Source organism: Odocoileus virginianus, unplaced genomic scaffold, assembly GCF_023699985.2.
Source record: "Odocoileus virginianus isolate 20LAN1187 ecotype Illinois unplaced genomic scaffold, Ovbor_1.2 Unplaced_Contig_6, whole genome shotgun sequence".
NCBI classification, from domain to species: Eukaryota; Metazoa; Chordata; class Mammalia; order Artiodactyla; family Cervidae; genus Odocoileus; species Odocoileus virginianus.
Genome location: NW_027224323.1, coordinates 924,292 through 1,068,470, shown reverse-complemented (window position 1 = coordinate 1,068,470; position 144,179 = coordinate 924,292). Strand labels below are relative to the sequence as shown.

The 144,179-nt window shown below is 43.3% G+C and overlaps 1 long non-coding RNA gene and 1 pseudogene across 3 annotated transcripts; both read right to left on the bottom strand.

Annotated features, from left to right (window-relative positions):
- Positions 1 to 23,545: 23,545 nt before the first annotated feature.
- Positions 23,546 to 132,314, bottom strand: LOC110145893 (uncharacterized). 3 transcript variants are annotated; one of them, XR_011486352.1, is made up of 4 exons: positions 130,139 to 132,314; positions 110,457 to 110,590; positions 57,473 to 57,576; positions 54,521 to 56,021 (listed from the first exon to the last, which is right to left on the bottom strand). It is a non-coding gene; the product is annotated as an uncharacterized lncRNA (long non-coding RNA). The 3 variants fall into 3 exon arrangements; XR_011486353.1 differs by lacking the exons at positions 54,521 to 56,021; positions 57,473 to 57,576 and adding an exon at positions 23,546 to 27,157; XR_011486351.1 differs by lacking the exons at positions 54,521 to 56,021; positions 57,473 to 57,576 and adding an exon at positions 106,695 to 109,708.
- An 8,762-nt stretch (positions 132,315 to 141,076) lies between these two features.
- LOC139033883 (U2 spliceosomal RNA) lies at positions 141,077 to 141,246 on the bottom strand (annotated as a pseudogene).
- Positions 141,247 to 144,179: the final 2,933 nt, after the last annotated feature.

Below are 144,179 nucleotides of genomic sequence, written 5' to 3'. Positions count from 1 at the left end.
TTGGTTTCTGCCAAATATCAACACAAATCAGCCATCGGTATACACATGTCCCTTCCCTCTTGAACCTCCTTCCCACCTCCCACCCCATCTAGCAAGTAACATCTTAATCCAACTATTTTTTTTAATCACTTGAGCTGTAGAAAAACTACAGGAGCAGAGAGATAACAGGAAAAGATTTAAAAAATGGAAAAACGTGACTTTAACTGAAATAATCCTTAGAGCAGGGTGAGATTAAATGATTCTGGAGGTAATTCACATTTCTGAGAATTAAAACATTAAAGGTCTACAGGGTTAAGTAATGTCAGAAGGAAATTGTCTAAGGTCAGTTAAATTCCCAGAGAAACAGAAATCGTTGAGTCTTTCAAGATTCAGAGACTACATGAAAAGACGAGATTAAAGAAGTAAGTCAAACCCCCATAATTACACCATACCAAAAGGACCGGCTTCTGCAATAATATGAAATGAAAACCAACACATAAGTCCATCTAGTCAAACCAAAGTTTTCCAGTAGTCATGTACGGATATGAGAGTTGGACCATAAAGAAAGGCTGAGCGCTGAAGAATTGATGCTTTTGAAGTGTGGTGTTGGAGAAGACTCTTGAGAGTCCCTTGGACAGGAATGGGATCAAACCAGTCCATCCTAAAGGAAGTCAGTGCTGAGTATTCATTGGGAGGACCGAGGCTGAAACTGAAGCTTCAATCCTCTGGCCACCTGATGCGAAGGCCTGACTCACTGGAAAAGACCCTGATGATCGGAAAGACCGAGGGCAGGAGGAGAAGGGGCCTGATGATGGGAAAGACGGAGGGCAGGAGGAGAAGGGGGTGACAGAGGGTGAGATGGCTGGATGGCATCACCGACTCATGGACATGAGTTTGAGTAAGCTCCAGGAGATAGTGAAGGACAAGGAAGCCTGGCTTGGCAGTCCTTGGGGTCACAAAGAGTTGGACACGACTGAGTTACTGAACAACAATAACAATAGCAACACAAAGTGTATTCTAGGGTGCACTTCACAAATACATAGATGTATGTATTATACTAATTTAATACATACAGCCTGCATTTCTGGGTCCAACTGAGCACATCTTCTTGCACATATAATTCATACATGTGCATGTATATACAAATGCAATTACTTGCTCGGTCCGATCCAACTCTGCAACCTTACGGACTAGTGGTAAAAAAATCCACCTGCCACGGCAGGAGACAGAAGAGATGTGAGATTGTTCCCTGGAGAAGGAAACGGCAACCCGTTCCAGCATCCTTGCCTGGAGATCCCATGTACAGAGGAGACTGGTGGGCTATGCTCCATGTGGCCGCAAAGAGTTGGACAGGACTGACCGACTAACACACACCCACACACTCAATTTGAAAGGCAAAATTATCCATTCTGCAATATAATATGAACTTCCCTATAGCTCAGATGGTAAAGAATCTACCTGCAGTGCAGGAGACCTGGGTTCAATCCCTGGGTCAGGAAGATCCCCTGGAGGAGGGCATGGCAACCCACTCCAGTCTTCTTGCCTGGAGAAAATCCCATGGACAGAGGAGCCTGGTGGGCTACAGTCCATGAGGTCACAAAGAGTCAGACCCGACTAAGTGTCTAACACACTCACACACATAATATAATTTTAAAGACATGCTATGCCAGTAGTAAAGTCATAAGTAAGATTTTCCAATTTTTCAAAAATTTGATATATATATCATTACTGCTATATTTAAAAATTTTGAAATATATGTAATTTGCTATATATATAAAGTTTCAAAAATTTTCAAAATTTGCTAGCTATAATCGTGACTGTATTATGGGGATATATCATTATGACTGATTCATGTTGTTGTATAGCAGAAACAAACATCATTGTAAAGCAATTTTCCAATTATAAACTAAAATTCTAAAAAAAGGGGAAAAAAAAAATCAGCCTGTGTTTTAAAATGTGAACTCTCTTACCTCAATAAGGCTTTGTTTACAGAACATGTACAAATTGTGGGTGGAACAGTGTGAAATTAAATCCCAATGATGGCTTACCAGCTGTGGTATATCCATCCCAAATTATATACAACAATGGAGAAAGCTGGAGTCATATAATCCTAGTTTGGTGTCCTCTAAGATTTTCTGTTGCTTAAAGAAAAGTGTGCCTTTCTTTGAAAGCTGATACACATGTCTTTTTAAAAAGAAATTCTATTTTAATTGGAGTATAGCTGCTTTACAATATTGTGAGTGTTTTTGCCACACATCCCTGTGAATCAGCCACAGGTATACACGTGTCCCCCTGCATACTGAACCCCCTTCCCACCTCCCTCCCCACCCCAGCCCTCCACAGGGACCCAGAGCACCAAGCCTGGGTGACCTGCTTCATGCATCATTCTTGCACAGGTCACCTATTCCACATATGGTAATGCACATGCTTCAGTGTGATTCTCTCAAACCCTCCCGCCCTCGCCTTCTCCCAGCGAGTCCAGATGAACCTAGAGCCTTTTACATAGAGCCAAGTAAGTCAGAAAGAAAAGGACACATAGCCTATATTAACACATATATTTGGAATCTATAAAGATGGTACCAACGATCCTACCTATGTTCAGGTCAGCAAAGGAGGCAAAGATGTAAACAGCACATTTCTTCCCCAGTCTCTCTCACCCCTCGGCCCGGGTAAACCCAGAGATTCGGCGTGTTGCAAAATCATTTCACACATCAACAGGGTTTTCTGCTAAATCCGTGAACCATTTTCTTTTCCCGTTCAATGAAAGCAATAACTTTTCTACAGCGTTTTTCTTTGAACGCACAGTTTTATTTCCCATTTTACTGAAGACGAAATGGGAATTCTTGAATACCATTGTGAGGAGCACAGAAGCAACACGTACCGAAAACCTGTTCCGTGGCTCATATGTTTAAAGCAGATAATTTCAATTCTTCCAAATGAACGTGAAGAACTGGTGTGAATTTGGGGGAAAAAATAATATTAAAAAAACCCGAACAACCCAGACTTATTCTGAATGCTTTCAGTGGATAGAGCAAGTGTTAGGAAAAAAGGGAAAACTTAAAAAGGCGAACGGTAAGGAATTTTGTATGTTTGGTTTGCTGTGGCTCCTTCATGGAGTGGCATCAAGCTGTTCAACTGATGCATAATCCAGAGAAAATAGTTTTGTTATTAAAATAGTTTTGCTAATAAAGCAGTTAAATTTAGGATAGGTACTGATTTGGGCAAAAAGTCTACGGGGCAAAAGTACACTGGACCTTCCCTGGTGATCCACTGGTCACGACTCCGCGCTCCTAATGCAGGGAACATGGGTTAGATCTCTGGTCAGGGAACTAAATTCTGCACGCTGCATAGCACGCCTAGAAAGTTAAAACATAATAAAGATGTTGAGTAAAACACCCTGACTCATATATAAATGGCTTTGTTTATAAAAAAGATACCAGGTGAATTCACAGATGGGTTAGTAATTTTTTTTTTTTTTTTTTGGATTGAGGCCAAATTGGGATTCTGAGACTATATATCTCAATTGTTCCTGATTCTCACAGAACCCACTGTCTCTGGTTTAAGCCTCTGCTCACATTCATTCTAACATGGACGTCTCCTATTGTGCCTACCACGTTTCTCTTTTCACCCTTCCCCTTTCTCATCTGTTGTTGTTTAGTTGCCAAGTCGTGTCCGACTCTGTGCGACCCCATGGACTGTAGCCCACCAGGCTCCCCTGTCCATGGGATTCTCCAGGCAAGAATACTGGCTGGGTTACCACTCCCTTCTCCAGGGGATCTCCCCGACACAGGATCGAACCCAGGTCTCCTGCACCGATAGGCGAGTTCTTAACCACTGAGCTTCCATGACCCTTACGAATACATATAACATTGTTTTACTTTCAGATGTACAATGTATCAATTCTATATTTGTGTGTACTGAAAAATCATTTGTATATGTTTTTATAGCAACAGCCCTCTGAGTTTATATTACACCTGTCAGCATATTTAGTTACCATTAAGTCCAGATAAGGCCACAATGTTACCAGTGTGTTTTTCCTGTGAGGAGAATGTTTAAGGTCTCCTTTCTTAGAAACTTTCAAATCTGCAATGCAGAATTCAAAATAAGTTTAGTAACAAAATACAGAGCAATGGGGCAGGATACTTACCTTGTTAAATTGCACTGTTTTCAGAGGGATAAACTGGGAGATTGGGATTGAGAGATATGCACTACTATATATGAAACAGGTAAGTAATAAGAGAGAGGCCCTTGGACTGCAAGGAGATCCAACCAGTCCCTCCTAAAGGAAATCAGTCCTGAATGTTCATTGGAAGGACTGATGCTGAAGCTGAAACTCCAATCCTTTGGCCACCTGATGCAAAGAACTGACTCATTGGGAAAGACCCTGATGCTGGGAAAGATTGAAGGTGGCAGGAGAAGGGGACGACAGAGGATGAGATGGTTGGATGGCATCACCGACTCAATGGACATGAGTTTGAGTCAACTCTGGGAATTGGTGATGGACACAGAGGCCTGGCGTGCTGCAGTCCTTGGGGTCATAAAGAGTTGGACAGGACTTAGTGACTGAATGATCATAACAGCAATAGAAATTCCACGCATGCACAGTTCTAGGAAACGCGAACAGTGCCTTAGTGATGGAAAGCAGGTTGCCTGGGGCTGCGGGAGCAGGGATAGAGGCGGAAACTGGGGGAGTGATGCTTGGGGCTGTTTGGGTGGTCCTTTGTGGGTCTTCCCTGGAGGACAGCCGTAGACCTGAGGCCCAGGGGGCGGTCAGAGGGCATCTTGTGTTTTCTACAGGCAGGTTTCCTGCTGTACAAAAGCTGCCCTCAGGGAATAGCGCTGGCACTCACTCACTTCTCCTTGATCGGGCTCATTCTTTTCCAGAGATTTTTATTCAGTATCAAAGTTGTTATTCTGTTTTACTCATAAAAACTGCAGGCTAAAATTGTATTTATATGTTGTTATCAGTTAGGGCAAGAAAGTGGCTTCTATGTTTTTTAACTTATTTTTTAAATGATTTTCTATGAAGCTCATAAGGGCTCACAGTATTAACGATTCCCTTGATCAGGGATAAAACACTTGAAGAGAGCTCAGATTTGAGGAGAGCTGTATTTTGCTGGCTTCTTGGCTTAAAGCTCAACATTCAGAAAACTAAGATTATGGCATCTGGTCCCATCACTTCATAGCAAGTAGATGGGGAAACAGTGCTAGACTTTATTTTTGGGGGCTCCAAAATTACTGTAGATGGTGATTGCAGCCATGAAATTAAAAGACGTTTATTCCTTGGAAGGAAAGTTATGATCAACTTAGACAGCATATTAAAAAGCAGAGACATTACTCTGCCAACAAAGGTCCGTTTAGTAAGGGCTATGGCTTTTCCAGTAGTCATGTATGGATGTGAGAGTTGGACTATAAAGAAAGCTGAGTGCTGAAGAATTGATGCTTTGGAACTGTGGTGTTGGAGAAGACTCTTGAGAGTCCCTTGGACTGCAAGGAGATCCAACCAGTGCATCCTAAAGGAGATGTTCATTGGAAGGACTGATGTGAAGCTGAAGCTCCCAATACTTTGGCCACCTGATGCAAAGAGCTGACTCATTTGAAAAGACCCTGATGCTGGGAAAGATTGAGGGCAGGAGGAGAAGGGGACGACAGAGGATGAGATGGTTGGATGGCATCACTGACTCAATGGACATGAGTTTGGGTGAACTCTGGGAGTTGGTGATGGACAGGGAGGCCTGGTGTGCTGTGGTTCATGGGGTCACAAAGAGTCAGACACGACTGAGCGGCTGAACTGAACTGAACTGAACTCATAGCTCAGATGGTAAAGAATCTGCCTCCAATGCAGGAGACCCAGGTTCAGTCCCTGAGTCAGGAAGATCCCCTGGAGAAGGGAATGGCAACCCACTCCTGTATTTTTGCCTGGAGAATCCCATGGACAGAGGAGTCTGGCGGGCTACAGTCCATGGGGTCACAGAGAGTCAGACACGACTGACCTCACACGCACATATTTTGCTGTGTCCACCCTAGTGCTAAAGCTACAGTTGAGAATTCATGCTGGAGGAAATTTTCTTGAAGGTGAAAAACACTACCTGTGAAGGCATTTTTGCCCTTTAGTCTTACAGTGTTCCAACATGCTTTTGTTTATGCAACTGGCACTGAAAATGCAAGGAATTAATAAAAGCTTGGCATGCTGCAGTCCATGGGGTCGCAAAGAATCGGAGTGACTGATCAACAGTAACAAATAAAAGATTAGTTTCCAAGATAATTACTGCTCAATACATGTGTATTTATTTATTTTTTCAATACGTATTTAACTCTGCCTCAGACAAGAATATTTTACCAGCTCAGAGCCGGGAATAGCCATGAGAATTTTAAGGTCTGTTCCCTAAGCAAAGCAGGAGTGAACATAGTTTTGAACAATATTGGTTGATTTACTGGTAATGGCGATGATGAAGAAATTAATTATTTAGTTTCTTTAGTGACCAAGGTGAATGTTCACATTCTGCTGCCAATATTTCAGGGCAGTAGTCGTAAAAATGTGCGCCATCATGACCAAAACCACTTTTCGCCTCCACACTCTTGAGTGAGTGCCACTATAAATTCATAATTTTGCAAAATGGATCCATTTGTGTTATAGAGTCCAGAGCCAACCTTTTCTAAAGCATTTTATTTCACTTTGTAAGAATCCTCTGAATTATTAAATTTTAGGAATTGGTGAGGTCTGAATGCTCCCACATAGTATAGAATTGCTTCTACACATTGCCTGTCCCTCTGTTATGGGTTTGCCCTGCGAGTTAGGAATCTTGCATTTCACCCAAGCTATTTATCCAGAGTTATTGAAAAGGAAAAAAAAGGAAAATAAAAATGGTTCTCAACAAAGATGTTTCCTTCATCAGATTTATTTCAACACAATTGGGCTATGTTTCTACCGTTATGATTCACTACTGGCTGTATTTTAAGAAATCAAATAAGCGTAATTCAATCAGGTATGTTTTTTCCCCCCAAAGTTCCAAAAAGTCAGAAGAAAGAAGCATACAAATTAAGGCATTAAAGATAGTCTTGGAAAAGCATCTTCACTGGGTCATGAATTCATCAGTTTTTCAGGATGAATGAGAGTTTCCTGAAGGTCTTTAGCCATGAGAGACTAGGGAAAGACTAGCTGTTTAATTTCAGAGTTTGCGTATCTTCCCAACGAATCACACTGCCTTTGTCACACAAGATAGATAGAGTTTTTGGTAGTCCTATTTACCAAGCTATGCTTTTATAGAAGGATTTTTCTCCCACGCATCGATAAAGATGTTCTTCAGTGCTTCATTTGAAAGTCTGGAGCATCTGTCTTTTGCATTGAGATTTATACTCACCTGTAACATATTATTATATTCACCTGTAATGTAATTAATTAACATTGTTGTTGTTTACTTGCTAAGTCATTGTAAGACTCTCTGTGACCCCATGGACTGTAGTCCACCAGGCTACATCCATGGGATTCTCCAGGCAACAATACTGGAGTTGGTTGACATTTCCTTCTCCAAGGGATCTTCCATGCCCAGGGATTGAACCCATGTCTCCTGCATTTGGCAGGTGGGTTCTTTCTCACTAGCGCCAGCTGGAGAGTCCTTATCTGTATGGATAGACATATAGATACTGATCCTTTCATCAAATTAAGTCCAATCAGGAATTTATCTTTTTTTCCCACCTGAGTAGCAGCATTTCCCATCTTGGTAGCAGTATTTGCTATACTTATGGTTCTTTCTGTTTTAATGCACTGATAAATTGATTGCTCAATATATATATATATATATTAACTTTCCTTCTTGTTTCTGCTATTTTAGGACTCTTGGAATTGTCAGAAAAGTAGACATGCATTAAATACTCTATGAAGACTTAAAGAACCAGAAAGTTGTGTCAGCATTCCTTTCTTGTACTTTACAGTTTCTATGTGTTCTCTTGGACATTTAAAAAAAAATGTTTTTGGCCAAGTCATGACGCATATGGAATCTTAGCTCCTGGGTCGCAGACAGAACCTGTGCTCCCTGCATTGGAAGGCGGAGTCTCAACCCCTAGATCACCAGGGAGATCCCTCCCCTTGTATATTTTCGTCACGCGTGTCCTCCTCCAACCTACAATCCAGCTGGGGGAAGTCTTTGTAGTATTTCCCCATATCCCATCTTTTGTTTCTGTCTAGATTCACATGGGAGCTTCCCAGGCATCTCACTTGTAAAGACTCTGCCTGCCAATGCGGGAGACTCGTGTTTGATACCTGGGTGGGGAAGATCCCCTGGAGGAGGGAATGGCACCCACTCCAGTGTTCTTGCCTGGAGAATCCCACGGACAGAGGAGTCCATGGGGTCACAAACAGTTGGACACAACTGAACAAACAACACTCACGTTTCTCACTATTGTTTTTTTGTTAAACTGAAATAATATTTACTGTATGCTGATGTGAGGGACTTTCGTTGCATTATGGATCATAACCATAGTTATTTCTGTCTTGTGTTTATTCATGTGACTTTAATGACTTGTGACTTTAATTATTCTTGTGACTTTAATCTTTAACTTCCTTTAAATATATATTTCTGTAAAATATATCTGATCACAATTCAAATTAACTTTTACAGAACACAACCCACTTCATATTAATACATTTACAATTCATATTCTAATTTAAAAATAATAGAACAGAAGAACAAATTTATATTCCTAATTGGCAAGGTCGCTGCATATTTCAGCACAGATGGAACTGTAATTATTTTTGAAATTACTCTAACAACTAATTTTATCTTCAAAAGACTAATGAATTTTTTTTTATCCACAATAGCTTATTGGACTCACTGTCATATGATTTACATTTTTTCCTTGTTAGCAATAATTTAGTCTCAGCCCTAATGATCTTAGAGGCGGAGGAGGTATTTCTGAGATGCATCTAAATTGTGTTTATTCAAACTTGCATTTCATTTCCAGCTTCACCAACTGCCTTATCATCCTATGTTCTTAATCTCTACCACAGTTCTTACTTTTTAGTTCTCAGGAGATAAACACGTAGATGGGGAGTAACTTGTATTTTTTTTTCATTATGTGATTTCTTTGGCTTTGGGCTGTGATTAAAATCTGCCGTCTGGGACTTCCCTGGTGGCACAGTGGATAGGAATCTGTGTGGCAATGCAGGAGACATGGGTTCGATCCCCCGTCCAGAAAGATGCCACAGGAATCAGAGCCCTTAAGCCCGTGAGCCACAACTACGTGGGCACACACACCCCAGTGAGGAGTCGCCCCTGCCCGCCACAGCCAGAGAAAGCCCGCGCACAGCAGTGAAGACCCAGCGCAAGCAAAAATCAAGTAAATAATTTTTTAAAAAGAGGCTTAAATTAAAAGTCTGTTATTTTGGTTTGTTTGGGATCAGAGGTCTTTACGATACCGTTGTTAAAATGCAGCTTGTTGAAAGATATTTATTATAATACAGGGGCTTCCCTGGTGGCTGAGTCGGTGAAGAATCTGCCTGCAATGCAGGAGATGGGGATGTGATCGCTGGTTGGGGAAGATCCCCTGGAGGAAGAAATGGCAACCCACTCCAGTATTCTTGCCTGGAGAATCCCATGGACAGAGGGGCCTGGCGGGCTACGGTCTATGGGGTCACAAAGAGTCGGACAGGAGTGAGCAACACACAGACACGCGCCTCATAACACAGACGCTACGATGAGCAGTGACGTACAATGTGTTCCTTTAGAACTGGCCGTTTTAAAGCATTCTTTATTTCTGCAATGTCTTTCTTTTTTTTTGTAGAGAGGAATGTCCTCCTCCACATCAGCGAGAGGTTTGAATTTCAGCACTCATGTGCCTTTCCCTCTAAGTCCCTAGGATCCGTTTCTGGTAGAATTCTGTTCATATTTCTGTTAGTGGAAATGCAACTCTATTAAAGAACTAACTATGACCTATTGAATAGCACAGGGAACTCTGCTCAATACTCTGTAATAACCTGATGGTCACCAGGGGGAAGGATGGGGGAAGGGGCAGTCAGGGAGTCTGGGATGGACATGGACACAATGCTGTGTTTAACATGGAGAACCAGCAAGGATCTGCTGGACAGCACAGGGAACTCTGCTCAATGTCACGTGGCATCCTGGATGGGAGGGGAGTTTGGGGGAGAAGGGATACATGTATACGTATGGCTGAGTCCCTTCACTGTTCCCCTGAAACTATCACAACATTGCTAACTGGCTAGACTCCAAACACAAAATAAAAAGTTAAGAAGAAGCCCTGGCCAAGTTCAGCAGGTGTGGTGTTAGGATGGGCAAGGATGCTCCTTCAGCCCCTGGGTCTTACCAGCCAGAATAAACTCTTGACACCTGTGATGTATGTGGAGGACCAGGAAGGACTTCCTCTGGATATCCAAGACCATCAGAGAATTGCCAAAGGTGTTCCCCAAGAGAGAGGAACATGACTTGGAAGATCTTGCCTTGCAAATCATGAGTTTGGAGGAAAGGCTGAAGAAAGTCATGAGCTGCCTAGTTTGTGTGAGCTGAGCTGTGTAGCTGAGGGTAAAGAATTTCCAGTGGGTTGTTCCTACTTTTCTCCTAAGGGTGTGTTTCTTTGTTAATGTGGGTGAGGAAGGTCCATTAGGACACCTGCCTTTAACTCTAAAAGCGAAGATCAGTACGTCATTGATTATAGATCAAAAGAGTGTTTACATAGACTTCCCTTGCAGTCCAGACCTTTCCTTGCAGTCCAGACCTTCGCTTGCAGTCCAGAGGTCAAGACTTTGCCTTTCAATGCAGCAGGTGGGGGTTCAATCTGTGGGCAGGGAGCTAAGATCCTGCATGTCTCAAGGGCAAAAAAACCCAAAACATAGGAAACAGAAGCAATATTGTAGCAAATTCAGTAAAGACTTAAAAAAAAAAAATGGTCCACATCAAAAAAAATCTCATCTTCTCTGATTGGCATAGCTAGGACTTCCAACAAGGAAACTATAAACCAGATGAAAAGACAACCCTCAGATGGTGGGAGAAAATAATATCAAATGAAGCCATTGGCAAAGGATTAATTTACAAAATATACAAGCAGCTGATGCAACGCAGTACCAGAAAAACAAACAACCCAATGAAAAACTGGGCCAAAGAACTAAACAGACATTTCTCCAAAGAGGACATGCAGATGGCTAACAAAAACGTGAAAAGGTGCTCAACGTCACTCATTCTTAGAAAAATGGAAATCATAACTACAATGCGATATCAACTCACAGCAGTCAGGATGGGCCGTCATCAAAAAGTCTACCAGCAATAAATGCTGGAGAAGGTGTGGAAGAAAGGGAACCCTCTCACACTGTTGGTAGAAATGTAAATTGATACAGTTGCTGGGAGAACGGTATGGATATTCCTTAAAGAAAAAAAATACAAACTAGGAATAACAGTACTATATGACCCAACAAACCCATTACTGGGCCAAGTCATAACTGAAAAAGACACGTGTACCCGTATGTTCACGCAGCACTATCTACAATAGCTAGGACATGGAAGCAACATAGATGTCCGTCAGGTCAGCAGATGCACGGATAAAGAAGCTGTGGTACAATATATACAATGGAATATTACTCAGCCATCAAAAAGGAACAACAAAAAGGAAAAAGGAGTATTTGAGTGAGTTCTAATAAAGTGGATGAACCTAGAACCTATTATAAAGAGTGTAGTAAACTGTCAGAAAGAGAAAAAAAATTTTTAATGCAAATATGTGGATTCTAGAAAAATGGTACTGATGAATCTATTTTCAGGGCATCAGTGGAGATGAATATATAGAGAACAGGCTTATGGATGACACGGGGCGGAGTGGGGAAGGAGATAACTGGGTCAAATGGGCAGAGTAGCGTGGAAACATATGCGTTACCATGGGTAACATAGATTGCCAGTGGGAATTTGTTCTATGACTTGGAGCTCAAACCACGCTGTGACAACCTATAGGGGTGGCATGAAGTTGGAGGTGGGAGAGAGGATGAAGAGGGAGGGACATATGTGTACCCATGGCTGATTCATGTTGACATATGGCAGAAACAAATGCAATACTGCTAAGCAATTATTCTTCACATAAAAATAAAAACATCTTTAAAAATACTTAAAAAAATAAGATACACAGTATACGGGGAGTTGCAATCATCTTTTCTATGAGTTTAGCCCTGGTGGCTCAGCTGGTAAAGAATCCGCCTGCAGTGTGGCAGACCTGGTTCGATCCCTGGGTTGGGAAGATCCCCTGGAGAAGGGAAAGGCTGCCCACTCCAGCATCCTGGCCTGGAGAATTCCATGCCCTGTATATATAGTCTGTGGGGTGACAAAGAGTTGGACATGACTGACTTTCACTTCACTTAGCTCTTCATCTATTATAATTTGCTCATCCCAGTAAATAAGGAGGAAAGTGTTCTATTCTTTTCCATCTGACATTTTTCATTGCAGAGAACAGCACTGTATATAGTAAATGTTTAAAACATGTTTGACTGGATTCTCTTCAATTGTTGCCAGCGTATTCACTCACTAAGATTCCGTTTTATAACATATAAATTGGTTTCTTTTTCAGCATCTAAAATGATCACCATACTTGAGAAACAGGCTGAAATTAACAGAGCTGAACTCCCTGAGGATAAGCAGAATGTTCCCTAATCATTTTAAGTCAGAAACGCTATCATAACAGGTGCTCAATAGCTAAGGAAAAAATAAGCGTGAATTCCACATGACACATTTTCCCTTTAACTATGATAAAGAAAACAGTTGTTGACAATACTTCTGGTGAGTCCGTTATAATTTATTCCTTCTAGGCAGGAAACTTTTCCATCATCCAAGGAAGGATTGCAGATATAATTGGTGGTTTCATTGATAATACAAAAGGAACCATAGATATAATATATAATTATGTTTATGGTTGAAAAATAGTCTCACTGTTAATTAAGGAGAAGCAAATGACATGCTGATTTATGGGGAAAACAGTCAGAAGGCTAATCTGCTTGGAAATTAGTATTTGCAGGCAATATACATTTTGCTGCAATTTATTGGTCTTCCCCAAATAACAGAATTAATACTTGCAAAATATGAGGCATGATGCTAGCTGCAGGCAAAAATCCCTAGCTAGCATTTATATTGGTTAAGTCTAGACCAGAATTGCAATAATTTCTCCAAACATTTTATTTATTTTTATTGAGGTTTAGTTGATTGACAATGCTGTTATTAGTTTCAGGGGTACAGCAGTGATTCAGTTATCCATATACAATCTTTTTCAGACTCTTTTTCCTGGCAGCTTATTATAAGATACTGAGTTTGGTGATCTGAGCTTTACAGTTGGTCCTTGCTGTTTGCCTTACAGTTTAAGTGCTCATGCTGAATCGTGTCAGACTCTTTGTGACCCCACAGACTGTAGCCCACCCGGCTCCTCTGTCCATGGAATTCTCCAGGCAAGAATACTGGAGTGGGTTGCCACTTCCCTCCTGCAGGTGATCTTCCCGACCCAGGGACTGAAGCCAGCTCTCCCGCATTGCAGGCGGATTCTTTATGGTCTGAGCCATCTTGGGAGCCCTCATTTCACTTGGAGGTGCCTTTAAAACAAGCAGGAGAGCAAGTCAGGGATGCTGGTGTGAGCTGAGAGCCCTTCGTGCAGAATTCCTAACAAGGACCAGGCTGATCCAGCATGTAACTTAGATACGAGTGGGCAGGTCTGTTGGACTATAAAGAAAGCTGAGCACCAAAGAATTGATGCTGTGGTGTTGGAGAAGACTCTTGAGAGTCCCTTGGACTGCAAGGAGATCCAACCAGTCCATCCTAAAGGAAATCAGTCCTGAATGTTCATTGGAAGGACTGATGCTGAAGCTGAAACTCCAATACTTTGGCCACCTGATGCAAAGAGCTGACTCATTGGAAAAGACCCTGATGCTGGGAAAGATTGGGGGCAGGAGGAGAAGGGGATGACAGAGGATGAGATGGCTAGATGGCATCACTGACTCGATGGACATGGGTTTGAGTAAACTCTGGGAGTTGGTGATGGACAGGGAGGCCTGGTGTGCTGTGGTTCATGGGGTCGCAGAGAGTCGGACACGACTGAGCGACCTGAACTGAACTGAACCGTGTAGATCTGTAAATCTCTAGGTCCTCCAGAGATATTACATGTAAGACAACACAAATGATGTTCGTTTTATTTTATTTTTTTTAAAGATACACTGCTAAGTCATGCTGAGGGGTATTTTCCTTGGTAATTACATGCAAGCGGGTGTCAGATTTCTCCTGGCAATGTCCAGTTTTCAGGGGATGAACAGCTTTGCCTTTGCCAGGCTCTGCAGTTAGTTAAAGAATCTCTTGATGTGCGGTTTATCTCATACCGAGGGCGCTGGTGCTCAGGTTCTATTAGGAAGACATGTTAACACAGCACGGAGGTGTTCGGAAAGAAGCCTTAAAAGAATCATCAACTTCTGAATTGCACTTTGTAATATTTAACTCTGTGTTTCAGCCGTGAATGTATATGTATGTACATGTATAAATCTGAGAGAGAGGACATTCCATTCCAGGAACCTTGAGGTGGCTCAGTTGGTAAAGAATCTGCCTGCAAAGCAGGACACCCCAGCTCAATTCTTGGGTCAGGAAGGTCCCCTAGAGAAGGGAATGACAGCTCACTCCAATCTTCTTGGGCTTCCCTTGTGGCTCAGATGGTAAAGAATTTTCTCCCCATGTGGTAGACCTGGGTTCGATTCCTGGGTCGGGAAGATTCCCCTGGAGCACGGAATGGCAACTGAGTCCAGCGTTCTTGCCTGGAGAATCCCATGGACAGAGGAGCCTGGCGGGCTACAGTCCATGGGGTTGCAAAGTCAGACACGACTGAGCAACTGACCACACACGCAGACACACACACACACACTCAATATAATTCTAGGTGATCTTACGTCAACTCTGACAGGTTCCCTCACTTCCTACGGTTCCCATTTAAATAAAACCAGAGGTCTGGGCTTCTGTAAATACTTAGGTATGTCTATAAATTAAAAACACAGATTGAGAAAGAGATGTTTAAGTGATAGGAAGGAGTACGATTCTGGGGCGTGTGTTATACCTTAGACCAAGAAAAACTCATGGACTTCCCTAGTGGTACAGTGGATGAGAATCCATCTGCCAACGCAGGAGACTTGGGTTTGATCCTTGCGTCGGGAAGATCCCCTGGGGAAGGACATGGCAACCCACTGCAGTCTTCTTGCCTGGAGAATCCCATGGACCGGGGAACCTGGCGGACTTCAGTGCATGGGGTCCCAAAGGGCCAGACATGACTTGGTAAGTAAACAACAGCAAGCTTTAGTTTACCTTGACCTTGAAGCCTAAAACCACCTTCCTCTGTCCTGCGCTTTCTGCAGAGGTGCTTGCTCTTTGTATAAGATGGTATATAAACTTCAGTTCTAAGTCACCTTAGGGAGCTAGTCATTTTCCCCTGGGTAACCCCCTTGTATCCATGAGGCTGACGTGTGATTTAATTTGTGTTTCTGTCGTTCATCTGTCTTACATTACAAGGATGTCAGTTAGGAATGTCTACTCAAGTCACATCCTGAGATGATCTTTCAGCTGTGACACTGGCACCCAGAACACACATCTGCGATCTGAGAACTAGAAATGGAAACGGTGGGGGTGGGGGGTGGATTTTCCTAAGCCCTGTAGATAGGGGCTTCCCTGGTGGCTTAGAGGGTCAAGCATCCACCTGCCAATACAAGAGATGCGGGTTCGATCCCTGGAACGGGAATAATGCTTGGAGAAGGGAATGACAACCCACCTCACTATTCCCACCTGGACAATCCCATGGACAGAGGAGTCTGGCGGGCTACAGTCCATGGAGTTGCAAAGTGTCGGACATGACTTAGCGACTATAAATGACTAAACCAAACAAAGCATACGGAAGGGAAGAGCTTTAGCGACGAAGAAAATGAATCCGTAAAGAGAATTTAAGGGAAAGTTCACAGAACTCTCTGATTGCAGCTGATCGTATCTGCGGGGATGGAACCATGGAAAACCCTCTGGTCATTTTAATTATTCACGTTGCCCGGAGGAGACGAAGCCTTTCCCTGGAAGAGTGACAGAATAATGTCAGCTGATTGCATCCTGGCTTGCAGCAGACAATTAAAGAAATCAACTACAGTTCCAAACAGTGTCAGCAGACAGTGACCTAGTTTGATCACGGTTAATCAGCTGCAAAAACAAACCCAGTTTCCGGGACACATTTACATTGAAGGAAGGAAACTTAAGTGGGCACCTCAAGGGATGGGCTGTTGAAGCCACAAACAAGACAACAAACTCACAGAAAGCCGCAGGAGGCATTACTGAAAACTGTGCTGATGTGGGAAAAAGTCAGGACTCAGTTCCTCAATCTGTCGTTTCTCTTCTGCTCCTGCTAGCATTTCCCCGCAGGTTCTGTTGTCCAGTTGCTCACTCGTGTCTGAGTCTGAGACCCCATGGACTGCAGCACGCCAGGCCTCCCTGTCCATCACCATCTCCCGGAGCTTGCTCAAACTCGTGTCCATTGAGTCGGTGATGCCATCCAGCCATCTCATCCTCTGTCGTCCCCCTTCTCCTCCTGCCTTCAGTCTTTCCCAGCATCAGGGTCTTTTCCAGTGAGTCGACTCTTCGCATCAGGTGGCCAAAGTATTGGAGCTTCAGCGTCAGTCCTTCCCTTGAATATTCAGGGTTGATCTCTTTTAGGGTTGTTCCACAGATAGATGTTTCTTTAAAATTTTTGACCTAAAATCTAACTCTGTGTCCAACGGAAACAGTGCCATCACCTGAAGCGATCCAAGGTCTTATATTTTAAGTGGAGCATCTCTGTGGGTGGAAAGAGATGAACTAAAAAAAAAAAAAAAAAGCTATGAGCTACAAGGCATGCTCACTCCCCAGGTGCCAACAGCAAATATCGTCCTTGGCAAACACTAACACTGATTTTAAATGAAAAGAACAAAACAGAAGATGATGCCTACTCTCATCATTACTGTTTAAGGTGGCCTTGGAGACTTTTAGCAGATAGAGTAAAACAAGAACAAATTAGTGGTATGAACATTGTAAATGGATGACGCAGTTATTATTTTTTTTCCTGGCAATATAATCATATACATGGAAGATTCTCAGTCATCCGTAGAAATAAATATTGGAGTTCATATTAGATTTAGGAAAACTAGCTAGATACAGAGAATTATCTTTTAAAAAAATAATAGCGTTCTAGCCGTGCAATTAAAGTGAATATAAGAATCGTAATGGTTGTTGGTAAGAAAATGATATTTTTACTATGAATTGTGAATGGCATATACATGCTCTGCATGTCCGACTCTTTGCAACTGCTGATACTATATATGGTTATATATCTATCTGCTCAGTCAGTCAGTTGTGTCTGACTCTTTGCAGCTCATGGACTGTTACCCACCAGGTTCCTCTGTCCATAGGATTTCCCAGGCAAGAATACTGCAGTGGGTTGTCATTCCCTTCTCCAAGGGATCTTCCCAAACCAGGGATCGAACCCATTATCTCCTGCAGCGTCAGCAGATTCTTTACCACTGAGCTACCTGGGAAGCTGCTACATGCGTTCAAACATCTCCACTGGTTTCTGTTCAACAAATTTTAAACGATACTTTGAGCTTTCTCCCCAGAGATCTTGTAAAATCTGGATATGATCATAGGCAGTTAAAAGAATTTCAAAGATTAAATGTTTAGACAATAAAATCTGTCTACTTTTATGCCTCACATCAATTTTTTAGACAAAGCCTCCCAATTTCCAATTCCTGGCCCCACCACATATCCAGTTCAGTTCAATCGCTCAGTTGTATCTGACTCTTTTTGACCGCAAGGACTGCAGCATGCTGGGCTTCCCTGTCCTTCACCATCTCCCGGAGTTTGCTCAAACTCACACCCATCGAGTCGGTGATGCCATCCAACCATCTCATCCTCTGTCGTCCCCTTCTCCTCCCGCCCTCAATCTTTCCCAGCATCAGGGTCTTTTCCAATGAGTCGGCTCTTCGCCATCCTCTGTCGTCCCCTTCTCCTCTCGCCTTCAATCTTTCCCAGCATCAGGGTCTTTTCCAATGAGTCAGCTCTTCGCATCAGGTGGCCAAAGTATTGGAGCTTCAGCTTCAGCGTCAGTCCTTCCAGTGAATATTCAGGGTTGATTTCCTTTAGGATGGACTGGTTGGATCTCCTTGCAGTCCAAGGGACTCTCAAGAGTCTTCTCCAACACCACAAATCAAGGCATCAATTCTTGGATGCTCACCCTCCTTTTATTGTCCAACTGTCACATGCATACATGACTACTGGAAAAACCAGACCTTTTATGCCTTTCTTTTTTTTTTAATAGAGAGGATTAACGATGGTATTTGCTGCTGTTATGACACTGTGCATGCAATTTCTGCCATTTTATATGTTATGAAAAACTTTCTGCATTTGTGCCTTTCTGTTTCAAAATTCACTGTTCATAAAAGAGAAAATTAAATGCTTCTGTCACAGCTGTGTGAAATTCCAAGGTTTTGTCTTCAAGACGATTTCTATTCTTCGCACCACTTGAAAAGTCAATGAAATGAATTGTTTTGGTATTTCTGTCTTTCTGTCTCTATTGTGCTAAATACATATACATTAGATATGTATACATTATATATGGTGTATGCCATGTTTAGTCGTCAATCCTGTCTGACTCTGAAATAACATGCACTGTAGCCCAGCAGGCTTGTCCATATATGGGATTCTCCAGGATACTGGAGTGGATTGCCACACCCTTCTCCAGGGGATCTTCCTGACCCAGGAATCGAACCAGAGTCTTCTGCATTGCAGGTGCATTCTTTACCAGATGAGCTACCAGGGAAAACCTACATTATAGATAGATAGATAGATAGATAGATAGATAGAGATAGAGATATCCTATCAATAGCTCTCTATGGATATATATTTTATATGCAAATATAATATATATATAATATTCTCTGTTTCAGGTACAGAGCTTTCCATATACTTATATATTTACATGTATTTGCAGCATAAATCAACACACAATGTAGAAATATAAATCAGTACATATATACATCAATAAACATACACATTCGTGTGTATAGTTTCAATGTGTATCAGGGTAACCTGTGTGTCTGCATATAACTTTCTAGAACTTCTGTTAAATTCAGTTGAAAGGGTATTTACCTCTTTCCCAATTAAGGTTGTGGAAGGGTATTTACCTCTTTCCCAATTAAGGTTGTGGATGAGTCAAATAGCTCATCATTAATTATTTCACCTTGTTAATAATACCAACCCAGTTACCAGGTGATTTTTCTTTTTTCACTTTTGTGTTGGCGTATCCCTTGGTAGTTACTCTCAAACAAACCCTCTGACATGGTTGTGAATTCCTGGGACATTTCCCTATTTTTTTTTTTCTTTTTAAAAAAATACTTAGTTATTTTTAAAACTTGTTAGGCATTTATTTGTAATTGGAGGATAATTGCTTTACAATGTTGTGTTAACTCCTGCTGTACAATGTGACTCAGCCATAGGAACACACATATCCTCTTTCTCTTGAGACCCACTCTCAGCCCCCCCACCCCACTCCACCCTACCCCTCTAGGCTCTCATTTATTTATTTGGCTGAAGCTGAAGCTGAAGCTCCAAGACATCGGCCACCTGATGCAAAGAGCATCTTTTCATTGGAAAAGACCCTGATGCTGGGAAAGATTGAAGGAGGGAGGAGAAGGGGATGACAGAGGATGAGATGGCTGGATGGCATCACCGACTCAATGGACATGAGTTTGAGTAAACTCTGGGAGTTGGTGATGGACAGGGAGGCCTGGTGTGCTGCAGTCCATGGGGTCGCAAAGAGTCGGACACGACTGAGAGACTGAACTGAAGTGAGCTGGGTCTTGGTTGACCGACACCTGATCTTTACTTGTGGCATGTCGTAACTAGTTCCCTGACCAGGGATCAAATCTTGGCCCAGTGCACTGGGAGCTCAGAATCCTAGCCACTGGACCAGCAGGGAAGTTCATCCCCTATATTTACATGACTACCAACATTGTCCATCGTGTGATTTGGTGATGATTCTACCACCTTATCTACTGTAACTTGAAACAAGCAAAACAAAAATCTTAGATCCGATGTGGTTTACCATGGAAGATGATAGATAAGACTCTGACAACGTGAGTTAGACTGCTAATATGCTTTTCATTTTTCCCAGTTGAATTAATGATTAAATGGATTAATCAATTGAATGCATTTGCTCTTGAGTGTAACTCAGTTATCACTTTTCCATACTTTAGCATAAAGACTTACAAGGTAATAGATTTTTTTTTTCTTTTTGCAAATGAAAGGGAAATTGGGTCTTTTTGAAAATTATATGGAGAAAAATCCCTTTTAATGAAATTGCATTTGATTGCAGCGATCTATTATAATACCATCCACAGCAGAGTTTAGAACAGAATCGGTCAATATAGTTCTATGATAGCTATAAACACTGCAAAGAACGCACGTCGTGGGACAAAGATGGAATATTCCAATAGGGATGGTTTTATAATTGAAAGAGGTGGAAAGCAGTACATTTGCATCGAGTTTGTTCATAGAGTTATTGATCTTGGTGGTCTACTAGGTTTATTTCCTTTAGATCAAACTCTCAACTTACATATAATTTTCACTTCACTTCCAGCCTTCTTTATGGTCCAACTCTCTCATCCATACATGACTACTGGAAATACCATAGCTTTGACTCTATGCACGCATATCAGGCAAAGTGATGTCTCTGGTTTTTAACATACTGCATAGGTTTCTCATAGCTTTCCTTCCAAGGAGCAAGCATCTTAATTTCATGGCTGCAGTCACCATCTGTGGTAATTTTGGAGCCTAAAAAAATAAAGTCTGTCACTGTTTCTATTGTTTCCCCATCTATTTGCCAGGAAGTGATGGGACCGGATGCCACGATCTTGGTTTTTTGACTGTTGAGTTCTAAGCCAAGTTTTTCACTTGCCTTTTTTCACCCTCATCAAGAGGTTCTTTACTTCCTCTTCACTTTATGCCATTAGAGTGGTGTGTAGTCACATACAGATGTGAGAGTTGGACTGTAAAGAACGTTGAGCACAGAAGGATTGACGCTTTCCAACTGCGGTGCTTAAGACTCTTGAGACTCCCGTGGACAGCAAGGAGATCAAACCAGTCAATCGTAAAGGAAACAAAACCTTGAATTTTCACTGGAAGGACTGTTGCTGAAGTCTAAGAGCCAATACGTTGGGTACTTGATGCAAAGAGCCAACTCACTAGAAAAGACCCTGATGCTGGGAAAGATTGAAGGCAGGAGGAGAAGGGGACAACAGAGGATAAGATGGTTGGATGGCATCACCACTCAATGGACATGAGTTTGAGCAAACTCCGGGAGATAGTGGAGGACAGAGGAGCCTGGCGCGCTGCAGTCCATGGGGTCACAAGGGTCAGAGATGACTCAGCAACTGAATCACAGCAATGCTGGCATGCTCTTGGGGCACCTGGGGAGTCTGTTACAGGCTCAGGTACATACTTATCGGTTCCGTTCAGTTCAGTCGCTCAGTCGTGTCCGACTCTTTGCGACACCATGGACTGTAGCATGCCCAGGCCTCCCTGGCCATCACCACCTCCCGGAGTTTGCATATCATTTCCTGATATTCCAGTTCATCAAATGCTGGCTGAATCCAGGGCTTGTATATTTATAAACTTCCATGTGGGGGTTCCCCTGTGAGGGGGGGTTCAGGGCTTAAGAATCTGCCTTGCAATGCAGGAGACATGGGTTCCATCCCTGGACTGGGAAGATCCCACGTGCCCTGGGGCACTTAAGTCGATGAGCTACAACCCCTGAGCCTGTGTTCTAGAGCCCATGAGCTGAAACTACTGAAGCCTGTGCTCCCCAGGGTCTGTGCTCCCCAGCAAGAGCCATGACCCCCAGCAAGAGAAGACAGTACAATAAGAAGCTCACACACAGCAACAAAGACCCCAGGGAACCAAAAAATAAATACAGAACAAAAGAGATACACAACCTTTAAAAAAAAAATCCACTGTTGATATTCTTCATATGGGAATTGCATCTCCAATGTCACCGGAATGCTAGCAATAATTTTGCAGAGACAGAACTAGTATGCCGCCTTTTTGCTATTTATATTTTAAATTGCCGCATGATGGCACGAACCGGGAGGAAGGCCGCTACAGGCTGTGAGTGTGTTCCAGGAAGCCTAATTAAGGCTGATGTAAGTCTGAGCTGCACGTCTTCTCTTTGGTAATGGGACCAATTAGCCTCTGATAGTACATTCTTCATCACTCCTCTCAGGAATAATTAGAGATGAAACACAGTAAAATAAACAAGATATGTGTTTTGACCAAGATTGAGACTGTTGCACTTCTAACATCATGTCCTGTTTGGTTTCACTGACATACAAGCCCGAATAACACCAAAGAAGACAACGTTAGCCAAACCACATTTCTGCAGTATGCAGATTCCAAGGAAGCCGTTTCCTTAAAGTGACCAGACCTCTGAATTTCTGAAAATACATCTTTTAGATCTAAAGCTTAAAACAAGTATATTCTTTAAGGAGTCAGTCAGTGTTAGTCGGTCAGTCGTGTCTGACTCTCCGTGGACTCCATGGACCGTAGCCCACCAGGCTCCTCTGTCCATGGGAATCTCCAGGCAAGAATACTGGAGTGGGTGCCATTCAGAGGGTTAGCAGATTTTGTGACCTCATGGACCATAACCCACCAGGCTCCTCTGTCCATGGGATTCTCTAGGCAAGAGTACTGGAGTGGGTTGCCATGCCCTCCTCCAGGGGATCTTCCTGACCCAGATCTTCCCGAACCTGTGTCTCCTGCATTGCAGGCACATTATTTGCCATCTGAACCACCAGGGAAGCAACAATAGTCAATATCCTGGGATAAACCCTAATGGAGAAGAAGAAGGCAAAAGGAGGTATATATGCATGCAACTGAATCACTCTGCAGGATGGCAGAAATTAACACGAGGCTGTAAAGCAACTATACTTCAATAAAATCTGAAAAAATAGAACAAAAATAATTCATGGGAATAAAGCGAGAGTCAAGTGTCAGAGCTGAAATGTAAACACAGTCTTTTTTTTTTTTTTTCAGAAGAAGATCACCTTGTTTCTCCACCTGGGAAGTAACTATTCTGCTTCAGAATGAAGGGTAAGTAGGGAACATCCCTGGTGGGCTAGTGGTTGAGACATTGCCCTCCAATGCAGGGGTCGTGGGTTCAATCCCTGGTCAAGGAACTAGATCCCATATGCCTCATGTTCCAAAACACCAAAACATAAAATAAAGGCAATATTGCAGACTTTCTTTTTATTTTTAAAAGAAAGAATGAAGAGTAACAGGAACAGATTAGTATGTGGATTATATTAGAAATACACTTTTACAATGAAAGATCCAGATTGAAAACTGAAAGTCGCTCAGTCGTGTCTGACTCTTTGCGACCCCACGGACTATACAGTCCATGGAACTCTCCAGGCCAGAATACTGGAGTGGGTAGCCTTTCCCTTCTCCAGGGGATCTTCCCAACCCAGGGCTTGAACCCAGGTCTTCCTGCATTGCAGGCAGATTCTTTACCAGCTGAGCCACCAGGGAAGCCCAAGAATACTGGAGTGGGTAGCCTATCCCTTCTCCAGTGGATCTTCCCAACCCAGGAATCGAACCGGGGTCTCCTGCATTGCAGGCGGCATCTTTACCAGCTGAAAGAATCCCCGGAGAAGGAAATGGCAACCCACTCCAGTATTCTGGCCTGGAGAATTCCATGGACTGTATAGTCCATGGGGTCGCAAAAGAGTCGGATATGACTGAGCGACTTCACTTCACTTCTTGACCAAGCTGAGCGACCATGGAAGCCCGAAATTTCCAAAGATGCCTTTGAATCTTGTAACTGGTGCTACTCACCTTGTGTGCACGTTTGTGTGATTATACAGAGAAAGAGCTATAATACTTTGGTGTTGTTTGTAAATGGCAAATCTTGAAAAAGAAATGTGTGACTTCTGTGCTGTATTGTTTGTAAAGGTTTGCAACTTGAATAAGGTTGAAATGACACATTTGCTGTTGGCTTTCAAGCCGTGTGTCCAAGTGCATCAAAGTATATGCTTGGTGGCTGAGAATATCCGTGCGGCTTGAAAGACAGGTTCCTTGAAGGACATGCCCCTGGCACAAGGAGAATCTGCCTGATCATCTTGGCCTCAGAAAAGAATTCCTGAACAACCCGAGACATGGTTATTTTGGGAGGCAGGATATTTGGAGTCTATTGCGTGTGCCAGCTCCAGGATAGTAAACTTTTTACTCCAGCCAGCAAACAAGGGAATACCTTATTGCTATGCAACTATGACCCAACCCTGAGCTTTGCAGGGAAAATGATCTGTCAGTTGTGTTTAGGTGTAACGATGAGTGAATGAATGAAAGTCAAAAGCCAACAAAAATCCACAAGGAAACACAAACTTTATATGAGCTCTTGTGAAGAAATCTCTCTAAAATAAGATCTACAAGGCCCGCAAAGACACCGCCAAAGGGGATATTCATTGGAAGGACTGATGCTGAAGCTGAAACTCCAATACTTTGGCCACCTGATGCAAAGAGCTGACTCATTGGGAAAGACCCTGATGCTGGGAAAGATTGAAGGTGGGAGGAGAAGGGGATGACAGAGGATGAGATGGTTGGATGGCATCACCAACTTGATGGACATGAGTTTGGGTAAACTCTGGGAGATGGTGATGGACAGGGAAGCCTGGCATCCTGCAGTCCATGGGGTCACAAAGAGTCAGACACGGCTTGGCAACTGAGAAACACCACCAAAGGGGATATGAGTGCATGTTCATTACACATCTCAGTATTCTGCCCAGTCACACAATGAGGCTCGTAAGCAGCGCTCAGGAATGTCATCAACTCTCCCCCCCAACCAAAGAACCCCATACACAGAATGACGGACGGGTGTTCCTCAATTCTTAGTGAAGGCATCTCATCTTCAAGGATGGATCATGCACGGACATCTCCCTTCAGGCCTGTGTAAGACCCACTGCGTTTTTCTGGAAGGGCTAAGGGTGTTTAAATGATTTTGTTTGTTTATTACTTACCTTTGGCTGTGTGAGGTCTTCCTGGCTGTGCGTGGGCTTTCCCCTAGTTTGAGGCGTGGCGGTTACTCTCTAGCTGCAGTGCACAAGCTTCTCATCGCGGTGGCTTCTCTTTTTCCGGAGCCTGAGCTCCAGGGCTCATGGGCCTCAAGTTATGGCTCAGGGGCTCAGTTGCATAGCAGCTTCTGGCATCTAACCTGAGCAGGGGTCGGAGCTGTGACCCCAGCATTGTCAGGCAGATTCTTAACCTCTGGACTCCCACAGGAGAGTCTAGAACAGTCCATGTTCTTTTTCTTTTCTGTTCTGAGGGATGAAAACACCCTCAACCTCTCCTTCCTTCAGATACCATACTGCCTACCTCAACACGAAGCTGACTTAGCGCAGATTCCTTTCTGCGGTGGATGAGACACCAGCAGGCTGTGCCCTCCTTTCTCACTCCTGAAGCTTCCCTGGCGGCGCAGACGGGAAAGTGTCTGCCTGCAATGTGGGAGACCTGGGTTCAGTCCCTGGGTCAGGAAGATCCCCTGGAGAAGGAAGTGGCAACCCACTCCAGGATTCTTGCCTGGAAAATCCCATGGATGGAGGAGCCTGGTAGGCTACAGTCCGTGGGGTTGCAAAGAGTCGGACACGACTGAGCGACTTCACTTTCACTTTCTTCACTCAAGGATAGAAGAGTTTCACTAAAAATTAGTTTATTGCACTCAACTGAGCCGCTAGATGGTTCCTCAAGGCGTTTTGCTATTATTCAGTCATTAAGTCATGTCTGAGTCTTTGTGACCCCATGGACTGCAGCACTCCAGGCCTCCCTGTCCATCACCAACTCCTGGAACTTGCTCAAACTCATGTCCATTGAGTCGGTGATGCCATCCAGCCATCTCATCCTCTGTTGTCCCCTTCTCCTCCTGCCTTCAGTCTTTCCCAGCATCAGGGTCTTTCCCAGTGAGTCAGCTCTTTGCATCAGGTGGCCAAAGTACTGGAACTCCAGCTTCAGCACCAGCCCTTCCAATGGACATTCAGACCCTATTAGGACCCTCCGGTAATGGTACTGAGTTGCCATCACCTCATGTCTCCATCCTTGGAGTCTGCAAATTTTCTGCTCAGGGAAGAGTAAAAAAAATTGAGAAGTTCACAGACATGGATGGAAAATCCCTGATCTGCAACCTGCTAGTCATGATCAAGGACTCCAGATGAATATAGAGAGAAGGCAGTGTAGAAATTCGGAGACAGACTAGATGGTGGGAATCCTGAAGCGGTTGGGAAGGCAGGGTCGGCAGGCGTCAGGTGTAGAAATCTGACTCTATAAATTTTAGACCGACCTCATCATCTCCAGAGGGCTTAGAACCCACCTGTAATGCGGGAGAACCGGATTCCATCCCCGGGTCGGGAAGATCCCCTGGAGGAGGGCACGCAACCCACTCCAGTATTCTTGCATGGAAAATCCCATGGACAGAGGAGCCTGGCAGGCTACAGCCCATGGGGTCGCAAAGAGTCAGACACCACTGAAGCGGCTAACACTTTCACTTTCACCTTCTCCATATTATCACTGGAGTCCTTGCTCCTAGCAGGGTGTGTAGTAGAGACTTTTGCTTACCCCTAGGTTATAAATCAGGATGCTTGGGGGATTTGCTTTAAAAGATAGAGTCATTGCAATGGTTCTGAACACCAGTTCAGCGTTTTTGCGATCACAGACGGATTGAACCCAGTGGAAAACCTTCTAAGAATCTCTTTAAGCACCAGGGGGACCAAGAGCATCTCTCTGAACCTCTCCACATGTTGGTGAGAGACGTGTCGTGGAAGACTCTTGAGAAAGTACACTCTGTTCTCTCCTGAATGCTCGGCAGGAAATGAATCTCCTGATTCTCATTCCGAGAGAGTCCCCCTCCCCTGATTGCAAACCTTCACAGCCTCTCGGGAGCCACTGGGGAAATCAAGCACCTCGTCTGCAGCGCGGAAGCCGGAATGCCTGATGGAGACAGGAGGCTGGATGGGGCCTTGATTTATGCAAATGCACCTTCCACTCTCTTGAAGGGCGTCTGCGGGACGTTGACGATGTGGATGGTGAAATCTCCCTCCTCCGATTTATGTTTGCTGGGTTCGTTCAGGGATCTGAAAAGATGATTGATCAGGAAATCAGGAAATGCTACTCTCTAGGAATGTGGGCAAAATGCTTCTTTTTCGTGTAGAACGTAATCAAGAAGACAGTAATTGTTGTGTGCATATTTTATATATAAAATAAAATCATATATGTATAATTGGGTGTGTGGGTATATATATAGGCACACTATATCTATATGCTGTAACATACTGTGTACTATAATTGAGCTTCCCAGGCGGTGCTAATGGTAAATAATCTACCTGCTGCAGTAGGAGACCCGAGAGACTTGGGTTCGATCCCTGGGTTGGGAAGATCTCCTGGAGAAGGAAATGGCAACCCACTCCAGTATTCTTGTCTGGAGAATCCCATGGACAGAGAAGCCTGGCGGGCTACAGTCCATGCGGATTGCAGAGAGTCGGACAGGGCTGAACCCACATGCATGCATATTTATATATGTGTGTGTGTCTATTCTATTTGCATGCATATTATGTTTGATTTTAAGTATCAAAACCAATGGAATGATATTCAAGCATATACAAAGTTGTCAATTATTATTACCACTAATGGTTTCAGTAAGGCCAGCTTGAATGACGAATATATAGTTGCTAGGCTTATTCATGTGTATCCATTTATACATTTGCTTTTAAATTTTGAAACATGTGAAAGTCTCAGCTAGTGAAATAAGTGTTAAATTGTATTTTATGGAGCCACCCAAGCTTAATGATTTTTACCAGGTGTTCCAATTTCAGATTTAAGAATTCTATTAAAAAGGCAGGAAGAAGTTTTGAAAGGTAACTTTTTGCAATTTCGATATAAATAAGTGCTCTTGCCAGGAAATATTTCTGGGTGTGATGTTTCATTCATAAGGACTGTGGGAAATGAACAAGTACATCCAAGGCTTATACTTTTCAAATTTACCGTCATGTAGCTGTGAGACTGAAATCTGATAAATTATTTAAGAAAATCAATCTATGCAAGCAAACATTTACCAAGCAATTACTCATATCATTAGGCTTTTCACGGACAACATAATCTTGCGTGAGATTTTTTTACAGTTCACTCCCAAGGAGTCCGTGAGTGAATGTTCCGTTATGTAATTCACAAATTAGATTTACAAAAGGAGTACATATGACTTCATTGCAGAAGCATTTCATGATGGTCCACAGAAAGGTCAGTTCTCCAAACTGACTCCCACATTATTTTGTTTTGAGACAGCAAGGAGATCAAACCAGTCCATCCTAAAGGAAATCAGTCCTGAATATTCATTGGAAGGACTGATGCTGAAGCTGAAGCTCCAATACTTTGGCCACCTGATGCGAAGAACCGACTCATTGGAAAAGACCCTGATGCTGGGAAAGATTGAAGGCGGGAGGAGAAGGGGACGACAGAGGATGAGATGATTAGGATGGCATCACCGACTCAATGGACATGAGTTTGAACAAACTCTGGGAGATGGTGAAGGACAGGGAAGCCTGGCGTGCTGCAGTCCACGGGTTCACAATGGATACAACTGAGCGAGTGAACAACAAGAACAAAAAGCCCATCCATTTATGTTAGAAAACATACATGTTTTTCCACAGTAATAAAGGTGCACGTCGTCATTCATTCCCTCTTGTCCACCAGATTTGCTAGGTTTTAGGTTTCAACGCTGCCTAGTTGCCTCTACAGAATTTCATTCCAGAGACGCAATGTTTGCCCAAGACTGAGTGGTCACAATTTTGCCCACATCGCTGAACATCTGCAGCCAGCATACAAGACGTCTGCTCAATTCTGAGACCGTTTCCTTTGAAATGAATCAAGTCTCTTCTAGATGATTGGCAGCGGTGGGGGGGGGGGGGTGGGCAGGGGGAGGGATTCCTGCTCTTTTTCTGTTTTTGGACGAAAGAACACATTTTATCAGAGCACACCTTTCATCCCAGTAAACCACCATTACGTACGAATTTTCAGCTAAGACGTGTAAAATAGCTACCAACATTTTACAAAATGGAAATGGATACGAGAGGGTCAGGGAAAGACACAGGATATTGTCAGAGATGCAGAAACCTGCTCTAACCTCTCCCCAAGTTTTACCAAACGGTAAACACCGTCTTGCCAGCGGACAAGATTGATGAGCTTTGTATTCGCTTTGGACTTTTGACAAACGGAGAGCTTGAGAACCGTCACGTTGAGGACCTCGATTGAGAAGAGCTCGTTAGCAAGGGGGAACCAGAGGTCACACCCCGCTCCCCCCCCCCCAACACCTGCAGAATTAGAATCTGCATTCCAACAGTTGCTTCTGGGTTGGCAGGCAGTGCCCATAAAATTTTTACAATAAGCATGTCTATGACTGCAAATGCAATCTTGCTGGGATCGTGATAGAAACCCTGTGAAACCCTCCCAGTTAGTTCAGGGGAGATTCTGACTCTGCTGTCTGTGGGTGTGAGAGGCTGTTTCTGGGCTGGCAAAGTAGGCGGGTGGTCTCCCCAGCGTGTATTGTCGGCAGGAATACACGTCAACCCCCTTTTGCCGCGGTGTTGGACTCAGGCAAGAAAGTGAGGTTCACCTGAGCCCCCATCCTCTGTTGCGAGGCTGGCAAGCCCCAGATCTGTATATATGTTTTTTCCTGCTGGGCAGGACACGCTAACACACAGGCTGCTGTGTTCTTCATCCAGGTCTGAGACGCAGCCAGTCTGCCTTCTGTTTTCTCCTGTCAGACTTCTCCTTTGGCTGCTTCCTGCTCTTATGTTACTGCAAAGCTCACCTTCTGGATCAAATTAAACACTTTGATCCTGTCTGCACCACCAGCGGGGAAAAGAAGTTCTTAGTTCTTTACGGATGGGACAAAAGCAGTCATCTATGAACAAAGATGAAATAACTGCGCTGGCTTTTTAAACACCCAGATAATAGAGCAAATATTTGAGGTTTATGCAGCAGCATGCTGGCAAATATTTAGCAACTGACTACAGTGGGAAAAAGGCTTCCCGGGTGACTTGGGGGTAAAGAATCCAATTGCAGGAGATGTAGGTTCGGTTCCAAGGGCCGGGGAGATCCCCTGGAGAGGAGAAAGTCAGCCCTCTCTAGTGTTCTTGGGCTTTCCTCACGGCTCAGATGGTAAAGAATCTGCCTGCAATGCAGGAGACCCAGGTTTGATTCCTGGGTCGGGAAGATCCCCTGGAGAAGGGAATGGCAACCCACTCCAGTGTTCTTGCCTGGAGAATCCCATGGACAGAGGAGCCTGGCAGGCTACAGTCCATGGGTCACCTCTCTTTGAACACGGATGGAGTATCGGTGTTCTGCATCCGATAGGTGAGGAGCATTTGAAGTATCGGAGGGTGGGGATCACGGGTTTCAATGGTAGATTTTGGTTTTTGCCCTTTGGCTACCTCACACAGCATGTGGGATCTTTAGTTCCTCAACCAGGGATCAATCCAAGCCTCTCTCTGCATTGGAAGTGCGGAGTCTTAACCACTGGACCACCAGGAAATCCCTCAGTGATATGCTCTTAGCATCAAGGCAGCCCTGATACCTCATAGTATGCTAGCATGTATCTGTGACTGAAGGAATAAAAGGAGGTGACGCGAAAGTCGCTCAGTCATGTCTGACTCTGCAACCCATGGACTATACAGTCCGTGGAATTCTCCAGGCCAGAATACTGGATATGGGTGGCCTTTCCTTCCTCCCGGGGATTTTCCCAGGAATCGATCCAGGGTCTCCTGCATTGCAGGTGGATTCTTTACCAGCTGAGCTATGAGGGAAGCCCAAAAGGAATAAAATGCAAGCATACAATAAACAGTGTCATTCTCCCTATAAAGGGACTATTTATGAAATACACACCCTGTTTTCTAAATTTGCCTCTTCCACTGCTCATGCTGAGCCCTGTTCTGCAGTCGTGACCTCCTCCCCTTTTAGAGATGGTAGGAACAAGGCTATCCTATGCCCTGTAATGCTAACGTCTATTTTCTTTCAAAAGAAGGCATACAGCTTCATTTAAAAAAAAAAAAAAAGCATGTGAGACAAGTTATATTAGATGCCTTATTGATGTGATTTTCGTTCAAAAGTTACCTTCATCTTTTTGTTTCTTTTTTTAAATTAACTTTTAATTGGAGGATGATAGCTGTACGATGCTAGTTTCTGTTGCACAGAGTGAATCAGCCATAATTATACATATGTCCCCTCCCTTTTGAGCCCGTCTCCCACCCCCTACCACCGTGTTTTCATTTCTGATTAGACTAGCAAAGTTTCATAAGGGTAGTAGAAACCTTCTGGGCAAATAAGTGCCTGATGGCCTGAACTCCCCCCTCATTCACCAAAAGCATATACCCTGACATTCCCCCCGACCCGCCTCTTTGGAGCAGACTCTCAGAGCCATCTGAGGCGCTGTCTCCCAGACTGCAGTCCTCATTTTGCCCCCAAATAAAACTTAACTTGCAACTTTCACATTGTAAGTCTTTTTTTTTTTTTTTTTTTAAGTCAGCACACAGCAGAACTTGAACTTGATCCCAATCTCACTGGGCAGGGTGTTCACAATCCATTGCTCACAAGAAAGCTTGATAAATTCAGACTGTCTGAATCCTCCATGATTCCAGAAGGGAACATTTTTTAATACATATATTAATACATATTTAATACATTATTTAAGCCATAATTATACATATAGTGGGAGTTGCTCAGTTGAGTCTGACTCTCTGCGACCCTATGGACCATAGCCCACCAGGCTCCTCTGTCCATGGGATTCTCCAGGCAAGAACACTGGAGTGGGTTACCATTCTCTTCTCCAGGGGGTCTTCCCGACCCAGGGATTGCACCTGTGTCTCCTGCATTGCAGGCGGATTCTTTACCCACCGAGGCACCCGGGAAGCCCATTTAAGAGCAACAAAGTGATACAATTAGAGATGGAGTTTAGGAGGATATTCAGAAGACACCTTCCCTTTTGAGCCTCCCTCCCACCTGCCACTCCTGCCTTTTCATTTCTAATGAGATCAGTTCCCCCCTCCCCCGTCACAGGCATTCTGTCAAGATGACACTGGCCTTTGTATGTAGCTTCTGGGTGAGTTCTGATGGAGACGGTTCTCATCTTGTGGGAGAAGACACTCCGGCGTGGGGGACAGCTCGCCATTGACAGTCAGGATCAATATCTAATTTCTAGCAGAGCAGCAGACAGCAGTGGGGGAGCCCTGAGCACGGCTTTCTAGGGAAATGCCAACAGTAGACTCAGTGTCGTCTCGCTGGTTTATTTTATCACTCATTTGCTAGTCGCTGTTTATAATGATTTTCCCCCTCCCTGTAAATCTGACTCGTTTTCCTACACGCCAGCAGCTTGAGAATGATCATTGCGTAAAAGGATCTAATGCCCACAGCAGTCCCCAGGAGTAAGCTAGTGAAAGGGACCGGTGAGAGGGGATGAGTGACATTTGACTTTCATCAAAGCGGGGAGGGGACATATGTCTACTTGGAGCTGATCCATGCTGTTGTGCAGCAGAAAATGACGTGACGCTGCCAAGCAATTATCCTCTGTTTCAAAATAAATGAAAAAAATAATCAAAACGCTATTTGACCCTTTGTGAGATTGCACTTTATCATTCTTTCATATCTGTAGGTTGCAGCTGTTCAGTCGTTCAGTCACATCTGACTCTTTAGCGACCCCATGGACTGCAGCACGCCAGGCCTCCCTGTCCATCACCATCCTCCCAGAGTTTGCTCAAACTCGTGTCCATCGAGTCGGTGATGCCATCCAACCATCTCACCCTCTGCCGTCCCCTTCTCCTCCCGCCTTCAGTCTTTCCCAGCATCAGGGTCTTTTCCAGGGAGTCAGCTCTTCACATCAGGTGGCCAAAGTGTTGGAGTTTTTGCTTCTGCATCAGTCCTTCCAAGGAATAGTCAGGATTGATTTTCTTTAGCATTGACTGGTTTGATCTGTAAGTTACTGTAATTAATATTACCTATATTTTGGGGGGGGGGGGTTATGTGCAACTTGACTCTTTGAAGCATGCACCTATGAGTTTGCAGCTGAAATTAATTTTGCCAGTGTTTTCTGAATGAATGAAGCTTATGTTGCAGCATGCCAAAAAACAAACACAACCCACAAAATAGTATCGTGACTTCCCTGGGGATCCAGTGGTTAAGACTCTGATCTTCCAGTGCAGAGTATGGGTGTTCGATCCTTGGTAAGGGAAGTGAGATTCCACATGATGGTGATGTGGTCAAAACAAACACAAAAGAAAACGTAACATGGAATAAATAAAAAGTAAAAAGTAAAGTGAAGTCGCTCAGTTGTGTCTGACTCTTTGTGACCCCATGGACTGTAGCCCACCAGGCTCCTCCATCCATGGGATTCTCCAGGCCTTTCCATCTCTAGGAGAACTTCCCAACCCAGGGATTGAACCCAGGTCTCCTACATTGTAGGCAAGACATTTCACCAACTGAGCTACCAGGGAAGTCAGAGATTGAAAAAAGATGTTGATATCAGGAACCAACTGCAGAACTAAAACCTGTATGCAAAGAAGATACACTTTTTTTCTGTAATGACTGAATTTTTGTTTTTAGCCTACAGTTCACCAACTGGCTGGAAATGTATTTTTGTTGACACAGGCTCTGGCACTAACCTCATTCTTTAGGGCTTCAATGGATGGTTATAGAGGTGCGGAGGAATAGACAACACTACTGCCTTGGGTGTTACCTTTTGCCAAGATGTTAGGGGCTTCCCTGGTGTCTCAGTGATAAAGAATCTGTCTGTGATGCAGGGGACAGAGGTTTGATCCCAGCGTTGGGAAGATCCCCTGGAGGAGGAAATGGCAACCCACTCCAGTGTTCTTGCCTGGAGAATCCCATGGACGGAGGGGCCTGGTGGGCTACAGTCCATGGGGTCGCAAAAGAGTCAGCCACAACTGAAGGACTGATTACGGGACACAACTGAATGACTGAGCGTGCATGTAACCACCGTGGGTTGGGAGGCACCCTGCCAGGTCATCCAACCAGCCTTGCGTGGACCTCAGTCCTGTCCACCCATGGGTCTATTTCAGTAGCTACTGTGGGTCTACAACTTCACAGCCTCTCTGAACACATGGTTTGTTGACCCCCAGACTGGGTGTCTAATCTGAGCTGAATCATTCCAGCCATACATTTGAACTCAGTCATGAGATAACTTTCTGTTATATGGTGAGTTGGAAGAAGTTTAAGCCATTCTTTCTTTTGTATTCACTGGAATTCCAGATCAGTCCTGGGTGTTCATTGGAAGGACTGATGCTGAAGCTGAAACTCCAATACTTTGGCCACCTGATTCGAAGAGCTGACTCATTGGAAAAGACCCTGATGCTAGGAAAGACTGAAGACAGGAGGAGAAGGGGATGACAGAGGATGAGATGGTTGGATGGCATCACCGACTCGATGGACATGAGTTTGAGTAAACTCTGGGAGTTGGTGATGGACAGGGAGGCCTGGCGTGCTGCAGTCCATGGGGTTGCAAAGAGTCAGACACCTCTGAGCGATTGAACTGAACTGAACAGAGTGAGAGAGATAAAATGTCCTTACTTTGTACTCCCTCCAGGGGAAGTATTCTGAAGAGAGACAACAAACAGAAAAGGAAATCAAGGAAAAAAAAGAAAACAAACCCTACACTCTTCCCAGCCTTCTGGTCAACCTTATTCATCTCCATGTCTTAGAAATTAATATTAAATCTCTGAATCACAACTATGACAGCTATATAGGTCTTTATCTATAAAAATAGTCATCGGTGTCATTTAAAAGATAACAGAAATTGGCCTTCTAATTAAAAGTATTTGAGCACTCTGATGTACAAAGTTGGAAGTCCTCCAATCTGCTGTTCTCAGTAGCTACCTGGTTGGGATATTTCTCGAGCATATGAATGTGAGACAAATGGATCTGTCATCATTGACAGAAGTGTAATGATTTTTCTCAAAATGACAAAATTGGTATCTAAAATATCGTGTACATTCTCTGTAACATATCCTGCTAAAAAATACATGTATATGTAATTTAAAAATGTATATTCTCCTGCTGAGAGCCAACTCACTAGAAAAGACCCTGATGCTGGGAAAGATTGAGGGCAGGAGGAGAAGGGGATGACAGAGGATGAGATGGTTGGATGGTATCACTGATTCAATGGACATGAGTTTGAGCAAACTCTGGGAGATGGTGAAGGACAGGGAAGCCTGGCGTGCTGCGGTCCATGGGGTCACAAAGGGTTAGACATGACTGGGTGACTGAACGACAGCAATATTTTCCTGAGTTATCCATGTGAGAAACATTCAAGAATAGTTCATTTTGACCAGACTCTTCATCAATTACTGAGTTAATTCTGATAATAAAATAGTCTCATGTAAAAGACTCACGCTAAAAAATACTTTAGTCATATCTATGCTAAAGTTCTCCCCAAAAAGGGCAATGATTCATTAACCTTTGTAATATAATCTCACTCTCTGTGATGTTGCAGGTGAATGTAACTTACAGAAATGAAGCGTTTAAATTTTTATATTTCTCGATAGCACAAAATGCCATGGTCATCTATCTAGGGCAGAGTTTCGATTTAATAAGTATCTTGTCAACAGTATCAGGTTTCCAAACTTCTAATGAAGTTATACATATTTCATAAAATCTGTTTTTGGCTACACAGTATTTTGAATTTGAAAAAGAATCATGCGTGTTATCTGCGAATGAGGAATTTCCCGAGATCACAGGGGGACAGTAATCTCACTTTTGAAAAGAAGACTTGGCAGTCATCATGTGGAATGTGCTATTTTTTTTTAAAAAATGGATCTTGTTGTGAGCATAAATACATTGTCACAAGGATGCTTTTTTCTTGTGATGGCTAAGGTTTGCCCTAAGCTCTCTGAATACCATGATGTGTAGTTTCTGCATTCATTTTTTTCACAGCTGTATCACAAATCAGCACAAATGTAGTGTCTTCAGACAAGCCCCAGGTCCTCGCTCATAGTTCTATAAGTCATGAAAGCTGCAGAACCTGTCTTCTGCTCAGATCTCATGAGACTGAAATTCAGGTGTTGAGCTATTGTTCTCTTTTTGAGCAAAGACTCCTTTTCCAAGCTTAACTAGGTGTGGGAAAATTCAGCTCCTGGTGATTGTACAAATTATGTGTCCCTCTTCCGGCTGGCTTCCCTCAAGGCGCTGTGCTCAGCTGCCTGGGGCCCGCAGCATCCCTTGTTACCTGGCTCTGTTCAATCTTTAGAGACACCCATGGAGAATCACCCTCCCTTTCGACCTCTGAATCTCTCTTGCAGAGAAGGATGCTGTCCTTTTGAGAGTCTAATCTGATTAGAGTTTACCCAAACTCATGGACTTTACCCAAACTTATGTCCATCGAGTCGATGATGCCATCCAAGCATCTCATCCTCTGTCATCCCCTTCTCATCCTGCCTTCAATCTTTCCCAGCATCAGGGTCTTTTCTAGTGAGTCAGTTCTTCACATCAGGTGAAGAGTTTCAGTGTCAGCATCAGTTCTTTCAATGAATATTCAGGACTGATTTCCTTTAGGATGGACTGGTTGATCTCCTTGCAGTCCAAGGGACTCTCAAGAGTCTTCTCCAACACCGCAGTTCAAAAGCATCAATTCTTTGGTGCGCAGTCTTCTTTATGGCTCTCACATCATCCATGACTCCTGGAAAAACCATAGCTTTGCCTACACGGACCATATTCGCAGACCTTGCCACAACCAAAGGGAGAGACTTCTACACAGGTGCAGGTTGTTGGGTACGGTTTTATAATCCCGCCTACCAACCCAGGTTTCTTGATCATATAAATGAATAAAACATCAACCAAATGAGAGTGAAATCTTGAGTAGTTCAAATATCACGATCTTAGGAGAGATGGATCAGTCAGAATAAGACCATACTGTTAAGAAAATAAAGAGGCATTAGAAGTCAAAACCCAGCCATGATGGAGCACCTTTTTTTCCTTTCGTAAGATACCAAGTATGGGCTTAGTGTCATATTGCTCTCATACATCCATCCGTCTACACATCTGAGCATTCATCCTTCTATCACCCATCCATCTATCTGTCCATCATCCATCCATCCATCTATTCATTCATCCATCCATCATCCATCCATCCATTCATCTATTCAGCCATCCATCCATCTATTCATTCATCCATCCATCATCCATCCATCCATCCATCCGTCTATTCATCCATCCATCCACCCATCTATCCATCCATCATCCATCCATCCATATATTCATCCAGCCATCTATCCATCCACCATCCATCCATCCACCTATTCATCTATCCATCCATCATCCACCCATCCACCTATTCATCTATTCATCCATCATCCATCCATGCACCTATTCATTCATCTATCCATCCATCCACCTATTCATTTATCCACCCATCATCCATCCATCCACCTATTCATTCATCTATCCAGCCATCATCCATCCATCCACCTATTCATCCTTCCATCTCTCTATTCATCCATCCATTTATCTCTCCATCCATTCATGTATTCATTCAGTTTTAACAGCAAAATACTTACCTATGGGCCCACAAGTTGAAGGAAGAATGAGAATATTACCAAGAATTTGAATCAATCTATAAGTTGTTTCCATAAGTGCTGATATCTTGAATTTTTATTGAACATTCCCTTTATTTATGAAGTTTACCCTTATAAAGTTATATGCCCCTATATAAGCTACTCTCAGCGTCACTTGATTGTGCTGAAACTTTAAAAAAATAAAAGGAATCATGGTTTAGAGCGACTACGGCAGCTTTTCTTAACAGCTATATATTGAGGCTTTAAGACCCACTGATATATTTTGTGTAGCTACAGTTTATCCACTTTCTTACTGTTTGAATATTTCATTATCATTTCAGTATAATGTCACTGTAATGAGGAATTTAACAGTAATTTAAATGTGTTTTATTTCATGCCCATGTACAATGAACCCCAGCTCAGTCTGTAGTGCCATTTTTCACTAAATACTTAAATTTCCACATGCTAGGTGGGAGATTGGGTTTTCTGTCTCAGTGTCATGAAGATTGCATCTGTCGGATAGGATTAAGCCAGTTGCTATTCAGTTGCAGTGATTCACGGGAGCCTGAACCCAAAGGAGCCCATAAACCAGTGAGATAAAACCACTGTAGTGTGTTCCCAAACCCCTATGGTTTCGAAATGCTCTGGTAATTTCAGGCAACATTACGTTAACAGAGATCAAGCGAGTTCTTAAAAATGGTTACCTGTGATGGATGACTTCCATTTCATGTTTCCTTAGTAGGGAGGAAATATATGTTCTGTACAGGATGAAATAACTGATTCTGATGTTACAGAAATTCCCCAGACACATTCTCCCTCATATTTAACAAAGTTATTGAGGGTTTGCTCTTCCACAGCACCTTTTACATAAGCTACATCGTCCTAACGTTAGCAACTGAACCTCTCTGAAAAATGTTTCCTGTTACCTTTTCTGGGAAGGAAAAACACTGCATGTATTTAAAGGTTAAGTTAAGTCAGTGAAAGTCGCTCAGTCATGTCTGACTCTTTGCAACCCCACGGACTATATAGTCCATGGGATTCTCCAGGCAAGAATACTGGAGTGGGTAGCCTTTCCCTTCTCCAGGGGATCTTCCCAACCCAGGGATTGAACCCAGGTCTCCCACATTGCAGGTGGATTCTTTACCAGCTGAGCCACCAGGGAAGCCCATTTAAAGCTTGCTGCTAAGTCATGTCAGTCGTGTCCGACTCTGTGCAACCCCATAGACGGCAGCCCACCAGGCTCCGCCATCCCTGGGATTCTCCAGGCAAGAACACTGGAGTGGGTTGCCATTTCCTTCTCCAATGCATGAAAGTGAAAAAGGAAAGTGAAGTTGCTCAGTCATGTCCAACTCAGTGACCCCATGGACTGCAGCCCACCAGGCTCCTCCGTCCATGGGATTTTTCAGGCAAGAGCTTAGGACACCCATTTCCTAATATATTACATATGCTCCTGAAGAGGAAGCACATAGTCAAATGAACCTGTTTTAGGTCACTGGGGTGGGGGGTGTGGGATACAAATAGTCTGCAATGAACCAATTCTTTATCATTTCACTTCTGTTCTTTGTGCATGGGAATAACTCTGGAGAGTGATGATGGGGAAAGACCACGGTTTGCAAAAAAGAATGTAATTTTTACAAGCTGCTTGATGACAGAAAAACAACGTGGACAGGGACTCAGTGGAGCACGGGGTTATGGCCACTCTCCTGTCTGGATATGGCCAGACAGAGGAATACAAGACACAAGGGGCCGACAGAGGATGAGATGGCTGGATGGCATCACCGACTCAATGGACATGAGTTTGAGCAAGCTCCAGGAGATGCTGAAGGCCAGGGGAGTCTGGCGTGCTGCGGTCCGTGGGGTCACAGAGTCGGACACGACTGAGAGATTGAATGACCACAGTGGCTACTTAAAAACACACATCACAAGAAATGGATGAAAAGCTCAAAATCCATCAAAGAAGGCACACACTGGTGACCAATGATTTAGAAGCGAAAATCTCAAACTCAACATTTGTTGATAAAATGGTAACAGTGATACAAACTGGGTTAAAGGATTTATAAAGTCATGGGACACAATGTATCCCTTGAACTAAATTGTGTGCAGAAATGATACCGGCTTTGCAAAGAAAATGGCTGGAATCCCCCCACCCCCACCCCCACCGCCACTGTATCTGCCATACTTAACTGCTTCCTATCTTCTCCTGTTTTGGAAACATGTATAAAATAGTCACTTGGGTTGCAAATCATCTCTAAATTCTGTCTCTGCGCCAACATTGCCTAATGGTGTGATTTTAAAGAAAGGGCAATTTTGAGAATAGTAAAAAGGGATGGTTGGAAAATATTATCAGGACATTGACACAGTAATAGCCTAAAATCATCATTCTGTTTAACCATCAAAAACATCTCCATTATTTGGACCTGTGAACAGGCTGTCATTACAGACCTTCCACGGCCTGTGCTACCCTGAGTTATATAGATTTCTATGAGCATAACGTTATTACTGAATTTCTTTCTTTTAATCAACCTCCTCCCTCAATTCTCTTCCTTCCAGTGACTTTTCTGCTCATATTGACTGCTCAAGATAACACATTTCCAGATCTCAGCACTTTACAGGGAACTGAAAAAGCCATTTCCTTGGGCCCGATAGTGACGGTCACTGATTTTTCACTTGCCAGTTTCCCCACTGTGAAATGTTGACTGAGCCAGATAAAACACAGGCTTGAGAGATGCTTCATCAACTGCCTGGCTTGAATGGAGCCAACTGCTTAGCAGACAGACCTCTGTTTTTCAGAATTCTTCCCACCCTTCTGACAACTAAGCCAGAAGAAAATCACCTTTCACCTTAAGTTAGAAAAACATCAACAGATTGCACCAGAAAAAGAAAAAGGGCACATTCTTGTCCAATAAATAATTCTTCTGCTGCATGACATTCTAATGCACTAGTAGAATTTAATTCATGGAAATAAAGTCATCCCGCACAACTCAAGAGATGCGGCGGAGACGCAAGGAGAGAGGGAGAGCTCTGTCTATATAGTCACACCCAGGCAGACCTTGCTTTTTCTGTACTTTGCAAACATTTTTTTTTTTTTTTTTAACAAATAGAGGGTTTGTGGCAATGCTGAGTCTAGCAATCTGGGCTTTCCTGTTGGCTCCTGTGGTAAAGAATCTGCCTGCGGTGCAGGAGACTCGGTTTGATCTTTGGGTCCAGAAGATCCCCTGGAGGAGGAAATGACAACCCAGTCCAGTATTTCCGCCTGGAAAATCCCGCAGACAGAGGAGCCTGGCGGGCTACAGCCCATGGGGTCGCAAAGAGTTGGACATGACTGAGTTCAAGTAACCTTTTTCTGCCCTTCCTGGAGATATGAGTTACTGAAGCCCTCCATCACAGAAACAGCTCCATACTCTACCAACCTGCAATCCAGAAACACTCCCAGCTCTTTAGACACTTCCCACATCACCCGCCAGCATCCAGATCCTACAACTGTCAATCATAGCATCTTCTCTCTGAGACAGCCCATGGCCCCCAGAGTTTGCATCCTATCTTGCTGCACTGCGTAAAAGCATCCAGTTGTACAACGATAAGTATGTTTCTCACAGGCTTTTCTATGGTTAGCCCAAAGATTTCAGGCTTTTTTTTTTTTTGAACAAGTAGAAGTACTTGGACATTTTCCTTTAACAGCTCAGATGGTAAAGCATCTGCCTGCAATGCGGGAGACCAGGGTTTGATTCTTGGGTTGGGAAGATCCCCTGGAGGAGGAAATGACAACCCATTCCAGTATTCTTGCCTGGAAAATCCCGCAGACAGAGGAGCCTGGTGGGCTACAGTCCATGGGGTCGCAAAGAGTTGGACAAGCCTGAGCGACTTCACTTTCATTTTTAGCAGCTCACTTAAAGACCTGTATCTTATAGACTGGGTTATTCAACCACAGCGCTGTTACTTTAAAAAATATGCTATGAGTACAAAGTAGACACCCAACTCAATGACAAAATATATGTGTATATCATTAACCCATTCTTTAAATGGAAGTCTTTGTGGTCGCATTCCCTATACATCTCACTAAAATGGATGCAAGTTGATAATAAAATGTCACCCACTAAGTTTCTGAAAGTCATAAAAATTGGTAAATTACTAAAGTTAATATCTACAGGGCTTACATTAAACAAGTAATTAAATCTGACCATTAGAAAACATGACGACAAAGGAGAATCCCATGAAGCATCAATTCCGTTCCATCATATTTCAGATACTGGCAATTATAAACTTGCCTTAGAAAGCAAGCTTCACTTTTTTCTTGACACTTGTGTTAATGCGAAGACATCCTTTAACAAGCATACACCTTGGGTTTAAGGCAAAGAGAGAGAATTAATAAAGAAAGATGGTGGTGGCGATCCCCATGGTATGATGTGAACAAACTCCTCATTGGTGGTGCTTTATATAAGATCAATAGATGTTGATCATAAACACAGATCCATCCCCAGTCCCCGCCTCCATTTCACTTCTGTTATTCTCCAGGAACAATCACCATTCTGAATCTTATGCACTTCTCTCTCATGTTGAAGAGATAAAACAGGAGAGGCTGCTTTCTTCCTTTAAAAAGAAAATCTGGAGGTCTGTAGTCATGAGAAAAGCTGGGCTGGAGGAAGCTCAAGCTGGAATCAAGATTGCCGAGAGAAATACCAATAACCTCAGATACGCAGATGACACCACCCTTATGGCAGAAAGTGAAGAGGAACTAAAGAGTTTCTTGATGAAAGTGAAAGAGGAGAGTGAAAAAGTTGGCTTAAAGCTCAACATTCAGAAAACTAAGATTATGGCATCTGGTCCTATCACTTCATGGCAGGTAGATGGGGAAACAGTGGAAACAGTGTCAGACTTTATTTTCCTAGGCTCCCAAATCACTGCAGATGGTGACTGCAGCCATGAAATTAAAAGACGCTTATTCCTTGGAAGGAAAGTTTAGACCAAACTAGACAGCAGATTAAAAAGCAGAGACATTACTTTGCCAACAAATGTCCATCTAGTCAAGACTATGGTTTTTCCAGTGGTCATGTATGGATGTGAGAGTTGGACTATAAAGAAAGCTGAGCGCCAAAGAATTGATGCTTTTGAACTGTGATGTTGGAGAAGACTCTTGAGAGTCCCTTGGACTGCAAGGAGATCCAACCAGTCCATCCTAAAGGAGATCAGTCCTGGGTGTTCATTGGAAGGACTGATGCTGAAGCTGAAACTCCAGTACTTTGGCCACCTCATGCAAAGAGTTGACTCATTGGAAAAGACCCTGATGCTGGGAGGGATTGGGGGCAGGAGGAGAAGGGGACGACAGAGGATGAGATGGCTGGATGGCATCACCGACTCAATGGACATGGGTGTGGGTATACTCCGGGAGTTGGTGATGGACAGGAAGGCGTGGCGTGCTGCGGTTCATGGGGTCGCAAAGAGTCGGACACGACTGAGCGACTGAACTGAACTGAACTAAACTGAAGAAATAAAGGCTGCCTGCATTATATGTATCTGGTGGACTTTTAAACACAGGCTGTAGCTCTGTGTTTAACAACTGGCTTTAGGGACTTCCCTGGTGGTCCAGTGGTTAGCACCTTGCCTTCCAAGGCAGGGGGTGAGGGCTTGGTCCCTGGTTGGAGAGGTGATATGCCACATGCCTGGCTGTCAAAAACCCAAAACATAAAGCAGAAGCAATATTGTCATAAATTCAGTAAAGACTTAAAACGGTCCACGTCAAAAAAAAAAAAAAAAATTGGGTTTAGGCTACTATCCACAATGTGTGGCTCATTTTCTTTAATTTATCTTTCAGTACAGACAACGAGGGCTTCCCTGGTAGCTAAGCTGGTAGAGCATCCGCCCGCAATGCAGGAGACCTGGCTTTGATCCCTGGGTGGGGAAGATCCCCTGGAGGAGGGACAGGCTACCCACTCTAGTGTTCTGGCCTGGAGAATCCCATGGACTGTGTAGTCCATGGGGTCGCAAAGAGTCAGACACGGCAGACAACAAGGGTGAAATGAACTGTTCTTTATCATAAATCAAGGCAACCCTACTTGATAAAACGTGTGGAAACCTTAGGCATGGAATTAAACCTTCACATACAATTTTCTATATTTTATAATTGTGAAAAATAGAGAAACTGAGTTTTTTTTTTGTTTTTTTAAGAATATTTTCAAGAAGGGGATGGCAACCCACTCCAATGCTCTTGCCTGGAGAATCCCATGGACAAATGCACTTAGTACACATTCAGTAAATGGCAGTGGTAGCGGAAATAGTGTTAAAAATAGACACATAGTAATTTCTTAAAGAGAAAGTCGCTCAGGAGTGTCTGACTCTTTGTGACCCCATGGACTGCAGCCTGCCAGGCTCCTCTGTCCATGGGATTCTCCAGGCAGGAATACTGGAGTTTGGGTTGCCTTTCCCTTCTCCAGGGGATCTTTCCAACCCAGGGATTGAACTCAGGTCTCCTGCATTGCAGGCAGATTCTTTACAGTCCAATCTAAGGTCAGTTTACATGTAGATTTTGTGCACATGTCAATAGACTTCTCTACTCTGTTTCACTAAAAAAAAAAAAAAAAAGAAAGAAAGAAAGAAAAAGGGAATATGTGTTTCTCTTCAATTAGAAGCAGTTCATTGCATTTAGTCTGTTAAGAGTCTGACTATATTTAGTTGAAGTTTTAATGAAAGTTTATGGGAAACCCCATTATGTGTCATTTGAGGGCAGTTTAATTCTAAGGCTGCCTGTCCAGAAAGCCTCCTTTTAAGTAAGATGACCAATTCTCAGCTTATGATTACATGATTTCAAATTCTAAGTGAATTTAAAAGTTTTATATACATATATATCTCCGGCAGTAACACAGTCAAAATCAATTTGGGGATGGAGGTCACTAAAAAAATAATGAGGCAGAAAATTGAAATGAAAAAAAAAAAAAAAGGCTGAAGGGGTTTTAAAATATTAATGGCAATGGTCTTCCATGAGATGGAGCTGCTTAACTATCGGCAGGAAAAAATAAAAAATAAAAAAAAGGCCAAGGGGAATCTGATTAGCTGTTTCTTAATTAAATATTTACTTTGGTCTGCAATCTCATCTTATTTTTCCACAGTTGCGGAGTGCGTTTGTCAGAGGAGAACTGATTAGCTGTGAAGACGGCTTCCGGGAACATACAGAATGAAGCTCTCGACTCCAAACGGACGGGGGCTGTAGATAAAGTATTTCTGTGCAGAGATCTCCGTCCCCAAATTCTCCCTTTTCAGTAATAGAGTCGACACTGACAGGGTCCCCCATGAGTGTTAGCACTGGATTCAAGTCTGAATACGCCAAGATGGGTGAGAGGTGCTTGCCATCCTGAAAAACCTCAAGGGTGGAAGGAAAGTCTTATGGATACAGTGATGTTTTCAGAGTCTCATATACAATATAATGATGCAAACAGAGAAAGGTTTATTGGTGATACAAATGACAACCTTTCTTAGTAGAAGAGCACAAAAAATGTTTACTGGAGGATTTTTTTAAATTAAATTAGTTAAATTTTTTAATTAAAGTTTTTTTTTTAAATTTTGGCAACGCTTAGTGGCATGAGATGCTTCTCAGGTGTCTCTGTGGGTGAAGAAGTCGCCTGTAATGCAGGAGACGCAGAAGACCCGGTTTCGATCCCTCTGGGATTACAGTTCCCCAATCAGGGATTGAACCTGTGCCCCCAGCAGTAGAAACGTGGAGACCTAACTACTGGAAAGTGAAAGGGAAAGTCGCTCAGGCCTGTCTGACTCTTTTGCGACCCTGTGGACTGTAGCCCGCCAGGCTCCTCTGTCCATGGAATTCTCCAGGAAAGAATACTGGTGGGTAGCCATTCCTTTCTCCAGGGGATCTTCCCAGCCCAGGGATCGAACCCAGGTCTCCTACATTGCAGGCCAGATTCTTTACCAGCTGAGCCACCAGGAAAGCCCAAGAGTACTGGAGTGGGTCAGTTCAGTCTAGTCGTTCAGTCGTGTCCCACTCTTTGTGACCCCATGAACTACAGCATTCCAGGACTCCCTTGTCCATCACCATCTCCCAGAGCTTACTCAAACTCATGTCCATTGAGTTGGTGATGCCATCCAGCCATCTCATCCTCTGTCGTCCCCTTCTCCTCCTGCCCTCAATCTTTCCCAGCATCAGAGTCTTTTCCAATGAGTCAGCTCTTTGCATCAGGTGGCCAAAGTATTGGAGTTTCAGCTTCAGCATCAGTCCTTCCAATGAATATTCAAGATTGATTTCCTTTAGGATGAACTGGTTGGATCTTCTTGTTGTCCAGGGACTCTCAAGAGTCTTCTCCAGCCCCACAGTTCAAAGGTATCAATTCTTTAGCATTCACCTTCCTTTATAGTCCAACTCTCACATCCATATGTGACCACTGGAAAAACTATAGCTTTGACTAGACAGACCTTTGCTGGCAGAGTAATGTCTCTGCTTTTTAATATGCTGTCTAGGTTGGTCATAGCTTTTCCTCCAAGGAGCAAGCGTCTTTTAATTTCATGGCTGCAGTCACCATCTGCAGGGACTGGAGTGGGTACTGTTAGGCAATTCCCAAGGATATTTTAGGTACATCATTTGAGAAGTGACAATTTGACGGGGAGATTCAAAGAAGCAAGAATAAATTGGAGTGTTTTGTTCAGAATATATTTACATCTCTATTTCAGAATGTATAGTGACTACGCAGTCGTGAGTTTTCATGAAAAGGCACCTTTTAGTCTTTCTAAAAATCTCGACAGAGAGCAAGGGAAACAAATATTGAGACCTACACCACTCTAAATAGGCCTCAAGTTAATAGATCTGCATGTATGTTTTGAATATTTCAATGTTTCAAGAAAAAGATTCTGCATTGTTCAGCCTGAATTGAAGTTTCCCACATTCTTGAAATTCAACATATAATTCACGAGGTTCTGCTTCATTTGTTTCTTCTTGATAGCCAGTGAGAGAATTCTAGCATTTCATTTTGTTAACCAGCTTTATCGAGACATAAAGTGAAAGTGTTAGTCACTCCGCCGAGTCAGGCTGTTTGTGACCCCATGGACTGCCCCCCACCAGGCTCCTCTGTCCGTGGCATTCTCCAGGCAAGGATGCTGGAGTGGGTTGCCATTTCCAACCCAGGGATTAAACCCAGTCTCCTGCACTCTAGGCAGATTTTTTTCCATGTGAGTCACTAGCCAATACTTTTATGTGCATAGTACCATGTGACCTATATGTACAGGGTTATGTAGAGTAGATTTCTAGAGCATATGACTGAGACTTTATATGCAGTGAGCAACATCTCCCAGTAATAACTAGCTTATATGTTAATATGTGGTGTTGGAGAAGACTCTTGGAAGTTCCTTGGACTGCAAAGAGATCAAACCATCTTAAAGGAATTCAGTCCTGAATATCCCTTAGAAGAACTGATGCTGAAGCTCCAATACTTTGGTCACCTGATGCTAAGAGCTGACTCATTGGAAAAGACCCTGATGCTGGAAAAGATTGAAGGCGGGAGGAGAAGGGGACGACAGAGGATGAGATGGTTGGATGGCATCACTGACTCGATGGACATGAGTTTGAGCAAGCTCCGGGAGCTGGTGATGGACAGGGAAGCTTGGCGTGCTGCAGTCCATGGGGTCGCAAAGAGTCGAACATGGCTGAGCCAGTGAACTCATTGGTGGATGTTAATCAGGGAATCTTTACAGTTTTAAAACATTTTGGATGAGATGGTTGAGCAAGCTCTGGGAGTTGGTGATGGACAGGGAAGCTTGGCGTGCTGCAGTCCATGGGGTCGCAAAGAGTCGGACATGGCTGAGCCAGTGAACTCATTGGCGGATGTTAATCAGGGAATCTTTACAGTTTTAAAACATTTTTATGGATTAGGGAACTGTCTAGCAGCTTAATTAATACGTGCAATAAGCTACTTTTAATTAAAATTCACGACTGAAGAAGGACAGCTCAGTTTGCTGACCTGTTACCAACTTGGCAGAAGGAGTTTCTGCCAAGTCAGCCTTGTGTGTAAGCAGGTAGTGTGATATTTGAAGGAAGGAGGGGCTGAGAGCCTTCTCATCTCTCAGAACACAAAAGAAAGCAAGAATGGGCTGTCCTGGACTTCCCCGCTGGTCCAGTGGTTAAGGGTCCAGCTGCCAATGCAGGCCAATCCATCCCTTGCCTGAGAAGATTCCGCCTACCACGGGACTGTTGAGCCTGCGTCCCACAAATACTGAAGACTGAGGGCCCTAGAGTGGGTGCTCCACAGCAAGTGAAGTTACTGCGATCAGAAGCCCTCGCAAGGCAACTAGAGAGTCGCTCCCACTCAGCACAACCAGAGAAAGCCCTCAAGTAGCAACAAAGACCCAGTGTAGGAAAAACAAACAAATGAAAAAACAAGTAAAACTTTCCCTGGAGTAAGAAATAGCTACCCACTCCAGTATTCCTCCCTGGAGAATCCCATGGACAGAGGAGCCTGGTGGGCTGCAGTCCGTGGGGTCGCAAAGAGTCGGACGTGACTTGGCGACTAACGCACACGCTTTTAAGTAGCTGGGTGTACTATCGCATGTTTCTTGAAATCTTGTTTTCCTTTGGGATCGAGTCTGGCTGTTCGGGATCTCTGTCTGTTTGTCGCTGATGTTGTTTCGTTGCAGTTGCTAAGTCGTGTCCAACTCTTTGCAACCCCCGTGGACCGCAGCACGCCCGGCTTCCCTGTCCTGCGTGATCTCCCCGAGTTTGCTCAAACTCATGTCCACTGGGTTAGCGACACTCTCCAACCATCTCCTCTTCTGTTGCCCTCTTCTCCTTTTGCCTTCACGTTTTCTCTATGGTAAATCAGGCAGTGATTTCTGATGATGTGAAAGATCGGTGCTCATTAACAATTGTCTACCTAGGTGATCATTATTACCATTGCGTCATCACCATCATCACCATCACCTCACCATCAGCATCTTCAGAATTATCATCACCACCAGCACCAAAATCACTGTTTTTACAACAATCCCTAGACACATTGCTTGTGTGTTAGTCGCTCAGTCGTGTCTGACTCTTTGTGACCCCATGGACTGCAGCCCACCAGGCTCCTCTGTCCATGGGATTCTCCAGGCAAGAATACTGGAGTGGGTTGCCATTCCCTTCTCCAGGGGATCTTCCTGACCCAGGGATTGAACCCGGGTCTCCTGCAGATTATTTACCATCTGAGCCATTCAGGGAAGGCCATAATAATATAATTATTATTACATTTAATGTAGTATTGATAGCAGTATTTTAATATTATTAAAACATTGCTTATTAATAATAAGATGACAATGAAAGTGAAAGTGAAAATTGCTCAGTTATGTCCGACTCTTTGTAACCCCATGGACTGTAGTCCATAGAATTCTCCAGGCCAGAATATTGGAGTGGGTAGCCTTTCCCTTCTCCAGGGGATCTTCCCAATCCAGGGATCAAATCCAGGTCTCCCGCACTGCAGGTGGATTCTTTACCAGCTGAGCCACCAGGGAAGCCTGGAGTGGGTTGCCATTCCCTTCTCCAGGGGATCTCTCCAACCCAGGGATCGAACCCAGGTCTCCCGCATCGCAGGTGTCATCTTCACCAGCCTAGAATAACTCTCCAATAAAATGTATTGCTTATTTTTCACCAGTGAGGGTGTCTTTCTTATCAGGCTAATACATTTGCCTTTTTAAAAAAATATCGCTGTGTCTATCTCCAACACTGTATCTGGTCTTAGAAAAGATGTGGGATCTAACTACGTGTAGATGGAGAAACTAACTGATACTTTGTTGGTGGAGTTGAAGGAATGACATAGATGTTTATGAAGACATATAAACCTTAGGATCCACTTGAATTGTATCAATTACATGCATGGATTTCTGGCTTACAAGGAGCTTGTTTTAGAAACGGCTGTTTAATCAGCTGCTGATGTAACATTTATCAGACTTACATTGAGGTAATTCATGTGTCTGAATCTGACAAGTATCCAACAGCCTCTTATGTTGAAGTGAGCCCTCTGACTAATGGGTCTGGTGGAACCTCAGACATTCTTGATGAAAAAGAAAAATTAAATAGGATGAGATCATTCTCTTGCTGCTTAGAAATCACTGAGCATTCAATCTTCTGCATCAAAGGCATCTGGATTCCAGAATAAGAAAGAAATGCTAGAGTAAGGATTAAAAAGATAGCCCAGGTAACAAGGCAAAGGCACGGCCATGCGTCCACTGATGTAATCACTACAGAGGTAATTATATTTATTCTCGGTAGCCACTCAAACTGCACCCTGGATGTTTAAATGTTAATTAAATATGGACCTGATCCCTCACTGTGGGATGGGAGACAAATATGTAATAAGATGCTCAACCCAGAGTGAGAAAGAATGACACATGCAGTGATCCCGCCATGCTCGGGGGAAATCTGAAATCCCGGGCAGCCTAGGAGGGTGAGAAGATGCTGTTGACGCTAACAGGTGAGCTGTGTGCTGACTTTTTTATTTGCGAGATTTTTCTAGATGAAGCGGGTGAACACAGGGTGTGCTTTCACATGGAGTGGGATCCACCTCGGCAAAGCCAGAGACCCTAAGGATGGCCCGTGAAAGCACAGCTGTGTGAAGCTGGTGTTGGGACTGGCAACAGCTGGTAGCCCAAAGGGCTGGGTTTAGAGGCAAAACGGAGGCCGTCAGAGCAGCTTGGCAGGGGCTTAGATGATGAAGGGCCTGGCTCCGTGTGAAGGTCTTCAGCTTCTACCTGGAGACAGCAAAGAGCTACTGATGCATTTTAAGAAGAAAAGGGACAGGTTCAGATATATAATTCAGACGCCTCTGAAGTTACGCACATTTTATGGGTCTGCTTGAAACAGTCTTTCTCGACCCTGGGGGAGAAAAAAAAGCCATTTTGCCACAACACGGTCTGAGATCAAAAGGAGCATGATATTCTGAAGTGGATGTTTTTTTCATCTTTTATAACAAATTTTTTTTTTTTTTTAATTCAGCATCACACACCTCTTTTGTCCTCATTTCATTCCTGAACTTCTGTTTCACGCTTTGTCTGATTAACTAAAAGGAAAAGAATTACAGCAACCCCCGAAGCTGAACAGCGTCGTTTCAGCCTAGGTTCAAACTTTCACACCTTTAAGTGCACATGTCCCCAGTCGCTCAGGCGTGTCTGACTCTCTGCCACCCCATGGGCTGCAGCCCGCCAGACTCGGCTGTCCATGGGATTCTCCAGGAAAGATTACTGGAGCGGGTTGCCATTTCCTTCTCCAGGGGATCTTCCCGACCCAGGAATAGAACCTGCATCTCCTGCCTTGGCAGGAGGGTTCTTTATCACTGAGTCACCTGAGAAGTTCTATAGCAGGGCCTTGACTGGTATTTAACATAACCAGCATGACTGTCCTGTACAAAGTGACAGTATTCACTTCCTTGTCTTACGGGAAATCCTTTATGCTACGTAACGTGCAAGTATATAGCATGTATTTAAGTAGTCTCAGCATTTCTTCTTCAACTGCGGAAAGACAGCAATTGTACACTCAGGACGATTCTGGGCAAGATAGGAGAGTGTGAGGATAAATGACATGACATGTGTAAGGTTGTGATACAGAACGCAAACGCTGTCTCTTCAGAAAGTGCTGAGAGCTACCCTGCGTCTTTCCTTCCTTCTTCTGGGACAGAAGAGTTAGCTCAGGAAATTTGCTCTCAATTTCCAGTTCCTTTCTGTTACTCTGGGACACGTCTCCTTCCCCTTATCACACGTTATTCCTTATTTATTTTTTGTTGTTCAGTCACTCAGTTGTGTCCGACTCTCTGTGACCACATGGACTGTAGCCCTCCAGGCCTCCCTGTCCATCACCAACTCTCGAAGCTTGCTCAAACTCATGTCCATCGAGTCGGTGATGCCATCCAGCCATCTCATCCTCTGTCGTCCCCTTCTCCTCCTGCCTGTCAATCTTTCCCAGCATCAGAGTCTTTTCCAATGAGTCAGTTCTTCGCATCAGGTGGCCAAAGTATTGGAGTTTCAGCTTCAGCATCAGTCCTTCCAATGAACACCCAGGACTGATCTCCTTTAGGATGGACTGGTTGGATCTCCTTGCAGTCCAAGGGACTCTCGAGAGTCTTTTCCAACTACGTAGTTCAAAAGCACTGATTCTTTGGCACTCAGCTTTCTTTATGTTCCAACTCTCACATCCATACATGACTACTGGAAAAACCATAGCTTTGACTAGACGGACCTTTGTCAGCAAAGTAATGTCTCTGCTTTTTAATATGCTGTCTAGGTTTGTCATAGCTTTTCTTTCAAGGAGCAAAGTGTCTTTTAATTTCATGGCTGCAGTCACCATGCACAGTGATTTTGGAGCCCAAGAAAACAAAGTCTGTCACCGTTTCCATTGTTTCCCCATCTATTTGCCATGGAGTGCCTTCTTTATTCATTTATTCCATATTGATTCTTTCCCCACAATGTGGATTATTCCTTACTATGGTGAAATCCGCAGAAAAAATGTGAATGTTGTGTTACTCTGTGGTCAAAGTGGAGAGAGATTTGGGTTCCTCACCTATTGGTTTGGAGTTTGATCATGGTTGGATGGCATCATTGATTCAATGGACATGAATTTGAGCAAACTCTGGGAGATGGTGAAGGACAGGGAAGCCTGGCGTGCTGCGGTCCATGGGGTCGCAAAGAGTCGGGCACGACTGAGTGACTGAATAACATCAACAACGATTGTGGGAGGAGACCCGAGAAACTGCTCCACACTCTTCAGTGAGCAACTATCATGGGAGGAGCCCAGAGGTACTGCTCCACGCTCTGCAATGCGCGGGACAACCCGCACAGCAGGGTTCTCTGGTCCTAAATGCTAACAGTGGGCTGGGCTGAGGAACCTGTGCCAGAGAGCAGCGGGTTATCAAGTGGACCAGTTTTCTGAGAAACATCTAAAGGAGACTTTGAGAAGAGAAGAGAAAAACAGTGACCATTTAAGAAGCGTAAAGGAAAGGGACAGAGGACCTGTAAGTCCACTGTAACGCAGACTTAAGGATGCGACTCGAGGGGACTTCTCTGGAGGTCCACAGTCTAAGACCCTGTCCTCCCAGTACAGGGGGATCGGGGCCTGGGTTTGATCCCTGGTCCGGGAAGTAGGTCCCTCAGGCTGCCTCTAAGAGTTAGCATGCCACCACTAAATATCCCGCACAACGATCGAACATTCCGTGCGCCGCAAGGAAAGGTTCCACGTGCCACAGTGCAGGTCGAAGCTTCCGAGTGCTGCAGCTAAGACGCAGCACGGCCAAATAAATAACACAAAGGCAAAAGATACAAAAGCAACTCTAAAAAGAGAAAACGACAGGATGATCGGCTTCATCGCCTGTATTCCCTCTTATGAAATCGTGTTCTAATGACGAGACTCTGGACACAGAAAAGATGCATATTCTGCCTTCTCCTCTTGATGAGACCAGACAGATTCCCTCTTGGGAAGTAAACTTTATCACCCAGATGAAAGGAGCAGACGGAGGACAAATCACCTCTTTCTTTGTGGGAAGAGGTGGGTCTCACAAGATGGACGCACTTCGATGTAATTGCCCTCTTGCTAGAGGGGGTGTGACAGTATAATTCAAGGCAATCCATCACCTCCAATGGGACTGTCCAGTCTCATATGGAGAAAGTCGCTGACACGTCTTTTAATGATGCCCAGACCCGTGGCTTAGTTGCTTTCTGAAAGCGAATGTCTCCCAGAAACCCAGCAGCAGTTTGTTTTAAATGCTTACAATACAAGCAAACGCTCTTTCATGGTACTTTGTATCATATTTTCCTTTGTTTTAATGCAACATGGTGTTTTAGCGTCTGAGAACTGGATCACGTCTGGGGCAAATCTAACACTGTATATACATGCCCAGTCTTGCCTGGCTCTTTGTGGCCCCATGGGCTGTAGCCCGCCAGGCTCCTCTGTCCTTGGGGATTCTCCAGGCAAGGATACTGGAGTGGGTTGCCTTGCCCTCCTCCAGGGGATCTTCCCGACACAGAGATGGAACCCACATCTCTTAAGTCTCCTGCATTGGCAGGTGGGTTCTTTACCACTATGCCTCCTGGGAAGCTCACTGTGTATACAATAGTTTTGCATACAGTGAGCACACATTGTAAATACAATTTGTATGCAATGTATACAGTGCTTTTGACATTTGTCCCTGGTGACAGTGGAGACAGCCACGGTGTGTACATTTGGGAGAAAGCGGAACGGTGAAGACTAATCGGTAAAACTTTTAAGCAAAAATAATGACGTTATTATTTCTATTCCCTGAAATACCATTGTTCGCAGTATCCGTGAGGTTTAAAAACTCACTGTTGAAACATGTGGGCATTTTCATGGAAGTTCTAGAGAGTTAGGGGTGTTTTAGAATCAGTTATGACTTTAAGGAGGAAAAATAATTCATGTTAAGCAATAAAAAGAAACCTATCCACTATTTAGAACTGACACTCTGTTTGTAAGAATGCTGTCTCATTTAAGTTTGCTTCTTCCTGGGATCAAGAACCCTTTTCCTTTGTGGAAATAGCTAAACTTTTTCTGTTACCTGGTTGGTATCAAGCTTCTCTGGCTCTGATCATCAGGGTCTCTTTTTGCGTGAGCATGCTTTAACACAGAAATAAAGATTCACATTGGGAAGGGACCCATGGGGCTTTATTCCTTCCCTTATCCACACTGGATAACTCCTCGCCATATCAGAGGGTGAAACAGTGTCTGTAGGAACGCGCGAGGGACACCATTCTTTCAAAACTGCTGTTTCAGAGAGAGACAGCAAGCCTCTTCCCAGACCAGTTTCTACGGAGACTTTCGAAGAAATCCAACACCAAAATGAATATTCATATGCGAGTAGAAATATCCATACTTGACAAAAGTACAGACTGGGGCTTCCCTCGTGGCTCAGGTGGTTAAAGAATCCCGGGTTCGGTCCCCGGGTCGGGAAGATCCCCTAGAGGAGGAAATGACAACCCACTCCAGCATTCTTGCCTGGAGAATCCCATGGACAGAGGAGCCTGGTGGGCTACAGTCCGTGGGGTCACAGAGAGTCGGACACGATTAAACCACCACCAGCATGCATTAATTCAAAGTTAGGCGAACTCATTTTAAAAATTTGAAAAAATGCAGGTAACTCGGAGAAAATAAAAATTCTCTCACCACCTAGGTAAAATAACTGCTGTTATTTTACACTGTTCTACTTCTTTCTCTTTTCCTTTTTTGACTTTTTCTCTTTTTTATGCCATGTGGCTTGAGGGTTTTTAGTTCTGTGACCAGGAACTGAACACTGGCCCTCGGCAGTGAGACTATCAAGTCCTAACCCTGGGCTTCCAAGGAATTCCTGTTATTTTACAATTTTCCATTCTCTCCATGGATAGATAGACAGACAGACAGAGAGATAGACAGATAGACACAGACAGATGATAAACAGATGGGTTCCCTGGTGGTGCAGATGGTGAAGAATCTGCCTGCAATGCAGGAGACCTGGGTTTGATCCCTGGGTGGGGAAGATCCCCTGGAGAATGGAATGGCAACCCACTCCAGTATTCTTGCCTGGAGAATCCCATGGACAGAGGAGTCTGGTGGGCTACAGTCCATGGGGTCGCAAAGAGTCGGACACAACTGAGAGACTAACACACACACACACAGATAGATAGTTACATTGATAGATGACAGGTAGATTGACAGATGTGTATCCGAATGGAAAAGTGCATATTAAGTTATAATATGCAACATTCAAAACCATTTAACAAAAGTATACACGTATACAAACAATGATTTGTGGAAATAAAGTGTCATACTTTACACACTCTCTGTGAAGCTGGGTTTTTCCACGCTTGCATTTGTAGATTTTAAACTAGATGATTTCTTTTATCTGTTAAACCTTAATAGAGAAGGATTTTCAGAGAAAGCTCATTTATTGACAGGCAAAGAGAAACAGTTTTGACTTTAGAGCCACTCTCAGGCAGTACAAATGCATTCAATCTTCCATTTTGGCCAAATCACTATTTTTCAGAGTTCTTGCCTTCCACAATGTATTCTCGCAAAACGCTGTTGCTTCGCATTTCAGACTCAAAGGCGAAAAAAAGGTGTAATTTTAGAAGCTGAAGGCCTATATCCAATCCCACTATGGAACAACTGATGAGGGTGCCCAGACCACTATCTGATACATAAGGAGTCACTCATTTGCCAGCCCTTGCCATCATGAATATTAAGATTTATTAGGAAAGAACATAAAAGACTAGGGAATTCCCTGGTGGTCAAATGGCTGAGACTCTGCACTCCCAATGCAGGGGGCCAGGATTCGATTCCACGTCAGGGAATTAGATTCAGTATGCCACAACTAAGAGTTCACAAGCTGCAACTAAAAAAAAAGATTCCCAAGTGTTCCAAAGAAGATGAAAGATCTCTGGTGCTGCAAGTAAGACACTGAAATAAATAAATAAATTAAAAAAAAAAAACACCACTTTTTAAAAAGACTATATAGTGATGATACTACCACAGAGGAAGATATTTTAAAGATACAAATTGTCACTGAAAAGGGGGAGACGGATTCAAATGCAACTGAAATTCCATCATTTCTATCCAATAAAGATGCTTCACCTGTCCAAAACAACTCTGAACTAGAAGTAGAATTATGAGGTATTTATAAGCAGAAACATTTTAATATTCTGTAGAAGGGAATGCACGTTGAGGCGTATGTTAAGGCATAAAGGAATCAAGTCGATTTTTTTTAAAGAGTCAGACATGACTGAGTGACTGAACTGAGCTGAGATTTTTTTTTTAAAAGAAAAGAATCATTAGGAAAAAAATGCTAAGGCATTAACAGACATTTCAGAGAAAGAAAGAAAAAAAAACCTGGCGAGATAATATATGAAAAACTTACTGCTCTCTATAGGAAGGAGGAATTGAAGACAAAAACTGTAGTAAGACAGGTGTTTCCACCAACAGACTGGAAAGAATTATACAGTCCTACGGAAGCAGGTGTTGGCGAGGACTGGAAACAGTGGGGTCAGAACACCTTGGGGATACACGGATTAGATTGTAAAGTGTGTTCTGTTTTCCTGAGACGTAGCACCTCCACTCCTGAGTATAAGATGCAGGATGAGCTAATCACTTGAAAAACCCAGGGGAAGGGGCTTCCCTGCTGGTTCAGGGGCTAAGACTCCGTGCTCTCAGTGCAGAAGTCCCGGGTTTCCACCCCGTTAAGGGAATTAGATCCCACTGAAGATCCCGCGGGCTGCAGCTAAGCCCCAGGGCGGTCAAATAAACTAACAGGTTGAATATCAAAAGGACTTCCCAGGTGGCTGAGCCGTAAAGAATCTGCCCACCAACGAGGACATCTGGGCTTGGTCCCTGTGTCAGGAAGGTCCCCTGGAGGAGGACATGGCCACCCCCTCCAGTATTCTTGCCTGGAGAATCCCATGGGCAGAAAAGCCTGGCAGGCCACAGTCTAAGAGTTTGCAAAAAGAGTCGGATACGACTGAGTGAGCACACAAATATTAAAAAAATAAAAAAATTAACTGAGAGATCTGGAAAAGAACCCTCAACCCAGCTCATTTGAAAAATAATTTTTTTTTTTTTAGGAAAAATAAAATAATGAAGATGTTCAAACACAGGAGAACAGAAATCAGCCTTGCTCTGCTCCTGTTTTGGAATGTCATATGACGGTAAAGTTCATGTAACGCCAGTACCTACACGTATACTGTTCTTCCTGCACTAGTTGGAATCTAGTATTTTCACGCCTACTTGAAAAACAGCCTTGACTTCTGCTGAATACTATGTTACACTTGTTGGCTTCCTAGCAACTCACTGCTTAAGATCCTGACATTTAGTGAATATGATTCAGCTGAAGCAATAAGATATTTTAGACACTTTACCTGCTCGATATGGCTTATTCCATAATTGATGACATTTTTCAAATACAGTAGAAGGAATTTTAAATATATCCTGCTGTTGGCATATTCAATAATTCATGCCTTCCCTAGAGCAAAAAAAAAAAAAAAAATTTTTTTTTTAACCCCCTCTGGAATGCCACGTACCCTCAGAAGATTCCTTTCAGGGATGCTAGGAAATAATCCCTGAGGCTATGGGTTTCAGGATCACTGATTCACATCCTGAGGGTAACGTAATGTTGACGCTTGTCATCACCGTAGTGTGAGACCTTTGCAGAGGCCAGGTTTGCTCACGGGGAAAACGGGCATAATAGGAGTCCTGTGAACAATAACAAGAAATTGCTCAAAACCCTCAGATGGTAAAGAAACTGCCTACAACGCAGGAGAGCCGGGTTTCATCCCTGGGCCAGGAAGATCCCCCGGAGGAGGGACCGGCAACCCGCTCCAGTATCCCCGCCTGGAGAACCCCACAGACAGAGGAGCCTGGTGGGCCTACAGTCCACGGGGTTGCGAAAGGGACTAACACACACAGATCAATCAAAGAGAATTAAATAAAAAGGCTGAGAAGCCCATCAAGTTGAATTTAGATGACACAGTAAGTTTTTTTTTCATATTTTTTTTAAAAGGAATATTATTAAGGGTTTCTCACAGTGACTATATCCTGAAACAACTGATAGAACTACAGTACATACAGTAACTGTGGTGACGTAATTCACTAATTAGCAGCCAAGCCTGCCCGCTGTATTCGTTAGCATTCTCCACAGAAACACAAACCATAATATGTGTGTAAGGAGACACACAGTCACACAGGCAGAGAGACACGGATAAAAGATAGATAGACAGAAAGGCATCGACAGAAGATATACAGACAGACACGGATAAAAGGTAGATAGTCAGACATAGATAAAAGATAGTTCAGTTCAGTTGCTCAGTTGTGTCCGACTCTCTGAGACCCCATGGACTGCAGCACGCCAGGCCTCTCTGTCCGTCACCAACTCCCGGAGTTTGCCCACACGCATGTCCATCGAGTCGGTGATGCCATCCAGCCATCTCATTCTCTGTCGTCCCCTTTTCCTCCTGCCCTCAATCTTTCCCAGCATCAGAGTCTTTTCCAATGAGTCAGATCTTCACATCAGGTGGCCAAAGTATTGGAGTTTCAGCTTCAGCATCAGTCCTTCCAATGAATATTCAGGACTGATTTCCTTTAGGATGGACTGGTTGGATCTCCTTGCAGTCCAAGGGACTCTCAAGAGTCTTCTCCAACACCGTAGTTCAAAAGCATCAATTCTTCAGCACTCAGCTTTCTTTCTGACAATAGAAGGCCCACTGAAGGAGGGAATGGGAAATCACTTTGGTATTCTTGCCTTGAGAACCCCATGAACAGTATGAAAAGATAGATAGAACGTAGATAAAAGATAGATAGACAGACATAGATAGAAGACAGGTGTGTGTCAGTCATTCAGTCCTGTCCAAATCTTTGTGACCCCCATGGACTGTAGCCCACCAGGCTCCTCCGTCCATGGGATTTTCCAGGCAAGAAACTGGAGTGGGTTGTCATTTCCTCCTCCAGGGGATCTTCCCAATCCAGGGATTGAACCCAGGTCTCCTGCATTGCAGGCAGACACTTTACTATCTGAGCCACCTTCAAAGCCCTAAAAAGGCCATTAATCTTGCAAACAACTCCTGGAACAGACGGCCTCAGGCAGAGGCTGTATTTCTTTCTTGCTTCATCCACAGGTGGACAGAGCTCTGAACAAAGGTGCCTTAGTTTAACAGTCAGGCCTAAGGGAATGGTTCCCCGAGGCGGGCCATTATGTATGGCTATAAAGCAAAAGCTCATGAAAAGCAAGTCAAAGAAACAGTTCCAACCGGGAGTCGAATTGGCTTCTCCCTGCAACAAGTACTAATTACCTATAACAAATGTAAACAGAATACCGAGGACGAAGTCGTCACTAAAGCAAATTTAAACAATCTCAGGAGAAAATCTGCAAAGAGCAAGGACAGGAAACCAGTCCATCCTAGAGGAAAGGAAGCCTGAATATTCATCAGAAGGACTGATGCTGCAGCTAAAGCTGCAATGCTCTGGCCACCTGATGAGAAGACCTGACTCATTGGAAGAGACTCTGATGCTGGGAAAGATTGAGGGCTGGAGGAGAAGGGGGCGACAGAGGATGAGATGGTTGGATGGCATCACCGACTTGATGGACAGGAGTTTGAGCAAGCTCTGGAGACGGTGATGGACAGGGAAGCCTGGCGTGCTGCGGTCCTTGGTGGGGGTTGGGGGTTGGGGGAGTGACTGAAAGACAATCTTCCATCACCTCATTAGCATAAACTCAAGAGCATAACCCCAGGTTGCTTTTGAATTACAAAGAAACTCCGCTCTCTCAGGAAATTCCAAGGGTTTTAGGAGCTCCCTGCTAGAGGGTTAACTGTCTTTTTGGATATAAAGATATATCAAGTCGTCATTAAAACACTGCAAAAAAAAAAAAAAAATTCAGAAAATAAACCAAGGGAACAGGATGAGGCGGTCAGACCGTTTTATACGAAAAATGACCGCTCAGTCGTGTCTGACTCTTTGCAACCCCATGGACTGTAGCCCGCCAGGCTCCTCCGTCCATGGGGATTCTCCGGGCCAGAATACTGGAGCGGGTTGTCATTTCCTTCTGCAGGCGATCTTTCTGACTCCTGCGCTGGCAGGAAGATTCTTGACCGCTGAGCCCCCTGGTATTGAGAAAACGTACACGGATAAAGCAGCTGGAGCTGCAATATTCGGTAAGACACTCGCCAGCCACAGACGCCAATTCAAATGTAAAGCGAGTAAAAGCAAAGTTTAAATTCCGTTTCTCCGTGAGACCACCCCCATCTGAACGCTCACAGCCACCTGCGGCATCCCGCCGCGTCCGGCTGCAGCAAACGTAACTTCCCCGTCATCCCAGAAGGTGGCGCTGCTGGTAAAGAATCCACCTGCAGAAGCAGGAGACCCAGAGACCGGGGTTTGATCCCCGGGTGCGGAAGATCCCCTGGAGAAAGAAAGGCAACCCACTCCAGTGTTCTTGCCTGGAGAATCCCCATGAACGGAGGAGCCTGGAGGGCTGCAGTCCATGGGGTTGCAAAGAGTCAGACATCACCAACTCCTGGAGCTTGTTCAAACAAAAATAATATTATAGCACATTTTTTCACGAGCTCGCTGTCAAGTCAGATTTCAAAGCAACACACAGGAATTCCTAAGTATTAGGAAAGTGTTGGTGGACTGAGGACATTACGTTTCAGAACAGCTGCTCACCCAGCGTGTCTCTGATGGAGCAGGACTCCATGGTCCTTGCCCGACCATGTCCTCTGCCTGCCTTTTCTGTCTGTGGGAAAACTGTAGCCAAAGAATAAATGTAATCAGAGAAGTGTGAACGTGCAGAAACAAAGGTAAACAGTCAAAGGCAACCAAATCATCATAGTGCACTCACTCAGGCTATGGTTTTTCCAGGAGTCATGTATGGATGTGAGTGCTGGACTATAAAGAAAGCTGAGCGCCGAAGAATGGATGCTTTTAAACTGTGGTGCTGGAGAAGATTCTTGAGAGTCCCTTGGACTGCAAGGAGATCCCACCAGTCCATCCTAAACAAAATCAGTCCTGAATGTTCATTGGAAGGACTGATGTTGAAGCTGAAACTCCAATACTTTGGCCACCTGATGCAAAGAGCTGACTCATTGGAAAAGACCCTGATGCTGGGAAAGATTGAAGGTGGGAGGAGAAGGGGATGACAGAGGATGAGATGGTTGGATGGCATCACCGACTCGATGGACATGAGTTTGGGTAAACTCCAGGAGTTGGTGATGGACAGGGAGGCCTGGTGTGCTGCAGTCCATGGGGTCGCAAAGAGTCAGACACGACTGAGCGACTGAACTGACCTGAGCTCACTGAGAAAAGTCAAGGGCTTCTAGTTCCTTCTCGGAGGCTATAGAATATTCTGGGCCATGTCCTCTGAGTGGTCTTACAGATACTGGAAGCCCTACTAAGTGGAGAAGTTAACTACGTGAATATCAGACTGGAGGCCATGACATAAGTTGCCACAGGTCCAAGAACAAGCCTCAAGAAATGGGGACAAATGGAACCTGGAAATATTTCCAGGTCTACCTAAAAAACTGAGATGGTGCTGGTCAGACCACTGATGATCAATTTCAAGTTGACTGCCAGAGCTGACTGTGCTGTTTCTAAACGGAGCCCCCGACCTCTCTATCTATAAAGTCTCTTGCCTGCTGAGTTTCAGGGGTTGGCAGGGGAGTTACTTTTGGACACCCTACCCCCGACCATCCCTAAAAGTGAAGTGTTAGTTGCTCAGTCGTGTCTGAGTCTTTGCAACCCCATGGTCTGTTCATGGAATTCTCTAAGGTTTGAACTGGAGTGGGTTGCCATTCCCTTCTCCAAGGCATCTTCCTGACCCAGGGATCGAACCAGGGTCTCCTGCATTGCAGGCAGATTCTTCACCATCTGAGTTACCAGGGAAACGCTGTCCCATTGCCAGCATCCGCAATAAAGCAAGCTTTTATTTCCTACATCCTGGGCTCTTTACTGGCCTCTTTTCTGAGTGGCAAACAGCCAGACTCCTTTTTTTGGTAGCATAGCTGAAAAAGGCAGAAAGCACAGTCAGGCCATCACAGTAAGGAATTTGCAACATATATAATCACAAAGAGCTTATAAAGATCAGCTCAGAACCAAGAAGGAAAAAGGTACCGGAATGGGAGAAACATCAAAGCCTTCAGGAGGAACCTCACATAAAGAGAACACAGTGTCTAAATAACCAATAAAAATGATGGCCAACTTCACTGTGCCTGGGGAGAAGGTGAGTTATACCACCCAAGATGCACACCAGCGCGTGTGCGTGCTCAGTTCTGTCCGACTCTGTGACCACATGGACTGTGGCCCTGCAGGATCCTCTGTTCGTGGGATTCTCCGGGCAGGAATAGTGGGGTGGGCTGCCATTCCCTTCTCCAGGGAAGCTTCCCGACCCAGGGATCAAACCCACATCTCTTACATCTCTGGCGGTGGCAGGCAGATCCTTTACCGTCTGAGTCGCCGCAGAGTGCAAGGTCCAGGAAACCAAAGCTTTTTTGTTTTTTAGAAAACAGGGAACACGGAGGGGGTTTCATACCACGGAGGTTCCCCACAGGTCCTACGTGTCTTCCGTCTCCCCTTTTCTTCAATACCCCTCAATCTTGAGGGGAGCAGAGCTAAGTCAAGAAGGGAACAGAGTTTTTCTCATAGACTAATCACAAACTGGGCAAGGGAATTCAGTCTTAGGGGGACTCAGTTTCAATACTTCCTGTGACCCCGAGTGTAAATGTTTCCACATTACATTCGTCTCTGGATTGTCACTGGGAGACAGGTAGATCACATAAGCATTGCAGATGGATACGAACATTAATTCTGGTCCATTAAACAAAACAAAACAAAACAAAACAAAACACATCTGTAAACAGACCTTCCCAATCATTTTCCTGCATCCCTCAACCCTTCTACAAAAATATTCACATTGTATGACCCTTCCTCCCCACCTGTGTATTTATTTATTCTTTTGCCTGTTTTTCCAGGTATTAGTTATATAAGCTTTGAACTGAGGGTCAGTGTTGAGCTCTACATGGCAATGAAAAATTTATTGCTGTAAGATCTTTTCTTTTTTTTTGGATTCCTAGTCAGGTTGAATTTTATGTACCTTAATCGGTCGTTTGCATCATGTTATTTTGTGAATTTTTTGAGGCTGTGCTGGCTCTTTGCTGTGCTGCAGAGGGTTTCTCTGGTTGAGATGCATGATAGTTGCTCTGCATTCTATGGGATCTTGGTTCCCTGACCAAGCATCAAACTCACATCCCCTGCATTGAAAGGCGGATTCTTTTACTACTGGACCACTAGGGGCATCTTGCTACAAAATCCTGGACTCCCTGGATGGTCCAGTGGTTAGGACTCTGCACATTCACTGTAGGGGGCAAAAATTCAATCCCTCGTCAGGGAGCTAAGATTCTGCAAGCCAAACATGGTGGCTAAAAACAAACAAACAACAACCACCACAGAAAACAATAATCTTGAGCATATTTCTAGATATCAGTATGGATCAGCTTCCTCATTCTTACAGCATAGCTAAAGAAAATAATCTCTAAGGCATAGTTCTTCAGCTTTAAAGTGTTATGCTTTCAATTAAATATATATGGCCATAATTGTGTTAAAAAAAAAAAAGAAGATTCCAATATTCCCTAGATATTTGTCTATAAGGTCATTTATATTTGCAAGCAACAGCCACAAATCAATGACATTATGTCCAAGCCTAAAGTGTTACATTTGAGCCTCACCCCACCACTCTGCCCCGCCCCAATTGTCATGGCAGCAACGGCTGGTACTGACTGGAAGGCTTAATCCAGCGCTGAGAGATGGAGTAAAAATATTACGCAGCTGGATCGCAGGGAGGGGAGGTGTCTGATGGGACAAAACGAGATGGCTGATGTTGTCTGCTTGAAAACATCCACCGAGTGTCCTGCTAAGCCGCTGTCCCAACCAGAGACACACTGGTTTTGCGTTTTAAACGGACCCACTGTCCTCACAAAGTCAGTGAAATGCAACCACAGGGACCTTGTTTGTGGGGCTTCAGAAGCTAATTAAAAAGAAGCCTCAAGATGCTTCCTAAACACACCAAGCGTTTCGGACATGTTCCTGGGAGGGTTATTCATCCACTCTCTCACTAGGAAAAATGCATTGGTAGTTTTCCCACGGAGGGCTTGCTAATTAAAACTCCTGATTCCACCAGGGAAGGCAGGTCCGTGCTTTCTGGCTTAAAGTAATGTCTGGCGAATCGGTTTGCACTTGACAGTAAGTACGAAGCTATTCAATAAAGAGGAAATTCTCTCACAAGTTTGGGATGAATCAAAGACAACGGCTCCATTCATTGAGACTTAATTGTCTCAGCCCTTGAACACACGTAAGACCAGAGAGCCAAGGAGAAACCGAAGGGGTCCTGGATACGAGGAACAGGGCAGATATTCTGCAGTCTCTTTGGAAGCTTTGACAAGAGGGTACGGACATCTGGTTGTGGGTTTCTCAGGACCCAGGATCCTTGTAGATTGGCTGGGTACCCCAATGGTTACTCCTTTCATTACATCTGTATGTTTGTGTCAACATTATATCACCGTGGAAAAGAATAAAGCTCTGATAACATGTTGCAACATAGATGAGTCTTGGAAAGATGAAGCCAGGTGCAGAAAAGGCCACATGGTGTATGATCCCACTTGGAGACGACCTCCAGAACAGGTGAATTCGTAGAGGTGGAACGCTGATTCATGAGCCTGGGGGGCATTGGGCAGGAAGACTGGGCATGCCTTTTGGGGTAACAAAGAATTTCTGGGACTAGATGGAGATGATGCTTGCTCAATATGGTGAATGCACTAAATTCTACTGCCTTGTACTATTTCAGATAATTAACATGGTGAAGTTGATATTATGTGTATGATGTCACTATTATAGCATATATATATATATTAATATATTTGCAGATACATATGATGGATGGATAGGTAGGTGGGTAGAGATATAGATAGATGTGGACAAATGATAAGTAGACAGTTGATAGAGATATAGATAGACAAATGATATAGATAGGTGGATCAATGGATGGATAGATACACGCTTTGTTGTTAAGTTGATAAGTCGTGTCTGATTCTTTTGTGACCCCATGGACTGTAACCCACCAGGCTCCTCTGTGCATGGGATTCTTCAGGCAAAAATACTGGAGTGGGTTGCCATTCCCTTCTCCAGGAGATCTTCCCAACCTAGGGGTCGAACCCACATCTCCTGGATTGGCAGGCGGATTCTTTACAACTGAGCCACCAGGAAGCCCAGATACATAGATAGATAGGCACACAGACAGACAGAGATAGAAATGACAGATAGATCAATGCATGGATGGGTGAATAGATAGGTAAACAGATGCATCAATGGGTAGACAGATACATAGATAGATGAATAGATATGATAGAGCAATGATTGTATGGTTGAACACAATTTGATCTATTGGGTACATCAATAGAGATAATAGATCGATGCTTGGATAGACAGATACAGATGATAGACAGACAGACAGCTCACTCCTTATGAGAAAGAAATAGGAGGTATTCACCCAGATGGCAGGAATGACCATTGGATGATATTTAATTTTAAAAAATACAGAAGGTGTTCCCAAGGGGATCCCCAGACAATAGAGGGTCATGATTTTTTTTTTTTTTTGTGCCATCAATATTCTCCTTGTGCGAAATGGCACTTGTTCTGAATGCAAGACTTGCCTGTCAAGGGTAGATTCAATTTTTCACCTATCAGTGAAATGATCTCCCTCAGAATAGTATGTTTAAGACCAAGCACCTGGCTTTTCCTTTGATATCTACATCTCCCCGCAGTCTCCAAATCAGTAAATCTCACATTTGCTCCAGGATGGTTTTATTTCCGACTAAATCCATGGGGCTTCCAACATTGCCCAAGCAGGAGTTCAGTACCTAACTGCTGCTTGATGAGTGGGTGGGTTTGGCTCTAAATGGTCTACATTGCGAGAATATTAGTGTTCCCCTAATCACTAAATAGGGGGCTTCCCTGCTGGCTCAGACGGTAAAGAATCTTCCTGCAATGCAGGAGACTCAGGTTTGATCCCTGGGTGGGGAAGATCCCCTGGTGGAGGGCATGGCAACCCACTCCAGTATTCTTGTCTGGAGAATCCCATGGACAGAGGAGCCTGGTGGGCTACAGCCCATGAGGTCACAAAGAGTCAGATACGACTGAAGCGACTTAACACACAATCACTAAAGAAGGAATAAGACAGCAGTATCTCAGCTTGGCAATATTGCAGGCCATGTTGCATTGCTGACCGCCAGCCCGGAAAGCTTGTTTTTCCAAAGTATAAGAAACAGGGTTAGTCAGTCAGGATGGCTGCTATCCAAAAGTCTACAAGCAATAAATGCTGGAGAGGGTGTGGAGAAAAGGGAAACCTCTTACACTGTTGGTGGGAATGCAAACTAGTACAGCCGCTATGGAAAACAGTGTGGAGATTTCTTAAAAAACTGGAAATAGAACTGCCATATGACCCAGCAATCCCACTTCTAGGCATATACACCAAGGAAACCAGATCTGAAAGAGACACGTGCACCCCAATGTTCATCGCAGCACTGTTTATAATTGCCAGGACATGGAAGCAACCTAGATGCCCATCAGCAGATGAATGGATGAGGAAGCTGTGGTACATATACACCATGGAATATTACTCAGCCGTTAAAAAGAATTCATTTGAATCAGTTCTAATGAGATGGGTGAAACTGGAGCCCATTATACAGAGCGAAGTAAGCCAGAAAGATAAAGACCATTACAGTATACTAACACATATATATGGAATTTAGAAAGATGGTAACAATAACCCTATATGCAAAAAAAGAAAAAGAGACTCAGATGTATAGAACAGACTTGTGGACTCTATGGGAGAAGGCGAGGATGGGATGTTTCAAGAGAACAGCATCGAAACATGTATATCTAGGGTGAAACAGATCACCAGCCCAGGTTGGATGCATGAGACAAGTGCTCAGGCCTGGTGCACTGGGAAGACCCAGAGGGATGGGGTGGAGAGGGAGGTGGGAGGGGGGACCAGGATGGGGAATACATGTAAATCCATGGCTAATTCATTTCAATGTATGACAAAAACTACTGCAATGCTGGAAAGTAATTAGCCTCCAACTAATAAAAATAAATGGGAAAAAAAAAAAAAAAAAGAAACAGGGGATTTCATTTACTCCCTCTGCTCTTAAGGTTCACATACAAGACTATCACTTTCTGATTCCCGAGTACTTTAATGTATTTTTGTCTTACACCAGCATTGTTTTTATCAGACTTCTTTATAAGTTATTTTTTCAGTTTTTTTTTTAATGTGGACCATTTTTAAACCCTTTATTGCACTTGTTCCAATATTCCTTCTGTTTTATGTTTTGGTTTTATGGCTGTGAGGCATGTGGGACCTTAGCTCCTCCAACGGGGACTGAACTCGCACCCCCTGCATTGGAAGGCGAAGTCTTAACCACTACAAGCAGGGAAGTCCCTATCAGAATTTTAAAAAACTGAAATAATGTAGACATAATTCCCTGGTAGCTCAGAAGGTAAAGAATCTGCCTGCAATGCAGGAGATACAGGTTTGATCCCTGGTTTGGAAGATCCCGTGGAGGAGGGCATGGCAACCCACTCCAGTGTTCTTGCCTGGAGCATCCCATGGACACAGGAGCCTGGGGGGGGGTACTGTCCACGGGGTCGCAAAGAGTCAGACACAACTGAGCGACTAACAGTTTCACTTTTAATGTTAATAGATGAAAAAGTATGACAAGGTGCATGACCCTTTTCTCTTTCAAGACCACACATCTCTCACTTCTTTATACCCATGAGATGTTTTTCTCCCTCATCGAACGTGAGGGATTCATGCCGCAGCTCTGATCTGATGTTCCATTATCCAGATGAGCTAGGTGTTGGTTACTCTGAAGCCCCTCTGGAGCCCCAGAAAAACTTTCCCCAAAGCCTAGAGGGAAATGGAGAATCTCGACAGTGTGGAATCTATGACGACCCGGGCCATACTCTGTTAGATGGAGGCCTCCCCGAGGTGGCTCACACGGGGATGCTTGCCCAGTTAGTAGAAAGGTGAGCCAGGCAGGAAGGTAGGCCAGCCACAGTAGAGCCCAGAATCGTAGCTCTTAGGGCATCTTTTGAGGACATTCTCTCTGCCTGTTGCAGAGAAGAAGCCAGTTCTGACTCCAGGTGTTGGAAACTGTTTCTTTGACTTATGTTCCATTGATCTTGTTACTGAGAGAGTTGATTCCTAGGTAGGCTGATAAGAATTCCAGGGTCTCCAAGGAGGAGAGGAGGGTCTGGGGCTCTGGAGGAGGAGATACAGACAAACTTTTTTTCCCCTACATTTCTTAGTCCTAGTCACATAAAACCTGTTTTTCTTTAAGCCCCAAAGGAACCGATGATTACACGACTCAGCTTAAACTCTGGTTATAAAGATTATATAACAACAATGTATCCTGCTTGAGGACATGTTTCTCCTTCTTGAGAACCTTCTGACTAATCCTGTTATCTTAAAATGTATATTATGGGAGTGGGTCTGGTAAGATCTTTCTATTGTTAGTTCTAATCCTGTCATCTTAAAATGTAAATTGTGGGAGTGGGTCTAGTAAGTGGTTTTTCCAGTGGTCAGGTGTGGATGTGAGAGTTGGGCTCTAGAGAAAGCTGAGTGCCGAAGAACTGATTCTTTTGAACTGTGGTGTTGGAGAAGACTTTTGGACTGCAAGGAGATCCAACCAGTCCATCCTAAAGGAAATCAGTCCTGAATTTTCATTGGAAGGACTGATGCTGAAGCTGAAACTCCAATACTTTGGCCACCTGATGGGAAGAACTGACTCACTGGAAAAGACCCTGATGCTGGGAAAGATTGAAGGTGGGAGGAGAAGGGGATGACAGAGGATGAGATGGTTGGATGGCATCACTGACTCAATGGACATGAGTTTGAGTAAACTCCGAGAGTTGGTGATTTACAGGGAAGCCTGGCATGCTGTGGTCCACGGGGTCACAAAGAGTCAGACAAGACTGATCGACTGAACTGAACTGAACTGAACTGAACTGGATAACCAATTAAAAAGTATATAGCTCCCTTGCTCTAAGACTAGTCAGGGCACTTCCGTCCCCCTTCTGATGTCTCTGTCAGAAGCTTTCCTAGTCCCTTTTCGTACTTTAATAAAACTCCGCTACACAAAAGCTCTTGACTGATCAAGCCTGGTCTCCCCCAAAGCTAAATCTTCTTTGGAGGTCACGAATTTGACACTGTTCACTGTAAGTGATCATTACTCTAATCATAGCATAATGGTCTGCTTCAAAGGAGTCTGCCACTCTGTTGGACTGTGAGCTACAGGCCTTTGTTCAGCTCAGGTCAGTTCAGTCGCTCAGTCGTGTCCGACTCTTTGCGACCCCATGGACTGAAGCACGACCAGGCCTCCCTGTCCATCACCAACTCCCGGAGTTTACTCAAACTCATGTCCATTGAGTCGGTGATGCCATCCAATCATCTCATCCTCTGTCATCCCCTTCTCCTCCCGCCTTCAATCTTTCACAGCATCAGGGTCTTTTCTGAGGAGTCAGCTCTTTGCATCAGGTGGCCAAAGGATTGGAGTTTCAGCTTCAGCATCAGCCCTTCCATCGAACAAGGAGTCCTCCTTGTTCAGCTCACAAGGAGATAATCTGACCCTGCCCACCTGTGGGAATAAAAGAGATGAACACACCCCTTTGGAAGACTGGCCATTCCCTGGGAGATGTTTTGCAAGACTGAAGACCCACTTTTCTTCCCCACTGCCTCTCCCTCTCTCTTCTGTCTTTTGACTTTAGTTCTTCACTGCCTCTCTCTCTCTCTGACTCTACAAAAGAACCTGGCATCCCAACTGCCCGACAAGATGGATTTTTTGTGGCCCTAGCTTGCCATCTTCTCGGTCAGCCAGTTCCCTGAATAAAGTCCTTTGCTTGTCTTAACCCCTTGGTTCTCGGATATATTGGCCAAGTGTGTGGTGAGCAGAGCTTGCTTGGACTCAAAACATAGCTTTGATTGCGCCGACAAGATGATGGCTTGGAAACACATGGAATGGGAAGCTGTTTTGTTGTGGGGCTGGGTTGCCCTCACTTCCCTCCGTCTTTCCAGGCGATACCCTCATCCTCGCATATCTCTGCCATCTGCTATGCACAGGACGATGCTCGGACGATTTTGAGGAGATTCTGCTTCCAGGGCCATATGCAATGTACTCCAGACGGGCCCCTTACGCGACGATGGATTTGGCAATGGATTTGACCCTCACCGTGAGGGCTCAGAACAACTCTTTGTAAAGGACGTTTCGTCTTTCTTGTTTTTTGGAAAAGTGTCTTTGCAGCCATTCATGACTCAGAGGTTGCTTTAAGCCCACTTTTGCAAAAATAATAGGCTTCCTGAAATGACGTGAGAGAATATAGGATGTTCAGCGACGGAGGGCAAGTCCCCGCCGTGTGCACAACACTGCTCTGTTCCTGATTCCAGCCAGGGACGTCTTCAGCAAAGGACGGTTGTGCAAGCCGGAGGAGGCTCAGCTGCATTATCATCCATTTCTCCGGGAGGGAACACTGTAGTCGTCAATGATTGTAGAGTATTTGGATTTTCCAAATAGAAAACGTTATTGGAAAAAACAGAATGGAAACATTTGGTATTTGAAGGTGGCAGAGCAGAGAGATCAGACATGAAACGAAAATGATGAAAAAAATAATCTTGCTACCATCAAGCTTCTCTCTTTTCCTAAATTCTTTTCAGGGCTGGAAAGATCCCCCTTCCTGTTGTCCCAAGGCTGGGGGAAAATCAAATGGGAGACACATAGTCCCAGTCAAACATTCACCTTTATCTACCAAGCAGGATTGTGTTTAAAAAGGCGGGAATGGTACCAGGATTGAAATGCGTTTTGAACTGTTGTCAGGAACTGTTCCTGTATAAGTTCGCTTATCATCTCAGCTGTGTAGAAAGATTTGTTACTTCCGATAGAATTTATACTTGCACCCTGGATAGGATTTGCTCTAAGCATGTCTTGAAAGAAAGTTTTTCCTAGGAAAGGACTTTAAAAGAAACAAAGTATAATCTTTTTTTCCTGAAATTGCCTAGTTAAATGTCTTCCGTGAAAATTCAATGTGTATGAGAACAATTCAAAATACTGCTTGCATTCGTATGTAAAATGGGGTTTAGTTTCTGGATTCAGAGAGAGCAATTGTATATACCGTGTGTCTGTTAGTTACTCGGTCACGTCCAACTCTTTGTGATCCCATGGACATGCCAGGCTCCTCTGTCCATGGGATTCTCCAGGCGAGAATCCTGGAGTGGGTTGCCATGCCCTCCTCCAGGGGATCTTCCCAGCCCAGGGATGGAACTCACACCTCTTATGCCTCCTGCAATGACAGGTGGGTTCTTTACCAGTACTGCTTCCTGGGAAGCCCATGTGTATAAATGCAGCTTCCCACTTGACTCAGTGGTAAGAGAATCCTCCTTCAACCCTTGGGTGGGGAAGATCCCCTGGAGGAGGGCAGGGCAACCCACTCCAGTATTCTTGCCTGGAGAATCCCATGGACAGAGGAGACTGGTGGGCTACAGTCCTTGGGGTCACAAAGAGTCACATGTGATTGGGTGACTGAGCACACACACTTGTGTGTATATTTACACATGTAGGTATACATACACTGTATATATATATGTATGTATATTATATATGTGTGTATATATACATATACATAGTGTATACACACTATATATAGACACTGTGTATTCACATATACAAAATGACTATATACATACTCTGTGTATATAGTATGTATAATCAGTGTATATACTATATATACATACCCACATGCACACTCGCATGTATATACACACACACACACACAAATCTGTGTATGTACAAGACCTGTTTTTTTTTTTTTTTCACTTACGTTTAAGTGAGGGTATCTGAAAGTTGCAAGGTAAAAGGGATACTTCTTTGTAGAGAACTCTCTTAGATCCTGGCAAAATGCTTAGCATGTTTGGGCGCTGCCTACTAAAATATCAGAACAGACCCCACAATCCTTGGGTCAACCACAACTGATCCTCAAGGTTTTCAAACACATTAGATGATTATATGTGATATTTCTTTTCTCGTTTAAGAAATGTTGATCCTTAATGTGTTAGATAACTGAGGGTTCTCCAGAGAAAGAGAGCCAATATGAGAATCTGTCTATCTATCCATCCAGTTTATCTATCTATCCATTCATCCATCTGGTCTATTTCTATTTATCCATCCAGTCTGTCTGTCTGTCTGTCTACCCATCTAGTCTATCTATCCACCCATCCATTCATCTGGCCTATCTATCTATTTCTATGTATCAATCCATCCAGTCTATCTAGCCATCCATGTACCCATCCATCTGGTCTATATATCTATTTCTATCTATTTATCCATCCAGTTTGTCTGTCTATCCATCTGTCCATCCAGTCTGTCTACCTACCTATCTATCAATCCATCCAGCCTATGAGTCCATCCTTCCATCCACCCATCTGGTCTACCTGTCTATTTCTATCTTTCTATCTATCCAGTCTGTCTATCTGTTTATCTATCTATCCAACCATCTATCCATCCAGTCTATCTACCTATCTATCTTTTCATCCATCCATCTAGTTGACCTGTTATCCATCCATCCATCCATCCACTCATCTATCCATCCATCCATCCATCCATCCATCCATCCATCCATCCATCCATCCATCCATCCATCCATCCATCCAGTCTATCTATCCCCATCCATCCATCCAGTTTATCTACCCATCTATCCGCCCATCCATCCATCCAGTTGAGCTATTTATCCATCCATCTATTTACTCATCCATCCATCCAGTCTATCTATCTTCCTACCTATCTATCTATCCATCCATTCGTTCTATCTGTCTACCTACCTATCTATATATCTATGTAACCATCCATTCATCCATTCTGTCTGTGTCTATCTAGCTGTATCTGTCTCTATAAATTATACAGAATTTACATTGTCTGTGTATCTATCTATCTCTGTCTCCATAAATTTTACAGAATTGGCCCATGATTTCGGGGACTGACAGTTCTCAAGATCTGTGGTTGGCAGCGTAAGAGATCTGGTGGTTTATTATGACTCCGAGTTCAAGTACAAAGTTAGGACAGGGCTGATGACCAGTTCAAAGAGTCAGGCAGAGAGACAATGAATCCACCGTTTCTCCTTTTACTTGTTTAGGTTCTCTGTGGACTGGGTCATGCCCAGCCACAGTAAGCAGAGCAATCATCTGCTTTACTCAAACGTGAATCTCATGCAGAAGCACTCTCACCAACACACCCAGAAATGATGTTTACGCCAACACCTGAGCCCCCTGTGGGCCAGTCAAGTTGACACCTCAGATTAGCTGTCATACTCCCAAATGTAGACAGATGTCACTTGTCTATTCCCACCACACTCCATGGCTGGCTAAGATCTCCAAAGATGGTTGTAGGAGTCTGGGCTTATGCCAGAGAAAAAGGGTGTATCTATCCCATCATCTCAAGATGATGAATGAATGAGTCAGGAAGTTACTGTTGCTTAGCCACCTCGATGCGGAAAGAGAAAAGACAGTATCCTTGAAGGCATAACCTTTCAAGTCCTTTATGGGCACAACACATAAGAAGTTATTCTACATTGTTCTACCTAGAAGAATAAATTTTAGTATCTAGTGATAAAACAATTTGGTCTTTTCTATGAGGATGGCATCGATAAACACTGATTCAATTCCAACAAAAAATTTTACATTTTTTGAGCTGTGAATGTGCTGAGATCCCCAAGTTCAAGGCTAATTCAGAAAAGAAAAAACAAGTCCTGTTTAACTGTTACTTCCAAGAGTTGGCTTTCATATGCATAGTCACCATTTTTAAGCGGGATTATACACAGTCGCAAAAGACTTTTGTCTGTGCCACAAGAATGAGCAACTTTAAAGATAGGGCATTTTTTACTCCAATTCTGAAAATCTAGTAGAAATACTTAAAAATATCAAATAAAAACATTTGCTTATGGGACTTCCCTGATGGTCCCAGGGCTAAGATTCGGAACTCAAAGTACCGGGGGCCAGGGTTTGATCCCTGGTCAGGGAACTAGATTCCGCCTGCCACAAATAACACCCAGCACAGGCAAATAAAAATAGATAAATAGAAATATGTATGTAAAAAAGGAACATTTGCTTACATGTGAGAAGCCGGTACTTAGTCTCCTATGGTCTTAATCTACTTAGCTGCAAACCCTACGTAGATTGTGGAGGATATAAATGGACGAATGATCATCAACTTACAAAAAAATGAGATTAAAATTTAAAAAAGGTGTGAAATGCATGATGCCAATTTTCTGTCTTCCCTACTCATTCTACATATGAACAGGGCCTCTTTGGTGACTGGTGGTAGTTAATCTTTCTCACACCTCAATATATAAATAAAAAGGTGTTTTTCCAAGAATGTAATTTACATCTGTGGTTCCTGTCATGAATGGCAACAAAGTTTCAATGCAATGAGCACTTCTAAAATGGCCACATGGGCGCATTTGGCTGAAATCATAAAATAGTTCATTTGCTTTAATTTTTGAAAAATAAAATTGACAGTATAATTACTGCATACAGGAATTCTCTTAATGGAATTTCTTTTAAGCCAATTAAAGACCAAAGAATCTCATAATAATAACAATATCCATTACATATCCATTAATTTAATGTCACTATAAGTTCCAAAGACTTTCTTGAGTAGCTTTTATGGATCATAGTTACATGACAGGCTAAACGGCCCATGTGGAATCATCCTGTAACTTGCATCTGGGAGGGATGTCTAAGGAATTTCACGTCTGACTTTGCACATAGAAACTCCAGTCATTCTATCGCCCACTATTTTGGATTATTATCTTTCTAAAAGAGATTTAATTTGCTCCTCTAGAAACACAGTCTGATTATACATGTTTATATATATACATGTAGACACTGTGCATATGCATGCATATATATACACAATATTGCATATACATACAACCTCTATATATGTATATACAATGTATATGCATAAATACACTATACATGTATATATACAGGTACACATACACACAGTATATAGTATTTAGGAAGATATCATATGTAGAGATTATACCATATATAGATAGAAAGATTGTACAGGCGCTATATAAACAGATTATATATATTGAAGGTGAAAGTGTTAGTCATTCAGTCGTGTCTGACTCTTTGGACCCCATGGACTGTAGCCCTCCAGGCTCCTCTGTCCATGGAGTTTGCAAGGCAAGAATACTGGAGCGGTTGGCCATTTCTTTTTCCAGGGGATCTTCCCAACCCAGGGATCAAACCCGGTTCTCACACATTGCAGGCACTTTCTTTTCCCTCTGAGCCACCGGGGGAGCCCCAATGTAGGAAGACATTATGTAGAGAGATTATATTTATACCATAAATATAGAAAGATTATACAGATTTTATATATAAACAGGTTATATATATTGGGTTGTCCAAAACGCTCATTTGAGTTTTCCCAAAACACCTTACAGAAAAACCTGAACAAACCTTTTGGCCAATCCAATATGTGTATATACAGTCTATGTCCTGACTACGTGCTATGTGCTGCGCTGAGTATGTCAGTCGTGTCTGACTCTTTGTGATCCCACGGACTGTAGCCTGCCAGGCTCCTCTGCCCACGGGATTCTCCAGGCAAGACTACAGGGCGACTGGTGTTGTCATGCCCTCCTCCAAGGGATCTTCCCAACCCAAGGATCAAACCCAGGTCTCCCACACTGCAGGCAGATTCTGTACCATCTGGGCCAACAGCGATAATATGCTGATTATACATTTTACATATTCAGCGTGGTATATGTGCATATATTCACACATATATAAAATGTATATACACTCACATATAATATACATATAATATATATATACACTGCATATGTGTTTATATATACTAACACACACACATATCCAGTATATATTATACATAATACACTATGCATTCAGTATATGTATAAATATGCACATGTATCTACACTGCATATATATGTATACACATATATTACACACATACGTACTGGGTATGTGTGCATATATCATATACATACAATATGCTATCTTTGTGATTTCTCAAAACATTAGCAGGTTAAGATGGTCCATCCCTGCTGTGTACGAAGGTTTACACACACTTCCCATCTTTTGCACCCTATCTCTGATTGTGACCTCCTTCTAAGAGCAGTGCATTTTCCTGTCGCCGGTCACAGGCATTTTCCCCCTTTCCCATGGTTCATGTCGGCTGCCTTCCCGTCTTCTGCGATTCCCGCCCGAGCGACTGCTGCCTGTTTTCAATATGAAGGTAACTTCTGCAGTGTGCAGAAGACCCTGGCTCATTTTCTCCTTGCCTGCAATCCTCGCTGATAACACATCACTGGCTCCAGGGTGCAGTGAGTCTTGGGAGAGAAGTGTGTGCGTCTTCCTCGGAGGCTCAGAGGTAAAGAATCTGCCTGCCAACGCAGGAGACGCAGGAGACACGGGTTTGATCTCTGATCTGGGAAGACCCCACATGCTGCGGAGCAACTAAGCCTGTGAGATGCAATGATTGAGCCTGTCTGTGGTCTAGAGGCAGGGAGCCATGAGTACAGAACCCATGTGCCAAACTTCTGAGACCCGTATGCCTTGAGCTCAGGCCTACACAGCCAAAAGTAAATAAATCAGTAAAATTATATATAAAAAAAGAAGTGTGTGGACAAGTAAACATATATATTTAATAGGATACAATTGTTTGACTAGCTGCACCTTGAAAATGAGTTTGCTGTGTTGGTTTGCTAGCTAAGACATATCCTCGTTTTTCTCTCTCTCTCTTTTTTTATCGGCATTCTAAAATCATTCTCTACATTATGGTCATCATTTTCTAAGGATTCAAAGATCTCTAGTTTGCCCATCCATCTCATACTCCATGAATAAAACAATGAAGTTGACGTTAGCATAAAGAATACCTTTCTTTTGAAAGACGTTTGCTTTCGTGCAAGAACACCGTCACTGTAATATTAATTATAATATTGCTGTGAATTACGCTGCATGCTTAGTTGCTCAGTTATGTCTGAGTCTTTGCAACTGCAGATGAACTGCAGCCCGCCAGGCTCCTCTGTCCATGGGATTCTCCAGGCAAAAATACTGGAGCGGGTTGCCATGCCCTCCTCCAGGGGATCTTCCCGACCCAGGGATCGAACCCACGTCTCCTGTGTCTCTTGCATTGCAGGTAGGTTCTTTACCTGCTGAGCCATCAGGGAAGCCCTACAAATGTTAAGATTGCCTATAACTGTCAAAATTTAAAAAAAAGAAATTCCAGAGGTTTGATAGATGGACTTTCTGAATTTATAAATACACTTCTTCATAGCAAACACTAACTCACATACATAACATTTAAAATGTGAACACTTTAGTGCATGGACAGTTAGCATCTGTGGGCCAACAGTTCCAGATTCATGTCTGGGCCTGACATTAGCTGTTTCAGCCTTAATAAGCCATTTACTTTTCATGGATTTTAATTTTGCAGCTGTAAAAAAATAGAATGATAGGAAATTTATTCCCCATACTTAAGGTTATGTGATGAACATACATATTTGTGTTTTTCACATAAAGCAACACCTACGGCAAATTTTTCCTAATTTAACTTGGCGGTCTGCTCTAAAAACAACTCTGTTCCATTTTATTGATCTCTTCATTTTGGAAGAAGCAGAATATACAATAGTCAACATAATTCAAAAAATGATGAGCTGTTTCGACTGGCTTAAAATTGTGCTCTGTGTGTGGTTATTTTGTGATGAATCTCAGGAGAGAGAGGAGAGGCATATACTTTATGAAGCGGAGATTATGCTGTAGGTAAACTGCAGCAACGTGCCTGCAAAGCAAATTTAATGGTACAATTTTATTGTGACATTCACAATGTCACTTAGACATCACTTCGATGAAAGTCATTCTGTTCAAAGAGGTTTCCTAAATAGACACGCAAACATACCAACAAAAGAAACCAGAACAGCTTTCCTAAAAACACCAAACCTTTGTTGGTTTTCAGTAATTGGACATTTCAGAGTAGCGTTCACATTTTTTTCTCTCTCTCTCTGAGCAGGCAATTAATCTCTTGCTGCGTCATTTCAATCTCTGAGCTCATCTGTTTTCATCATGTAGCAGCTATTTCTTAAATCTTTTAGTACCGATCGCTTCTTCAAGTGGAGATCTTAACAAGCAAAGCCTGTCTACAGTCAGGACTCACTGAACATCAGTCAGCCATAAACCAGAGTGAAACTGAGTCAAGTGGAGTGAAGTGGATGAACCTAGAGTCTGTTATACAGAGTGAAGTAAGCCAGAAAGGGAAAAAAACAAATATCATATATTAACGCATATGTATATGGGTATATATATATGTGTGTGTGTGTGTATGCACGTGTGTGTATGTGCATTTGAACACTTACACATACGTAAAGTGGATATATTCTGTTATGTGCAGATTTATGATTTTATTGTAAGAGCACCATATTCTATTTGCCCTGAGGAATATATATGTTTTTTTAACCAGTACACTTGTTTCCTCGTGTGCATTCACACTTGCAAGCAGGCAAGCAGTTAATATAATTTATGTTCAATGCTCTATAAAATTACATGATGCGCGTATAATACCATCTTGGTATCTATTCTTCTTTCAGTGTATCCTGAGGTTCCTGTGGATTCTGCACCACTTTGTGAGGCTGTTAAAAACATTTCTGTGTTACTCTTCCGATACGTGTGCCCAGAAATTTCTCATGCATGTATGGTTGGGTTCTGAATATAACATGTTTTCTTGACTGTGAGGGCTACTCCATTTCTTCTAAGGGATTCTTGTCCACAGTAGTAGATATAATGGCCATCTGAATTAAATTCACCCATTCCAGTCCATTTTAGTTCCTGTTTCCTAAAATGTGAATTTTAGGAAAATGTTCACCCTTGCCATCTCCTGTTTGACCACTTCCAATCTACCTTGATTCATGGACCTAACATTCCAGGTTCCTATGCAAGACTGTTCTTTGCAACATCCGACTTTACTTCCATCACCAGTCACATTCACAGCTGGATATTTTTTTCCCTTTTGGCTCCATCTCTTCGTTCTTCCTGGAGTTATTTCTCCACGCTTCTCCAGTAGCATATTGGACAGCTACCAACCTGGGGAGTTCATCTTTCAGTGTCCTGTCTTTTTGCCTCTTCATACTGTTCAGCTGTGACAAACAATGAGAAACCTAGACAGCATATTAAATAGCGTTACTTGGTTGACAAACATCCATCTAGTCAAAGCTATGGCTTTCCCAGTAATCATGTATGGATGTGAGAGTTGGACCATAAAGAAAGCTGAGTGCACTCTTGAGAGTGCCTTAGATAGCAAGGGGATCCAACCAGTCCATCCTAAAGGAAATCAGTCCTGAATGTTCACTGGAAGGACTGATGTTGAAGCTGAAACTCCAATACTTTGACCACCTGATGTGAAGAACTGACTCATTGAAAAGACCCTGATGCTGGGAAAGATTGAAGTCAGGAGGAGAAGGGGACGACAGAGGATGAGATGGTTGGATGGCATCACTGACTCAATGGACATGAGTTTGAGCAAGCTCTGGGAGTTGGTGATGGACAGGGAAGCCTTGCATGCTGCAGTCCACTGGGTCACAAATAGTTGGACATGACTGAGTGACTGAGCTGAACTGAAATCCTCTCTCTCTCCATCTCAAGAAGAACTCAAAGTATTGGGAGTTCCTTGTGATCCAGTGGCTAAGACTCTGCACTCCCAAGGCAGAGGGCCCAGGTTTGATTCCTGGTCGGGGAGCTGGATCCCATTTGCTGCAATTAAGAGTTCAGGTATTGTAATAAAGACTTTGCATGCTGCAACTAAGGCCTGGGGCAGCCAAAAAGTAAAATTTTTGCGAAGAAATGACTCAACGTGTTTAAGCTGGGTTGACCCCATCTAATGTCTTCCCAGGTCGTACTGGTGGTGAAGAATCTGCCTGCCAATGCAGGGGACGTAAGAGATGCATGTTTGATCTCTGGGTCAGGGAAGATCCCCTGGAGAAGGGAATGGCAACCCACTCCAGTAATCTTTCCTGGAGAATCCCCATTGGCAAAGGAGCCTGGCGGGCTACAGTCCATGGAATCGCAAAGAGTCAGACATGACTTGAAGTGACTTAGTATGCATGATGACCCTATTTAAAATTAATTCTTTTGTAGGGCAAACACATGGACACCTTCTAAGATGGCTCACCTTGCCAGATCTCTCTGCTACTATGATTTTATTTTCAAAGACTTGATTCTTTTTAGAGCCATTTCAGGTTCCCAGAAAATTTGAGGAAAAGGTCCAGAGACTTTCCATACATCCACTGTGCCCTACATAATGCAAAGCCTCCCTCATTATCAACAACCCCCATCAGACGGTACATTGTTGATAACTGATGAACCTTCGTGGATGTATCATCATCCTCCAAGCTCCATAGTCTACATCTGGTGCTGTCCATTCTATAGGTTTGAACAAAAGCATGCTGACGCGGATCCATCATTATGGTCTTCTGCAGAGTAGCTTCACCGCCCCAAAAAATAACTGCTTTATCCATTCATTCCATGCCCCCTTTCCTCCCCACTAATCATTCATCATCTTACTGTCTCTACAGCTTTGTTTTTTCCAGAATGTCACGTAATCGGATTCATGTTTGCTGTTATTCAGTCGCTAAGTCATGTCCAACTCTTTGCAATTCCATGGACTGCAGCACACCAGGCTTCCCTGTCCTTCACCATCTCCTGGAGTTTGCTCAAACTCATGTCCATCGAGTCGGTGATGCCATCCAACAATCTCATCCTCTGTCACCCCCTTCTCCTCCTGCCTTCAATCTCTCCCAGCATCAGGGTCTTTTCCATAGAATCGGTTCTTCACATCAGGTGGTCAAAGCACTGGAGCTTCAGCTTCAGCATCAGTCCTTCCAATGAATATTCAGGACTGATGTCCTTTAGGATGGACTGGTTGGATCTCCTTGCAGTCCAAGGGACTCTCAAGAGTCTTCTCCAGTACCCCTATTTGAAAGCATCAATTCATATATTCCCTAGCTTTTTCAGGTTGACCTTTACCCATAACCATTACTTTTTCTACATGAAAAAAAAAAAAAATGCGGCAAACTTTACTCACTCTAAGTAGTCTGATAATTTATATATCCTCACCTGATTCAAAATTACTTAATGTCTCATCACCTGGATGTCTGGAATTTGAGATAGCAGGGAATTTACATAACAGAGCTAAATAAATATTCATCCTTCATTATCAAGCATTAGAGTTTAATGAAATTGAGTTACAGTTTGAGGGAGAGAGAAGGCCACTGAATGTGAATAATGTATCACAACTTCTGCAATGAATGCATGAATGAGGTAAAGAAGAACTTTAAAAGTCATGTTTAAGTAACTGTAGGTAATTTTATTTGGTGATTTTATTTAGCCCTCTTTATGATACTCTGATACTACAGGTAGGGGTCTCTATGAGACCTACTTAAGTAATTGTAGCTAATTTCATTTGGTGAATGTATTTAGTTTGCTTTATGATTCTTCTATATGACATTGCAATGGGGGTCCTTAATTGCATATGAGCTTGCTGGAATTGAGAAAATGTTCCCACAGAGTTTACACCCGGTCTTGTCCAGTTTTATGAGAGGTGTCCACATGGGGCTGTGTCACTTAGTCACTTTAAATTATATGGAAAGTGTCTATATGTCCAAGAGTGTTTTTCTGTAGAGAGATAATCGGGAGATTTTTTTTTTGTGTGTGTATCAAAGATACCCTTTATCCTCCACCCTAAATGTGAATATTTAGTTGTCTTATCAGGTAGCTCAGTTGGTACAGAATCTGCCTGCAGTGCAGGAGACATGGGTTCCATCCCTGGGTCGGGAAGATTCCCTGGAGAAGGAAATGCAAAAACCGCTCCGGTATCCCTGCCTGGAAAAATCCCATGGACAGAGGAGCCTGGCAGGCTGCAGTCCATGGGGCCACAAAGACTTGGGTATGCCTCAGTGACTGACGCTTGCACTTTTTCAGAAATTACAAGTTTTACGTTAGGGAAGGCCCAGTCCAGTAGCAAGGAATATTGAATCAGCTTGGTTTTAAAGCTGCTTTTTATCAACAAAACAGCAAAACGGAATAGGACTCTTGAAAAGACGCATGCACCCCATGTTCATGTCAGCACTATTCACGATAGCCAAAGGCATGGAGGCAAAGACATGGAGTGTCCATCGACAGAGGAATGGGTAAAGAAGATGTAGTATATATATATATACACACACACACACACACACAATGGAATAGTGATCAGCCATAAAAATGAATGAAATGATGCCATTTGTGGCAACATGGTGGACCTGGAGATGATCATGCTAGGTGAAATAAAGCAGAGACAAATATTATGAGACATCACTTATATGTGCAATCTCAAAAACAATGATACAAATGATCTTATTTACAAAACAAGCAGACGTGCAGAAATATAAAGTAAACTTGTGGTTAGCAAGGGGGGTTGAGGGATAAATTAGAAGGTTGGAATTAAAATACATACACTACCTCATAAGACAACAGACTCTGTATGATTTCAATACCAATAGACCATGGAATTTCTGCACCTTTTTTATGTCTCTGGATCTGTTCCAGCATCTCATAGTTTATAGTCTATGGGGATTTGAATAGAATTTGAATCCTTCTGTTGTGTGAAAAATGGTATAAATCTTAATTATGTTGAATTGGTTCACTGCGCTTTTCAGGTCTATTATATCCTTTGACCTTTAAAGTGTAGGCATTCTATTAATTTTTGAGAGTTTGATGTTGAAGTTCCAAGTAAACGTCTTAATTTATCTACTTAAAAAATGATGGTAATATACAATGGAACTGAATGTAATCTTCTCCTGTGTTTTCCAAGTCTCCTGTAAATGTTATCATAGTTTCATAAGTAAAAATAATTTTTTTAAAGAGGCCTTTAATAGGGTGACACAGCCAAAAGTAAGACAAATCTGACAGGAAATGATCACACTGATCTATTTTTATTTAAAAAATAGAGATGCTACTAGATACAAAATTGATAGGCAACATAGACCTACTATGCAACACAGGGAACTACACTCAATATCTTGCAATAACCTATAACAGAAGAGAATTTAAAAAAAAAGAAATATGTATATATGTAATTGAATCACTTTACCATACACCTGAAACTAACTCAACATTGTAATTCAACTATATTTCAATAAACATTTCTAAAAAAAGGAAAGAAAGGAAAAACGTAACAGGACGCTAATAACTTATTACAAAGCAAGGCCCTCATATTTTTCAGGAGCTCTATGGTATAGTCTTTGGCTCATGGAGTCAAAATCAGTCCTTTGAGAATGTCAAATGACTGCAAGGGAATGTCAGCATTAGAATGTCCCGCTGTGAAACCCGGTTCTACTTCACTCTATTTCTATGCTTTAAAGAAGGCAGAAGGCAATCCAGCCCACTGCATGCTCCACTAGCTGCTGCGTGTGGTGTGGAATATCTCCTGGACCTTCAACCTGTCCCTAAATCTCGTAGCCGCGTTCTAGTGGGGTGTTGGAAGTCTGCATTGAATGCACGCCAAACCACGCTACTGCCCTTCCCTGGGATATGCCGCTCCATCTGTGCACACACACGTACATACCCCCGTCATCACAGCCAAATCTACGCAACAGAGACAGACTCAGACAGGCTCGAGAAGCCCACCATCCACCCTGCGACCCATTGCCGGCTTCACAGCATTGGCCGGAGATTGTAAACGGAGACCCGGGAGCTGCAGCTTGGCCTTCAGAGGCTTCAGGGTTGATACAGAAGTCTACTCCAGAGAGTAGCAAGTCAGAAAGAGAAAAGCAAATGCTGTCTTATCACATACATATGTATGTGAATCTAGAAGTATGGCTCTGATGAACCTATTTGCAGGGCAGGAATAGAGACGCAGGTAGAACAGACTTGTGGACGCGGGGCAGGGTTTGGGAAGGTGGAGTGAATTGAGAGTGTAGCGCTGACCGTGTGTAAAATAGCTAGCCAGTAGGAAGCTGCCATATAGCCCAGGGAGCTCAGATCGGTGCTCTGTGATGACCTCCAGGGGTGGGATGGGGGTGGGACGGAGCATTAAGAGGGAGGGGATATGTGTGTACCTACAGCTAATTCACTTTGTTGTATAGCATGGTACATGTATAACTAAGAAGACTGGAAAGCAATTATATTCCAATTAAGAGCAAGTAAAACAAAGGAAAAAAAACCAGGTAGTTCTACTACTATCGCATACAAATACAAAAACAGTTTTACAGTATTATTTTTATTATTGTGAACGCAAAGCATTGATAGTTGGTAGCAGAGACAAGGAGATAGCATTGACCAAACATATAAGAGGAGTAGCTTGTTTAGATGATGAGCTCATTACAAGGTCCACTTTGACATGATTGCAGAATTTTGGGTTAGCCTTACCTACAATGTGGGGCTTCCCCAGAGGTTCAGATGGGAAAGAATCTGGCTGCAAGGCAGGAGACTGAGGTTTGATTCCTGGGTCGGGAAGATCCCCTGGAGAAGGGAATGACAATCCATTCCAGTATTCTTGCCTGGAAAATTCCATGGACAGAGGAACCTGGTGGGATACAGTCCATGGGGTTGCAAAGAGTCAGACACGACTGAGCAACTAAAATTTGCCTATAGTGTGAATGGATAAAAGTAAGTGCCCAGTGAAAAAAGATGGATAACAAGATGTATATTTTAGCAGAGAAGAGAGAGTTAAAAACACTGGGGTCCACTCAACACCGGATTCATCTTTTTCCTTACGCGCTACTGTTACAATTAACAGAAGCTTTCAAAGACAAAGCTGTATTTGAGCTAGTCCATCAAGATTTAGAAAGATGATGCATGATTAATAGATAATAGCTAGCTAGGTACATAGATCAATAGACGGGTGGATGGATATATAATAGACTGACAGACGTAAATAGATTGATGGATGTGTAGATGGATGGATGGATAGATGGAATAGATGAATTGATAGATGGATAGATGTACGGAATGTATGGATAGATAGGTGGGTGGATAGGCAGATAGATAGTAGATAGATAATAATCAACTAGCTACATACATAGATGAGATAGATAACAGATAAACAGATTGATGACATAGACAACTGATAAGCAGATAAAATACAGGACACTTCATTTACAATGTTATCTGTAGTTGTGTTTGTCCATGGACATATTCATAGAAAAGTAGGAAAGAAAATTCAAACTAATATTTTCTTGTGTAAATTTTCTGACCTTTCCTTAACACCTGGGATTTTGTTCTATGAATCTGAAAGGGCTATAGAAGAGTAACTGGAGAAATGTGAATAAAATCAAATGAGGAAAGTTCCACTTTGCATTCTTTTTGCACTTTTTCCCAACATATATGATTTTATTCCTTTATATAAAACATAGTTTATTTACTTTTATACAATTTGTATAACTTACACAAATATATATATATAATTTGTATATAAAACATAATTCATATATTCTCATATAGTTTGTGTAATTTATATGTGTACTATCCTCCTCCAGGAGATCTTCCCAGTCCAGGGATCAAATCCAGGTCTCCCACATTGCAGGCATATTCTTTACCATCTGAGCCATGAGGGAAATTATATATACTTAAACAATTTGGACTTCCCTGGTGGCCCAGTGCTAAAGAATATCCCTGAAATATGGGAGACTTGGGTTTGATCCCTGGGTAGGGAAGATCCCCTGGAGGAGGAAATGGCAACCCACTCCAGTATTTTTGGCTGGCGGATCCCCATTGACAGAGGAGCCTGGTGGGCTACAGTCCATGGTGTCTGTAAAGAGTCTGACATGACTGAGTGACTAAACAACATACAGTTTGTATATATATACAATGCATACATTTGTACAACTTATATGTATATATAGAAATTATATGCATTTGTGTACTGTACTAAGTCACTTCAGTTGTATATATATGTGTGTTGTAAAACTGCATAAAAATATATATATATAATTTGCATGCACATAAAAAGTATATACTATATACGGTATTTATACAAGTTGTATAGATATATAAATTTAAACCTATTTAATGTAAAGTATAAATTGAGTATCAAACACATATCCAGTTATTCACTATGAACAGTTCAAAATGTTTTTGATAGGTATTAATTTATAATACTCTAGAGCAGCAAGAATTGCTGCTATGCCCCAAATGTCTCTTTGCTGATGCTGGGAAAGATTGAGGCAGGAGGAGAAGGGGACGACAGAGGATGAGGTGGTTGGATGGCATCACCAACTAGATGGACATGAGTTTGAGTAAGTTCTGGGAGTTGGTGATGGACAGGGAGGCCTGGCATGCTGCAGTCCATGGGATCACAAAGAGTTGGACACGACTGAACGACTGAACAACAATAAGGAATGTCTCTGTGGCCTGTGGATTATTTCTAGTCGAGAACAATCAAGGCCCAGAAGACTCACAAAGAACCCTTGACCTTCATCTAACTGGCTAAAAAATTTCAACAGAGGACCTGTTCCTGCTCTTCTGTCTCAAGTGAAAATGGTGTTTAAGGCTTCTCCCATTTGGGTGAGTAATTCAGTGTCTCTGGGTCTCAGCAATGTAAACATGCTGTTCAACTTTGATTTCTTTCCTGTTCATCTGTCTCACATCCCTTCCATTCTTAATGCAGGCAGAAAGACCTTGAGATGTTGAGGAATATCTCTGCCACCTCGACAGAACCTAGTAATAACTTTAGAACACCTCTCCCAACAATCTAAGTGATATGGATCTTAGGATGCTTTTAGATGAAATAAGGATGTATATCAAGTAGGACTATAAGAAAAGCTGAGTGCTGAAGAATGAATGCTTTTGAACTGTGGTGTTGGAGAAGACTCTTGAGAGTTCCTTGGACTGCAAGGAGATCCAACCAGTCCATCCTGAAGGAAAGCAGTCCTAAATTTCATTGGAAGGACTGATGCTGAAGCTGAAGCTCCAATACTTTGGCCACCTGATGAGAAGAGCTGACTCATTTGAAAAGACCCTGATGCTGGGAAAGATTGAAGGCAGGAGGAGAAGGGGGCAACAGAGGATGAGATGGTTGGATGGCATCACTGACTCTATGGACATGAGTTTGAGCAAGCTCTGGGAGTTGATGATGGACAGGGAAGCCTGGTGTGCAAAGAGTCGGACACAACTGAACGACTGAACTGAACTGAAGGATGTGTGTGTGTGTGTGTGTGTGTGTGTGTGCATGCACGTGTGCTTGCTCAGTCATGTCTGACTCTTTGCAACCCCATGGACTGTAGCCCACCAGGCTGCTCTGTCCATGGGATTCTTCAGGCAAGAATACTGGAGTGGGCTGCCATTTCTTCCTCCAGGGAATCTTCCCGACCCAGGGATCAAACCCCTGTGTCCTGTGTCTCCTGCTTTGCTGGCAAAGTCCTTACCCATTGACCCATCCAGGAAGCCCCAAAATAAGTATAAATCACACAAATCAAAAGAAGCAAAGTGGAAATCTATTCATGACAGAATATTATTAGAATATTAAAAAAGTTTACTAACCTTCAAATGTAAAGCTATCACAACAAACGTGGGTTGCTTTATTTATGCCTACAAGGGACGTGAAAGCTGCTCATTGATGCATGATAGAGGGTGCTCATGGGCAGTGCTCTGGATGACCCTGAGGGATGGGATGCAGAGAGAGGTGGGAGGGGGATTCAGGATGAGGGGAACATATGTACACCCATGGCTGGTTCATGTCAATGTGTGGCAAAAACCACAACCATATTGTAAAGTAACTAGCCTCCAATTAAAACACATTAATTAATTAAAAAGAATGAAACCTGTAGAAGAACATGAAAAGAAAAAAAAAAAAGCTTGCTCAATTTTGTCCGACTCTTTGCGACCCCATGGACTATATAGCCCGTGGGATTCTCCAGACCAGAATACTGGAGCGGGTAACCTTTCCCTTCTCCAGGGGATCTTCCCAACCCAGGGAAGAAAGCTGGGTCTCCTGCATTGCAGGCAGATTCTTTACTGTCTAAGCGACTAGCCTACATCCATGGCATTGGAACCTGGATTCTTAACCACTGGACCATCAGGGAACTCCCGACTCTGAAAACTTAAGTATTTCAAGTCTGATGACTTGGGTCATTTGACAGTAGGACTTTTGTTGACGCCAGCTCAAGTGGGGGAAGCCTTACTACAAGCTCCTTTGCTGAAGAAGAAATTCTATTCCGTTCTATCAATGCATAAATTGGAAAAAAGTAAAGGACAGGAATCTTGGTTTAAAACTTAATCTTCGCTGTACCCAACAAAGGTCCATCTAGTCAGGGTTATAGTTTTTCCGGTGGTCATGTATGGGTGTGAGAGTTGGACTGTGAAGAAAGCTGAGCACCAAAAAATTGATGCTTTTGAACTGTGGTGTTGGAGAAGGCTCTTAAGAGTCCCTTGGACTGCAAGGAGATCTAACCAGTCCATCCTAAAGGAGATCAGTCCTGAGTGTTATTGGAAGGACTGATGCTGAAGCTGTAACTCCAATACTTTATTAGCCACCTGATGCAAAGAGCTGACTCATTGGAAAAGACCCTGATGCTGGGACGGATTGAGGGCAGGAGGACAAGGGGACAACAGAAGATGAGATGGCTAGATGGCATCACTGACTCGATGGGCATGAGTTTGAGTAAACTCCGGGAGCTGGTGATAGACAGGGAGGCCTAGCGTGCCGCGATTCATGGGGTCACAAAGAGTCGGACACGACTGAACTGAACTGAACTGAACTGGATGTGTACATCTCTGCTTTGGGATTATCTAATTTAGGATGCCCTTGTTCATTTCATTTATAATCTACTTCTAATATGACATGTTTTAAATTGAGTGTGGAAGAATGGATGCTTTTGAACTGTGGTGTTGGAGAAGACTCTTGAGGGTTCCTTGGACTGACAGGGGATCCAACCAGTCCATCCTGAAAGAAAGCAGTCCTGAATATTCATTGGGAGGACTGATGCTGAAGCTGAAACTCCAATACTTTGGTCACCTGATTTGGAAGAACCGACTCATTGGAAAAGACCCTGATGCTGGGAAAGATTGAAGGCAGGAGGAGAAGGGGACAACAGAGGATGAGATGGCTGGCTGGCATCACTGACTCAATGGACGTGGGTTTGAGTAAACTCCGGGAGTTGGTGATGGATAGGGAGGCCTGGCGTGCTGCGGTCCATGGGGTCGCCAAGAGTCGGAAACGACTGAGCGACTGAACTGAACTGAACTGATAAGTAAACAAAGGCTTGAGTCAAAGGCTATGACTTAAACTTCATCGAAAGAGCCTGGATTTAAACCTATTTGAGATAGAATATATCCTGTGAATTACATTCTACATAATTTATTCAGGCTCTTCTCAGCTATGTAGCAAGGAGATGACTGATGTTGAAACACAGAGGCAAACGCAGTGCATGCGTGACAGAGAATCGTAAGGAACAAAATCTGAAGAGCTAAAAGCTTGGTGAGTAGAGTAATAAATTAACTAGGTTCAATGAAGAAAGCAATAAAGATATAGAGATATGTTACAATAATAGACAGAGCTGTATGCACACAATTAGGAAGGAAAGATGGTGCTGGTCATTTGTTAAAATAAATGTCACGCCCCAGCGTTCAGTTTGATGGTATAAAATTTTAACGATTAGCCCCCCCTCCCCCCAGGGAGCATAAGGAATCACTGAGCTATTTTCAGTTGTATTTGTGAAATGTGCCCATAGAGGGCTTGCCTGGTGGCTCAGTGGTAAAGAATCTGCCTGCCAATGCAGGAGACTTGGGTTCAGTTCCTGGTCCAGGAAGATCCCACATGTCATGGACCAGCTACGCCTGGGTTTCACAACTACTGAGCCTGCGGTCTAGAACCTGGGGGCCTCAACAACATAAGCCCACACACCCTTGAGCCCACACTATGCAACGAAAGAAGCCTCTCTGATGAGAAGCTCACACACCACCAGGAGAAAAAAAAAGCCCACGGGCAGCATTGAAGAGCCAGCACAGTCAAAAATTTTAAAAATATATATATTTTAAAGAAGTGCCCATGGAAGAGTGACTTCTTCTGAACTTTCAATCACTCCCATACATTTTTATGTCCCTGTGTGTGCGCGAAGTCACCTCACTGGTGTTCGACTCTGTGCGACCACATGGACTGTCGCCCCCCCAGGCTCCTCTGTCCATGGGATTCTCCAGGCAAGAATACTGGGGTGGGTTGCCATTTCCTCCTCCAGGGGATCTTCCCAACTCACTGAACCCATATCTCTGGCATTGCACACAGATTCTTTATATAGGGAAGCCCCTGTAACTATAGTACCATTGAAAGAAAAATACATATCCCAGCAATTATCTAAAATTACGTTGGACACCTTCACACTGACTACACTCTGATTAAAGCCAAATTCTTCCTCTTTGGTATAATCTCTAGTTGTCTAACTTTCCCAGAAATACTTCCTAGGAATAAGCTGTCTTCTTCTAATTCAGTGCAGGAGTTCTTCATTGAATTTTTTAAAAAATGTATTGCTCATTCCTGTATTTAACAAGGATAACCAACAAGGACCTGCTGGCCAGCACAGGGAACTCTGCTCAAGACTCTGTAATAACCTGATGGTCACCAGGGGGAAGGATGGGGGAAGGGACAGTCAGGGAGTCTGGGATGGACATGGACACCCTGCTGTGTTTAACATGGAGAACCAGCAAGGACCTGCTGGACAGCATGGGGAACTCTGCTCAATACTCTGTAATAACCTGATGGTCACCAGGGGGAAGGATGGGGGAGGGACAGTCAGGGAGTCTGGGATGGACATGGACACACTGCTGTATTTAACATGGAGAACCAGCAAGGACCTGCTGGCCAGCTCAGGGAACTCTGCTCAATGTCATGTGGCAGCCTGGATGGGAGGGGAGTTTGGGGGGGAAAGGATACGTGTACATATATTAATCCCTTTGCTATCCACGTGAAACTATCACAACATTATTTATTGGCTATACCTCCAATACAAATCAAAATGCTTTTATTAAAAAAAAAAGTGTTCAAAAAAAACTATTCATTCATTTCTTTTCCCTTGTCAAGCAAAAAAGGATTCTATATCATTATAAAAATGAAAGGTTCAATGCTCAAAGCCAATGCAGAAAATAAACCTGACTTAATCACTCTAAATTAGAGAACTCTTTTTCTTTTCTTTTCAAGATGAAGTCGAAAAAATTATGTCAACACAAAAAGAGAGACATGTCACCATGGCAGCCTCTGGCTAAAGTTTTAACAACTGAACATTTTAATATCTTTAATCTAGATAAGAAAGTAAAAAGAGAATAATCTAAATATCAAAGGATTTGGACCGACAATAATGAGTTTGAATATTTCTATACTAATCAGCAGACTCCAGAAGGCATAATTGGTTCTTACACTGTTAAGTGTTATCAGCAGTATATATTTTGACAGCAATTAAGAGCCTGCCCTATGCTGTGTGATGAGAACATTAGATATTATACAGATTCACACATACAATTATCTATGTGTCTTTGGTTCTTATCTAAAAGCACTACTTTAATTCTTATCCTTCTTTCCTGGAATACTGATAGCCTTGGAACTGGCACTTTCCTTGTTGATTTGTTCTGCATGGTGTATTACTTTTTAAATTTATTTTTTAAATGAGGGACAGTTGCTTTACAATATTTTGTTGGTTTCTGCTATACAACCACATAAATCAGCCACAGGTATACACATGTCCCCTTCCTCTTGAAACTCCCTCCCACCTCCCACCCCATCCCGCTCCTCAAACTTGTCACAGAGCACTGGATTTGAACTCCCTGCATGATACAGCACTGGAAGATCCCCTGGAGAAGGGAATGGCAACCCACTCCAGTATTCTTGCCTGGAGAATCCCACATGGACAGAGGAGCCTGGCAGGCGATGGTCTATGGGTTGAAGAAGAGTAGGACATGACTGAGTGACTAACTTGCACACACACAGACACACACACCTACGGGGAACAAGCCTAATGAAATCCAGTATTTGACTTTTGACTCCAAAAAGTAAACAGTGTCATTTACAGATCCTGGGTAGTCACTGCATCACTAAAGTTTCATAGTGTGTTCAATGTGATCCATTTGACTTTGATGGGAAATTAATACAGGCTTTTAAACACAGGTTCAGCTAGGAAGGTCTCATTTAATTTTTTTTCCTGTTTCCATTTAATGACTGTGTTTAAGATGCGGTAACTGCCATCAGAAATATGTGCAGTCAACAGCGTAAAGTCATGTCGGATTTTCAATTAAGATCAAGCCGTCACACTTAAGACCACGGAATGATCAGGTGTCCGTTCAAGGAAAAATATGTGATTAAATTAAAGGGATGTGAACCAGAGTGCAGGAGGTTACCAAATCTTTCATATGCCAGATAATACCATCTTTTGAAATCAAAGACTTTTCCTTAATGGATGTGGTGTTATATATTAAAAAGAAAATAACCCTAATCTGGGGCTTCCCTGGGGAGTCCAGTGGTTAAGACTTTGCCTTCCAAAGCAGAGGGTGCAGGTTCCATTCCTGAAGCTAAGACCCTGCGTACCTCACTGCCAAACAAAGTAAGACAAAACATCAAAACATAAAACAGAAACAATATTGCAACAAATTCAGCAAAGGCTTTTAAAATAGTCTACATCAAAAAGAGAAAAAATCTTTAGGACTTTCCTGGTGGCACAGTGGATGAAGGATTCACCTTTCCATCGAGTCGATGTACCGAATATCATTTATCCATTCATCTCTTGACATTCATGTCTTGGCAACTGTAGACAACGCTGTTATGAACATGGGTCCGGACACCTCTTCAACAGAATCATTTTATTTCCTTCCAGTAGATACGCAGGAGTGGGATTGCCAGGTGGTTTGGTAGCTCTATTTTTGTTTCTTTTGAGAAGCTTCCGTACTGTTCTCCAGAGTGCCCGAACAAGTCTCCATTCCCATCGACAGTGTCACGAGGGCTTCCCTTTCTCCATATCCCCGTCTACACCCATCGCCACCTGTCTTTTTGGTGCTGGCCGTTCTGACAGGTGAGAGGTGATACCTCCTGGTGTTTTTGATGTGTGTGTCTCAGAGTTTTTCTCTAAGTCAGTTCCTCAGATGGTTTTCCCTTGTTCCAGTCACTCTTAATACCTTCTGCTACTCACAAAGTACATTGCTAGACAAATAACCATCGGTGACTGCTGGTTTTTTTTTTTTCCTCTGAAAGTTCAGATCAGTTCAGTTGCGCAGTCCTGTCCAACTCTTTGTGACCACAAGGACTGCAGCACGCCAGGCCTCCCTGTCCATCACCAACTCCCGGAGTTTGCCCAAACTCATGTCCATCGAGTCGGTGATGCCATCCAGCCGTCTCATCCTCTGTCGTCCCCTTCTCCTCCTGCCTTCAATCTTTCCCAGCATCAGGGTCTTTTCCAATGAGTCAGGTCTTCCCATCTGGGGGCCAAAGTACTGGAATTTCAGCTTCAGCATCAGTCCTTCCAGCGTCAATCCTTTAGGACTGATTTCCTTTAGGATGGACTGGTTGGATCTCCTTGCAGTCCATGGGACTCTCAAGAGTGTTCTCCAACACCACAGTTCAAAAGCATCAATTCTTCAGCGCTCAGCTTTCTTTATAGTCCAACTCTCACATCCACACATGACCACTGGAAAAACTGTAGCCTTGACTAGATGGACCTTTGTTGGCAAAGTAATGTCTCTGCTTTTTAATGTGCTGTCTGGGTTGGGCATAACTTTCCTTCCAAGAAGTAACAGAGTGAAAACAGTGAAAACAAAAAGAGGTCCAGCAGTTGAGTGAAAGGGAAGCGCTGATTGACGTGGAGACCCTGGCACTGACCCCTCGGCGGTCAATGTTCCAGGGTGAAGTGTCCTGACAGTGAAGTCCTGACTCTTTGCTGTCGGGACTATTGGTGGTTGGGTTTTCATTTACTTTAATATTATTATTATTTTTCTTTTCTGGCCATGGGGGCATGGGTTGGCCACAGGCTGAGCTAGTAAGAGGTATATGCAAGCCAGTTAGTGCCCAGACATAGGTGTCCATCATTTATGTAATGGAAGTTGGAGTCAGGCACCCCACCTCCTTGCTCCGGGGCTGGGGTCACTCTGAGCCACAACCTGCAGTAGAAACCAGTGTTCCTCAGAGAAAGGAGGTCTCCCTTGACTCCAGCTGGTGAAGGATGGGAAAAACTACCCGTTACTGGCATCACTGGTCCCTATCCCTCAAAGTACTTGCAATATCGATGCCTTGATTGGGTACAGGTGTCTGGGACAGCCAGGCTAAGACCTTTTCCAAAGATGATTGCTTGTTTGTCTCTCCATTGGCCAAAACCAACATCTCACTTTCATTTAAACGTGCATTGTACGAATAATACACCCCAGAACATAGAGAATTTTATTTTATGGAATATGTAAAACTATATCTAGGGCTTCCCTTGTAGCTCAGTTGGTAAAGAATCTGCCTGCAATGCAGGAGACCCGGGTTTGACCCCTGGGTTGGGAAGATCCCCTGGAGAAGGAAATGGCAACCCACTCCAGTATCCTTGCCTGGAAAATCCCATGGACAGAGGAGCCTGGTGGGCTGCAGTCCATGGGATTGCAAAGAGTCGGGCATGACTGAGCGACTAACACTTAACCATATATATATATGTATGTATGTGACTGTATGAATAATAATAGACTGCAGAATATATAGAATTTTGTCTTATGGAATACATAAAACTATATATATATATATATATATATATATGACTTTTCAAAAGATGGTTGATTGTTTATAACTCCACTGGCAAAAACAAGCATCTTGCTTTCATTTAAGCATACTTTGAAAGAATAATAATATACCCCAGAATATATAGCAGTGTATTTTAGAAATATATAAAACTCTCTCTATATATACACACACACACATATATATATATGACTCTGTAAGAATAATAATACACCCCAGAATATATAAAATTTCATTTTATGGAATATATAAAACCATACATATATATGACTGCAGAATATATAGAATTTTATGGAATATATAAAACTATATATACATGTAGATATACAACTCATTCATATAAGCAGCAAAAATATTGTTCCACATTCTTTACGATTCATCAACATTTTAGCTAGCAATATGGGAAATACTGGTTTTTGTGTTTGGGAAGACACATTCAATAAAATAGTCGTACTTTTAAAACAGAAATACATCAACAAGTACGTACTTGCAATGTCAGCACATAGATAGTAATGAGGAAATAAGTTACCCAATCATGGGAGGATGGCAGTGTTTTCCCAGGGCTGCAAACAACTTCTTACAGAATTTTATTTAAAATATTTTTAGCTTCTTATTGAGAGAACAGAGTGCTAGAGGAAAAAAAAAAAACAAAACAAACACCTGTGGTCTGGTTGTCTGTATTTGTTAAGTGCTGGTATATGTATATTTTTCCCATTAATAACGCATGCATACATATGATATTGTTATTAAATAACCAGAATAGTAGCAACTTTTTTGAAACTGTTATTTACGGATGACAGGTAAGCCCCTTCACAATGACCCAAGATTCCCCAGAATACAGACCAGAAGTACAGGAAGCTGGTTTAAAAGAGAAGGACCCAAACCACAGACCAGCTGTTGACATATAGCAAAACTTTAATAGGAGATTAAACAGAAGAAGATATTTTTGAATGGGGACGGTCAATTGTGCACATATCTGCATTTCAGAGCACTAATTTATCTGCATTTAAAGAAAAGCACGATGCAAAGATTAGATAAATTTTAAAGTCAGATGTGACTGTTGTTTAGTTATGCAGTCGTGTCTGACTCTTTGTGACCCCATGGACTACAGCACGCCAGGCCTCCCTGTCCATCACCATCTCCCAGAGCTTGCTCAAACTCATGTCCATTGAGTCAGTGATGCCATCCAACCATCTCCTCCTCTGTCATCCCCTTCTCCTCCTGCCTTCAATCTTTCCCAGCATCAGGGTCTTTTCCAGTGAGTCAGCTCTTTGCATCAGGTGGCCAAAGTGCTGGAGTTTCAGCTTCAGCATCAGTCCTTCCAATCAACCCCCAGGACTGATTTCCTTTAGGATGGACTGGTTGGATCTCCTGGCAGTCCAAGGGACTCTCAAGAGTCTTCTCCTGCATCACAGTTCAAAAGCATCAATTCTTCAGTGCTCAGCTTTCTTTATGGTCCAACACTCACATCCATACATGACTACTGGAAAAACCATAGCTTTGACTATACAGAACTTTGTCAGCAAAGTGATGTGTCTCTGCTTTTTAATATGCTGTCTAGGTTTGTCATAGCTTTTCTTCCAAGGAGCAAGCTTTTTTTTTTTTTTTTATAATTTCAAGGCTGCAGATGTGATAGAGGGATTAATTATGTCATGAAATCATCTTCGGGGAATGTATTTAGGAAAGTAAGCTTCCCCAGGACATTCAGCATAAGATGAAAATGTTCAGAAATGCATCTTGGAGTTTGCCTGGTAGTCCAGTAGCTAAGACCTGGTGCAGCCAAATAAATAAATATTTTAAAAAACAGAGAGAGATGGAAAGGGAGAAATAAATCGTATGTGATCATCCTTGCACTCATGTACAAGTTCTGTGTCACTAGTGCCAGTTTTGCTACTGGTCCAGTTAAAGTACTTAAAAAAAAAATTAAGCCTGAAGTAATTTCTTTCAAGTTTAACTATAGTTGCACAATGACTTTTTCCCAGCCCAGGGATGGAACCCAGATCTCCTGCATTGCAGGGGGATTTTTCACCTTCTGAGCCGCCAGGAAAGCCCAAGAATACTGGAGTGGGTTCCCCTACCCTCCTCCAGGGGATTTTCCCAACACGCGGACTGAACCCAGGTGTCCTGCATTGCAGGCGGACCCTTTACCATCTGAGACACCAGGGAAGCATTATATAAGTTACTAGTGTGCAATATAGAAACACAACTTGTAAAGGGTATATTCCGTTTATAGGCATTGTACAATATTGGCTATATTTCCTGTGTTGTTCAATACGTCCTTGTAGCTTCTCTTATCCATAATGGTTGGTAACTCTCAATCCTGTCCCCCTGTATCTGCCCTCCCTGCTTCCCTCTCCCGACTGATCACTACTAGCTTGTTCTGTGCATCTCTGAGTCTGCTTATTTTTCCTACATTCACTCGCCTATTGTATCTTTTAGTATTAGATTTCACGTCTAAGTGAGATCATAAAGTATGTGTCTTTGTCTGACTTATTTCACTTAGCCCAATGCCCCCCAAGTCTATCTGTGTGGCTGAAAAATGGCAAAAATGTCGTTCTTTTATTTTTTTTTTAATGGCTGAGTAATGTTCCTTTGTGTATGTGTCACGTACCCTTGAAGCAACCGCCTGCTGATGGGCGCTCAGGCTCCTTCCATGTCTTGGCTATCGTAAATAGGCCCTACTATGAATGTATGAATCTTTCTTAATTAGAGGTAAAAACCAGTTTAATTGTTCTATCAACAGATACAGGGCCATTTGTTTACTTAGCTAAGATGCTTTGATTTGTTTGAGTTCCAAAACCTTCCCTTTCTAATGATGATGAATATGCTTTTGTCAGAATTTGTATAGCTCTAGAAATTTACTGCTTCTTGACACTGCAAGAAAAGACACAGCGATGGAGTGTGGTTCTCAGCAGTTTCCTTTAAGTAAGGCATAATGCACATTAATATATCAGCTTAAGATTTGTTAGTACTCCACTGATACTATCTAGCATGTTAATGTGTTTAGGAACTCTGTTTCCTGAGGCAAAACAATTTCAAAGTGAGGATGATGTTTTCATTTCGTAGTCGTTAAGAAGCTACTTGGCTTAAAAAAATAAATAAGCAAAATAAAATGAATAGAAAAAGAAATTAACCAGCTGAGGCAGCAAGTTATTATCTAATAATTGTTGGGATAAATGAACACATTCACTGGAGCCAAGGCCATTCTTTTTAATGTGAAAAATTATTTGACATGTAGATTTTCCCATTTATTCAACCAGGGGTTCTCAGAATACGGTCTCTGGGTCAACAGTATCAACATCACCAGGATGCATGTTCAAAATGCAAATTCTTGGACATGGTGCTAGATCTGCTGGCATAGTTAACCTAATCATGTAGATGAGCCGTCCCTAAACTCTGGGATCTAAGATGCCTGATGATCTGCAGTGGAACTGGTGTAGTAATAATAGAAATAAAGTGTACAGTAAATGCAACGTGCTTGGATCACCCTGAAACCACCCCCCATCTCATTCTGCGGAAAAAGACGATCTTCCAGGTAACTGGTAACCGGTGCCAAAGAGACTGGGGAATTCTGGTGTCGACCATGCAACAGGTCCAGCGACTTGAAATTCAGAAACGACTTCAGGAATTCAGGAGTTCAGAAATCCGAAAGTGAGTCCAGAAATTTGCAAGGGAGTTCAGAAAGGAGTTCAGCCATCGAGAGGGGCCAGGAAGGTTTCTGACCACACATTGCACGTCTGATGTTATCTGACAAGTGTGTTGCAAGCAGTAACATACACTGGCTTGAAGTCTGCCTTTCTCTATGAGATGTCTGCATGCAGGTGCGCTCATTCACCTGTCATGTTTGATGCTTTGGGACCCCATGGACTGTAGCCCACCAGGCCCCTCCATCCATGGGGTTCTCCAGGCAAGAATACTGGAGTGGGCTGCCATGTCCTCCTCCAGGGGATCCTCCTGATCCAGGGATCGAACCCACGTCTCTTCCATCTCCTACACTGGCAGGCCGACTCTTTACCACTAACACCACCTGTTAGAGAGTGCTCTGATTCCAGTCTTTTACACATAGCTGTCCAGTTTTCCCAGCACCGCTTTAAGTGGCAAGGAAATCCAAAAAAGACCAGATATGTGTATATGTATGGCTGATTCACTTTGCTGTACAGTAGAACCTGACAGAACACAATTTAAAAAAGCAATTTAAAAAAGAAAGAAACCCGACCCCAAGGTGATGATTCTTGTTCAGTCGCTCAGTTGTGTCTGACTCTTTGTGACCCCATGGACTGCAGCACGCCAGGCCTCCCTGTCCATCATCAACTCCCAGAGTTTACTCAAACTCATGTCCATTGAGTCGGTGATGCCATCCAACCATCTCATCCTCTGTCGTCCCCTTCTCCTCCCGCCTTCAATCTTTCCCAGCATCGGGGTCTTTTCAAATGAGTCAGCTCTTCGAATCAGGTGGCCAAAGTATTGGAGTTTCAGCTTCAGCATCAGTCCCTCCAATGAATATTCAGGACTGATTTCCTTTAGGATGGACTGGTTGGATCTCCTTGTAGTCCTAAGGGACTCTCAAGTCTTCTCCAACATCAGAGTTGGAAAGCATCAGTTCTTCGGTGCTCAGCCTTATTTATGGTCCAACTCTCACATCCATACATGACTCCTGGAAAAACTGTACCTTTGACTATGATGGTAGCAGGAAGTGAGAGCTCCCTTGCCCCTTCCACCACATGAGGACACAGGGAAGTCAGCCCTCAGCAGTCACCACATCTGATGGGGCCCCTTTCCCCTGGTTTCTTTATGGAAATAATTCCCAAAGAAGGTGGAGTTCAGACATATATTGCAGACCATCCTGCATTCACCCTGATTTCCAAGCATCATTCTATACATGGTTCCATCCATGATGTTATGATTTTAAGCATGTTCTCCATTCTCGCTGCATCTGAGTTTGAGTCCCAGAAAATTGCATGCATTATGTGTCTATTTCTATGCTATGCTAAGTCATTTCAGTCCTGTCCGACTCTCTGTGACCCCATGGACTGTAGCCCCACCAGGCTCCTCTGGTCCATGGGGATTCTCCAGGCAAGAACACTGGAGTGGGTAGCCATGCCTTCCTCCAGGGGATCTTCCCCACCCAGGGATAGAACCCAAGTCTCCCCCACTGCAGGCAGATTCTTTACTGACTGGGGATTTGGAGAGTTGAAAATGTTTACATCAGATCCAGGAGTACACAGAGGGAAAATTCCCTAAATCACTACCCATCAAAACACAAGAATTGAGACAAGACATCTGTGGGCTAGGGCTGTTTCCATTCCTTTAGAATTGTTAACACGTACGGCTGTTTGGATGTGCTTAGAATTGGGGACACCCTTTTCTTCAAGTGCGACTCCAGGTGAAATGAAAACCTTTTAAACAGTTTATACCCTCATGTTACCTTGATATTCGTCTCACACCGTTAATCTTGTCCCATACACTAGGCTACTCCTATTCCTTACCTGGGCTTCCCAGGTGGCGTTAGTGGTAAAGACCCCACCTGCCAATTTAGGAGACACAAGAGACAGGGGTTCGATCCCTGGGAGGGGGGGGGAACATCCCCTGGAGGAGGAAATGGCAAGCCACTCCAGTATTCTTGCCTAGAAAATCCCATGGAGTTTCCCTCTACATGCTCTTGGTTCTGATGCAAACATGTTCAAATCTCCAAATCCCCAGTCGGTAAAGAATGTGCCTGCAATGAGGGAGACTTGGGCTCTATGCCTGGGTCAGGAAGGTCCCCTGGAGGAAGGCATGGTGGGCTACAGTACATGGGGTCTTACCTACCATGGGATAAACTTTTTTTTTTTTAGAGCTATTTCTTTTTGAAGAAAGTCTTTACTGAATCTGTTACAATGTTGCTCCCATTTTATATATTGTTTTTTTTCTCTGCATCACAGAGGCATGTGGAATCTTTGCTTCTTGACCAGGGATCCAACCCGTACCGGTGCATAGGAAGGCGAAGTCTTAACCTTTGGACAACCAGGGAGGTCCCTGGGAGAAACTTCTTGATGAGCAGCCTCCAAATGATGCTGCCTCTGCCAGCCATTGCTTTCTGTTTCTCGTCAGAGCTGGCAGTTTCTCCTCCAGCTGTAAATATCCTCCTCACGCACGGAGACCTGAGTTTTCTCAATTCTCATATAATAGCAGCATCACCTACACGATAGTATGATCTCCTTTTGGTTAGGGAAGCACACTCCGTCCTACTGCTGGAGTGAGGTCTTAGATCCCCTGGAGGAGGGCAGGGCAACCCACCCCAGTGTTCCTGCCTGGACAATCGCGTGGACTAGAGGAGCCTGGTGGGGCTCCAGTTCATGGGGTGGCAAGGAGTTGGACATGACAGAGCGATCACTTTGTTTCTAGGGACTGAGTCCACGCTGATGGCAAATGTTACTGACAAGTGGACGCACATGGTGTGGCTGTTCCCTGCGGAATGGTCCCCGTCCTGCTCATCCTTTTAAGACCTAACTGGGGCTTCCTCGGTGATACAGTGGTTAAGCACGCCCCTGCCGCTGCAGGGGACACGGGTTTGACCACTGATCGGGGATTCCACACGCCATGGGGCGACCAAGCCCGCCCATAGACGGCAACTCCGGGGCTTTAGCTCCACAGCCAGAGAAGCTACGGCAACAAGCCCGAGAACTGAAGCTAGAGAGTAAACCCCCACTCGCCAGGGCTTGACAATGCCCATGTGCAGCAGCGAAGACCCAGTGCACCCAGACATTAACAAATACGTCGATAAACAAAATGTTAGCATCGACCTTGTTCACGTGGCTCCCATACAGCTGTGGAATAGTCCGTGGAATGTGTTAAACAGGATTAGCTATAAATCACTTACTCTGCTCCAATTTTGGAACATCGGATATATGCATATGGTACTCTGCTCCTAAAAGCAGTATATTAAGTCCTTTTCTCTGACTGCCAGCTTATATTAAACGGGATATTGCATGTAACCATTATTGGATTAGGTGTGCTATGTTGAAATCAATCCTGTTATTGTGGTAGATTTCTGTTACTTCTAACTGATACTGAGTGGTTCAAAATTTCATACTGATGAAACACTTTAAAATAATTAACAATGGATGTTCAGAGCATTATAGAGCTTATCAGCATTATGGAAAGCAAATGCATCATCTGTGCTGACGTATTTTACTGGCTTCCCTGATAGCTCAGTTGGTAAAAAATCTGCCTGCAATGCAGGAGATGCTGCTTCATTCCTGGGTCGGGAAGATCCGCTGGAGAAGGGATAGGCTAACTCACTCCAGTATTCTCGGGTTTCTTTGGTGGCTCAGCTGGTGAAGAATCCGCTTGCAATGCAGAAGACCTGGGTTTGATCCCTGGGTTGGGAAGATCCCCTGGAGAAGGCAAAGGCTACCCACTCCAGTATTCTCCATTTCAGAAGAATTTAAATGCATCTCTTGTGGCTCAAATACATTCCCTTGTGGCTCAGCTGGTAAAGAATCTACCTGCAATGCGGGAGATCTGGGTTCGATCCCTGGGTTGGAAAGATCCCCTGGAGAAGGGAAAGGCTACCCACTCCAGTATCCTGGCCTGGAGAACTCCATGAACTGTACAGTCCACTGGGTCACAAAGAGTCAGATGCAACTTTCACTTCACTTCACTTCACTTCATGCAGATATTGTACTTTATCAAACGGTTCCTAAGCGGTGGTAAGAATATATGAAGGTCTTTAAAATGCGGGGTTTTGGGGGCTTCCCTGGTGCCTCAGTGGTAAAGTGCCCACCTGGGAAAGCAAGAGAATATGGGTTTGATTCCTGGTCTAGGAAGACCCAGCAGGCCATGGGGCAAGTGAGCGCTGGGCACCACGACTATGAACCTGTGTTCTGGGGCCCGGGAGCCACTACTCCTGAAGATTGCATGCTCTGCCACAAGAGAGGCCACTGCGTGAGAAGCCCAAGAACCACAGGCAGAGAGGAGCCCCCATCCCGCAACTAGAGATAAGCCCCCAGCGCAGCAATGAAGGCCAGCCCAGCTGAAGAAGACCAGCATCCTTTAAAACGTGGGCTGTTTTACATCTGCAAGAGGAATACAAGTACTTGAGCCTCTGCTGGGCTGTTTCACTTCATACCTCCAAACGCAGTTTATTATCCATGTGTGGATATCCATGTGATCCATACCTGAACGTGTTTATTATCCGTAGCCTGGACCCCGTGACTACCACCATAATTAAACATTGCAGTGAGATGACGTCTGTGGTCCCCGCCAGGCGTGCTAGCAGGGGGCAAATACAACACCAGGAGGGTGTGCTGAGAAGGGCTTTTCACTGACTGCTGAGGAACAGCCTGATACACTAAAAAAATATATATTTAGTTGATAATTATTTATCAATTATTAATATCAATGATAAACAAATATTTTGTTTTGTTTTAAAAAAGGAAGGAAACCAGGTCACCTGCTAGAAACATGAATGAACGCCCAGGACATGATGCTAAGCAAAGTAAGCCAGGCACAAAGAGATACATAGTGGACTGCACTCCTATGAAGTATCTAAGTGGGTAAAGTCAGAGACACAGAAAGTAGCAAAGTGTATACCAAGGATGGGAAGCCGGTATTTCACAGCTACAGAGGTTCTGCGCTGCAGGATGAGAAAGTCCCAGAGAGCTGCAAAGCAATATGAACATACCGAACACAATGAACTGCACAATTAACTATGGCCTCCTCCGGGGGATCTTCCTGACTCAGGGATCGAGTCCAGGTTTCCTGCACACCAGATGGAATCTTTTTTTTTTTTTAGTTTTTAAAATTTTATTTATTTTTTCATTTATTTTTATTAGTTGGAGGCTAATTACTTTACAATATTGTACCACTGAACCGCAGGGTGTCAAATTTCTTTCTTCTTCATTCTTTTTTCCTTCCATCCCTCTTTCCTTCCTTCCTTCCTTCCTTCTTTTTCTTTCTTTCCTTCCATCCTTCCTCCATATTTTCCTTCCTTCTTTCCCTTTATGCATCATGGGGGGGATCTTATTTTTCCAACAGGGATGGAACCCATGTCCCCCGCATTGTTAGGCCAAGTCCCAACCACTCGGCCACCAGGGAGTTCTTAAACACTTAATTTCTGCTGAATTCTGTTGACAAATCTGGTTGACATTTAACCATCCCTGCTAAGAGGCCGTGACAGTGCCTGACTATGTTTACACAGTTTTTTTTTTTTAATCCACTTAAACTCCTTTCTGCTTGTGAAGCTCTATTTAGAAAGCTAGTGTATTTTATCTCCTTGTTCAGGACTTTCTTTATCTGAAGTAACACAGGAAACCTTTCTGAATAGCCAGTGGTACGTGAAGTTTATACAGCTGATGAATGTGACCTTCACTTGACCGTTCCCATAGAGTGCCCGCAAAAGTGTTAGCCACTCAGTCGTACCTGACTCTCTGTGACCCCGTGGACTGTAGCCCGACAGGCTCCTCTGTCCGTGGGATTCTCCAGGCAAGGACACTGGAGTGGGTTGCCATTTTCTACCCCAGGGACCTTCGTCACCCAGGGATCAAACCTGGGTATCCTGCACTGCAAGCAGATTCTGTACCTCTGAGCCGCCAGGGAAGCCCAGAGTTCCAGTAGTGTTGTCTTTTCAAAATGTTTAATTTATTCATCAATTTAGATGCACTGGATCTTTAGTTGTGACATGTGGGAGCTAGTTCCATGACCAGCAATCGAGCCTGGGGCCCCCTGCATTGGGAGTACAGAGTCTCAACCAGTGGACCTCCAGGGAAGGCCCGTATTGTTTTTAATTTTTAACTGTATTTAAAAAAGAAAGAAAGAAAGAAGCTTTAGAACAAAATTATAAAGAAATCTTATTCTTGGCTATTCAGAAGTTTTCGTGTCTTACTTCAGATAAAGGAAGTACTTGAACAAGGATATAAAGCAGACTAGCATTCTAAATGGAGCTTCACAAGCAGAAAGGAGTTTAAGAGGATGTAAAACATGTGTCAACACAGACACTGTTAGGGCCTCTTAACAGTGATGGTTAACTTTGTTACATAAAGCAAACTTTGGAAACAGTCAGCTTCTTCCCTTTCTGTTTTCCTGCTGGCTGCAAGTGATCTTAAAATCACAGGAGCTCAATCACGCACACAAAACACAAAGGATTCATAGATGATCGTAACGCAGGGTATTCTGAAGGGCGGTCCCATGAGACATAATATCCAGTCATTTCTAAGGCAGTGACACAACCCTGTTATGGCTTATGAAGTTTGCCAAAGCAATAGTCAGAGCATCAGAGAAGCGTTTGGTGAAATTGCTTTCTTTATGAACAGACCATGCTGTGTTTAAGTCGGTCAGTCGTGTCCGACTCTTTGCAACCTCAGAGACTGTAGCCTGCCAGGCTCCTCTGTCCTTGAGGTTCTCCAGGCAAGAGCACTGGAGCGGGTTGCCTTGCCCTCCTCTAGGGAATCTTCCCGACCCAGGGATTGGAATCTTCCTGACCCAGGGATTGAACCCAGGTCTTCCCGTGTTGCAGCAGATTCTTTACCCTCTGACCCAACAGGGAAGCCTATGAATAGACTAGCCCAGCCTGTGAGAGAAAGACATGAAGAGAAGCCTGGCTTATGTGCTGGTAAAAACAGGTGCATTGTTCTAGTCAAGAGCGATGGTTCGATGTTAAATTGCCTATTAATGGATGTTAGTTTGTGCTTTTAGGTTACTAGTGGAGCAGACAATTTCCTCATCGAGAGGATTCAGTCTCATAGAGGAGATAAGTTTACATACAGATTTCATTGCCCCGATGTATCAAAAGCTGAAACGGAGGTGATTTACAGTGTGGTGGTTTCAGCTCCGCAGCAAGGCAATTCAGCTGTATATATATATATGATTCAGCTATATATACATATATATATGTATATATATATATATATGATTCAGCTATACATATATTATCTTTTTAAAGATTTTTTTCCGTGGCAAGTTACTGTAAGATACTGGATATAGCAACCCTTTGCTATGCAATAGGTCCTTGGCAGTTATCGCTTTTATATACAGTAATGGGTACATGTCACTCCTAATCTCTGAATTTATCCCACCCATCAAACACACACACACATATGTATGTAAATATATATGTGTATTAAGAACTTTCTAAACATATATAATTTTTCTAAATATATATAATATAATCTTATTAGATTATATATTATTATATATTAGCTATATATTAGATATGTATCTAATATATATTCTATATATTATAGATATATTATAAGTATATATAAAATATATATGATATATTAAATATTTTATTTATAATATATTTAATTTATAATAATTTATAACTATTATAATTAATATAATATAAATACAAACTTATATTTATATATAAATATATTTTATTTTTATTTAAATATATATATTTTATTTTATATAAATATATATATTTTATTTTATATAAATATATATTTATATATATTAATATAATAGATATTTATATATATTTATATATTATATTATATTATATATAGATATTTTATTAATATATATTATATTTTATATATAGATTTATATATTATATATAATATATTTTATTTATATATAATATATATAATATAATATAATTAATAATTTATATAACTTAATTTATAACATATAAATAATATAATATAATATTATATATTATATAATTAGATATATATTATATATTAGATATATAATATAATTAGATTATTTTATATATGTATTATATATATAATATATAATAATAATAATGATATATATATATAAAAACAAGTTGAGGGACTTTGCTGGTGGCCCAGGGCTAAGACTCTGTGCTCCCAATGCAGGGGACCCGGGTTTGATCCCTGGTCAGGGAACTAGATCCTACATACCACATCTAAGACCTGTGTAGCCAAATAAATAAATGAATAAATAAATATTTTAAAAAATAATCTCCCACATTGCAGGCAGATTCTTTACCCATCTGAGCCACCAGGGAAACCCAAGAATACTGGAGTGGGTAGCCTATCCCTTCTCCAGGGGATCTTCCCGACCCAGGAATTGAACCAGGGTCTCCTGCATTGCAGGCAGATTCTTTACCAGCTGAGCTACCAGGGAAGCCCCCAAAATAGAATGGAGTACCAAGAAGCGTAATGAACCGTGAAAGGGATCCACCTACAGACCTTGAAATGTCAATATAAAGATCATAGGTGAAAGATAAGTTGTCACAGTTTTCCTTAACACCTTCCAATTTTGAATGAATGATGAGTTCTGAGGCCACCTGATCACACCTTTAAATTCACGTTTGTCATACCTGTAAGAAGACACAGCTAAATAGGGTTTCAGAAGCTAATTGCTAAATGGGCATCCTCAGAAAATATGTGACGTTCCAGCCAGGAGATGGGCTTCAGTCAAGGATGAAGGCTGTGGGTCAGCAAAAGCATCAATTTTGCATATTAATATTTTCCCTTTTTCAGGACACACAGGCTCATCCTATCATTACTTCCTACAGAATGCAATGGAATGCTAGTCGCCAAGTCATGTCCGACTCTTTCCAACCCCATGGACTGTGTAGCCTGCCATGCTTCTCTGTCCATGGGATTCTCCAGGCAAGAATACTGGAGTGGGTTGCCATGCCCTTCTCCAGGGAATCTTCCCGGCCCAGGGACCGAACCCTGGTCCCCTACGTTGCAGTCAGATTTTTTACCATCTGAGCCACGTGGGAAGCACTTAATTTCTATAGAAACTTGCACTAAAATGAGAGCCATATGAAGGATTAAGGACATACACCTTTACCACTCAAATTCTCTTCTGTTTTCCTCCTGGAATAGAAAGTAATTTTGATATTCAAGTTAATTCAGATCTTGGCTGAATATGAAAACTGACTGTCGACATTCGTTTGGAATCTCCCTTGACTTCAAGACTGCATATGCTATGGCAGATTCTTGACTGGAATATTCTACACAATTGACCTAAATTGATTTCCACAGCCGGTGTTGGAGCAAGAACTAATAAACTCTGGACTTTCCCGGGGGCCCAACAGTAAAGAATCTGCCTGCAATGCAGGAGCCGCAGAAGCCTTAATAATCTCTAAAATGTTGATTGGAAGACTGAAAGACCCCGGAACGCATCCCACCCCATTTGTCTAGAAAGCGTTAAGGCTGGTTTTGAACACAAGTTTAAACAATTTCGTGGTAGAGTGTTCTGTTTCGACCACGGTGTTTTCAAGCCAACTTTTAGCACTTAAAAGTGTGAACAGGGTAAGTCCCTTAATCATTTCCAAATTCCCACCTACTCTTCTCATGATTGTTGTTGTTTCTGCTATTGTTGTTTTGCTGCATTTGGTTTCTCTCTTCAGATAAAAAGCCTGTCAGAAGCCACGATGCCCTGATGTTCAGACCTTGTCGACATTAACTGTTACTTTTGTGATCACACGGAAAACTGCATGGCGTTCTTACCAGCACTCGACAAAGAATGCATCCTTTTGTATTTTGCAAATGGTCTTCGTGGTGGTTTCTTTGAGAGAAAGAGAATTTTATCTTTCCCCGTCAAAGACACCAAAGAGTGTGTTAAACATCTTCACCTATTTTGTAGAAACAGGCTGGAAGAGCTAAATGATAGCCTTGGAAATAATCTAATTGCTGAAGCCTTCCCCGGTAAAGGCTCAGATGGTAAAGAATCTGCCTGCAATGCAGGAGATTTGGGTTTGATCCCTGGGTCAGGAAGATCCCCTGGAGGAGGGCATGGCAACCCAGTCCAGTGTTCCTGCCCGGAGAATCCCACGGACAGAGGGCCTGGCCGGCTGCAGTCTATGGGGTTGCGAAGAGTCGGACACGACTGAGTGACTAATGCTTCACTTCACTTTGGCAGGTTAAGTATTGCAAGGTTATTTGGTCCTCTTTCAAAAGAAGCAACACAGCAAAACCACACACAAAAAAAGCTTGTTATCAGTCAGCTCTCTCAGAGGAAGATGTCTCTAGGTAGACTCTGAATTTCCGGAATGAGCAAAGCAAAGCCTTTCGGAGTGTTTGTGTCCACTGTCTGGCCTGAGGCCTTATTGTGGAACTATGCAGTGCTTCTTGGATCTGTAGATAAACACCTTCTGCCTCTACACTGCTGAAAGTAACTGTTTTTATCTTGACTCATTTATTTCTCAGGCGGTGATTCTGTAGAACCTCTGGCATGTTCTTCGTCAGCAGTAAATCTGGTATTCTGAGTTTGGTGGATTCGACTCGTTCATTTGTATTTCACGCACACTGGGAACAGGTCTTAAGTGAAAGTGAAGTTGCTCAGTCGTGTCCGACTGTTTGCGACCCCGTGGACTGTAGCCTACCAGGCTCCTCTGTCCATGGGATTTTCCAGGCAGGAGTACTGGAGTGGGTTGCCATTTCCTTCTCCAGAGCATCTTCCCGACCCAGGGATTGAACCCAGGTTTCCCGCATTGTAGGCAGACGCTTCACCGTCTGAGCACCAGTGAACACTTCTTAGTACATATTGAAAAATGCCCAAAGGTGAGGTTTTCGGTCAGGAATGGCAGTTCTCCAAGATAAAAGACAATCACTTAATAAAAGAGCTGTGGATCGCACGTATTAAAAAAGGGAGTCTGGGAACTGACCTGGGGGTCCAGTGGTTAAGACTTCACCTTCCAGTGCAGGAGACTCAGTTTCCATCCCTGGCCAGGGAGCCGAGATCCTACTTGCAGTGGGGCAACCAAGTCCATGCCCCATAACTAGGGAATCCATGTGCTACCGGGTAAGAGCTGGCATGCTTCAAGGAAGATTCCACATCCCACCAGCAACGTCTGACTCTGCCAAACTGATACAGACATATAAAAGAACCGTGGAGTCTGAATGGGAGTTCAGGTCTCTGGTGAGGAGAGCTGACTTTCCTGCTGACTGTAAACACCAGTGTCAAAGCATGCTCAGTCGCTTCTGACTCTCTGCGACCCTATAGACTGACTGCAGCCTGCCAGGCTCCTCCGTCCATGGGATTCTCCAGAACGGAAAGGCTACCCACTCCAGTTTTCTTGGGCTTCCCTTGTAGCTCAGCTGGTTAAGAATCCAAAGCTGGTAAAGATTTAGGAGAAGAATCTGTTCCTTTTCTCTTTTTCACGCTTCGAGATATAAACTCCTCAGTATGGATTTAGGTTGGAAAGTTGCAACTCTCAGATATCTCCATCTACCTCTACAAACAGGAATCTGTGTCTCTAAATTTATATTCAGCCGCTTCCTCTAAGGATATGTGAGTTGCCGTGAGACAGCATTCAGCATGGTTTATACACATTATACACATTGCAATCACAGCCTAACCAGCGATGGATCAATGTGAAATGGATTTTACATATAAAAATATTCATTTGTAGAAAATGAAGATATAACCACAACCCCTATCTTTCTCCTCATTCACTCCCAAGACAGCAGGCAGCTCCTGAGAGAACAGCACAAAGAGGCAAAGAATTTACACAGACAGTGTGCTGAATCCAGTCTGTGCCCTCTGGCTTAATGATGCAAGTGAGTGAAAGTCATTCAATCATGTCTTTGCGACACCATGGACTGCAGCTCACCTGACTCCTCTGTCCATGGGATTCTCCAGGCAACGACACTGGCAACATCCAGGGGATGATTCCCACCCAGGGATCAAACCCAGGTCTCTTACGTCTCCTGCATTGGCAGGCGGGTTCTTTACCACTAGCACCACCTGGGAAACGTAAAAATGAACATATCTCAATGGAGAGACAATGAAGAAGTGAACAGTGATAATGTGTCAATAGATATGGTTACAATCCTTGAATGACTTTTGCAACTACTGAGAAAATTCTTTTTTTTTTTTAATTGTTGAAATTAAATTTTTTGTTGTTGTTGAAGAATAGCTGATTTACAGTGTTGTGACAATTTTTGCTGTATAGTAAAATGACTCACTTACACACATACAGACTTTCTTTTTAATATATTCTTTTCCATTATAGTTTATCACAAGATACTGAATACAGTTCCCTCTACTGAACGGTGCATGCATGTAAAGTTGCTTCAGTCTGACTCTGTGACCCCATGGACTGTAGCCCACCAGGCTCCTCTGTCCATGGGACTCTCCAGGCAAGAGAATACTGGAGTGGGTTGTCATTTCCTCCTCCAGTAGGATCTTCCCAACCCAGGGATCGAACCTGCATATCCCACATTGGCAGGCAGATTCTTTACCACCTGATCCATAACTGAAACGCCCAATGAAATAAAACTTCTCCAGTGACTGGCTTTTTTTCTGTGGTCATTTCTTGCACAAAGATTAACTAAACTACTAATTATAGTATTAATATATTACAAAGACATGATTCAAGTGTCTTTTTTAGATTTTTTTTTTTTTGAGGTGGACCATTTTTAAAGTCTTTATTGAATTTGTTGCAACATTGCTTCTGGTTTATATTTTGGTTTTTTGGCCACATCATGTGGCATGTGGAATCTTAGTTCCCTGACCAGGTATCAGACATAAACCTGAAACCTTGGAAGTGCAGAGTCTTAACTACTGGACCACCATGGAGGTCCCCTCAGTGGCATTTTAGATTTGATGGTGCATCTTTACAACTAGCTTGTCATCCAGAGACTATGGTTCAAATTGACTTATATGTGGAAATTGCTTCCATAATGTATCACTGCCTGCAATGCAGAAGACCCAAGTTTGATCCCTGAGTCAGGAAGATCACTGGAAGAAGAAATGGTGACCCACCCCAGTATTCTTGCCTGGAGAATTCCAAGGACGGGCTACAGGCAACATACAATCCGTGGGGTCACAAAGAGTTGGACATGACTGAACGACAAACATACAAAACCAATACTGCAATCTATAAAGAACATCTGACAGAGAAACAAATGGTCATGGCCACTCCTGGTAATAATATTTTGTATGTGTGCACAAAACAGGTGGAAGAATGTGTTTATGACCCAGTTCATTGTTGAGTTCCAGTTTATAAATTCACATGCTATCTGCATATTTGGGTTGAACAAAGAAGCACAAATCTTCATTGTATCATCATGCTCAATTAAATGCAGGTTACATTTTGCTCAGCATTATGAAGAAGTCAAAAATGCTGCCTCCGATAAAATAAATGTGTTTAAGGCAACATAGAGCAAAGTCATTAACATGCTTTAGCTGGAGGTTTCTTAAAACGAATGATGACCATCTCAAAGTTCACTTAGAACACTGGTCTCTCCGCTTCTAGGTAACTTATGCCAAGTCTTTTCTATTTTCTTGCCTCCATGGAAGCAGCATGTTTTAGCTTTTTCTAAGATGTATTAATAGTTATTGGGCTTCCCAGATGGCGCTAGAGGTAAAGAGTCTGACGGCCAACGCAGGAGACGTTGAGTTCCATCCCTGGGTTGGGAAGATCCCCTGGAGAAGGAAATGGCAACCCACTCCAGTATTCTTGCCTGGAGCATCCCATGGACAGAGGAGCCCGGTGGGCTATGGTCCATGGGGTCACAGAGATTCAGACACAATGGAGCACACACAACATAAAGTTATCACATGATATTTCCAACGTGGAACACTGAAATTCTCAAACACAAGAAAGCTGGAAGTGAACGCACATGTCACACCCACAGAGGTGGACATTTTACTTTAGTAGATTTATGATAGGGCTATTGATCTGTTCATAGTTCTTTCCATTCCTTAAGTCATCATACATGTATATTTATAAATGTTTATATTTAGAAATATATTAAAAATAAATTATTATGTTGCCGATATGTGTTTACAGGTACACAATTATGAGTGTACCTGTCCATGGGTCTTGACCAAGGCGTGCATGCATGCATGCTAAGTCAATTCAGTTGTGTCCGACTCTTTGCGATGCCAAAGAGTTGCTTCGCTATTTGGAGTGACTGTTGCTTCTCTGAGTTTGTTTTATGGTGTCTTGCTTCTTTCCTTGTCTTTTTTTTTTTCTTCTTAAGATTCATCCATGTTATTTTGTATATCAGTAGTCCTCCTTGTCTTTTACTGGGAAATTCATTATGACGGCTTGCTGGTCACTTCACAAACTGGATGTATTTTAATTAACCTTCTGTTTTGTTTACCTGCTTTAATCCAGTGTTTATTTCATGTGACATGATTTTTATAACAAGCCAGTTAACGCTCTATACATCAGGGCACATGTCAGGTTTATTTTGTTACTGAAAAAGGATATTAAGCTTTCTAATTTACTGCAGACAGCCTCACTGAATTCTGTTCTGTGATATACTTTTTGGGGTTATCTAAGTTTCGACAGGGGCTTCCCAGGGGGCACTAGTGGTAAAGAATCTGCTTGCCAAGGCAGGAGATGCAAGAGACCTGGGATCCATCCCTGGGTTGCGAAAATACCCTGGAGGAGGGCATGGCAACTCCCTCCAGTGTTCTTGCCTAGAGAACCCCATGGACAGAGGAGCCTGGTGGGCTACAGTCCACGGGGTCACATGGGGTCGGACACGACAAAAGGGACTTGAAGCACAGCCATGCAGTAGGTTTGTCATCGCTTTCCTTCAAGGAGCAAGCATCTTTTAACTTCACGGCTGCAGTCACTGTCTGCAGTGATTCTGGAGCCCAAGAAATAACATATATGTATGTGAAAATGAAAGTAAAAGTCACTCAATCATGTCTGACTCTGCGACCCCATGGACTATACAGTCCATGGAATTCTCCAGGCCAGAGTACTGGAGTGGGTAGCCTTTCCCTTCTCCAGCAGATCTTCCCGACCCAGGGATCGGGCCCAGGTCTCCCGCATTGCAGGCAGATTCTTTACCAGCTGAGCTACGAGGGAAGCCCAAGAAAACTGAGGTGGGTAGCCTTTCCCTTCTCCAGGGGATTGTCACAACCCACGAATCAAAACCAGGATCTCCTGCATTGCAGGTGTATCCTTTACCAGCTGAGCTATCAGGGAAGCCATATATACATGTATGTATATAATAAATGAATATGTATAATAAAGGAACATTCTCAAGTGAAGAAAAAAAAGTTCTTGGAGCATCGTGATCCCACAACATTACAGCTCAGGATGCTGACTCTCTGGGTGTGATTGCGCCACCTGCACGGAAAGACTAGTTTCCTTAATAAGAGTCCGTACAGTGTGACTTAGAGAAGGTCCACTTTGCTGATGTTCATAGATTCTAACATCAAAAAGCCCCTGGTGCGAAGGTCTGATAAGACGGGAGCCTGCACATGAAACCATGTCTGTGAGTCCCACAAAGTCCCAGCATTTGATCCCTGCCGATGGCACGTTTGGCGTGAGTTCTGAGAGAGAAGCCGGCGACAAAAGGGCTCATTTTTTTTTTTTTTTTAAATCAGTTTGTGCCGCAGAGAGGAGCAATCAGTAACTGGGGACTGGCAACGCAGGGGCAGCTCCATGTGAAGAGAGGCTGGCCAGGGACACTTCCCAACCCCACTGACTCACGTTCGGGAGGCTTCTCTGAGCGGTACGTTGGAAAGCAAGGTTTTTATATAACCTACATTTGTAAATTAGCCTACTGCTGTTGTTTAGTCCCTCAGTCGAATCTGAGTCTCTGGCACTCTATGGGCGGTAGCCTGCCAGGCTCCTCTGTCCGTGGGATCCTCCAGGCAAGAATACTGGAGTGGGTTGCCATTTTCTCCTCCAGGGGAACTTACCAACCCAGGCATTGAACCTATTTCTCTTATAGTACAGTACAGTACAGTTCAGTCGCTCAGTCCTGTCCCACTCTTTGTGACCCCCATGGACTGCAGCACGCCAGGCCTTCCTGTCCATCACCAACTCCCGGAGTTTACTCAAACTCATGTCCATCGTGTCGGTGATGCCATCCAACAATCTCATCCTCTGTCGTCCCCTTCTCCTCCCGCCTTCAGTCTTTCCAGCATCAGGGTCTTTTCCAATGAGTCAGTTCTTTGCATCAGGTGGCCAAATTATTGGCGTTTCAGCTTAAACATCAGTCTTTCCAACGAACATTCAGGACTGATTTCCTTTAGGATGGACTGGTTGGATCTCCTTGCAGTCCCAGGGACTCTCAAGAGTCTTCTCCAATACTGCAATTCAAAAGCATCAATTCTTTGGCGCTTAGCTCTATAGTTCAACTCTCACATCCATACATGACCACGTGTCTTATGTTCCTGCATTTGCAGACAGATTCTTGACCACTAGCACTACTTGAGAAGTCTACTGTAGGTGACTGTCATTTAAATGTAAGTCACAGAATACGGTTTGGTAGACAACGCAATAGAAATACATCCAAAGATACGAGATTAGGCACTACACTTCCCCCTTTCTATCTAGAGGATGTGCACGACTTGTGTAAGTTCTCTACGAATTTAGTTTCCTGTGAGTGTTGAATGGGACAAAACTGGACTAATTTTTAAGGTGGCTTACTGTTCTGCAGTTGTACAAGGTTCCCACTGGCCCATCTCAATGGACAGAGGTCCATGTTTCACAGGTGAAAAGCTAGCATTAAATGGGCATTTCAATATCATGCCAATAAAAGCCATCTAAATGACCACCACCAGAGGAAGGGGTAAAGAAGATGTGGCAATGTAAATATATATACACACAAGGGAATATTACTCAGTCATAAAAAAGAAGGAGGTAATGTCATTTGCATCAACATAGACGACCTAGAGATGATCTTACTATGTGACGAACATCAGAGAGGGAAAGACAGACACCGTATGATATCACGCACATGTGGAATCTTAAAAAAAGGATACACATGAACTTATCTAGAAGACAGACTCACGGACGTAGAGAACAGACTTGTGTTTGACAAGCGGGTGGGGGTCAGGGGAGGGATAGACTGAGAATTTGGGACTAGAATTTGCAAATTAGAATTTGCAAACTATTGTATATAGGATGGATAAGCAACAAGGTCCTATTCTACAGCACAGGGAACTATAGTCAACATCCTGTGATAAACCATAGTGGAAAAGAAAATGAAAAAGAATGTATGTACATGTATAAGTCACTTTGTAAGTAAAGTCACCGAGTCACTTTTCTTTACAGCAGATGTGAACACCGCATTGTAAATCAAGTGTGCTTCTATAAAATTACTTCAGAATATCAAGTTGCATGGCAAAGAGTGAAGTTAATTAAGCTTCCCCCCTGTTTCACAAGTGAGCTTTTGACTCAGTCCTCATGTGGCTGACAAAGTATGACATACCCTGATGTGGTGATAAGGGTGCTGGTGGTAGGTGTGGTGGGGATGAAGGTGACTTAAGACTACACGGATGTCAAGTGTTTCATTAGGTCAATAGTTTTCAAGGTTGAGACCATGCAAGAACTGCTCAAGGTTTTAAAGAAGCAGATCGTAGGCTTTCCTTCTGCACATTATGAATCTGCATGTCTGTGAAACCGAGGAAACCCTTGGTCGTTACAGTAATCACAGACCTTGTACAGAGAAACACTTCAGAGAAACAGCCATGATAATCCTTTAATGATTCCTATTTAACAGGAAACATCTGCTACAGCATCCCTAACGATGTCGAAACACCTTTTCACAATGGAAAAAGTGGTCACTTTTGATGTGAAGGGTAACCATTGGTTTTCAACTGACGGGGACGTAATTCACCTCTCCTGTCTCTCGTATGAAAAGACCTCCTTCCTTCTTGCTTGCACAATATCAAATCTCAGTAGACAGGACTCTTGCTTGCACAATATCAAATCTCAGCAGACAGGACTCTTGCTTGCACAATATCAAATCTCAGCAGACAGGACTCAGCTCTAAATGCCCTTTCTCCAACATTTGTCCACATTGAACTAGAGGGACCATTCTGAGTTATAATGTGAGTTGCTCAGTCGTGTCTAACTCTTTGCAACCCCATGAACTGTAAGCTGCCAGGCTGCTCTGTCCAGGGGAGTCTCCAGGCAAGAATACTGGAGTGGGTTGCCATGCCCTCCTCCGGGGGAATCTTCCTGACCCAGGGATCAAACCCATATGTCTTCTGTCTCTTGCATTGCAGGTGGGTTCCTTATTACTAGCACCACCTGGGTCTTTGGGAAATCCAGTCTCAAACATAAAGTACATTTTTCTTTTTCAGACGCTTATGTTCCAACCTCCAGATTTCAGAGCTTAATGATTGTGCTTCCAACTTGCAGGTCAGGAAAGAGAAAGACAGGACAAGATGATGTCAGAGCTAGTCACTGGTTACTTTTGAGAGGCGCATCGATCCAGGGGCACTGGATAGAACCCAATCACTTGCCATATTAAATGTCAAGGGATGACAGATGTGATGTATTTGTGAGCCCAGAAGGTAGAAAGAATATATTTGGTGCTTTTCTAGCAAAGGTGGACAGGAGATTGAGTGGGACGTGTTAGTCGCTCAGTCATGTCTGACTCTTTGCGACCCCACAGACTGTAGCCCACCAGGCCCCTCTGTCCATGAGATTCTCCAGGCAGGAACACTGGAGTGGGTTGCCATGTCCTTCTCCAGGGGATCTTTCCAATCCAGGGATCAAACCTGGGTCTCCTACACTGCAGGCAGATTCTTTACCATCTGAGCCGCCAGACACACCCTAAGATGGATTGAGACTGATGTAAACAGTGACTCAGAAGCGTTCCAAGTGGGGTTCGATCCCTGGGTCAGGATCTCGGAGGCATAGCAAGAGAGTAGGCCCTGCTCCTCACAGCCAGAGAAAAGTCGAGAAACAAGGAACACCCAGGGCAGCCAAAAACCAGAACGGACCCAAGGCCTGGGAGCCGGACCTGGAAACCCTCCAGGGTAGGACTCTCGGGCAGGAGCTCAACTAGCCCTAGCTCAGCATTTATCTTGGCTCCCGGCAGAAGCCAAAGCAAATACCTCTGGGGGAAACCACTCCACTTTGAGGGCATAGAGGGTGCATCGGAAACAGCTGACCCACTGGAAGAGACCCTGATGCTGGGAAAGATGGAAGGCAGGAGGAGAAGGGGACGACAGAGGATGAGAGGGTTGGATGGCATCACTGACTCGATGGATATGAGTTTGAGGAAATTTTGGGAGGTGGTGAAGGACAGGGAGGCCTAGTGTGCTGCAGTTCATGGGGTCAGCAAAGACTTGGATACGACTGAGCACAGACAGACGGAAAGGTGAATTAGTTAGGCTGATGGCAAATTACAAAAGGTGACAGTTCCTCCTGATTCTGTCTTTGGCTTTGGGCCACTCAGAGCTATTTTCCTGAGATATAGGGAAATTAGAATACCAGGTCTGAAATGTTGAAAAGCATCCTGATGGTGATAAACTTCTACTAAAGGGTATGAGTATGGCTGTTGAAAGTAATCAGTCTGACATGACAACACTGACATTTTAGAAACTCTTTGAATCTAAAAATTCAGTTAGAATCTATGAAAGAGGGACTTCCCTGGTATCCCAGTGGCTAAGACTCTTCCAATGCAGGAGGCCCAGGTTGAATCCCTGGTTGGAGGAAACTAAATCCCACATGCTGCAATTAAGAATTCTCGAGTTGCAGCTAAGGCCCAGGGCAGCCAAATAAATAAATGTGCTAAGTCATGTCACTCGTGTCCGACTCTTTGCGACCCCATGGACTGTAGCCCACCAGACTCCTCTGTCCATGGGGTTCTCCAGGCAAGAATACTGGAGCAGGTTGCCATTTCCTCCTCCCGAGTAAATTATTAAAAGCAAATATTTAATTTTAAAAATGTGTGAAAGCATACAAAGCAGATTAAATTTAAAAAATGGAAATAAAAAAATCCAAAGGATGGATAGCAATCACTGAATACAAAAATGGAAAAGTTACAGAAAAATGCAGGTCGGGGATATAACATGAGAAAAATTTGTAAGGAACACAGAACATGAAGGTCTTACGTCTCATCAGTCACAAAAAAGAGGATGTGCAAATTAGGAAAACAGATAAGACTCAAAAGATGTAACAGGTAAGGCTTTTCCAGAATTGGGAGAAAAGCACAAACCCAGGAAAAAGGAAAGAAAACCAAAACAAGCAGTGGATAGAGTTATCAAAGTGAGAGAAAAAGCAAACGGGGAGATCGGAAAAGACAAAGACCAGCTTCTTTGAATGGCTCAGTGGGTAAAGGATCCACCTGCCAATGCAGGAGACACAGAAGACGTGGATTCTATCCCTGGGTCAGGAAGATCCCCTGGAGGAGGAAACGGCAACCCACTCCAGTATTCTTGCCTGGAGAATCCCTTGGACAGAGGAGCCTGGCAGGCTGCAGTCCATGGGGTCGCAAAGAGTCGGCCACGACTGAGCAATGAGCAATATTTTTGGGGTTGGGGGAGCAGCCACTTAGAGATATTTCCCCGTATCTCACAGAGCTTTCAGAAGATTCATAATCATGCGTGCTGAGAAAAAAAAAAATCTGTCTTTCACTCGGAGGTTTCACTTGCTTCTGTTTATGCTTCTTTCGTTTTCCAGGGAGAGTTCCCATTGTGAGACAGTCTTGATTTTGGACTGATGATCTCGACTCACTTGCTTTTTTTTTTTTCCTTTCTTTTAATGTCTTTTCTTCCAGCAGCGAACCTGCAAGGTGTGCTCTTTCCCCTAGTGGCAAGTCGGTCCCCTGAAGATATTTCTACTAAATCAAGCTCAGTATCTATAATTCCTTGCATGTAGATGGAGGCATGCAATTGAAGGAAAAAAAGAAAAAAAGATGTCTCCGGCATCAGAGACCAACAACAAAAGAAACATAAAATCTCTTGAATATCTGTATGAGAATTGATGGGCTTCCCTGGTGGTTCAGATGGTAAAGAATTTGCCTGCATTGCAGGAGACCTGGGCTCCATCCCTGGGTGGAGAAGATCCCCTGGAGGAGGGCATGGCAACTCACTGCAGTATTCTTGCCTGGAGAATCTCATGGACCGAGGAGCCTGGTGGGCTGGAGTCCATGGGGTGGCAAGAATTGATACACATTATTTCAGTGTAAATGGATGACAGATGTGGTCTCTACGTTGGTGTAGAAGGTAGAAAGGATGGGCTCTCGAGCAAAGATGGACAGACACTGAAGTGAAAAGTGTATCACAGGCAAGCATTCTGCGTTTCCCATCATGACTGGAGTCCAGCATGCACGGAGACCCAGAGGACAACAGGACTAAGAAGGATATGGAAGGACTTCCTGGTGGCCCACTGGTCAGTGCAGGGGACATGGGTCTGTCTTTGGTCTGGGAAGATCCCACATTCTGAAGGGCACCTAAGCCCGTGTATCACTGTGACTGAACCTGTGATCTAGAGTCTGGGAGCCACAACAAGTAAGCAGCTCCTGCTTGTCACAACCAGAGAAAACCCACGCAACAACGAAGACCCACTGCAGCCAAAAAAATAAACCAAGGTGTGACAGCAGGACCTAGAAATTCTCCAAGGGCAGGGTTCTTGGCAGGAGCTAAACCGGCCCTGGGCCAGTATTTATTTTGGTTCCTGGTGGCTCAGTGGTAAAGAACCGATGTCCAGCCAGTGCAGGAGACCTGGCTTTGATCCCTGGGTCAGGAAGATCCCCTGGAGGAGGAAACGGCAACCCACCCCAGTATTCTTGCCTGGAGAATCTCATCTGGTGGACTACAGTCCATGGGGTCACAAAGAGTCAGACACAAGTGAGCAACTTACACAACACGACCTTGTAAGGCAACTATAGTCCAATTTTTTTTAATAAAAAGGATGCAAAAAATGTGTCCCCCCCCCCCCCCACCCCGTTCATCTGTCTTGTGTCTATTTTATTATTAGTCCAGCCACAAGAACTCAAGAGGGATTGGGGAGAGCGGTGGAGGGATTTCTCCCTCCCCTGTACTATCTCTAGGTAGGTTGTCTGTTTTTATTTATTAAAGTACAGTTGATTTACAATGTTGTGTTAATTTCTGCTATATAGCAAAGTGATTCAGTTACACATCAGTTCAGTTCAGTTCAGTTGCTCAGTCATGTCCAACTCTTTGTGACCCCCATGGACCGTAGCAGCCAGGCCTCCTTGTCCATCACCAACTCCCGGAGTTGACTCAAACTCATGTCTGTTGAGTCGGTGATGCCATCCAAACATCTCATCCTCTGTCGTCCCCTTCTCCTCCCGCCCTCAATCTTTCCCAGCATCAGGGTCTTTTCCAATGAGTCAGCTCTTCACATCAGGTGGCCAAATTATTGGAGTTTCAGCTTCAGCATCAGTCCTTCCAATGAACACCCAGGACTGATTTCCTTTAGGATGGACTGGTTGGATCTCCTTGCAGTCCAAGGGACTCTCAAGAGTCTTCTCCAACACCACAGTTCAAAAGCATCAATTCTTTGGTGCTCAGCCTTCTTTATAGTCCAACTGTCCCATCCATACATGATCACTGGAAAAACCATGGCCTTGATAAGACGGACCTTTGTTGGCAAAGTAATGTCTCTGCTTTTTAATACGCTGTCTAGTTTGGTCATAATGTTCACATACACATCTTTTTCATATTCTTTTCCATGACTGTTTATACCAGGATACTGAATATGATTCCGTATGCTCTAGTAGATCCTTGCTATTTATGCCTCCTTCGAGGTAGGTTCTTGATTTCCAAAGGATAAACTGGTAGGTTATGATTGAAAAGAACATGCTTCCTGTTTTGCTCTGACCCATCTTGTATTGAAACTACGTTGCTATACAGTATTATTTTCCTTTCATTCCTTTTAAAAGGAAATTGATTGTGAAAATAATCAAAAGTCTTAGGGTTTTTTTTTTTTTTAACCTCCATGCTATAATGACAGTGACACTGAAAACCCCCCAGTGGACCTAGCTTTCTGACATACGAAATTCTGTAGATATTTTCCAAGAAAATGCATTATTCTAAAGGAGAATAGTATCCAGAGGAAAGAGAATCATTAGAGTGTCTGTGAATTGCTGTGTAGAAATTAACACCAAAAGCACTCTGAAATGAAAGATTTGTTTGTTACTTTATTTTTGGCATTTGACTTATGATTACTTAGAGGTTTGGCTCTTGTTGACTGTAGAATGAGATGAGGATATTTGAGTTCTGCATCTGTGTCTGTAAGCAAACAATATATAAAACACCACTCAAAATGTATTTTCTTGATGGTTGGTAATGTGGAAAACCTTTCCCTGTATCCACTGGCCATTCGTGGCTTCTGTGCAGAAATGCCTATTCAAGTCCTTTGCTCATGTTTTTAATCAAGCTACTTGGTTTTTTGCTATTGAGTTGTGGAAATTATATTCTTATGCCTTTGTACTGTCTGTCGGCACTGCTAATTGTTCCAGCTTCAGCCATGTCAATAACAGGAGTGATGATAAACACTTTTTGTGTTTTTCCTCATTTGAATGGATATTTCCCTACGGAGCTAAGCATTTAATTTGGCATCGTTACTTATTTTCTCTTGCTGTTTAGCTGGCTTTGGTTCAGGCTAGACAATTATACATTCTGCCAGGTTAAAAAACCAGGATTTTATTAGGAAAGCACCAAAGATTTGATTCTGACCCCTGTATGGTCAGTTTTTAGTCATACTGAATGCTACTACAGGGACATGGAGGCCCGTGTAAATGTTAATGCTTAAAATTGCATTCAGCTTGATCTGCAAGGATGCCTGTGGTGGCTCAGGCGGTGAAGAATCTGCCTGCAATGTGGGAGACCCGGGTTCAATCCCTGGATCAGGAAGGTCCCCTGGAGAAGTGCATGGCAACCCACCCCAGTATTCTTGCCTGGCAAATCCCATGGACAGAGGAGCCTGGTGGGCTACAGTCCGTGGGGTCACAGAGTCCGACACGACCGAGGAGTGAACACTTGCCCTGTCTGCCATGGCAAGAGTTTGCCCAAACTGTGACTGATGTATCATCCTGAAATGAAAAATGTTTAAAAACCCCCACTCAACCATGTAGATTCTTGATGGTGGGTGATGCCGACAACCTTTTCATATGTCTGTTGACTGTTTGTGTCTTCTCTGGAAAAAAATGTGTGTTCAAGGTCTTCCCAGTGAGTGATCTCGCATGTGATGTTATAGCGAACACTTTTTTGGAATTAATCTGCAAGAACTTACACAGAGCAGAAGTTTGGTCTTCTGGACTACAGTGATGCTCATGTTGGTCTTTTGGATACATCCGTCAAAGCCTTTTTGACGTTGCTCTATTCCGGTTTCAGTGTGTCGACTTTTTTCTTACATCTCTTCTCTCTGACTCTTCATGCTTTCTCTTATAGGTTGTATTCTTTGGTTCCTTGGAATTATCTGCTTTTTTATCCCCGTATGTATGCATTTCTTATGGCTGTGCTGGGTTTGCCTTGCAGCAAGGGGACTTCCTCTAGTTGCAGTGAGCGTGGGCTGCTCTAGCATTGCGGTGCACGGACTTCTCACGGCAGTGGCTTCTCTGCTTGCAGAGCGCAGGTTCTAGAGCTCAGCCTCAGCGCTTGTGTTGTACAAGCTCTCGTTTCTCCACGACATGTGGGATCTTCCCGGACCAGCGGTGAAACCCGTGTCCCCGTGCATTTTCAGGTGCATTCTGAACCCCCGGAACACCAGGGAAGTCCCCTTCTTTATTTTCGTATCGCTGGGTGTACTTCCCCTTTGTCAGATGGTGGGGCTGACGTTCTTGTGTATACACGTCACCGAGCACCGCCGTTTATCACGACGTGTACGGTCGGAGAACAGTACACGCTTTCTTCCCCACCCCCTCCTGCTCCCGGAACAGCAGTTCCACGTGAACCAGTCCCACATCTGCGGAAAAACCCACTGTTTCCTCTCCTACTACTGTTATTATTCTAAAATGTGTAGAGATAAATTTAACATGGAGAAGCAACAAGGACCTGCTGTCCAGCACGGGGAACTCTGCTCAATACACTGTAATAACCTGATGGTCACCAGGGGGAAGGATGGGGGAAGGGATAGTCAGGGAGTCTGGGATGGACATGGACACGCTGCTGTGTTTAACATGGAGAACCAGCAAGGACCTGCTGGACAGCCCAGGGAACTCTGCTCATGACTCTGTACTAACCTGATGGTCAGCAGGGGGAAGGATGGGGGAAGGGATAGTCAGGGAGTCTGGGATGGACATGGACACACGGCTGTGTTTAACATGGAGAACCAGCAAGGACCTGCTGGGCAGCCCAGGGAACTCTGCTCAATACTCTGTGATAACCTTACGGTCACCAGGGGGAAGGATGGGGGAAGGGATAGTCAGGGAGTCTGGGATGGACATGGACACGCTGCTGTTGTTTAACATGGAGAACCAGCAAGGACCTGCTGGACAGCCCAGGGAACTCTGCTCAATTTCACGTGGCAGCCTGGATGGAAGGGGAGATGGGGGAGAATGGATACATTGTTAATGTGCTATACCCCAATACAGAACAAAAAGTTGAAACAAAAACAAAGATCAGTGGTTGTCAGGGGTTAGGAGGGAGGGTGTGTAGACAGAGCACGGAGGATTCTTAGGGCAGTGGAATCGTCCCGTATGATATTATAATGGTGGATACTAGTCATTATACACTTGTTCAAATGGTAGAAGGGGATGACACAGGATGAGATGGCTGGATGACATCACCGACTTGATAGACGTGAGTCTGAGCCAACTCTGGGAGGTGGTGATGGACAGGGAGGTCTGGCGTGCTCCATGGGGTCCCAAAGAGTCGGACTGAGTAACTGAACAACAATGAAACCCACAGAATCTACAACAAGAACAGTGAACCCCAGTGTAAACTACAGATCTGAGGTGATCTTGGTAATTCAGTATAGCACATCAGTTATAACAACTGTACCATCTTGTGGGCACGGGTGTTGCTAACAGGGGTGGTTGTGTCCATGTAGGGGTGGGAGGTGGGGGAATTGTCTGTCTTTTCTTCTCAGTATTGCTGGGGTCATAAGTGAGTTCTAAGAGATAAAGCCTATTTAAAAAGTCAGCTTACCATACAACCCAGGAATTCCTCTCATAGGTACCCACTCAAAGAAATGAAAACCCCAATCACACATGTATTTGTTCAGGTAGAGAGGGTGGACATTCCACAAAAATTGATTATCATATGAAACTGCAACATTACATTTGTCACTAAAAGAAAAGAAAGAAAAAAATAAAAGTGTAGTGAGCATCAGTTCAATTGAGTTGCTCAGCTGTGTCCGACTCTTTGTGACCCCATGAATCACAGCACGCCAGGTCTCCCTGTCCATCACCAACTCCCAGAGTTGACTCAAATTCATGTCCATCTCATCCTCTGTTGTCCCCTTCTCCTCCTGACCTCAATCTTTCCCAGCACCAGTGTCTTTTCCAATGAGTCAGCTCCTTGTATCAGGTGGCCAAAGTATTGGAGTCTCAGCTCCAACATCAGTCCTTCCAATGAACATCCAGGACTGATTTCCTTTAGGGTGGACTGGTTGGCTCTCCTCGCAGTCCAAGGAACTCTCAAGAGTCTTCTCCAACACCACAGTTCAAAAGCATCAATTCTTTGGTGCTCAGCTCTCTTTATAGTCCAACTCTCACATCCATACATGACCACTGGAAAAACCATAGCCTTGACTCAATGGACCTTTGTTGGCAAAGTCATGTCGCTGCTTTTTAATGTGCTGTCTAGGTTGGTTGTAACTTTCCTTCCAAGGAGTAAGCATCTTTTAATTGGCTGCAATCACCATCTGCAGTGATTTTGGAGCCCAGATAACTTAAGTCAGCCACTGTTTCCACTGTTTCCCCATCTGTTTGCCATGAACTGATGGGACTGGATGCCATGATCTTAGTTTTCTGAATGTTGAGCTTTAAGCCAACTTTTTCCACTCTCCTCTTTCACTTTCATCAAGAGGTTCTTTAGTTCTTCTTCACTTTCTGCCATAAGGGTGGTGTCATCTGCATATCTGAGCATGCATACATAAAATTAGAATGGGACTTAGTTTTAGAACTATGGGGTGCAGTGGTAAAGAACATGCCTCCCAATGCAGGAGACTCTAGGGATGTGTTAACAGTTTAAGTGTTAGTTGCTCAGTCATGCCTGACTCTTTGCAACCCCATGGACTGCAGCCCACCAGGCTCCTGTGTCCATGAGATTTTCCAGGCAAGGATACTGGAGTGGGTTGCCATTTCCTGCTCCAGGGGATCTTCCTGACCCAGGGACCCAACGCAGGTCTCCTGCGCTGCAGGCAGATTCTTTACCGACTGAGCTACAAGGCGGTGGGGGCTACAGTCAGTGGAGTCACAAAGAGTCGGAGAAGACTGAAGTGACCTAGCACACACACACACATGCAGCTTCAGGGTGGTTGGACACGTCAGTATTTGCAGCTCTCCAAACTACCTGGTGAGCCAGAAAGACAAACACAGCAAAGTACATGCTGTCTCATTTCCTGTATTTGATGTTCTGCAATGTCCCGTCTTCTGTCTGGTGACAGAAGACACATCCCTGCTTGCCTGAGGGTTACAAACAGTAGCAGGATGTGTCTGAGAAAGGGCTTGTGGGGACAGTCTGGGGTGCTGGGGGTGTTTTGTGCAAGGTTCGTTGCGGGGAGCGTGTGGTTATGACCTTCAAGCTCACTGAAATGTTCCTTTTAAACGGATGCTGTCCATGATATACATGTGATACCTCACCAAGTTAGACGAAAAGAGCAAATGACATCAAGACATTCAAACATCTACGTGATACATACACTCAGTTCAGTTCAGGTCAGTCGCTCAGTCATGTCTGATGCTTTGCAACCCCATGAATCTCAGCACACCAGGCCTCCTGCCCATCACAAACTCCCGGAGTTTACTCAAACTCATGCCCATCGAGTCGGTGATGACATAACACTCAACCAAGGTTTAAAACCCAGCACCGTGAAACTACAAGAGATGCTTGTTAACTACAAGACTCCTGAAAGTTTAAAATACATGCATGGGAAGACTTCCCGGGCCATCCAGTGGTTATGAATCTGCTTCCCACTGCAGGGGACGTGGGTTTGAGCTCTGGTCAAGGGAATGAGATCCTGCATGCCACAGAGTAACCAGTAACTAACTGGTCCCGGTCAGGGGACTCAACTACTATGAGGTGAGGCTCATATGAGGGTCAACTATGATCCTGTGCACCATAACTATACATCTTGCATGGTACAAATAAGACCCAATGCAGTCAGATTAATTAATTAAGTGGATAGGAAAGTCTACTGTGGAAACAGGAGGCATAAGAAAGCTGTTTTTGTTTGTTGTTTAGTCACAAAGTCTTGGACTGCAGCATGCCAGGCTTCATCATCCTTCACCATCTCCTGGAGCTTTCTCAAACTCACGTCCATTGAGTTGGTGATGCCATTGAACCATCTCAACCTCTGTCTCCATCTTCTCCTCCCCCATCTCTTCCTTTTTTTTTTCCCCGACCGCATGGACTGGAGTACAAGAGGCTTCTCTCTCCAGGGTATTTCCCAGGCAAGAATACTGGAGTGGGTTGCCTCGACCTTCTCCAGGGGATCTTTCTGACCCAAGGATTAAACTCAGGTCTCCTGCATTTCAGCTGGATTCTTTACCATTTGACCCAGGGACTTTCAACTATATAAAAAAAGGTGAAGTAGTTGTAATAACAGTAGACAAAGGACAAGTCAGGATTCCCTTGTGGCTCAGATAGTAAAGAATCCGCCTGCAATGCAGGAGACCTGGTTTTGATCCCTGGTTGGGAAGATCCCCTGGAGGAGGGAAAGGCTACCCACTCCAGTATTCTGGCCTGGAGAATTCCATGGACTGTATAGTTCATGGAGTTGCAAGGAGTCAGACACAACTGACCAACTGTCACTTCACTAAGCCTAAGAATGGACATTTCCTAATGATAAGGCAGTTAAATCAACAGGCAAACTATAAAAAGATTGCAAATATATGTACGCAAATAATAGATTCAAAACAGACAAGCACCGTTCAGAGAGATCTAACGTGGAAAATACACAAGTCTGTCATTCCTGACTCAGAGTCCAGCCCTCCTCTTTCGCTCATGGGTGCAACAAATAGAACCTCATCAGATGCACAACTGATGTGTGCTGTCTCGGGAAATCGCATGGAATAACTGACCTTCGTAAAACATTCACCCAAGTGTAGAACACACTGTGTCTTCAACTGCCCATGAAACACCCACAAGGATGTGCCACACTCTGGGTCATAGAGTAAATAATGGCATACTTTCAAAGCCTGGAGTTCCATCAGTTATCTATTCTACAGTCAGAAACAGAATGGAGTTTTCCCAATTGCTTTTCTCAAAACCAATAGGTTTTCTCAAAACCAATGAAAGCAGTTACCTGGGAAATCTTTGAACCCTCGGCGATCGAAGAGAAGTCTTTTTTCATGGCACGTTGGTGACAGAGACAGTACAAGTAGTGTAAAAACCCCAACCTGTTGGAAATGTAAGGTGCACTCCTGGGCATATGTTTGAGCGCAATTCTGATCCAAAAAGATACACACACCCCCCACGATGTTCACGGCAGCACTGTTTACAACAGCCAAGACGTGGAAGCAACCTAAACGCCCATGGATAAAGATAAAGATGAATGGATAGAGATAAAGAAAGCGTGGTAGATATATGCAATGGAATATTTACTCAGTCATATTGGACCTGGAGTCTGGGGGCCACAGCTACTGAAGCGCGGGGGTCTTCACACTACCACTAGAGAGGAACCCCCACTCCCCAAAACTAGAGAAAGCCCACGTGTAGCAATAAAGACCCCAGCACAGCCATTGGTTCAGTTCAGTTCAGTCGCTCAGTCGTGTCCGACTCCCTGCGACCCCATGGACTGCAGCACTCCAGGCCTCCCTGTCCATCACCAGCTCCTGGAGCTTGCTCAAACTCATGTCCATCGAGTCGGTGATGCCATCCAACCATCTCATCCTCTGCCGTCCCCTTCTCTTCCTGCCTTCAATCTTTCCCAGCTTCAGGATCTTTTCTAGTGAGCCATAAAATAAATAAATAAATGCTTAAAAAAAAATCTTTAAGAAATACTTTACAGAGAGGTCAGTAAAGGTGAAAACAGTTTAGTCTATTTTACAGAAATTACTGAAACCTCTGAAATATTTATTTTAAAAATAACAAGAGATTTTTTTTGTTGTTGTTTACTCCTGTCTCCCTTGCAGAAAAATCAACCATATTCAACCAAATGCTGCCTCCCTGGAAAAAAACTGTCTTGGCCATTTACCAGGTCTCATTGAAAGTATGTTATAAATAGGAAGCCTACAGCCTACATAATGCTTCAACTACCCTTAAAGCACTGGAACTCATTTAACTTTTTTTTTTTTTTGGAACTCATTTAACTTTTACACAGAGATTCCCTAGCCCATAAGTGATAAGAGCCTCTAGCATACAAAGAAGACTGAACACATTGCCTGCTTCCTGGAGTTCAGTATTTAAAATATTCATGATTTGGATATGTCTGTCGGAATTTCTATATAACACCCTTCTCTTTATGAGCAGCACATGGAAATATGTTTAAAGATGGACCTTTTAAATCTGTCCCATTTTATAATCATAATCACACCTGCTAAGTGAGGCAACAATAAAGCCTTTTCTTGAAGAACATTTTACAGGGAATGGCTTAGAGGAAATTTTCTTACATACACAGAGCTTCATGTTTTAAAACAAGATGGATATAGAGCATTCAAGGATATTTTATGAGATGAAAACAGTTGTCAAAATTGCACCTTCAGATACAATGAAAGCGAAAAATAGAAGAAAGCTGCGCAGTTTTGACTTCTAAAGGAAAGAGGGCTTGAGAAGCTATTTGAATTACAATAAAAGAAGGTTTTATATATATATATATGTATATATATATATATATATATATATATATATATATATGTAGGTTAAAAAAACAAAACAAAACAAAAGCCCATCCTAACAGAAGACAAAACAGAGATTCTTGACTTCCATCTGCAACTTTAATATGCCAGGAGTTTTCTACAAGTTGATGATAAATGCAACATGGGAAGCTGTCTGTGTGCACACAGGCACGCACGCGTACACACACACACACACACAGACACATGTGTATTTGGTGTACATTTACAAGGACAGATACTTCAAATATACAGAGCGCACGTACTGGCAATGAGACGTGCTAACTCTGAGGAAGGTCTGTGTAGCTAAAGTACACTACTGAATTGGGGGAAAAAAAGCCTTGAATTAATTTGTACATAGTTCACGCTTCTCTATACCAGCTTTTGCTGATCAACCATTTTGCAGGAACTTCTTTTTCTTTTTTTCAAATTTTTGTTCCATGTGGCAATCTACATGGTGAATTGTGCAAAGAGCAAGTTCTCAACCACCACAGTCATCACTGTATCCCAAGCGCTGCCCAGAAAAGCGAGATTTGCATGAGATTTTTCTACCCGTGAAAGTGACGGTCCACGAAACACCCCACCTGGCGTATCAGGCCTTTTGCAAACTTACATCAAACAGATCCACCCATGCAGGAAAATCAGTCTTGCAATGCAGTCTGTATGGAACTGGTGAATATTAGATGTGTTTCCTTTGAAATTCTGAAAACTCTGTGCCTCCCCACATTTGCAGAAGGACACGCCATGTGTAGTCTCTTTGGCACTTTGCTCTTGTTTGCTCAATCATAAAATGTGAACACGGACGATCTTCCAAGGACGGATTAGTGTCATGTTTCATGCCAGCAAGGATATATTTAAAATTTTCAGTAAGTTGCTCTATATGAGTGCAAAAATACTCTGCTTTGTTCAACTTAAATTTTATATGACACAATAAACATGTTTATGCTGACTATAAAAGTATATTTTATATATAATAAAATCTCTAATATTTCTTATATATATTATATATTAATTATACATTATACAAATTACATTACACTCTATGTGTATCAGAGAAGGCAATGACACCCCACTCCAGTACTCTCGCCTGGAAAATCCCATGGATGGAGGAGCCTGGTAGGCTGCAGTCCATGGGGTCTCTAAGAGTCGGACACGACTGAGCGACTTCACTTTCACTTTTCACTCTCATGCATTGGAGAAGGAAATGGCAACTCCCTCCAGTGTTCTTGCCTGGAGAATCCCAGGGATGGGGGAGCCTGGTGGGCTGCCGTCTATGGGGTCACACAGAGTCGGACACGACTGAAGCGACTTAGCAGCAGCGTATGTGCGTGCATGCTAAGTGGCTTCCGTTGTGTTCAGCTCTTTGCAACCCCATGAACTGTAGCCTGCCAGGTTCCTCTGTCCAGGGGATTTTCCAGGCATGAATACTGGAGTGGGTTGCCATGCCCTTCTCCAGAGGATCTTCCTGACTCAGAGACTGAACCCACATATCCTGCATTGCAGGTGGATTCTTTGCAGCTGAGCCACCAGGAAAGACCATTATATTATACAAATATTATAAATATTATGTATATTAGAGATGCTTATTATATATAATATATATTCACTGTATACATATCCTACTTGTATTTCTTTGTAGAATCCTGACTAACACAACCTTCCTGAGCAAGTATTGAATTTTAAGGTTTTTTTTTTCCTCCAGATTTGCTGACAACATTACGTGGTCTGAGAAATATATATTTGTTACATGTGATTATTTCCCTCTTTCCTGAATCATTTATTTCTATTACACTACTTATTTCTTTCAGTTTTTCCTCCTAAAATGAAAAGAGTTTCTTTAGCACCTGTGTGTCTCCAAGTCTGCCACACTTTTTTTTTTTCCCTCTTGCAAAATCCTTCACGAGAGTTGTCTAGACAAGTGTCCATGTCTCTCTTTTCCAAGTCCGTCTTGAATGCACTTCAGGGCCCAGGCCTCAACAGGGCTCGTGAATGTCACACGGTTGTGGAGCTAAAGCGATGGCTGAGTGGGAAGGCACTTACATTTCGACGGCCGCCACCCTGCGAAGTAAGAGAGATCGCCTCAAGCTCTGACTTCACCACGTCTCGTCTGGCAGGCAGACCGCATGCCACCTCTGAGAAGAAATTTCCAGCGTCCTTGCCGGGTTCAGTGCCGACTCCTGTTTTCTTTTGATTTTTTCCCCCCCATTTATTTTTATTAGTTGGAGGTTAATTACTTTAGAATATTGTAGTGGTTTTTGCCATACATTGACATGAATCAGCCATGGTTTTGATTTTTTTTTTCCTTTGTGACAACTTCCCAGGGAAACAGCTCTTTCTCCGCTTGCATCCTGGAACGAGGAAAGATAGAAAGCAGAGTCTCACACAAGCTGTTGGGTGCAGGGCTGGGAGGTGGAAATAAATATTGAGTCCTGCCAACCAGCAGTGGCCGTGGGTGTCTGGGATGTCGGCCCAGGTTGCTCATGGGGTCCCCGATGTGAATCACTCGCCCCCGTGGCCAGACAACAGACTCCACTGTGCGTCCCCAAATGACCCACATTCAACCTTTGGAGTCGGAGAAGCATGCAGACAGATGTCTGCATTTGTGGCTGGGCCTTCTCTCTCAGCCTACATTCCAACAGCAAGCACACGATGAAGGCTGTGTTTCAAAATGTTTGCAGAAACCACACCTGAGTTGCCAGCAAGACCAGTAGCAGTAAGAACAGGCTTCCCAGGTGGCGCTAGAGGTAAAGAACCCACGAGACACGAGAGACGTGGGTTTGTTCCCTGGGTTGGGAAGATTCCCCTGGAGGAGGAAAATGGCAACCCACTCCAGTGTTCTTGCCTGGAGAATCCCACCGACAGAGGAGCCTGGTGGGCTACAGTCCATGGGGTTGCAAGAGTCAGACACGACGGAAGGAGCTTAGCCCACATGCAGGCATGTTGGATATTAGCTCCCTGACCTGGGATCAAACCTGCAACCTCTCCAAAGGAAGGCAAAATCTTAACCACTGGACTCCCAGGGAACTCCCCTGGGGCGGGGTTGGGGGTGGGGCGGTGATTTAAAGTCCGCATTTCAAAAACACTTCATGTCACCATAATTCTCCTCTCCGTCTGTGACTTCCACGGTATCAACTGAAGCCCCGAGAATTTGCAAGCAATTGTTATTTAAATAGCTTGCAAACGATCTCAATTTTTACGGTAATTTTAGTTATGCCTTACCCCACAGCCACAGCTGTGTTTGGTCAAGTTCATTTGTAAGCGCCCTTGTTTCAGAGTGTCCCTAAAAGGAAAATTCTTTCTAAATTCAAACAAGAGAAGCACCTTCTAGGTCTCCTTTTGTTTGTCCTTGCGTGCTAAGTGGCTTCCGTTGTGTCTGACTCTTTGTGAGCCCAGGGACAGTAGCTGGCCAGGTTCCTCTGTCCATGAGATTCTCGAGGCAAGAATACTGGAGTGGGTTGATGTTTCCTTCTCCAGGCCGTCTTCCCAAACAGGAATCGAACCTGTGTCTCTGAGGTCTCCTACACTGGAGACCTGCCGTGGCAAATGCGTTCTTTACCTCTGACGCTATACTAACTTAAATGGTAAATGTGTAATGATCCATATGATTTTACTTCTGCGTCATTTCTGAGACTTCCTGGAAGTTTCCACAGATGGAAAATCTTGGTTTCCTATAAAGTACACGCATTCTTCCACTGTTCTGTGAAATATTTTAGACACTCAGAGTAGTTCTGAACGAATCTCTTTTTCCAAATTTTTTATGTCTGAAATGTTCCATCAGTTCTCAAAGAACTGTGTTGAAGTCTCCTGCTGTAATTTTGGAACTCTTACAGGGAAGAACCAATTTTTCTTTTTTCTTTTTTTAAGGGAATGAAGATATTTTGATTTTTCTGAAAACATCAGAAACTATGAAAAACAAGCTGACTATCTGGCCATACCAAAAGCAAAATACAAATGAAAAATAACATTTAGAAATCACGCTTAACTGTAAAGAAACATGCTTGAAAATATCAAATTTAACACTGTTTCCTCCATAAAGCAAAATGGGTTTAACTGAACCACAATGCTAAAGTGGAGTTTAACTGATATAATTTTTTAAAAAAGGAAAATTACAAGGAGAAAAGCACTCCATTCCCACCTGGGAATCCCATAATGTATGAAATAGCATGCTCAAATGTTAGTGAAAATAAACAGTTGGTAAACCTGAAAATAAATCTTTCTATGAATGATAGCAGATTCCAACAGAACACAGCCCTACCTTATATTTGCAGAAGAATGTCTTTTGTATACCAGGACTTCCCTGGCAGCTCAGTCAGTAAAGAATCTGCCTGCAATGCAGGAGACTTGGGTTTGATCCCTGGATGGGGAAGATCCCCTGGAGAAGGGAATGGCAACCCACTCCAGTATTCTTGCCTGGAGAATCCCATGGACAGAGGAGCCTGGTGGGCGTCAGTCCATTGGATCGCAACAGTTGGACATGACTTAGTGACTAAACCGTCACCATCACCACCACCTTTTGTTGAACTAAGGTCTTATCCAATACAAACAAAGACGAAAGGGGATTAAAAACAAATGACTAAATCAAAATCTTTCTGTCGCAGCACCAGTCACAAAATAAACAAACCCAGTTCCACAGCATTGCATGCATATGGCCCATTTTATTCCCAGAGTCCCAGAGTCTTGTGTTATCCATATAAAAGTGTCTCTGTCTTGGAAAAAGTCTGATAAAGACACCAAAATCCTATTATCCATGTTCCCTCAGTGATACTTAGAATGCTCTTATCATCCTTTCAAAGTAACTTCAACTTATTAGGAGTTAACATTTTAAATTTCTTATGATTATATAGTGGAAGGGCTTCCCTGGTGGTTCAGATGGTAAAGTGTCTGCCTGCAGTGTGGGAGACCTGGGTTCGATCCCTGGATCAGGAAGATCCCCTGGAGAAGGAAATGGCAACCCACTCCAGTACTCTTGCCTGAAAAATCCCATGGATGGAGGAGCCTGATAGGCTATAGTCCATGGGGTTGCAAAGAGTTGGACACAACTGAGTGACTTGACTTTAGCTTTTTCACTTTTTAGCTTTATATACTGGAAGTGACAAATAGATTCAAGGATTTCGATCTGATAGACAGAGGGTCCGAAGAGCTCTGGATGGAGGTTCGTAGCATTGTGCAGGAGGCAGTGATCAAAATTATCCCCAAGAAAAAGATGCAAAAAGGCAAAATGGTTGTCTGAGGAGGCCTTAGAAATAGCTGAGAAAAAAAAGAGAAGCTAAAGGCAAAGGAGAAAAGGAAAGACACACCCACTTGAATGCAGAGTTCCAAAGAATACCTGGGAGAGATAAGAAAGCCTTCCTAAATGATCAGTGCAAAGAAATAGATGAAAACAATAGAATGGGAAAGACTAGAGATCTCTTCAAGAAAATTAGAGACACCAAGGGAACATTTCATGCAAAGATGGGCTCAATAAAGGACAGAAACGATATGGACCTAACAGAAGCAGAAGATATTAAGAAGAGGTGGCAAGAATACACAGAAGAACTGTACACAAAAAAAGATCTTCATGACTCAGATAATCACAATGGTGTGATCACTCACCTAGGGATTCACAGTCCAGCATGTCAAGTGGGCTTTAGGAAGCATCACTATGAACAAACCTAGTGGAGGTGATGGAATTCTAGTTGAACTATTTCAAATCCTAAAAGATGATGCTGTGAAAGTGCTGCACTCAATATGCCAGCAAATCTGGAAAACTCAGCAGTGGCCACGGGACTGGAAAAGGTCCATTTTCATTCCAATCCCAAAGAAAGGTAATGCCAAAGAATGCTCAAACTACCACACAACTGCACTCATCTCACATATTAGTAAAGTAATGCTCAAAATTCTTCAAGCCAGGCTTCAACAGTATGTGAACTGTGAACTTCCAGATGTTCAAGCTGGATTTAGAAAAGGCAGAGGAACCAGAAATCAAATTGCCAACATCCACTGGATCATCGAAAAAGCAAGAGAGTTCCAAAGAAACATCTATTTCTGCCTTATTGACTATGTCAAAGCCTTTGACTGTGTGGATCACAACAAACTGGGGAAATTCTTCAAGAGATGGGAATACCAGACCACCTGACCTGCCTCCTGAGAAACCTGTATACAGGTCAAGAAGCAACTGTTAGAACAGGACTTGGAACAATGGATGGTTCCAAATAGGAAAAGGAGTACGTCAAGGCTGTATATTGTCAGCCTGCTTATTTAACTTATATGCAGAGTACATCATGAGAAATGCTGCGCTGGAGGAAGCAAAAGCTAGAATCAAGATTGCCGGGAGAAATATTAATAACCTCAGATATGCAGATGACACTGTGCATATATGTGTATGCATATGACATTATGACAGACACATATATGTCATATGACATATGAATTATGACAGAAAGCAATGTGTCATATGCATATTGCATATGACATTATGACAGATGCATATAAGTCATATGTCATATGACATTATGACAGAAAGCAAAGAAGAACTAAAGAGCCTCTTGATGAAAGAGAAAGAGGAGAGTGAAAAAGCTGGCTTAAAGCTCAGCATTTAAAAACTAAGATCATGGCATCCAGCCCCATCACTTCATGGCAAATAGATGGGGAAACAATGGAAAAAGTGACAGACTTTTTTTCTGGGCTCCAAAATCACTGCAGATGGTGACTGCAGCCATGAAATTAAAAGTGCTTGCTCCTTGGAAGAAAGGCTATGAGAAACTTAGGCAGCATATTAAAAAGCAGAGACATTACTTTGCCAACAAAAGTCTGTCTAGACAAAGCTATGGTTTTTCCAATAGCCATGTATGGATCTGAGAGCTGGACCATAAAGTAGGGTGAGTGCTAAAGAATGGATGGTTTTGAGGGAGGCGGGAGGTGGAAGGGGGGATCGGGATGGGGGACACATGTAAATCCATGGCTGATTTATGTCAATGTATGGCAAAAACCACTACAATATTGTAAAGTAATAAGCCTCCAACTAAAAAAAAAAAAAAAAAAAAGAATGGATGGTTTTGAACTGTGGTGTTAGAGAAGATTTTTGAGAGTCCCTTGGACTGCGAGGAGATCCAACCAGTTCATCCTCAAAGATATCAATCCTGAATATTCACTGGAAGGACTGATGCTCCAATACTTTGGCCACCTGATGGGAAGAGCCGAGTCACTGGAAAAGACCCTGATGCTGGGAAAGAGAAGGGGATGATAGAGGATGAGATGGTTGGATGGCATCACAGACTCAGTGGGCATGAGTTTGAGTGAACTCTGGGATATGGTGAAGGACACAGGAGCTTGGCATGCTGCAGTCCATGGGGTCACAAAAATCAGACGCTAGATAGCGTGATCAACAGCAATATTCCACTGTGTATGTGTATGTGCCACTACTTCTTTATCCATTCATCTGTCAATGAACATCTAGGTTGCTTTCATGTCCTGGCTAATGTAAATAGTGCAGTTGTGAATGTTGGGGTACATGTGTCTTTTCCTGGGTTTAACTGTTAAGACAGAGAACAGACTTTGTCATGAAACAGATCTTTGTCATGAAAGTGATAGTTAAGTGAAAGTCGCTCAGTCGTATCCGATCCTTTGCGACCCTGTGGACGATACAGTCCATGGAATTTTCCAGGGCAGAATACTGGAGTGGGTTAGCCTTTTCCTTCTCCGGGGGATCTTCCCAACCCAGGGATCAGACCCAGGTCTCCAGCTCTGAAGGCAGATTCTTTACCAGCTGTAGGAGGTGGTAACTAGAGGACATCTATCTTTGTCATAGGAGATGGTAACTATAAGTGACTCACTTGTACCAATTGAAGATGATTTCCACACTCATTTTTTTTTGGGCGGAGGGGGTCATTCTGTACTCAGAATGTTTAGGGGTCCTCATGGTTAAATTTCTGCATGGTGATTTTTCAGTCAAAGGGAATCATACTGAAGAGGGAGTCTTGGAAAAATTCAAGGAGGAGACTAGAGAAAGGGGAATTCCAGAAGAAGATGTCATGAATATCCTGGAAACTGGCAGTGGAATTATACTTTTTTTCTGAATATATCAATCAGGTGGTGTGTATGTGTGCTATTGGGAAACAAACAGGTGCATATAAACTTTCTTCCTTCATAAATAATATTTTATATAATCCCTTACTTAAAGAGAAATAAAGAAAAATAAAAACCAAAACCTTGGAAATACTGGCAAATGGGTGTAATTCGTGGGTCTTTTACTCCTACCCTTTTGTTCTTCCCCCAGATAATTGTCCAAACCAGTGGACAGGGAGAAAAAGCATTTCAGAAATACCAAAGTGAAAATGGGCTGTTATCAAGGCTGCTCCATCAAATCAGTCAATAAGGACATACTGTGATTTCATTCGTGTCAAATTTTGCAGGCAATGAATTTTTTTTTTTTTGTCCCAATAGCTTATATTCTATTTGATAGAGAACTTTGGTCTGGTACATTAGGTTTACTTAGCTTCTCTTGAGCCCTAGTAAATTTCAAATTGTTGCTTGATTAAATACTGAGCACCTTTGGTGAGAGAGGCTTATCCTGCAGGAATCTTGCAGACCAGAGTCATCAGAGAGAAGCAGGAATCCCAAGCTGGTGGAAACCAATTAGTGTTGTAGTCAGTCCTGACCTCATGCGTGTCCACATGCATCCCAACACTAGGAGAACCAGATGAGAAAAGAACTCACATTTTGTGTAAGACCAGTGTTTAATCTCACAGAATTCTGATGGCCCTGTTCAACGCCTTCTGATAACACTGTCTGGAACATGTGTTTGTTTTATATTCCCGTTGAGAGGGAAATTTTCTTAAAGTGAGATCTTTAAAAGCAAAGAACAGCAGCTTTCAGGCAGATATAATTCATAAAGCCCACTGAGAGACCACTCTCCTGGAATTAGGTGAAGAGCGTAATTCAATCACAGGTCCTCTAAAGCATCTTGAACATACAGCCTGAAATGATTCCTCCTAGGGTACATTCTGTAGATAAAGGATCCCACCATATGTACATCCTGGGGAGAGTTACACAGGGCCCCCCACCTATAGCAGACAGATGTGGAGGGTCGAGGTCCACCAGGATTTGGACATTGGGCCACCTACCAGATCCTCTACCCTGGACATCCTACTACCTGACACTCATCCCTGTCAGCTGTCAACACTAAATCTTTGCTTCTGTTTCATTCACGCACAGAAAGAGTCCCTGAGACCAGACACATTCTTGTTTCCATGGAACCAGGATCACCAACAGGAAGACGACCTTCCTGGTTCCTGATTAACATGATCCATCCCCCTTCACACTCACACTCCCTTTCCCGTCTCATCTCTCCTGGTCACTAATCATGCCCTGCTTGGGGGGTGTTTCATTTCTGAGGGTCTCAATAAACTGATTTAATATCTCCCTCGCACTTGTGTGTCTGTGCAAAAGTCATCTGATTTAAAACACCCTGTATATCCACATTAAGTATCCAGGAAACCGTGCTTTTAATAGGATGGGTGTTCATCAGAGACATTCGTGAGAAGGATTAAGTGGAGATGCTCTAGAGGTGTCCAGGGAAGAAGGAAAAAAGGACTAAACCGTCCTGTGACAGGGTTTTGGACCTTCCAGGTAGTGGAAGGGGACAGCGTGGTCAAGAAAGATGTCCCCAGAAAACTTACTCATTCCAGGGAAAGGAGCTTGTGTTCCACTCACTGAGCCTCAGAGAGAGAAAGTGTCAGAGGACAAGCCATGTCACGGAGGGGAAATACGTGTTCTGACAGCACCAACGCTTCTCCAATTGAGCTGAAGGACTTGTGTGTCTTAACGATGGGGATAGAAGTTATCAAAGATGGAACAGCCAGCTGAGTCTTGATCAATGGGACCACAAAGACAGTGCAGGCTTTGCAGGAGCAAGATGACTGACAGCTCACTGTCACATTTAAAGACGGTTGGCCAGTCTCATACGCTTCAAAAGCAGGTGGACGCTAATATTTCCAAGGACTGGCCCCTCCCACTGTCGTGGGCAAAGCACATTGGTCAGCACTGCATGGTGTTCAAGCTGTTTACCATCTATTAGATCTAGCAAATGCTCGAGACGTAGACCTTATTCCAAGGGCTGGGCCCCAGCTCAGAGATCTGGTCCACATCCTGAGAAAACAAAAGCAGACGTCAGCAATATTTATCAGAATAAATGTTTTAGGTCCCTCATAGACATGGCCTCCAGATGGGCTACAGCTGGTCAGTGTTAAAGGCGTCAGTAGTGAAGGCTTTGGAGACTTTATTTGGAAGTGATAGAGCTGTCACGGGCAATATTTGAGTTATTTCTCCTGAATAATAGAAGGTATGCATTTGCAGTTCTGACTCTGGTCCTCGCAGTATGTCTGAAAGGCTGGCTTGGTTGGGTGGATAAATTCAGAGACAACGGAATAGTCGGTGGTGGGACGACCCTCTAAAGGGAAAGACAGGACCTGGATAAACAAGGTAGACAACTGTGGCATGCTACTTGTGTTTGTGATATGACCGTCATTAACAAGGAAAGCGGTTGTCACCACTAACACTACAGAAATGCAGGGAGACGTAGAAGAAAACTGGAAACCAAGTTCTTCCACCTGAATTTACACTTTCGATGAAATGGAGCCATTTCTTGAAAGATTCATTGCTGACGTTGATACAAGATAAAACAGAAAAATTGGCTTAGTCCTTTCCCTTATGAAAAAAAGTGTCATCATACAGTGTTTCATTAAGAACTTGGAGGGCCAGAACATTTCACTGGGGAATCCTCTCAGACATGCAAATAAGAGAGAGTGCTAAACTTGGCCAAAGTTTTCAGAAGGAGAGGATGAGGCACACAGTCCTACTTTTACGAGGTGAGCAAAGCCTAAACCCCCAAATTCGGAAAGAAGAACTCTATTATGTGCATACACCTATGAGTTCATATTAAGATGTCTTATATCTAAAACTGCTCTTTCATTCCCAAGACATTTAATTTTTTGAGATTCTCTCAACAAATTGATATCATTTACACAGTGTATGTATGTGTGTGTGTATATATATATATATATATATATATATATATGCATTTTATTTACAGCAGAAAGAGGAGGACAGCCTTTGTTTTGCACACACATAAACATAAGTATTAAAATAAACGCTGTTGCTGATCAGTCACTAAGTCGTGTCCAACTCTTTGTGACCCCATGGACTGCGGCATGCCAGGCCTCCTTTCAAAATATGGAGAGATTCTTATTTCTGCTCTTGTTCAGATGCTAATGTTTTTAGAGATCATTCATATCTTGATTCATGGATATCTAATGCATTAATTTCCTTGTTTACATCTTGCACTATGATATGGCATAGCTTGTTATTGCTCCATCGCTAAGTCACGTCTGACAGTTTGCAACTCTATGGACTGTAGCCTGCCAGGCTCCTCTGTCCATGGTATTCTCCAGGTAAGAATACAGGAGTGGGTACCATTTCCTTCTCCAGGGGATCTTCCCAGACCACAGACTGAACTCATATCTCCTGCATTGGCAAGCGGATACTTTACCACTGAGACATCAAGGAAGCCCTCTCTCATAGCTTGCAAATTGTCAATTTATTTTGAATATATCAATCTTACAAACAAGAAACCAGTGGATCATGTTTACATGTGTCAATCATTTTAAAATTTCTATTAATGGGAAATGCCCCATCAAAGAGAACACATCTTTACACTTGATCTTAGCCAAAAGGCCGAGAAGCGATAGAATATATCTTTAGAATATGGACAGTTATGCCCCAAGGGACCCTTCAAACCCCACCTTGTATTTTCTGTTCTCTTTCTAAGATGGTCCTACCCACAGATAAACACATAATTCACTCTTGCAACTATCATGAGAGCTTTACTCAAAACCCTACTTTTTTGAAATTGTGTCTCCCACCAAAATGGGTTGAAAACACACACCTGGATTGTACCTTGACATCAATGGACATGAGTTTGAGCAAGCTCTGGGAGTTGGTGATGGACAGGGAAGCCTGGTGTGCTGCAGTCCATGAGGTTCACAAAGAGTTGGGCACAACTGAGCAAGTAACAGACACACACACAGACCCACACACATACACAATGGACTCCAGTATCTACTGGGTTGGCCAACAGCTTGCTCAGACTTTTCCATAAGATGCTATATAAAAAACCCAAATGAACTTCTTGGGTATCCCAATACACTCTACTATCCCACAGCAAAATACAGGAGATATCGAGAACTTCCAGGGAGAACTGAGACTTATCCCCCACAGAGTGCACACACCTGGTCTAGGGTTGGCCTGCAATTCACTGCGCTTCACAATGGATTACGTTTCCAGATTGATATTAGCAGACACTCCCTAAATACTAGGCCATGGTGGGGGTGTGGATAAAAAAAAACCAATGCCTATGTAACTGACAATAAACATTTTGGCCAAGGGCTATGTCCAGAGGCTGATGGATAGAAATATCCACAGGGGAAATTAATTGTCCATCATTTAGTAAAGCAACCGCACATCCTAAAATGAAAACAGAGAACAAACAGAGGTCAATTGATAACTAGAAAGAACATAAAGCCTAAGGTAAACAGTGGTGAGACCCAGTGGGGCCTTTTTCCCTAGAAGGTGCCCGGTCTCTGACATCTGAAGGAAACTTCATCCCACCCACATCTACCTACAAACCTAAAAGCATCCATGAGTATTAGGGAGGTCATGGAATATGTTGCTTTTTTTTCCTTTTCACGTCTCTTTTCCTCTCCACCTGGAGAATTTCGAGAGGTTCTCAGTGACAAACGTGGGCTCAAAAAAGGCTTCAAAGGGTAAGCATTTCTAGTAGGAAAACTTGAGATAAAGTATACACGGTACCTCCTCTAATTAAGGGCTACCAAGGTGACCTAGTGGTAAAGAACCCACCTGCCAAGGCAGGAGACATAAGAGATGCGGGTTTGATCTCTGGGTTGGGAAGATCCCTTGGAGGATGCATGGCAAGCTAGGAGATCTTCCCAACGCAGGGATTGAGTCCTGGTCTGATTCACTGGAGGCAGAGGTTTTTTTTTCTTTTTTACTGCTGAGTCATCTGGGAATGCATATATGTATAAAAAGCTTAATGTATATTGGACTACCCTGTGTATTGAATTGACCAAAAAGTTCATTCAGGCTTTTCCATAAGATGTTATATAAAAACCCAAATGAACTTTTTGGGTATTCCAATAACATACGAGAAGAAAGGGCAATGCAGTCCAGTGTTCTTCCCTGGAGAATCCCATGGACAGAGGAGCCTGGCAGGCTACAGCCCATGGGGTCTCAGAGAGTCGGCCACAGTGGAGTGACTAACACCTCTGTATTCTCTATCGGTTTCCTGCAGGAACCTCCTTCTTTAAACATTCCCGCTTGCGTTACAGAACCACACACCGTGACTATCTCTCCCTTTGTCTTCAGGTGTTCCAGGTACAACTAGTCGCTGACTGGCTGACTACTGTTTCCTTCTAAACACACCCGAGGTGGTGCTCCCTAGGCGTGGAGAACAACAGGGGTACACTGCCCTATTCATTCACCAGCTCTAGCGCTGGCGGCACAGCCAAGACCAAAATCCAGGACCGTGACGACCGACCAGGAAGTCACTCCCTGGAGCATGAAGGGTGCTTATCGACAGAACAGAAGATGATAAAGTGGGAGGCAGAAGGAGTTAGGGAGCATGGGGCTGTGACGCTGGAGGAAGGACCACGTCCTGTAGACATCTACAGGTTCCTACAAGGACTGAGGCTTCCTTCTGGGTCAGAGCGGCAGCTTAACCCAGGCGATTCAGGACTTCTCAGCCTCTCTGTGATGCACAGGACTGGATAATTCTCTGCAAGGTGTTGTCCTCTGCCCTGTAGGCTGTTAGGCAGCCTGCTTCATCTTCTTCTCTGACCAGATGACAGGTATCACTTTGTGACACCCAGAAACATCATCACCATGCATGACAAGGGTTTCTCCTGGGATGCAGAGATGTCTCTGTGTGTGTGTGTTAGTTGCTCAGTCATGTCTGACTCTTTGCAACCCCATGGACTGTAGCCCACCAGGCCCCTCCATCCATGGGATTCTCCAGGCAAGAACACTGGAGTGGGTTGCCATTTCCTTCTCCAAAAGGAACTATAGAAAGAAAGAAAGTGAAGTCACTCAGTCGTGTCTGACTCTTTGCAACCCCATGGACTGTAGCCCACCAGGCTCCTCCATCCATGGGATTCTCCAGGCAAGAACACTGGAGTGGGTTGCCATTTCCTTCTCCAGAGATGTCTCTGGTTGAGCACAAAGACTCTACATGCAGTGTTAGAAAAAGTTTCCCAGATTTGGTGAAAAAACCAAAGCTGCTGGTCAAGGACAGAGAAATCTCCATGGGGAACCAGGAAGCCGGTTGAGAAGACCCTGCTGCTTAAACGTGTGGTTTGGGATCAGAAGCACTGATTCCTCCAGGGATGGGTGTTAGAAATGCAGGTTCCAACCTCAGCACTAAACATGCTCCATCAGAACCAGCATCACCAATAATCTTCTCTGTGGGTCAATGATCATGTTTCCATTGGAGAGGTGCTATGTAGAGACTGTCACCAAGGGTGAGAGCCCAAAAATGAGCCTGTGATTCATTCTCTCATCTGAGAGTCTGTGTACACTGGAACCTTGGTCAGGGATCACTGGGCAAG